The 144,179-nt window shown below is 40.0% G+C and overlaps 4 protein-coding genes, 2 non-coding genes and 1 pseudogene across 20 annotated transcripts; 3 read left to right on the top strand and 4 right to left on the bottom strand.

Annotated features, from left to right (window-relative positions):
* Positions 1-29,322: 29,322 nt before the first annotated feature.
* Trnas-uga (transfer RNA serine (anticodon UGA)) lies at positions 29,323-29,401 on the bottom strand. Its single transcript has one exon. It is a non-coding gene; the product is annotated as a tRNA-Ser (tRNA).
* Positions 29,402-34,790: 5,389 nt separating this feature from the next.
* On the top strand, positions 34,791-45,401 carry LOC124967600 (60S ribosomal protein L6-like; annotated as a pseudogene).
* A 3,278-nt stretch (positions 45,402-48,679) lies between these two features.
* Cmc2 (C-X9-C motif containing 2) lies at positions 48,680-77,261 on the bottom strand. Of its 7 annotated transcripts, XM_047530052.1 has the most exons (6): positions 77,146-77,195; positions 72,430-72,512; positions 68,459-70,563; positions 66,135-66,246; positions 59,274-59,345; positions 54,521-54,883 (listed from the first exon to the last, which is right to left on the bottom strand). In XM_047530052.1, the coding sequence occupies exons 4-6, from the start codon at positions 66,213-66,215 to the stop codon at positions 54,797-54,799; spliced, it is 240 nt and encodes a 79-aa protein (XP_047386008.1). In that variant the 5' UTR covers positions 66,216-66,246; positions 68,459-70,563; positions 72,430-72,512; positions 77,146-77,195; the 3' UTR covers positions 54,521-54,796. The 7 variants fall into 7 exon arrangements, with proteins under 7 accessions (XP_047386006.1, XP_047386008.1, XP_047386007.1 ...); XM_047530050.1 differs by lacking the exons at positions 68,459-70,563; positions 77,146-77,195 and adding an exon at positions 48,680-54,492 and having other exon boundaries at positions 54,783-54,883; positions 72,430-72,487; XM_047530051.1 differs by lacking the exons at positions 68,459-70,563; positions 72,430-72,512 and having other exon boundaries at positions 77,146-77,261.
* On the bottom strand, positions 74,252-74,325 carry Trnaa-ggc (transfer RNA alanine (anticodon GGC)). The gene has a single exon. It is a non-coding gene; the product is annotated as a tRNA-Ala (tRNA).
* Positions 77,262-77,508: 247 nt separating the features above from the next.
* Cenpn (centromere protein N) lies at positions 77,509-98,293 on the top strand. Of its 5 annotated transcripts, none has more exons than XM_047530053.1 (11): positions 77,509-77,624; positions 80,470-80,650; positions 85,337-85,382; positions 88,106-88,165; positions 88,419-88,495; positions 90,365-90,538; positions 92,056-92,157; positions 93,989-94,052; positions 95,254-95,366; positions 97,248-97,374; positions 97,564-98,293. In XM_047530053.1, the coding sequence occupies exons 2-11, from the start codon at positions 80,480-80,482 to the stop codon at positions 97,644-97,646; spliced, it is 1,017 nt and encodes a 338-aa protein (XP_047386009.1). In that variant the 5' UTR covers positions 77,509-77,624; positions 80,470-80,479; the 3' UTR covers positions 97,647-98,293. The 5 variants fall into 5 exon arrangements, with proteins under 5 accessions (XP_047386009.1, XP_047386014.1, XP_047386010.1 ...); XM_047530058.1 differs by having other exon boundaries at positions 77,565-77,620; XM_047530054.1 differs by having other exon boundaries at positions 77,601-77,739.
* Positions 98,294-103,206: 4,913 nt separating this feature from the next.
* Positions 103,207-120,954, top strand: Atmin (ATM interactor). Of its 3 annotated transcripts, none has more exons than XM_047527753.1 (5): positions 103,207-103,560; positions 110,355-110,480; positions 111,152-111,351; positions 112,489-114,308; positions 120,508-120,954. In XM_047527753.1, exons 1-4 carry the CDS (start codon positions 103,222-103,224, stop codon positions 114,293-114,295), a joined length of 2,472 nt encoding a protein of 823 aa, XP_047383709.1. In that variant the 5' UTR covers positions 103,207-103,221; the 3' UTR covers positions 114,296-114,308; positions 120,508-120,954. The 3 variants fall into 3 exon arrangements, with proteins under 3 accessions (XP_047383709.1, XP_047383707.1, XP_047383706.1); XM_047527751.1 differs by lacking the exon at positions 120,508-120,954 and adding an exon at positions 114,704-117,020; XM_047527750.1 differs by lacking the exon at positions 120,508-120,954 and having other exon boundaries at positions 112,489-117,020.
* Positions 118,095-142,825, bottom strand: C16H16orf46 (chromosome 16 C16orf46 homolog). Of its 3 annotated transcripts, XM_047527755.1 has the most exons (4): positions 142,174-142,825; positions 127,033-127,277; positions 124,514-125,467; positions 118,095-118,849 (listed from the first exon to the last, which is right to left on the bottom strand). In XM_047527755.1, the coding sequence occupies exons 2-4, from the start codon at positions 127,240-127,242 to the stop codon at positions 118,829-118,831; spliced, it is 1,185 nt and encodes a 394-aa protein (XP_047383711.1). In that variant the 5' UTR covers positions 127,243-127,277; positions 142,174-142,825; the 3' UTR covers positions 118,095-118,828. The 3 variants fall into 3 exon arrangements, with proteins under 3 accessions (XP_047383711.1, XP_047383710.1, XP_047383712.1); XM_047527754.1 differs by lacking the exon at positions 118,095-118,849 and having other exon boundaries at positions 123,701-125,467; positions 142,174-142,818; XM_047527756.1 differs by lacking the exon at positions 118,095-118,849 and having other exon boundaries at positions 123,701-125,467; positions 127,033-127,145; positions 142,174-142,813.
* Positions 142,826-144,179: the final 1,354 nt, after the last annotated feature.

The raw sequence follows: 144,179 nt of genomic DNA, 5'->3' as shown, positions 1-144,179 counted from the left end.
AAAAGAGAAAGGAGTTAGAATACACCATCCCTTCTCTCTCAAGAATACATGGAATATATGGAATATATGGAAAGGACAGTCAAGCATAGGAAGTGACCATTGACCCTTGTCAATAGTTCTGACAACCTCAATGGAGACTGTTCTTCCATTTTTAATTAAGAATCTTTTTTCTTTATGTACAACCAGAGAAACAACAGTTGTACCCCATTTGTGTACAATGAATCAAAATAAATAAATAAATAAAATAATCTTTTTTCCTTTTTTGTTTGTGTATGTGTAGTCTTCTTACTGTGGTGATTGGTTCATGGATGTATACATGTATGTGTTTCTTTTTTCCCCATTTTTAGCATTTTTTTTAGATTGTTATTTTTCCTTGTCTTTCGAGGGTTAGAATTTTTTTGTAGTTTTGTTTTGTATTTTCCTCTTTCTCTCCTTTATTCTCCCACTTCCAGCCAAATTCTCTTGTTCTCTGTCTCCCTTTACTTTTATTTTTATCCTCCTTCTTTATAGTCATCACATACTACATCTCTTCTGCATTCTTTTTGCACTTGCAACATTCTAAACTTTCTTTTCCTTCCTATTACATTTTATTTTCTCATTTTAGTTTTACCATGTTTTAGAATTATTTGGTTTATGTAACTCCTGCCCCACCATCCATGTTGTTGCAATTATGGGTGACAGAGGTGACACCTGCTATTTACTTTAATGCCAAACCTAGCTCACAGCTATTTACTGTTTTTGCTTTTGGCAATTAATAACTCCACCATTCCTGTTCTTATGGTAATTAATGTTGTCAATGTCAGAATAAGCACTGGGTGTTTATTTTAAAGCTTTATATTGGTTGCTTCAGTTATTGCCAAGGTTTGTTTCCCTGTTTTCTCTGAAGTGCTGGGAATCTATAGGAACACTACAAGTTCACAGGTAGAGACTCTGCTGCTGAACCAAACCCAGTCAAAATACAGTATACCTTGTTCCAAAAACTCAAATTTCAGGAATACTTTGGTACAAAGAAGAGAAAAAAAAAAAAAACATAATAACCACACCCCCCCATAAGTGGTTGGAAGAGCCCTTAAGTTCCCCTCAAGGGCATCCATTCCTACGGCAAAAACCAAGAGAATTAACACAAAGAATGTGGATGCCACACCTACGAATGGTCTCAATATAGGTCACTGTGTAACACTTTTTAACAAGAGAACCTGTGCCCTAAAAGAGCCCACAGATAAGAGTAGAAGAGAATCTACCCCAACTGATGCATAAAACTCAACATAGGAATAAAAGAAATATGAAGAAATGAGGTAACACAATGCCTGCTAAAGTTCAAAATTCACCAGCAACTGCCTCCAAAGATACTGAAATGAGTGAAGTATCAGATAAAGAATTCAAAAGAATGATTATAAAAATGATCAATAAATTTCAAGAGAATACAGAAAAACAACTGAATAAATTGTATAAATTTATAAATTTTATACATGATACATTCAGAATCCCAAATAGACAAGATTAAAAGAGAACCTCTCCATGACACATTATAATTAAAAGACCTGACATACAGAATAGTGATAAAAATCTTAAAGGTCTCAGAAGAAAAATGTCAGGTCGCATTTAGAGGGAAACCAGCCATAATGACATCACATTTCTTGGGGGCTGAGGAAATAGCTCAGTTGATAGAGTGCTTGCCTTGCAAGCACAAGACCCTAGGTTCAATCCCCAGCACTTCAGAGAGAGAGAGAGAGAATACATCACATTTCTTAGTGCAAACTCTAAAATCCAAGAGGACTTGGAATGATGTGTTCCAAGCCCTGAGAGAAAATAACTGTCAACTAAGACTACTATATCAAGCAACTATATCCTTCAACATCAAATAAGAAATAAAAAACCTACAAAATAAGCAGAAATGAAAAGATTTTAAGACCACTAAGCCAGCACTACAGAAAATACTTCAAATATACTACACACAGAAACAATCAAAAACAATACTGAGTTCACAAATGGAAAAATCTCATTTTAAGAGTAGCTAAGCAAATGAGAAACAAGACAAATTTAAACATTGGAAATAAACCAAAATGGCAGGAATTAATAAACATCCCTCTATAATATCATTGAATTTGAATGATCTCAACTCTCCAATTAAAAGACATAGGCTGGCAGAATGAATTAAAAACCAAGACCCATATGTTTTTTGCAAGAGATTTGCATTACAGACCAAAACAGTCACAGGCTCAAAGAGAAAGGATGGGAATTGACGTACCATGCAAATGGAGCCCAAAAATTAGCAGGAGTAGCTACTCTCATATCTGACAAAATAGGCTTCAAGCCAAAATTTATCAGAAAAGACAAAGAAGGTCACTTTGCACTGGTAAAGGTAACAATCTAACAAGAAACTATAACAATACTAAGTGTTTATTCCCCAAATGTTCGTGCACCTAATTACATAAAACACTATTGTAAACAAAACAGACATTACTCAACTTAAGGACTCAGATAGATATACTCCAGTACAATAATATTAAGTGATTTTAGCACACCTCTCTCACCTATAAATAAGTCATCCAAACATAAACTCTGTACTCTTCAGGCCTAAAAAAATATTATAAATCAAATGGACTTAAAGGATATCTATAGAACATTTCACCAAACAACAACCAAATACACTTCCTTCTCAGTTGCTCATAGAACCTTCTCCAAAATAGACCATATTTCAGGCCACAAGGCAACTCTTAGCAAATACAGAAAAGAATTTATATAATTCCTTTCTTTTTATCTGATCTTAAAGGAATGAAATTAGAAATCAACACAAAAAACCTACAGAAACTATATAAGCACATGCAGATTGAAAAACATACTTTTGATGATGAATAGGTAATAGAAGAAATCAGGGGAGAAATTTTAAAATTCTTAAAATCAAGCAAGAAGAGTGATACAACATACCAGAACCTCTGAGACACTATGAAGGCAGTTCAAAGAGGAACATTCATAAGCACTCATAAGTGCCTACATATGAATATGGGAAAGATCCCAAATAAACAACCTAATGATGCATCTCAAAGCCCTTGAAAAAGAGAAACAAACCAATTCCAAAACCAGTAGAAGGAAGGAAATAATAAAATCAGAACTGAAATCAATAAACTGGAGAATTATAAAAAATACAAAGAATTGATTTTTTATTTAAAAAAAAGGATTCATTCTTTGAAAAGATAAACAAGACTAACAAACCCTTAGTCATACTAGCCAAAATACAAAAATCCCAAATTAGTAAAATTAGAGATGTAAAAGGAGGAATTATCACAGACATCCAGAGGGCTAGAAGTGACTATACACCAATAAATTGGAAAACTTAAAAGAGATGGATACATTTCTAGACATATATGACCTGCTAAAATTGAATCAAGAGGACACAGAAAATCTAAACAGATCAAAAACTACCACTGAGATAGAAGTAGTAACAAAAATTCTTTCAACAGAGTCAGATGGATTCTCAGTTGAATTCTACCAGATATTCAAAGAATAAATTCTCCTTCTTCTCACAAATTCTCATCAAATTATTCCATGAAAAATAAATGAATAGAACACTTCCAAATGCATCCCATGAAGCCAGCATCACACTCATATCAAAATCAGATAAGGATGCATCAAGGAAAGAAAACTACACACCAACATCACTGATGAACTTAGAAGCAAAAATCCTCAGTAAAATATTAGCAAATCATATTCAACAACATATTAAGAAAATTGTACATCATGACCAAGTTCACTTTATCCCAGGGATGCAAGGATAGCTTAACATGCACAAATCAATAACTGTAATTCACCACATAAATAAAATTAAGGACAAAAATCACCTAACCATCTCAATAAATGTAGGAAAAATCTTTAACAAAATTCAGTACCCATTCATGATTAAAAAAAAAACACTGAAGAAACTAGGAACAGAAGTAACCTAACCTCAATTTTATAATGGCTATATACAACAAACTGAAAGTCAACATCAATCATAGTGAATACGGAAAAACTGAAAGCATTTCCCTTAAAATCTGGAACAAGTCCTGGATGTCCACTTTCAACACTCTTATTCAATGTAGTACTAGAAATTTGAGTTAGAGCAATTAAGAATAAGGAGGAAATAAAAGGAATAAAAATAGGAAAGGAAGAAGTCAAATTATCACTGCAGATAATATAATCCTGTTATGGTTTAGTTACGAGTTGTCATCCAAAAGCTCATGTGTTAGGCAATGGAAGAATTTTCAGAGATGAAATTATTAGATTGTAAAAGATGTAACCTAATCAGTGGGTTAATCCACTAGTATAGATTAACTGGACAGTAACTATAGATAGGTAAGATACGACTGGAGGAAGGAGGCCACAGGGAGTACACTTTTGGGGTTTATATTTTGTCTTTTGGTGAGAAGAGTTCTCTCTCTCTCTCTCTCCCTCCCTTCTTCCCTCCCGTTGCCTCACCTTAGTCCATGGACATAGACTGAACCTCTGAAACTTTGAACCAAAATAAAGTCTTCCTCCTCTAAACTATTCTCATCAGGTCTTTTGGCCATAGCAACAAAAAGTTGACCAAAACAGTTCCTATACTTAAAAAATAAAACTCTGCCAAAACACTGCTAGAATGTTTTTCTTTTAAAATTCAGCAAAGTGGCACGTTACGAAATCAACATATAAAAATCAATAACCTTTCTATATACCAATAATGAATCTGTTGAGAAAGAAATCAGGAAAACAATCCCGTTCACAATAGACTTAAAAACATACAGAGTAATAAATCTTGCCAAGGAGGTGAAATACCTCTATAATGAAAACTATAGAACATTTAATAAATTGAAGAAGACACAAGAAGATGGAAAAACCTCTCATGTTCAAAATAGGTATAATTAATATTATTAAAATGGTCATACTACCAAAACCAACATACAGATTCAATGCATTCCTCATAAAAATAACAATGATATTCTTCACAGAACTAGAAAAAAACAGTCCCAAGATTCATTTGGAAGAATAACAGTATAGAAAAAAAAAAAAAATTCTGAAGGCATCACAATACCTGACTTCAAATTATACTACAGAGGAATAATAACAAAGCTGCATTGTACTGGCATAAAAACAGACACGTAGACTAATGGTACAGAAGCAAACACATACAGATGTAGGCATCTCATCTGATCTGGCACAAAGGTGCCAAAACCCCATTGGAGAAAAAAACAGTCTTTTTACAAATGATAATGAGAAAACTGGTTATCCATATATAGAAAAATAAGACTATATCCTTATCTCTCACCCTACGTTAAAGTCAACTCAAAATGGATCAAAGACCTAAGAATTAGACCAGAAACTAAACAACTCCTAGAAGAAAATACAGGGTCAACAGTGCAACACACAGGCATAGGCAATAACTTTTTCAATAGGACCTCTAAAGCTCAGGAAGAAATGCCATGAGTTAATAAATGGGATGGCATCAAATTAAAAAGCTTGAGCACAGTAAAGGAAACAAGAGTGAAAAGAGGAGTTACAGAATGGGAGAAAATCTTTTCTAGCTACTCTTCTGAAAGAGGATTAATACCCAGAATATATAAAGAACTCGACAACCTTTATTCCAAGAAAACAAATATCCAGTTAATAAAAGAGCAAATCAACTAGACATTTCTCAAAGGAAGAAATACAAATGGCCAACAAACACATGGAAAAATTTCAACATTGTTAGCAATTAGGGAAATGCAAATCAAAACTGCACACACAAAAAAAAAAACTACACTGAGATTTCACCATCAAGAACACATACAATAATAAACACTGGAGAAGATATGGAGAAGGAACACTTTTACACTGTTGATGGGATTGTAAATTAGTACAGCCACCATGGAAATCAGCATGGAGGTTCCTCAAAAGACTAGGTATGGAAACAACATATGACCCAGAAATACCACTCCTTGGTATTTATCCTAAAGAAATAAAGTCAGCATACTATAGAGATACATGCATATCCCTATTTATAGCAGCATAGTTCACAAGCCAAACCATGGAACCAATGTAGGTGTCCATCCATAGAGGAATGAATAAAGAAAATGTGGCATGTACACACACACACACACACACACACACACACACACACAATGGAGGTTTATTCAGCCATAAAGGAAATTGACAGTTTGTAATTTACAGAAAAATGGATGGAACTTGAGAACATTCTGTTACACAAAATAAGCCAAACCCCTCTTAAATGTGGAAGCTGGAGAGTAAAAAGAAAAAGAAAGGTGGTGGTGTTGGATGTGGGTGAGTCTCATGAAAATCCATGGGAGAACACTAGAGTAGAGGAAAGGGCCCCAGGGGAGGGAGGGAAAAAAGGGAGAAAGGGGAAATACTGGGAAGTGCTACTGGCCAAATTATACTGTTATACTGTGTGCATTACGAATATATAATAACAAATCCCGCCATTATGTACAACTATAATGCACCCATAAAAATATGTGAAAAATATGGGAAAAGATCATGGCATGTAACAAGAGATCAAGGAAGGCTTTGCTGAAAAAATGTGATTAAAGAAGGCTAAGACCTCCCTTGGGGCCCAGTCTTTCATTTAGGACCATTTTTACAGAAAGAATCTCAGGTGCTGAGCCATAGTTCAGTTCTGCAGCTGGCTGGAAATGAAACCAAGTAACAAACTTCACAGGTTAATAAGGAGAAGTTACAGATTTCTTCCTGTGTACAACCTCATCCCTCCCCAAGAAGCACCCTGGTAAGGCCAGTTCACTAATTTTGTGCAACATCAAGATACAAGTCAGAGGAATCTGCTTCTCCTAGAGGTCCTGTGTTCTCCTAAAAAACAACAGTTTAAGGACATAGAGATGTGATGATCCTAAAATTATCAAAATTTTCAAGCAGCATTGGAATGAACTCAAGTGAAGAAAACTTGAATATTGCGTTTCTCGCGTTCTCTACCAGGGATCTCAGCTAATCTCAAGAAAGAGAACTGTCAATGGCCCTATGTTTACATAACGTCATCTTAATGGTGAACAGCTAGTTGCTTTAGTTAATCTTAGCTAAACTTCACAAAACTTAGAGCCCCCATCCTTCTAGTTAGAAACCTCTAACTGATTTGGAAAAGTGAGGCATTTGGTTAGCCATACTGAAGTGGATGCCTAGGGTTTTTCAGTGACACTGCAAATCATGTTCAATTATTTGTCAATTTAATAAATAAGTACGAATATCAACTATGTTCCAGACATTGTTCTAAATACTAGGGGTACAAGCAATAAATAGGCAAAGGCCATGGGATGCTCAGTGTTATGAAGAAATATTAGAGGCTGGGGGTGCAACTCAGTGGTAGAACATGTAGATAGTAAGTGCAAGGCCCTGAGCTCAACACACAGCATGTACACACACGAATAATAATAATAGTGATAATAATTATTATCATAATAAAATACCCCAAAAGGGTCAATTCAGGGACTGACAAAGACCAGACAAGATTTTTGCCTCTTGCCTCTCAGTATCGGTTTCAACGCTACCTCCTCAGAGAAGTCTTTCCTGAGCATCTACCTAAAGCAGTAGCCTAGAGCTCCTTCATACCAAAACTGCTTAAATGCTCCACACAGCACTTAGTATTATCTGACATCGTCACTGCTTGTTACTGGATTCTGAGCGCCTCTACCACTAGATGATAAACAGGGCAGGGAGCCTGGCCTGCCTGTTCACTGTTGAAACCAGGACACATACAACTAACTGTGCTTCTCATGTGGTTGATACGCAAGACTCTTACTTGAACAAATCAATCAGTGAAAGACTGAGAGAAGGGCTCATATGCCCTGGAAACTGAGTCCTTCTCCCATGCCTTCCTTGAGTGCACCGTCAAGGGAAGGGAAGAATGGCAGGGGAGGATACTGGTGAAAGATGGGGCAGCTGTTGCAGTTTGGAGACATAAAAACTTGGTCAGTTGACCCAGGAATTGTGTTTGAGCCAACTCATACTGGACTAGCTAACAAGAGCTGATGGACCTCCTCTCTTTCCAACTCTGTGTTCAACAATGTCATGCTGGTAGCTTGAAATGATGATAGTAAAAAATATTTACAAAATCTTAAAGAGATTGTTTCAAACCAAGATGAATCACTGAGCTCCCAGAAAACCCCAGATTCTTTATCACATGCTCCTTTCCCACAGGATACAAGAGTGCCCTCCAATCAGGTCCCATGAGCTCTCTACTTCTCCCACAAATCTCCAAGGAAGCTGTGTGAGCTCAATCCTGATAATGACCTGGAGAGGAAACTGAAAATCATTCGTCAGCTGCTCTGAGAAGCTGCCAAGGAGAATGTCAGGACACTTGAGAATTCAACTAACATGAAAGCAAACACTTCCTAGAATTTACAGTAATGTTTACACCACGGTATCCCAACCAGGTGAGATGCCGCTCGCTTCTCCCCACCTTAGTGGTGCTGCCTCCCTGTGGCACCAGGCTTTGTCTTGCCTCCAGGGGAACGTGTTTATTTTCAGCATCTTCATTTCTGCCACTAAATTAAAATTCCATTAAAATCAAGAGCTCACAGCAAGAGAGCTCTCAGGATTATTCCACTTCATCCAGGATGCCCAGAAGTTGGCCCATAGCGGCAGAAGATGGGACGTTGACAAATGTCAGTTACTCTGTGAAAGGACAATGGATGGACACATATGGACTGTGCTTCTAAGAATTTTCCTATTTGCCAAAGAACTTGATTAACGAAATCTTCTCCAGAGAAATAATCCCAAATGAAATAATCCCAAATAGTTAAAATTTAAAACTCTTAGAAAGGGAGATTCACAAAGCTAAAAACAGGAGGATTGAAAAAGAAAGAGAGATAAATAGACTGCTAGAGCCACAGGATGAAATCTGACTCAGCAAGAAAGGAGCACAACACAGGGTGTTGGAAGTGCATTCTGTCTGGGAAGCAGCCGGACTCAAAAGGCTACAGGGCACGTGTCTCCACTCCTGTGACATCTTGGGAAAGGAGAAATGACAGGACAGAAAAACAGATCAGTGGTTGCCAGGGCCTGGGGTTGATGGCAGGGAGCACTACAAAGGGAAGGAGGAAACGTGGGGTGAGTGGAGTTGTTCTTGATTGCACTGGTGGTGACATGATTGCATGCATTTGACAAAGTCTCTGAAAAGGGTGGATTTTTGCCATCTGCAAATCGTACCTCAATCTGTTTAGGACTTTAGAGTAAACAAAGAAGGAAACACTTAAAGTAAATGTATCAAACCTTGAGGTAACTCAGATTTATATGAACATATCAAGATCCAATACATACATAGAGAAAGGATATAGATGTATAATTTATATGCGCCAACAGAAATATTAAAAAAAAAAAAAAAGCACAGTGTTGGGCATGGTGGCACACACTTGTAATCCCAGCAACCCTGAGGCTGGAACAGGAGGACAGCAAGTTTGACGTCAGTCTGACAACATAATAAGACCCTGTCTCAAAATAAAATACAAAAAGGAATGTTCAGTGGTAGAGCCCCCCCAGATCAATCCCTAGTACACTCCCTATACACAAACATAGAATCAAAATCCATGCTATTGAATTTTAATGCAGCATAAATCAGTCTTGAAATATCATTTTAAACTTACCCAATCTAGCAAATGTTCACAAAATGAACAGTAGGTATTGTGGACCGATTTGGAATGAAATGAGGACTCTCATTCATTAAAGGTACCTTTATAAATTAAGATGACCTTGTTGGAAAACAATGAATTATAAAACAGTTCTAGTAATTTCTCCCCTGGAAATGTATTCTAAGGAAATAATTCAACAAAAGCAAAAGGCTATATGTCACAAACATATTTATTACATTGACAGCTCTTACAGAAAAACGAGAAACTAAATGCCTAACACTAGGAAATGGTGTTATAAATTATGACATCTCCAATAAAAATGACATCCGAAAGGCAGAGGAAATTGTAAAAAAAAATGGCAATGATGTATTGCTGGGTTAAAAATCACATAAAGTTTTATATACAATGATTTTTACCATAAACAACTAAATTTTATTCTCTGTAAATAAAAACATCCTCTATGTTCCAAAATAGTAGCAGCCCATAACCTTTGGCAAACAAGCACAGGGATTGTGTTGAATTCCATTTCTCTTCTGCTTCCTCCCTTACCAGCTGTGTAGGAAAGTTGTACCCTGCCCCATGTATTGGTTCTCCTATTTGTAAACCGAGGTAAATAATGAATGTCAAGGGAAAAAGGAACAGTAAAGGAAACACTCTTTAATCCACAGTGTACTACATAAAAAAAAATGTTGCCATTATCAGGACATAGTAAAACGTAAGATAAGATGAGCTCAACTATAAGTTGGAAGATAAATAGCAGGCCAACGACATGAGATTCTACACAACTTTAGAGGCCTTTGGGGAGCACATGCGTGTGTATATTGAGTGTGCATGTAGTGTTTAGCTTGTTCTAAAATGGACATTTCTGGAAGACTTTGTAATTGAAAGAAAATGTCTACAACTTAATTTATTCCTCAAGGTACCTTTTAACAACTTGGAAAAAGTTTCTTAAATTTTCCATTTCATTGGCAAGTCCTTATATGATGCGACGATAGTCTCAATTCGATTAAACAGTTTGGATCAGTTCGATACAGGGATATGTGTAATTTGGAAGCAGCAGTGTAGAAAAAGCATAATTATCACATGTTTTTGTTGTTGTTTGTTTTTGCAGTGCCCATCAAAGCACCATTCTGTGTCCATTAAGTGATCAGAGTTTTCTTGGCAAGATAACACATCTAGTGTGGGGGGTCTAAACGTGGGGTTCTTTGGTCCCCTGGAGTTCTGAAAACCTGCTGAAATTGTATGTGTAATTGTAGATCTTTCTGAGAAAAACATCTAAGCTTCATTTTTAGATTCTCTAAGGAGTTCATGATGCCAAGTAGGTTAAGAATTGCTGGACTGGAGAGATAGCTCAGTTGGTAGAGTGCTTGCCTTGCAAGCACAAGACCCTGGGTTCAATCCCCAGCACCGCCAAAAAAAAAAAAAAAAAAAAAAAAAAAAAAAAGAATTGTTACTGTAACAAGTCAACACATCAAGGTGCCCTAGCTCTAAAAAAAAAAAAAAAAAAAATCCTCTCAAAATCACACAAATTCTTCCGTATTCCAGTGTCATTGTCAAGATGCTGCGCTCTGATTATCTGGTGAGAATTCAGTGAGCTACTGATGGTGGCACTTGGGCCATAAGACAGCCGTATTTCTCATTGCAAAGTTAAGAAATGGGGACATCAGGGAAAGGGGAATTCCATGTCCAGGCAGCCCAGGCGCAAGGACAACAGACCTAGTGTGCTGAGCATGGTCCAGACACTTCCATAGAGTACCTCGTTTCCTCATCACAAATCTGTGAGGGAGGAAGTGCTTCCACTTGCACTTGAGGGAATAAAGTTTTATTACAATGAAGATGCTTTCTCAGGGTCACACAGCTGCCTGCCTTCCAAGACCAGGGGTCTTCATGCTGACACCCACAAAGTCCACCTAAGTTACATCAGCTGTGGGCATTGTGCCCCCACCTCAAAGCCCTCCCCCCATCTGGCAACAGAGCCACGTGCAGTGTGAGCCAGGCATAGCTGCCCGGGAAGAGCCTGATTTAGGGATGGAAACACAACCCAAGCCAGGCCCATTCCAGTTCTTCCCTGATTGTTGTAAATGGAGCAGCACGGGAGGACCTTTGCCTCTGGTCGTGGAGAAAGCTCACCTACTCAGAAGGAAAAAATGTCTCAGAAGCACCAGTTATAGAAGTTCTTCCTTTCATTCTGTGAATCTCGCTTTATATCCTGGACAGACAGAGTCCATCAACGGGAGGGGTCAGTGACCAAAACAGTCACAGCTACCTTGTACTGTATGTATCCCTCATGTTCAAACTCAGGTAGGTTCTATTACTGCCAGGATGAAGGAAAGGAGGAACAAAGTGGTAATCCAAATTGCCCAAGGTCACAGAGAGGACGTGGCAGAGAATTTAGGAGGCAGGCTGTCTCTCAATCACCAAGTTATGTTGCTCTCCATCGACATAATGTTAACATTTGGGTTCTGTCAGTGAAAACAGAGCAAGGTTATATGTCCATGTGAGAGAGATCTGAACGCCATTTAGATACCTCCAATGGGGGGTTGACTGCCCCAGAGATGCAGGGTCTCCTCCTAGCTTACCTACATGACCATGCGTCATTCACCACTTGCTCTAACAACTCCAAGAATCTCCCTGGTTCACAACAGCAAGGCTTCACTACTGGCACTCAGGTTTGCACTCAGCTCCGTGTGCCTCCCTGCAGCCGGGCTCCACCTGTCTGCTGCTCCAGGCCTCACACTCAAGGAAGAGTCACCACATGGGTTTTGCAATATCATGGCAGAAGGCAGGAAGCAAGAAGTGAAGCCGAGTGATGCAGTCTCATTGAAAGCCTCCGCCTGGACAGGCACAGATCACATCCACTCACATTCCACTGGCCAAAGCAAGTCACATGGCAGGCCTACCAATAGGTTCCCCCTACTGAAATGACTCCTGAAAGAAAAATATCCCAGGTATTTCATTCAGCTTTCTCATGGCTGTGACTAAGGACCCGACCAGAACAACTGTGGAGGAGGAAAGGTTTATTTAGGGGCTCACGGTTTCAGAGGTCCTATAGACATGACAGCAGGCTCCATTCCTTGGAGCTTGAGGTGAGGCAGGACATCATGGCGCAAAAGTGTGGCAGAGGGAACCAGCTCACATGATGATCAGGGAGCAGAGAGAGAGGTCTCCACTTGCCAGATACAAACATATACCCCAAAGCCTCACCCCAATTCCCACATTCTCCAACCATACCCTACCACTTCGAATACTGCTCAGTTAATCCCATTCAGGGGATTAATTCTCTGATTGGGTTAAGACTCTTACAACCCAATCATTTCTCCTCTGAACCTTCTTGCATTGTCTCACAAGTGAGTTTTAGGGGACACCTCATGGCCAAACCACAACACCAGGGCTGGGGTTGGTAGTTCAGTGGCAGAGCACTTGCCTAGCATGTGTGAGGCACTAGGTTTGATCCTCAGCACCACATAAAAATAAATTTAAAAAATAAAGGTATTGTGTCCATCTAAAACTAAAAATATATTTTAAAAATATAAATATCCCACTTACTAGAGTCATTCATAGCAGTCACATGGCAAAGGGTTTTGATTCACAATACTCTCAGAGCAAGGGAGAAGATATTTGAAAACAATTAACACAATCAATTATACCAAGAAACAAACAAATGCTAGAAAATGGAACTTCTACCTTCAGCTCTCCAGCGAGACTAATGGAAGGAAAACAAAATGTTTCCAACTCTGAACTGAGTCTTGGCTGCAGATAGGCCAGGCTCCAGTGGCAAAACAGAAATCCTGAGAGATAAATTTTTCTCCATCTGGAGCCTAGATAGACCAGAATTTAAGGACCCCAGGGAAGCCAGATGAGTAATTTTTCCTTCTGTGTTCTGTTGCATTATGGTGTTACTCTTGTAATTATAAAAACAAGCACTTTTTAAAACAGACGTGTCCTTCCCAAAGCCAAAACAGCAAGAAGCGGAAGAGGTCACTACTTCTCAATGCCAAACTTCACAAGGTCAGGCAAGGTCTTTATGCCAGATGACGCACTAAAGGTGTGTGACTTCAGTATCATGGAGTGAATGGTCCTACTGTAGTAATTGACAAATGGGGAGGATAATATTTTCCTCAGGTAGTTTGTTTGCTTGCTTGCTTGCTTTTTATTTTGTATACAAATTAGACTTTAATTCCAAAATCCAGACATTCCTGAAATGTTCCCTTGCAGATTTCATCAGAGGTTAAAGAAAGAGAAAGGCCACCATTCCTTTCTGGATCCTGGATTTCCTTCTAGTCAAGAAAAGAGATTAGGTAATGTGGGCATAAAACTGTCTTAGCTGGCACAGAACCTGTGAGAAGTCAGCCCTGTGGTTCTGTAATAGGTAATAAATTTTGAGTCAATCAGAGCCCAACTTGATGCAATATCATAAGGACTTTAATGTAATATGCATTGGTCCTGTGTTTGACAACTCTGTACAATTGTGAAATAATTTATTTTCCTTGTACCTCCATTTTCTCCTTTAGAATGGAAGGATGATCATGATGATGATGATGATAACAGGCATTTTCCTCATTGGGTATGTTTGTAGGATTAAATACATATATGTAAAGCTCCTAGCATAGTACCTAACATATAGTAAAAAAATTAATTTTGGATATAAATCCTAATGTTATGGGAACAAAAGTGATAGATGGATGTATGTTTGTAGCTTTTCCCTCTCCTCTCCCATTAAAGAAAAGCTGGCATTATTAAGTCAGGATTTCCTCCTGCCCCTTCTCCTACACTGTCTTCCACTTTGGATCTTATTGAAGAAGAACCAGAAAAATGGAAATAGGGGTTTACAGTAGAAGTGCAAGAAGAACCAGAAAAATGGAAATAGGGGTTTACAGTAGAATGTACTAAACAAAAGAAAACAAGAATAAACAATGAGAGAGAGAAGTAGAAGGAGTAGAAGGAAAGGGGGTATTTGTTAAAGTTTTAAAAAGAGTAGAAGAGTGGGGTTTAAGAAATAGGTAGATCAAGGAGGATGAAAACAGAAGAGTCAAATGGAAAACAAAAGTCAAATTGTTATACTTCAACATATTTATATCAGTCATTACACTAAATGGAAATGGATGAAATACACTAAAAAGAAGAGACTGTTGTCTACAAGAGATACATTAAGAATACTAAGCCATAGATTGGTTGTCACTAAAAATATAAAAAAAAGAAAGGCAAGCATAATATAAACAGAAAGGCAAACAAGACCCTTTAACTCTAGTGGGAAGCAAAATAATTTAAGAAACAGAAGAAAAAAATTAATACATCTTTAAAATTATGGATACACTGGATATAAAATTCTGAGTTGAGATTTGTTTCCTTACAACTCTTTAAAGATTCTATTTTGTTGTCTCCTGATCTCTCAGTTCCCACTGAAATTCAGTCATCATTCTAATCCTTGTTCCTCATTAAGTAATATTATCTTTTTGCTCTGGCTGCTGTTAAGATGCTTCTATTTTTGATTTTTCAGTAATTTGACTACTATGTGACTGGGTGTACCTGTCTTCATATTTATCCTGCTTAGGGTTCACTGCTTCTTATACCTTTAAGTGATTTTTTTATGAAATTAGGGAAGTTTTAAGTCATTATTTATTGAATTTTTTACCCCAATCTCATTCTCTTCTCCTTCTGGGACTCTACTTATACATATAAGACTATTAGATGTTTTCCCACATGTCCCTGAGGTTCTGCCTTTTTCAAAATTATTTCCCCTCTGTTCTTCAGACTGGATACCTTTTTACTATTCTGCCTTCTAGTCTCCTAACTCTCTCTTTTGCCATATCAGATCTTCTGTTCAATATCTCCAGGCAGGGAATGACAAAGATGGGGGAGTAGAGGAAGGGCACGATTTCCAGTTGCTCCCTGACATAGGATTCAAGCCCCAAGAGTCTTGCTTCCCAGTGGCGACAAGGTAATGTGCTAAAGCTCAATATCAGAATCTTTTAGACTGAAATTCTGGTTCTTTGAACACAGGACAGGAAAGAATACCTTAGGAATCTAAGTGATGGCACCATGGCGCTGGTTCACCATGAAGGGGCGGAGCAACCCAAGCAGAAGACTGCATTTTCTAAGACAAGTTGGCACAGGGAACTATGGAACAGAGGGGTGGTTTGAACTTGAGTGACCCAGTGGCAGCACAGCAAGCCAGATATGAGAGGGGTGCTTTGCTCTCCTTGGGGAGAGGAGCTGAAGCACATGGTCATAAGGGTCATGCACAAAGGCCATCCTAGGGCAGCTGTGCCCAGAGTTCATTCTTGGGGCCATGCACAGCTTTCTGCTGTGGTTCTCCATGGTGGTGTCCAGTGAGCACATAATAGGCATTAGCTGTCATCTGTCCCTCCACGAGCTTGTCATGAGGTCTAGAATCTTCCTGGCCAGGGGCAACTGAGGCAGACACAGAGGGAAGTGCACCCCAGGGGTCTCAGGCTAGGATATAGAGCTGAGTGCTTCTTGCTTTCACTTTGGGTATGGCAGCTTGCAGGATTAGTGGAGCAATCTCAGAAGCTAGACAAGTGGGCACATTTGCCCTTGGGGCCTGATTCTGGTAGGAGCACATTTGTGGGTGGTGGAGTGCACGAGAGGAGTGAAAGTTGATCGCTTTGCCCCATGAGTGGAGTTTTTAGGCCCCCTCCCCCGGGCACCCTGTAGAGATAGGCTTCTATCCACACTAGGGTGAGTGAACTGTTTTCTCTAGAGCACATACCTCAAAACAAAGCTCAAAAGGTAGGTCAGAAGTAAGCACCAGTCACTTGAACTACACATTTGAAATTCTGCATCAGCCCTGCCCTGGGAGGGCAACTACCTAGTTCCAAAGGAGAAACTCCAATTGTCCCTACTTTCCTTTCTGCCCTAATGTAAACTGACAAGAAGAGAAGTTGTGTGTGTCCATTCTTTTTTTCTCTTCATTTTTATCACTTTTTTCTACCTTTTTAGTTTTTATTTATTTTCTTTCCTCAACTTTATGCTATTTTGCCTTTTTTGGACTTTAAAGGAGTAAGAGTTTTTGTTTATGCGTTTTGGTTTGATTATTTGTCTGTTTTGGCTCTTGTTTTTCTTACATTAGTCCCTTTCTCCTCTTCCCTTCCTTCAATAGCCAGATTTACTTGTTCTCTCTCTCTCTCTCTCTCTCTCTCTCTCTCTCTCTCTCTCTCTCTCTCTCTCTCTCTCTTTCTCTCTCTCTCTCTCTCATTATTTCTTTTTCTTTTATTTTTCACACCTCCTTTTACTCCTCCTTGCTACCTCTCCTCCTGCTGCATCTCTGTTCACCTTTTGGATACTTCAAACTCTTTTTACTTTCCTACCTTATTTTCTTTCTTCTTAATGAACTATAATTTTGCTATCTTTAAGAACAATTTAGTTGGGTGTGGTGGCACACATCCGTGTTCCCAGCGGCTTGGGAAGCTGAGCCAGGAGGATTGTGAGTTCAAAGCCAGCCTCAGCAAAAGTGAGGTGCTAAGCAATTCAGTGAGACCTTGTCTCTAAATAGAAATACAAAAAAGGGGATGTGGCTCAGTGGTTGAGTGTCCCAGGGTTCCATCCCTGTACCAATAATAATAATAATAATAATAATAATAATAATAATAATTCATATAATTACCTCAATCTATTCATGCTACTGTGACTATTTGTACTGATTTGACACCTGCTTTTTTATTTTTAATGCTACGTCTAGTTCACAGCTTCTTATTGCTGCTGTTATTAAATGCTGATCCTGCAATTCTTCTTTTGGTGGTAATTAATTGTGTACATGCCATAATAGGCACCAGACATTTATTCTAATGTTATATATTGATCTCTGTATGTATGTAAATGGTCTCAACTCTCCAATTAAAAGATACAGACTGGCAGAATGGATTAAAAAATAAGACCAAACAATAAACAATAGCTGTTAGCAAGAGACTTATATGCAAAGGTATCCACATACTGAAAGTAAAAGGATAGAAAAAGATGTCCCACTCACATGGAGTCTGAAAACAAGCAGGGGTAGCTATTCTCATATCTCACAAAGCAAATTTCAAGAAAAAAATAATCAGAAGAGGCTAGGAAAGTCACTACATACTGTTAAAGGGAACAATCCAACAATAACAATAGTAAATATTTATGCCACAAATGTCAGTGCACCCAATTACATAAAATAAATTCCAATAATACAGTAATACTTGGCAATTTCAATACACCCCTGTCATCAAGAGACAGGTCATTCAGACATAAAAATCCATAAAGACACTTCTGACCTAAATGATACTATAAATCAAATGAACCTAACAGGCCTCTAAGGATATTTCAACCAACAACAACTGGGTGGAACCTTTTCCAAAATAAACCATATTTTAGGACACAAAGCAAATCTTAGCAAGTAGAAATTTGATCTCATGCATCATATCAGACTACAATGGATTGAAATTAGAACTCAACAGCAAGAAAACTTTTAGAAGCCACATAAGAATATGAAGATTGGAAAAAATTCTTTTAAATGAGGAGTAGATCATAGAAGAAATAAGAGAAAAAATGTTTTTAATTCCTAGAATTCAGTGAGAACAGAGATATAACATACCAAACTCTTTGAAACACTATGATAAAAGCACACAGCATTAAGTTCCCACATTAAAAAAAAAAAAACAGGATTCCAAATAAATGCTACATCTCAAGACCTTAAGAATCGAGACCAAACTAATTCCTAGACCAGTAGAAGAAATAAAATAATTAATATCAGAGCTGAAATTAATGTAATAAATAATTTTTTAAAATACAAAGAATCAATTCAATAAAGATTTATTTCTTTGAAATGATAAACAATATTGATAAACTTTTAGTCAAACTAACCAAAAGAATGAAAGACCAAAATCAACAAAATTAGAAATGGAAAAGGAGATATCACCAGACATTTCCAAAATCCAGAGATATATTCCAAAAAATCAGAAAATCTAGAAGATACTGACAAATTTCTAGATACATATGATTTACCCAAATTGAACCAAGAGGATACAGAAAACCTAAACAGACCAATATCAAGCAATGAGATTGAAGCAGTAATAAAAAGTCTTCCAACAAAGAAAAGCCCAGTACCAGATGAATTCTCAGCTGAGCTCTACCAGACCTTTAAAGAAGAGCTAAACATCAATCCTCCTCAAATTATTCCAAGAAATAGAAAGGGAGGGAACATTCCCAAGTTTATTCTATGAAGCCAGTATCGCCCTGTTATCAAAATCAGATAAAGACAAGTCAATGAAATAAAACTACAGACCAATATCCCTGATGAACGTAGATGCAAAAGTCCCTAATAAAATCATAGAAAATTGCATTCAAAAACATATTAAGGGGGGTTTTCAAGATGGCAGACTAGAAAGTGACTGCATTTCAGGACTCAGGATTCAAGAAGAGGAGGTATTGAGACACTTGGGACCAACTCAAAGCCACTGGGTGAGTCTCTCCCACTAGGTGAGGCTCCCCAGACAGGGAGGTAGTCCTGGAACGCACGGAACTTCATGGAGTAGAGTTGCCCAGCGAGACACCCTGCTGGAGCGGTGAACCTGGACAACTGGGAGAGTTGTAGAGGAGGGCCACCCAGCAAGAGACTCCAGCGTAAAGCGAGGCTCCCAGGCCCAGGCAGCAGGACCAGACCGCAGGTAGCTTCTCAGAGGAGGGCCTCGCAGTGAGAGACTCCAGTGCAGAGTGAAGCTCCCTGGCTCAGGAGGTAGGTCCAGAACCAAGGGAATGTCAAAGAGGAGGGCTGCCCAACCCAGGTGGTAGTGCTGCACTGAAGGGAACTTTTCAGAGGAAAGCTGCCCAGCAGACTTCCCCACTGGGTGAGTCTTCCCCACCAGGGGGGTAGAACCAGAGACCCAGGCCCAAACCAGCCATGCCCCAGTCCGCAGTCTAGTTCCCCTTTGGCTGATCATCGGAGGCACCTCTGCCCACTAGCAGGGAATATACCCCACCTGAAGGCCACCAGCCCTAGAGGGACAGCTTCCTTGTGGATCACTGCATTATCAAGTTCCTCCAAGACTTTAGGCTACTGAAGGCTAGGGGTGAGTTATTGGAAATTGACAACACTATTAGTCAATAGGGGAAATCTGCAATATCTCAGAGTTTCACTACTAGAAGGGTAGATAGCTGAGCAATATGAGAAAACAAGGGAAGAAAATGTCCCAAACAAATCCTGATGCTACATCAATAAAATCCAAAGACAGCATGGCAGAAGAAATGTCAGAAAGGGAGTTCAGAATGTACATAATTAAAATGATCAGAGAAGTAAACAATGAGAAGAAAGAGCAAATGCAGACATTGAATGATTGCACCAATCGACAGTTAAAAGAGCAAAAGTTCATTTCAATAAAAAGTTAGAGATACTGAAAAAAAAACAAACATAAATCCTTGAAATAAAGCAAATAATAAACCAAATTAAAAACTCCATAGAAAGCATAACCAATAGGATAGAACACCTGGAAGACAAAACCTGACACTGAAGAAAAAATATTTAATCTTGAAAACAAAGTTGACCAAACAGAGAAGATGGTAAAGAAATCATGAACAAAATCTACAAGAATTATGGGATATCATGAAAAGGCCAAATTTAAGAATTATTGGGATTGAGGAAGGCACAGAGAAACAAACCAAAGGAATGAACAATCTATTCAATGAAATAATATCAGAAAATTTCCCAAATCTGAAGAATGAAATGGAAAATCAAGTCCAAGAGGCTTATAGGACTCCAAATACACAAAATTACAAAAGACCCACACCAAGGCACATATAATGAAAATACCTAACATACAAAATAAAGACAGAATTTTAAAGGCTGTGAGAGAAAAGAACCAAATTACATTCAGGGGGAAACCAATACGGATATCAGCAGATTTTTCAATCCAGACCCTAAAAGCTAGAAGGGCCTGGAACAACATTTTTCAAGCCCTGAAAGAAAATGGATGCCAACCAAGACTCCTATACCCAGCAAAACTTACCTTCAAATTTGATGATGAAATAAAATCCTTTCATGATAAATAAAAGCTGAAAGAATTTACAAAAAGAAAGCCGGCACTACAAAACATTCTCAGCAAAATATTCCATGAGGAAGAGATGAAAAACAACAATGTAAATCAGCAAAGGGAGGAACTACCCTAAAGGAACAACCAAATAAAGGAGAAACCAAGTCGTGTCAAAAAAAAAAAAAAAATGAGCCAAATGACCAGGAATACAAATCATATCTCAATAATAACCATGAATGTTAATGGCCAGAACTCATCAATCAAAAGACATAGACTGGCAGATTGGATTAAAAAGAAATAGCCAACAATATGCTGCCTGCAAAAGACTCATCTCACCCACAGACTAAAGGTGAAAGGATGGGAAAAACATACCATGCACACAGACTCAGCAAAAAAGCCGGAGTATCCATCCTCATATCAGATAATGTGGACTTCAAGCCAAAGTTAGTCAGAAGGGATAAAGAAGGACATTTCATATTGCTTAAGGGAAGCATAAATCAGCAAGACATAACAATAATAAATATCTATGCCCCAATCAGTGGCTCATCAATGTATGTCAAACAAAACCTTCTCAATTCCAGGAATCAAATAGACCACAACACAATAATTCTAGGTGACTTCAACACACCTCTCTCACCACTGGACAGACCTTCCAAACAAAAATTGAACAAAGAAACCATAGACCTTAATAACACAATCAATAATTTAGACTTAACAGACATATATAGAATATACCATCCAACAAAGAGGGATGTTCTTCTCAGCAGCACATGGACCCTTCTCTAAAATAGATGATACATTATGCCACAAAGCTACTGTTACCAAATACAAGAAGATAGAGATACTACCTTGTATTCTATCAGATCATAATGGATTGAAATTAGAAATACATGACAGGATAAAAAGCAGAAACTACTCGAACATCTGGAGATTAAATAATACACTACTGAATGATGAATGACTAACAGAAGACATAGGGGGTAAATAAAAAATTCTTAGAGGTAAATGAGAACAAAGATACATCATATCAAAATCTCTGGGACACTATGAAAGCATTACTTAGAGGAAAATTTATTTCATGGAGCACATTCAATAAAAGAAGAAAAAATCAACAAATAAATGACCTAACACTACAGCTCAAAGCCCTAGAAAAAGAAGAACAGAGCAAAACCAAAAGCAGTAGAAGACAGGAAATAGTTAAAAGCAGAGCTGAAGTCAATGAAATTGAAACAAAAGAAACAATACAAAAAATTGACAAAATAGTTGGTTCTTTGAAAAAATAAACAAAATTGATAAACCCTTAGCCACACTAACAAAGAGAAGGAGAGAGAAAACCCAAATTACTAAAATTTGGAATGAACAAGGAAATATCACAACAGACACAATTGAAATACAAAACATAATTAGAAGCTATTTTGAAAATCTATACTTCAACAAAATAGAAAATCTTGAAGACAACAACAGATTTCTAGAGACATATGAATTCCCTAAACTGAACCACGAGGACAGACACAATTTAAATAGATCAATTTCAAGTAATGAAATAGAAGTCATGAAAAGCCTACCAACAAAGAAAAGTCCAGGACCAGATGGGTTCTCAGCTGAGTTCTACAAAACCTTTAAAGAACAGCTCATTCCAATACTCCTCAAAGTATTCCATGAAATAGAAGAGGAGAGAAACCTTCCAAACTCATTCTATGAAGCCAATATCACCCTGATACCTAAACCAGACAGAGACACATTGAGGAAAGAAAATTTCAGACCAATATCCTTAATGAACATCAACGCAAAAATTCTCAACAAAATTTTAGCAAATCGCATACAAAAATATATTAAAAAGATAGTCCACCATGATCAAGTGTGCTTTATCCCAGGGATGCAAGGTTGGTCCAACACCCGTTTGAAATCAATAAATGTAATTCACCATATCAACAGACTTAAAGTAAAGAATCACATGATTATTCCAATAGATTCAGAAAAAGTATTTGATAAAATACAGCATCCCTTCATGCTCAAAACACTAGAAAAAATAAGGATAGTGGGAACATTTCTTAACATTGTAAAGGCTATCTACGCTAAGCCCATGGCCAATATCATTCTAAAAGGTGAAAAACTGAAAGCATTCCCCCTAAAAACTGGAACAAGGCAGGGATGCCCTCTTTCACCACTTCTATTCAACATTGTCCTTGAAACTCTAGCCAGAGCAATTAGACAGACCAAAGAAATTAAAGAGATACGAATAGGAATAGAAGAACTCAAACTATCCCTATTTGCTGATGACATGATTATATATTTAGAGGAACCGGAAAATTCCACCAGAAAACTTTTAGAATTCATAAGTGAATTCAGTAAAGTAGCAGGATATAAGATCAATGCTCATAAATCTAATGCATTTTTATACATAAGTAATGAATACTCAGAAAGAGAAGTTAGGAAAACTACCCCATTCACAATAGTCTCAAAAAAAATAAAATACTTGGGAATCAATCTAACAAAAGAGGTGAAAGACCTCTATAATGATAACTACAGAACACTAAAGAAATAAATGAAAGATAACCTTAGAAGATGGAATGATCTCCCATGTTCTTAGATAGGCAGAATTAATATTGTCAAAATGGCCATACTACCAAAAGTGCTATACAAATTCAATGCAATTCCAATTAAAATCCCAATGACGTACCTCACAGAAATAGAGCAAGCAATCATGAAATTCACCTGGAAGAATAAGAAACCCAGAATAGCTAAAGCAATCCTTAGCAGGAAGAGTGAAGCAGGGGGTATTGCAATACCAGAACTTCGACTATACTACAAAGCAATAGTAACAAAAACAGCATGGTATCAGCACCAAAATAGACAGGTAGATCAATGGTACAGAATAGAGGACATGGACACAAACCCAAATAAATACAGTTTACTCCTACTAGACAAAGGTGCCAAAAACATGCAATGGAGAAAAGATAGCTTCTTCAACAAATGGTGCTGGGAAAACTGGAAATCCATATGCAACAGAATGAAATTAAACCCCTATCTCTCACCCTACACAAAACTCAACTCAAAATGGATCAAGGACCTTGGAATCAGACCAGAGACCCTGCATCTTATAGAAGAAAAAGTAGGTCCAAATCTTCAACATGTCGGCTTAGGATCAGACTTCCTTAACAGGACTCCCATAGCACAAGAAATAAAAGTAAGAATCAATAACTGGGACAGATTCAAACTAAAAAGTTTTCTCTCAACAAAGGAAACTATCAGCAATAAGAACAGAGAGCCTATAGAGTGGGAGAAAATCTTTGCCAATCATACTTCAGATAGAGCGCTAATCTCCAGAATCTATAAAGAACTCAAAAAACTCTACACGAAGAATACAAATAACCCAGTCAACAAATGGGCTAAGGAAATGAACAGACACTTCACAGAAGATCTACAAGCAATCAACAGATACATGAAAAAATGTTCAACATCTCTAGTAATAAGAGAAATGCAAATCAAAACTACACTAAGATTCCATCTCACCCCAATTAAAATGGCAATTATCAAGAATACAAGCAACAATAGGTGTTGGCATGGATGTGGGGGAAAAGGTACACTCATACATTGCTGGTGGGGTTGCAAATTAGTGCAGCCACTCTGGAAAGCAGTGTGGAGATTCCTTAGAAAACTTGGAATGGAACCACCATTTGACCCAGCTAGCCCACTCCTTGGCCTATACCCAAAGGACTTAAAATCAGTATACTACAGTGATGTAGCCACATCAATGTTCATAGCTGTTCAATTCACAATAGCCAGATTGTGGAACCAACCTTGATACCCTTCAATTGATGAATGGATAAAGAAACTGTGATATATAATGGAATATTACTCAGCCATAAAGAATAATAAAATTATGGCATGTGCATGAACATGGATGAAATTGGAGAATATCATGCTAAGTGAGATAAGCCAATTTCAGAAAAACCAAAGGACGAATGATCTCACTGATAAGTGGATGATGATACATAATGTGGGGTGGGAGGGAGGCAATAATGGAGGAAGGAGGGAATGCATAGAGGGAAAAGAGGTGTGGGAGGGGTGGGGGGAAGGAAAAATAACAGAATGAATCAAACACCATTACCCTATGTAAATGTATGATTACACACATGGTATGCCTGTACTTCATGTACAAACAGAGAAACAAGTTGTACCCCATTTTTTTACAATAAAAAAACCAAGAAAAAAAACATATTAAGAAAATTGAACATCATGATTAAGGTGGATTCATCCCAGGGATGCAATGTTGGTTCAATATACATAAATCAATAAATGTAATTCATCACATAAATAGAATCAAAGGCAAAAAATGATCATCTCAATGGGTGCAGAAAAAGTCTTTGGCAAAATCCAGCACCAATTCATTTTAAAAACACTGGAGAAAATGAGGACAGAAGGGACTTACCTCAACATCATACAGAATATGACCAAACCAAAGCCACCCTCATACTGAATAGAGAAAACTGAAAGCATCACCTCTAAAATCCAAAACAAGACAAAGATGTTCACTCTCACCATTCCTATCCCGCATAGTTCTTGAAACGTTAGTCAGAGAAATCAGGCAGGAGGAGGAAATTAAAGGGATACTAAGGGGAAAAGAAGTCAAACTATCTCTGTTTGCTGATGACGTGATTCTACACACCTACAGAACCCCCAGAACCCCACCAGAAGACTTCTAGATCTGATCAACGCATTCAGCAGAGTGACAGGATACAAGGTCAACTACAACAATCAACAGTCTTCTTATACTCCAGTAATGAATCTGTCAAGAAAGAAATCAAGAAAACTGCCCCATTCACAATAACCTGAAAAAAATACTTAGGAATAAATCTAACTAAGGAGGGGAAAGACCTCTACAGTGAAAATTATAAAATACCAAAGAAATAAACTGAAGAAGGCCTTAGAAGATGGAGACAACCCCATATAAATACAATCATCTGATCCTTGACAAAGGTGCCAAAATCATACATTGGAGAAAAGATGAACTTTTTAACAAATGGTGCTGGAAAAAAATATGTAGAAGAATAAAATTAGGCCTCTTCCTCTTATCCTGCACAAAAATCAACTCAAAGACATAGGAATTAGACCAGAAACAATGAAACTGCTAGAAGCAAACAGAAGAATAACATGCCAACACGTTAGTACAGGCACTGACTTCCTCAATGAAACTCCTAATCCTGAAGAAATAAAACCAAGAATCAATAGTTAGGATAGAATCAAATTACAAAACTTCTGCACAGCAAAGTAAACAATTAAGAGTGTAAAGACAGAGCCTATAGAATGGGAGAAAATCTTTGCCAGCTATTCTTCTGATAAAGGATAAATAACCAGAATATATAAAGAACTCAAAAGAACTTAAAACAGACCTTAACACTAAAATAATATTAACCCACTGAATAAATGGGTAAAAGATCTAAAGAGACATTTCTCAAAAGAAGATATATAATAGTCAACAAATACATGAAAAAATGGTCCATGTCCTCAGCAATTAGGGAGATGCAGATCAAAACTATACTGAGATTTTATCTCATCCCAGGTAGAATGGCAATCATCAAGAATACAGATAATGATAATTGCTAGCAAGGATGCGGGGAAAATGTACACTTTATCATTGTTGGTAGGATGGCAAATTGGTACAACCACTTTGGAAAGCAGTATGGAGAGTTCTCAAAGATTAGGAATGGGATTGCCAGTCAAAGGTGGCCTGCTGCCTATTTTTGTAAATAAAATTTTATTGGAACACAGACAAATTTAAAAAAAAAAAAAGAAGGGAACAACCATATGTCCCAGCTATTTCACTCTTCATTTACAAAACAACTAAAATCAGCATGCTATAAACACATACCAATATTTATAGAAGCACAATCCACAATAGCCAAGTCATGGTACCAGCCTAGGTACCCATCAATAGACTAAGAGATAAAGAAAATGTGGTATATATACACAATGGAGTTCTGCATAGTCTTAAAGAAAAATGAAATTATGTTGTTTGCTGATAAATGAATAGAACTGGAGAACATCCTGCTAAGTAAATAAGCTAGACTCAGAAAGTCAAGGCTTAAATGTTTTCTCTCATAGGTGGAGGCTAAATAGGAGAAATGAATTAAAGGGGGAATCTCGGAAAAATTAGAAAGGAGATCAGTAGAGTAGAAGTGGGGGAACAAGGGGAAGGGATGAGAGGAGGAAAAGGGGAAGAACTGGAGAATAAAATCACCAAATTATACCAGGGACATGTATGAATATACCACAACACATTTAGACTTTATATATGACTATAATTCAACAATGAAAAATAACTAACTAAACAGAAGGAAGAACAATACAGTAGAGGAAGGGGATCAGGGAGTGAAAGGAGGGGATAGTACCAGGGATTGAAGTGGATAAAACTATGTTTACATATTCATAAATACATAAAAATGAACTTCATTATTATTTGTAACTATAAATGCACTAAGAATAAATATCTCCAAGCATTATTCACTTCAGTTTTTTTTTTTTTTTTTTTTTTTGCAGTGCTGGGGATTGAACCCAGCTTATAGTTTTTGTGCTTATAGTTTTTACTTTTTACTTCTAGAATTTGCATTTATTCTTTTCATAGTCTCCATTTCTTTGCAAAGTTTGTCTGCTTACTCCTTCAATTCACTGATAATAACAACTGCTTTAATGCTTACTTTTTTCTTTAATTTTTATTTATTGGGGGTGAGGGTGTTGTGGATTGAACCCAGCAGTACTCTACCACTGAGCTTCATCCCTAGTCCTTTTTATTTTTTTAATTTATTTTTTATTAAAATCTTTTTTTATTTTTATAGACTGCATTTTGATTCATTGTGCACAATGTAGATTCACATCCATTCATGTAATCATACATGTACATAGGGTAATACTGTCTGTTTCATTCTACTATCTTTCAGTCCTCCACTCCATTTTCCTCTACACCATCCAAAGTTCCTTCATTCTTCTCTTCTCCCCACCATCTCCCCTTGTTATATATTGTCATGCACTTATCAGAGAAAATATTCAGCCTTTGGTTTTTTAGGCTTGGCCTATTTCACTTAGCATGATATTTTCCAACTTCATCCATTTACAGCAAATGCCATAATCTTATTCTTCTTTATGGCTGAGTAATATTCCATTGTATATATATACCACAGTTTCTTTATCCATTCATCAATTGAAGGGTGTCTAGGTTGGTTCCACAATCTGGCTATTGTGCATTGAGCAGCTATAAATATTGATGTGGCTGCATCACTACAGTATGCTGATTTCAAGTCCTTTGGGTATAAACTGAGGAGTGGGATAGCTGGGTCAAATGGTGGGTCCATCCCAAGTTTTCTGAGGAATCTGCACACTGCTTGCTTTCCAGAGTGGCTGCACCTATTTACAACTCCACTAGCAACGTATGAGTGTACCTTTTTCCCCACATCCATGCCAACACTTATTGCTTGCATTCTTGATAATAGCTATTCTAATTGGAGTTAGATAAAATTGTAGGGTGGTTTTAATTTGCATTTCTCTAATTACTAGGGATGATGAGCACTTTTTCATATATTTGTTGGTCACCTGTATATCTTCTTCTGTGATGTGTCTGCCCATTTCCTTAGCTCATTTATTTTCTAAGAGAGAGGCTGCATGCCCAGGATAGACTTGAACTGGTAATTCTCTTGCCTCAGTCTCCCAAGTTGCTGGGATTACAGGCTCATTTTTCTAAGTCCAATGTTTATGAACATCTTGGGTTTTAGCTTTTATTGCCCTCCTTTTTTCATGACTAAAGATTACATTTTTCTGTTTCCTTGCATGTCTAGCATCTCTTGACTGGAAACTAGATCTTGAGACTAATACATAGTCGGGTATCATTGTATACCTACTTGGATTTTGTTATCTTCTGAAATATACTAATTCTGCAGTTCATTTACTGTCTAATCATCTTAAATTTGTGTAGGTTTAGTTTTATGATTTGTTACAATGTCATCTCTGAAAAGGCAGAAGTGTTAAGACTCTCTAACTTTGTAGGACTCAACTTCCAAACTCTGCCCACTACAAATATTCTCAGGACTTCACTGTGCATTTTGTTAGGTAAGGTACAAGGAGGTCTTACTCTAGAGTCATTGTTCTCAACTGGAGATGACGTGGCACCTAGAGAACATCTGGTAATGTCTGGAGACAATTATGATTGTCACAAGTTGGTAGTAAGTAGGGTGCTACTGAGTGGAAGCCAGCGAAGATGTCCTGCAATACAAAAAATGGCCTCCCATAACAAAGAACTATCTTATCCAAAAGGTCAGTAGTCCCAGGTTTGAGAAACCCTGCTCTAAGGCACAGTCCTTACTGCTAAGATATGGGCTGCTTCTGCACACCAGCTGGATATTGGAGGTACTAAAAAACCATTAATCTCTCTCCACTCTATCAGAGCTGAAAATCCAATATGCCCCAGCACACCCACCCAGTAGCACCTACACTCTCCACCTGAAGTAGCCACTCTTCAGTGAGACTCGGGTGGTCTTGTTTGCATATGTGTCTCTTGGCCACTGACTCAGAGGGGATCTCTACATACAGCTCTCTCTCTACATATATAGCTTCCTCCTCTCTGATATCCTGCCACAGATTCTGGCTTCTTCAGTAGCCCAAACTCTGATTCCTGCTTTAAGTCAGTAGGACTATTGTGCTTTGCTTTAATTCCAGGTTTTTTTTTTTTTTTGTGGGGGTGTGTGTGCTGGGGATTGAACCCAGGGCCTTGTACTTTCAAGGCAAGCACTCTACCAACTGAGCTATATCCCCAGCCCTAAATTCCAGTTCTTTGTCATGATGTAACATCATCCCCAGCCAGGAAACTGGGTGATTATGGGAATCACCTCATAAATATCCCTTCTCTCAGGAGCAACATCTTGCCCTATCTATTGCAGGCTAACTGAAATAGTTATTATGTATTCTGTGTCCCGGTCTCTAGTCGTTTGCATTGAGAGGGCTAATGGATACCAGTGATGCCCTTGTAGCTAAAAAGTGAAGTCCACCACATTCATCTTGACCTTCCTACTGCAAGTCGAAGCCTTATAAATCTGAAAGCATTATGAGACACACTCATACCTTAGGTGTGCCCTGCCTGTCATTCACTGAAGCTATTTCTAATTCAGAGGTTCGCTCAGCAGAAGTGTCCTGAGCCCTTACCATGGGCAAGCCACTTCCACAGAGGCTATATCAGCTTATCCTCATGCAATTCCCAGAAGTACCATCATTATGGTACTTTTATGAAGTCCTATGAAGAAGTAGAACTTAACTAAAATCTAGGGGAGATAAAATGGATTCAGGGAGAGCACATTACTTCCCCAGATCATATGGATTAAGTCAGAAGCATACATTGGGACTATCTCATTGCAAGTGTGATGTCCTTCCTTTCCTTTCCAGCATCCCCATTGCCTTCCTGGGACCTATCTACCAACCCTCATGGGAGGGTAAACAGCCTCCAAACATGACTAGCTTTCCTCTTCTCACCCATCTGCTCTCCAATAATTTTATTCATAATTTTTTCCTCCCTGGCACCCCTCTATCTGATGCTAGGACTCTTTGTCCACATTTGTCCTGGGACATATCTGAGGCTGAACACTGTATCTCTCCAAGGAAGCCAGTAACTTCTACCATCAAGAACACGTCGTCTAACGTTGGCATCACCTAACATTATGTCCTCTGTTAAAACCTTTTTTAAAAAACTATTTTCTCAAAGTCAACTGGGCAGTTATCTAACTCCGGTAAGAGAAGATAACACTTTCCATGGAGCACAAAGAAATGATGACCTACTTTATTCCTGTTTTTATCAACCAGGAACCACTATTTGGGTTGAAAGTTAGGACCCTGTTACCTATTTGCACTATTAAAATCCCTACAAAGAACAATTAATGTTGTAGTTGGCTAAATAGTGCCCTCCCCGCAAAAAAAAAAAAAAAAAAAAAAAAAAAACATATGGTCTACATTCTAAACCAAGTCTGCAACTGTGACCTTGCTTGGGAATCCAGTCCTTGAAAGCTATCATTAAGTGAAGGACCTTGAGATGAGACCATCCTGGATTACCCAGGTGGCCCTATATCTAGTGACGAGTGTCTGTACAAGAGACAGAAGAAGAGAGGCACAGAGGAATGAGAACCATGTGAAGATGGAGGCAGAGATTGGAGTGATACCAGCAGCCACCAGAAGCTGCAAGAATTAAGGAAGGGAATCTCAAAGACTTTGAAGAGAGTATTGCCCTGCCAGCCCCTTGGCGTTAGACTTCTGGCCTCCAAGACTGAGAAAATAAATTTCTGTAGTTTTGAACAACTTAGTCTGTGGTAATTTGCTATGGCAGACACAAATTAATACAAAGGAAACTAATACACAAGTTCCCAGGGAAAGACCAGCTGGCACACTAACCACACTGGACTCCTGATGATCTTTTCCACTAAGATTTGGTTTTCTTCGTGTTGTTGAGTTTCCTCAGTACTTAGACCAGTCTTAGACCATCAGAGCTTACTATGATTTGGATGTGGTTTGCCACAAAATGATTCAAGTGCTAGAGGCTTCATACTAAGAAGAGGTGGAACCTTTAAGAGGCGAGGCCTAGTGAAGAGTGGTTAGGTGATTGGGAGCACTGCCCTCAAAATGTCTTCATGCTGGTCTTGTGCAGTGAGTTAGTACTAAGAGAGCTAGCTCTTATGGTTTGGATGGGAGGTGTTCCCCAAAAGCTTATGTTTGAGACAATGTCAGAAAGCTTGGAGGTGAGATGACGGGGGGTCACGAAAGCCTTAACCCAATCGATGAATTAATCCTCTGATAGGGATTAACTGAGTGGAAACTTAAGATAGAGGGTGGCTGGAAGAGGTAGGTCCCTGGAGGCATGCCTTTGGGGGTCTATTTTGTCCTTGATGAGCTGAGCACTCTCTCTGCTCCTGGTATGATGTCTTGAGCCACTTCCCCCCACCACACTCTTCCACCATGATGTTCTGCCTCACCTGAAGCCCCAAGGAATGGAGCCGACTGTGAACTGACACCTCCAAAACTGTGAGCCCCCAAATAAATTTTTCCTCCTTAAAATAATTCTTATCAAGTCTTTTGGTCACAGTAAAGCTGACTAAAACACAGTTATAAAGAGTAAGCCTGGCCAGTGAATCCATGCCCAGCTTCCTGTCTTGCCATCTGATCTGTCTTTCACATAGTCACACCCTAATACTATCTGCCATGTTGTGACTAGCTAAGGTGATCCTCACAAGAGGCTAACATACAGGGCTGCTCAGTCTTGGACACTGAGCCTCCAAAACTGTGGGTTAAATACCTCTTTATTTTGTGAAATACCCCACCTCACATATTTTGTTATAGGAGTAGGAAACAGACTAATACAGAGCAGGTACAAATGTTTAAGTAAAAAGTGGAAGAAACATTTAAAATTGAGTGAATTAGAATTTTTTTTTTCTGCTGATTACTAAAGACTGCTGTATGCTTCCATAGCAATCCCTGTAATACAGCCGAATGCTTTGAGATTCAAGACAAGGGAAAACCCAGACCAAAGTAGCTATAGCTTCAAGAACATCCACCAGCTCACATTCTAGAAGGGCAGAGATGGATTAGGCTGGGTGATACAGCTGACACAGGTTTAATTGTCTTCTTACTCTGCCATTTACAGTGTTGGTTATTTTAAAAAGTCTGTTCCCCGTGGGCAAATAGAGCTTCACACTTCCTCTTTCAGATTTGGCAAGAAGAGAGAAAGGGAGGGAGGGAGGGATGAAAAAGAATCACCAGCAAAAGCAATAGGTCATCCTTCAACTAATCAGGCACCAGGCATTAACCTGAGGGTAGGCCAGCTTCCTATGCCCCGCCCCCATAAGATGCATAAAGGAATGAGAAGGTATGTAAACAAAGTGGAGGTTCTGTCAGGAAGAACACAGAGGATGGTGGAAGCTATCACAGATAAATGACAATGTAGCAAGACCAATGTGCCACCATCTCACCCACCTTACATGTAAAACACAGCCATAAGTAAGGACCCCTGCTTTCCCCTGGCAAATCACATCCCTTCCTCCACAGTTACTGCTCTTTTGATTTGCAGGTTTATTGTTCCCATGTCTCATTTTGTTTTTAACATATGTTTGTATGCCTAAGCAATAGGTTATATTCTTTTGCATATTTTTAAACTTAACATATGTGGGATCATACTGTAGAAACTACTCTGAAACCTTTTTCATTGTTCATTATCAGATTTGTGGCCAAGTTCACGGGAATGAGAAGTTCCTGTTCCCAAGTTTTCACAGAGGCACTCCAGTGTGTGAATGAACCACAGTGCATTCATCCTCCTCTTCATGAACCTTTTCCTTGTGTTTTCCTTAACTCTACAGAGAAAGCTGTTGTGGACCTTCTCAGTACACAACTCTTGGTGTATTTGTAGGAGTGTTCCTTTGGGGTATATAAATAGGAGAGGCAGTATCAAGTCAAAGGTACATACAGCTTTAACTTCTGTTGCCAACAGAGGTTAAAATGAGTTCTATCCCTTCGCAATCTCACTAATACAAGCTAGGACCAACCTTAACATCTATTAATTTTACAAATTTTAAAATTATCTGTAGTTCTTCAGTCTCTCAACTTCGTGTGGGCAAGAACTGGGCTTATTTCATCTACTCCAGACTCTAACTCTTGTAGTTTCATGAGGGGCAGCCAGGTGACAATGGGCTCCTGGAGGGGTGGGGTCCCAGCCTCGTTCTTGTCTGTGTGACTCCTTTTCTATGTTAACTGTAAGAAGGGAGGGAAGGTACAGTCTATCTGCTGGGAAGATCTTGTTCCTCACTGAATCAGCACACACAGACTCTAAAGAACGGGGGGAAGAGGTCCTCTGCCCTCAAGTTGCAAAGCAGCCTCTGAAGAAGGTCCCGTCTCTTCCCTCTGGGCCACTCGCTCCCTCCTGACCAGAGTCTTCCTTAGCCTCAGCAGGAGAAGCGAAACACCCCTTCTGTAGCGAAGTCGAACCCCTTCTCAGCACAGGACCCTGACAAATGGATTTAGTTTTCCTCTGCTTTTTCAAAAACCTCTTTTTTCTATCCTAAGCAAACATGGACCAAATTCCTAGAAAAAAGACAAACGTGCGCCATACCTGACCAGAATCAGCACAGACTCGAGCCAACCACGATCTGTTACAAATCCAGCTTCCAGCAATGGTTTTCAGTCAGGGGCAGCAGTGCCCCTGGAGGCCTCTGGGAATGGATGGCATGTGAAGTGGTCTCCCACTCAAGAACTTAGCAGGTCAGGACCAGTGGCCTGCAAGGAACAGGACGGGCCCTCACCGGAGCTGTCTGGCCTAAAAGGTTGATAGTGCCCTCACTGAAAGTGCAGTTGGCTCCGGGAGGCCTGACGTGTTCAGAAGGACTGCCCGGGCAGAGCGGGGCTCCATAAATACTGGCTGAGGGGAAGAAAGCACGAAGGAATGCGAGCTCTATGGCGGCAGCCCCAAGATCTCAAGTGTCTGTGGCAAACGCACGGTGAAAAGCAGGGTGCTAACTTTTCAGTCAAAAGCAGACTCAGAATCTGAAGGGAAAATACCTCTGTGAGGAAGGAAGTGGAATTCTCTTTAGTTGAAGGGAAGAAATTTTGTTCTCTCTTCCTGGGAAGCCATCAAATGCTGCATTGTCTCCCTTTCAGAAATACGTGGGATTTGAAGAGAGACAGTCACAGTGAGAAACACATCAGTGCTCACAGCTGCCAGGCAGCCCAAACCCATGCACTCAACCCTCTCCACTGACAGTGGCCACTATACAGCACAGCATGGCAAAGCTCTCCAGAGCAGCTGGTGACATGGGCCGTGGGAAGAAAGCCAGGGGAGTTCCCAAGCCTCAGTGACCAGGAGCTGGGCTGTCTGCCCTAGGGCACTGCAGTCACACGTCAGTTCTGACACCTGGTAGCTGCGTGACTCCAGACGAGTGGCCAAGCTACCCCAAGTGTCAGCTTCGTCATCTATAGAATGGGGATGGTGGTGCTTACTAGAGGGTAAGAGGAGGGTCAGATGAAAGCCCAAAGCACTTCGCTCAGCCTTTAGCAAGCACTCTCTACCACCATCATCATTACTTCTCTGAAAACAACTCCAGTGATCAGGCCGCTGACCACCTAGGGACAGAACAGCCACTCTGCCACTGAACCAAAGGACAGGAGCAGACTGAAAGAACGCCATGTTCTGAAGAGATACAAACGAGGTAATTTTTTTCTCCTCCAAGCCATTTTATTCCATGGTTGAACGAGATAAGTGTTGTGACTCACACTTTAAAATATAATTGTGTTCCTGTTTCCCTCTGGTGATAAATATTTCATCCGCAGGCCTCTCTTGCAAAAGTGAAGGTCTCCCAGTCAACTCATTGCTATTCAAACCTTACAAATGCACCTTCCCTGCCCTCTGCCCTTCCCCCGGGTCTTTGCAGGGAGTCTGCTTTACTAAGGAGTAGATTTGTGTTTTATTCCAATAACTTTGAACATCAACAGTAATGAAAACATTTGGCATCTGTTTTCTGTTGAAATGTGAATGCTTCAGAACAATATTTACAAAACCCACTTCCCAACCACTGCTCTTAGATTTGATTAAGTAACAGTAAAACACAACATTCCAAATCAGAGCTACAAGCTGTTCTTGAGCTGTGTTGGGGCTGATTCTTTATATTTTCAAATTTATGAGTATACTGCTAGAGAAACATCACTTACACAGCTGATAGAGCAAATGTTCTCTTCTCTAACTCCAATGCAATACAGTGTGGGCTTTTCTGACTCAAATCCCAGTTGAAGTTCCCTTCCACCATTTGGAGACTGGGTGATGCAGGAAATAATTCAAATATTGGTAGAGCATGCACTGGGATCCTTTCATGATTAACCTTTTAGTAAAGATAAATGACATTAAACAAATAAAGGTAATTCATTGTAGGAGCAGGACAGAGAACAGTCTCATATTGTTTTATCCAACTCAGTTATCCATTCAGAACTCTGAGAAAATTCTCCCCTGGAGATCCTGGTGGGCGTGCAGCAACTTCCACACATCCAATGACATAGCCACAGTGCTTCATCTAAAGTAAACCCACCATTAATAACGATTACTAGGTGCAGTGGGCGGAATAATGGCCTCCAGAGTTACCAGCTCCTAGTCCCTGGGACCTGTACCTGTTACCTTATATAGATAAAGGATCTTTGCAAGTGTGATTAAACTAGGGAGCTTGAGCTAGGCAGATTGTACTGGATTATCTGGAGAGCCCTTGATGCCATCTCAACTGAGAAGGCCATGTGACTAGAAAGGCAGCGATGGCAGCGATATGCCACAAACCAAGAACATCAGCAGTCACAAAAGCCGGTGGAGGCAAGGAATGGATTCTTCCCCAGTTTCCAGTGGGAGTACACCACGGTTTCAGTACATTAAAATCCACTGCAGACTTCTTCTAGCCTCCAGAACTGAAGAATACATTTCTGCTGATTCAAATCAATTGCATGTGTGGTAATCTGTTACAGTGATCACAGGACACTAATATATTGTGCAAACGGAAGGCAAATCACAATGGAATCAAGAATTTAGCAGTGAAAAGAATTTAATCCAATCCTCCCTCCGTTCCTGTTTTACGGATTAGGAAACTAAATAGCAGGGAGGCCAAGTGGCATAATAAATCCACACACCTGGTAGGTGACAGAGCCACAGCAAGGTTTTTTAGGAAAGTCAAGACTTTGGCCTGAAGGGCAGGTTTCTGACCTTCCCGGTGTCTTTAGTTCTTGTGTAATACTATCCAGCATGGTAGTCACTAACCACATTTGGCTATTAAAATTAAAATTAAAATTAAAACTCACAGTCCCTCATCCACACAAGTCACATTTCAAGAGCCCAACACTCGCATGGCTACCATACAGCATGGTGCAGATATGTAAACATGGCCGTCACCATAGGTGGTTCTTCTGGACAGCCCTGGACCAGGCTAGAAGACTTCTTCCCAGACTCCATGTCTGGTTTGTTCATAGTAAATCCTCAGCATTAGTAGGTGGGCTGGCATGCCTTGGGGAATCCAGTGAAGAGTTGGATGAAGGCCTCAGTGACTTCTGCCCCTCACAACTTCCCCTTTCCAAGTAGGGCCTTTCTGCATTCTCTGAAAGATGCTGCAACATGGGTGTGTCAAGCTTTCTCAGCTAGGCACGGGAGCAACACAGGGAGGCTGTGAACCTTATTATGTTTAACTCATCCTTGGAAGAACCCCCATAGCACCTTAGCATTCAGGACCACACAGCCTGTATCAGGGGATGTCATCTTGAGATGCTGAGAGAAGTTGAACGTAAGAGCTCTACTCACTCTAGAAAATATCGACTAATGTTTATAAGGCCTTTCACAGTTTAAAAGCCTTTGACTCACACAGCTTGTGAGGCAGAAATCCCCCAGGGTTACAGGTGAGAAAACCGAAGTTCCAAGGGGTGAAGCCACTTGCCAAAGATGCAGAGGGAGATCAAGATCTCAGGAAAAATTCTAATTCTGAAACTTGCCTTTCACACCCCCACTGCTTCTTCAGTCTTTCCTCAAGACACAGAGAAATAGCCCAGGCCTTCTTGAGCACGCCGCTGGCCCTTGCTCCTCTGTGGAACCCAGGTGGGATCTGCAGTGCCTGCCTCCATCAATCAAAAGCTCCCTGCGTCACTATGTCTGGTTTTCACATCTTTCTCTTCCCTGGGAAGGCTCAGAAGACCAATCAAATCCAAAGGGAAATGAGATAAATGTTTGGAATCAGTTCTGAGTGGTCAACTCTAGAAATACATGTATGAATTCATGAAGGAGTGATTCCTTCTGCTGAAACAGGTCATGTATCCAACTGAGATTGGGTTTTAAAGGCATTTCTCTTCATACAGCTGTGTGCATGCATTTCCTGTTTTCTCCCTCTCTCACATACACACATACCTGTTGGTGCCTGCAGACACAATGTTCCAAGCACATGCTAACTGAAACCTCACCATGTGTGAAATGTGACCTTTTAGTCCTCAAAAGTCTGTGGGTAGGTGCTATAATTATTCCCATTTCACAGCTGAAGAAACTGAGGTTCTGAGGGTTTAAAAAAACTTGCCCTTCATCACCTTGGCTCATAGGTGGAGTAGGGCTTAAATACAGATCTGAGTCCAGAATCCTACCCTCAGCAGGATTCAGGATTCTGCCTCTAAAGAAAGTCTGAAAAAGACAATTTAGATTCATAGGAATCTGTCATGGAAAATGAGGCTGGCCCTAGGGAGAAAAAAAAGCCCTCAAAATAGTTATGAGTAAGTTTCTCCTTGGCATACATATTTCACCGACCCTGCTCCTTTTCCACCGCTGGCGCTTCCACTGCCAACTTTTCTTTCTTTCTTTCTTTTTTATTTTCTAAAAGGCCGTCCTTTGTCTTGAGCAGAAAAACCTGGAATTCCTCAGGGTCAAAAAGACCAAATTAAATCTTAGGCACTTAAGAAAAGAAGAACTTTCAGTTCGAGTCTTTTTCTCAGAAAAGTACATACTCCTGACAAGTTGCATTTATAGATGAAATTGTTTATTGACTCTAAGATATTGAATCTAAGATTTTTAAAAAATTATTATGGAGAATTTCAAGCATTCACTAAAGAAGAGGAAAAAGGTGACAAACCCTTCTCCATCTGTCGTCCAATGGTTACCAATCTGTGGACAAACCTGCTTCACGTAATCCCCTGCACTCACTTTGTTTGCTGGCATGTTAAAGTAAATCCCACGCAACTGCCATCTCCCCTGCACACACTGCAATGCATCCTCAACTGATGAGGACATTCTTTTAAACATAAGTGCAATGTTGTTATTACACTAAAAAAATTACAGTCATTTTCTTTTTTGGGGGGACCGGGGATTGAACTCAGGGGCACTCGACCACTGAGCCAATCCCCAGCCCTGTTTTGTATTTTATTTAGAGACAGGGTCTCACTGAGTTGCTTTTGTTCCTCACTTTTGCTGAGGCTGGCTTTGAACTTGCAATCTTCCTGCCTCAGCCTCCCAAGCCACTGGGATTATATCGGCGCCACTGCACCCAGTTATTTCTCAACATCATCTGAAACCCAATTATACTCAGATTTCTCCAACTGCCTCCACTGGTTTGTTCCCATCAGACCCGGATTCAGGTTGCATTTGAATTATGTTTCTAAGTCTTCTCATCTAAAACACAGCCCTTCCTTTTCCTATTTTATGCCATTCATTTACTAAGGAGACTGGGCCGTTTGTCCAAGAGAATGTCACACGTTTTGGATTTCTGTGGTGGCTGTGTAACTTGCTTCTCTAGATCTCAGATCACCATAAAAGGAAGTGAACATTAGAGGCTTGATTAGATTCAGGAATACGAGAGAGCACTTTCACGCATTATTTTTTAAATATTTTTATTTTTAGTTATACATGATAGAAGAATATATTTTGGAGAATATACATACATGAAGTATAATTTATTCTATTTAGGTTCCTACTCTTGTGGTCATACATGATGTAGTTACCCTGGTCAGGTATACAAATACAAGGCTAGGAAATTTATGGCCAATTAATTCTACTGTCTTTCCTATTCCCCTCCCTGCTCTCTTCCTTCGTTTCCCTTTGTCTAGTCCAATGGATTTCTATTATTCCCCTCCCAACCTCCCTTGTTTGGGGTTAGCATCCACATATCAGAGAAAATATTCAGCCTTTGGTTTTGGGGAGGATTGGCTTATTTCACTTAGCATGATATTCTCCAGTTCCTTCCCTTTACCAGCAAATGCCATAATTTCATTCTTCTTTATGGCTGAGTAATTTTCCATTGTGTATATATACCACAGTTTCTTTATCCATTCATCCATTGAAGGACACCTAGATTGTTTTCATAGCTTGGCTACTGTGAGTTGAACTGCTAAAACATGGATGTGGCTGCATCACTATAGTATGTTTATAAATCTTTTGGGTATAGACCAAGGACTGGGACACCTGGGTCAAATGGTGGTTCCATTCCAAATTTTCTAAGGAATCTCCATACTGCTTCCCATAGTGGTTGCACCAATTTGCAGTCCCACCAACAATGTACGAGAGTACCTTTCTCCCCACATCTTCGCTAACATTTATTATTACCTGTATTCTTTATAACTTTATATAAAAAAAACTGTATTCTTTATAACTGCCATTCTGACTGGAATGAGAGAGATTATCAGTGTAGTTTTAATTTGCATTTCTCTAATTGCTAGAGATGTTGAACATTTTTTCATATTTTTTGACCATCTGTATTTCTTCTGTGAAGTGTTTGTTCAGTTCCTTTGCCCATTTATTGATTAGGTTATTTATCTTTCTAGTGTTGTTTTTTGAGTTCTTGGTATATCTTGGAAATTAATGCCTTATCTGAGGTACAGGTGGTAAAGAGAAAGTCTTTTCCACCTGTAGGATCTCTATACACATTCTTGATTGTTTCCTTTGCTATGAAGAAGCTTTTCAGTTTGATACTATCCCATTTATTGATTCTTTATTTTACTTCTTGCACTTTAGGAGTCTTGTTGAGGAATTTGGTTCCCAAGCTGACATGTTGGAGAGTTGGGACTACTTTTTATTCTAGTAAGCACAGGGTCTCTATGTCTATGCCTAGGTCTTTAATCCACTTAGAGTTGAGTTTTGTGCAGGGTGAGAGATAGGGGTTAATTTCATTTTATTACATATGGATTTCCAGTTTTCCCAGCACCATTTGTTGGAGAGGATCTCTCTTCCCCAACGTATGTTTACGGTGCCTTTGTCTAGAACAAGGTAACTATTGATGTGGATGTGTCCCTGTGTCTTCTACTCTGTACCGTTGGTCTCCAAGTCTGTTTTGGTGCCAATACCATGCTGTTTTTGTTACTACAGTTCTGTAGTATAATTTAAGTCTGGTATTGTGATGCCTCCTGTTTTACTTTTTGTGCTAAGGTTTGCTGTGGCTATTCTGGGTCTCTTATTTTTCCAAATGAATTTCATGATTGCTTTTACTATTTCTGTGAAGTATGTCACTGGGATCTTCATAGGAATTGCATTAAATCTGTATACTGTCAAGCATTATTTTTAAAAAGAGGCACACAATATGTAGTGGTCTCACTTGCAAAGATTTATGAATCTTAAGATTGATCGATATGTTCAGAGTTCATTGGCTGATTCATCCATGCAATGCTTCCCCATCAACCTTTCTCTATCACCTACTGATTTCAAATGCCCATGGGTTTTTAATGTCACTGATCTGTCACTGTATAGAGGCTGCAAAGGGTACTTTTCTAACTCTTTTTTTTTTTTTTTTTTTTTTTTGGCGGTGCTGGGGATTGAACTCAGGGCCTTGGGCTTGCAACGCAAGCAAGCACTCTACCAACTGAGCCATATCCCCAGCCCACTTCTCTAACTCTTAACAGTCTTTCTGTGTTTATTAACTGGAATTCTTCAAGAAAACTTTCCCACTATTCAGCAATAAAAAAGAGTGACGTGCTGATAGATGCTGCAATATGAATTTCAGATCAGTTATGCTCAACCTGTAATAGTATTTTCCTAATGTGGTTTTTTTTTTTTTTTTTTTTTTTGCGGTGCTGGGGATCGAACCCAGGGCTTTGTGCTTACAAGGCAAGCACTCTATCGACTGAGCTATCTCCCCAGCCCTAGATGCTGCAATATGGATGAACCTCGAAAACACTATGCTAGGTGAAAGAAGGCAATCCCAAGAGATCCCCTACTGTCCATTTCCATTTACATAAAATGTCTAGAATAGGCAAATCCATACAGACAGAAAATTAGAATCCATGGCTGCCAGAGCTGGGGAGGTAGGGGAGCATGGAGAGTGACTGCTAAGGGGTACAAGGCCTCTTTGGGGGATGATGAGAATATTCTAGGCTCCAACTGTTACACTTGTACAACGCTGTGAACATAACAAAAACTATTAAATTGGTGACTTTTATGGTATGTGGATATATCAAGATAAAAAGAATATTGCTTCAGCCAATCATTTGGCTTTTTAAATATGGTTTATACAAGAAAGTCGAGATAAATGTCTTTCCTTTGCAAGTAATGAGTGATACCCTAGCAGTCTTCTATGATGACATGTATTTTCATGAACTTGGGAATACTTATATATTCAATGAGCTATATATATTTCATTCACTATTCTTTTTAGTGCTTGCATTGTCCATCTCTGGTCAGTGGGCACTCCTGCAAGATGGATCCTGTGCATTGGTGACTTTAATCGTCTTTGACAGCTTCCTTACTTTCTGGCACAAGAGAGCCCAGGCTCTCAGCACGCCATTTCCTGCCCAAGAACTAAATCTGACATTTCTCCAGAGATGCCTTGCTTTGTTTTAGGGGAAATAATACTTAGAAGGAACCACTGGGTGCTTTGGGTGCTCACTGCTGAGTTTTCATTGCATCGAAGAACTTTTCAGTGCACAGAACTAGGAAGTACTTTTTTTTTTTTTTTTGGAAAAATAAATCATGAATCCAAAGTGATATTTCCCATTCAAATGAGTATTGCAGTGTTTTGACTTAGATTTTATTCTTGTTACTTTGTTTTGTTTTTAGTTTGAAGTTCTTGGTTTCTACCAACATAATTACTTATTTTATAACATGTATATGATATTTTATAGTACCAATTTCAAAATAAATATTTTTATTACTAACAAATAGTCTTACATTTCTTTGAAGCTCTTTTTATCTTAAGAATGTATCTCCTTCTAGGATGCAGCAATTTTTTTTTTTTTTTTTTTTTTTTTTTTTTTTTTTTTTTGGTGCTAGGATTAAACTCAGGGGCACTTAGCCACTGAGCCACATCCCCAGCGCTTTTTTGTATTTTTAGAGACAGGGTTTCACTGAGTTGCTTAGGGCCTCAGTAAATTGCTGAGGCTGGTTTTGAACTTGTGGTCCTCCTGCCTCAACCTCCCGAGCCACTGGGATTACAGGCATACAACACCATGCCCAGCTTGTATCTCCTTCTATGAATGAAGAGTCAAAATTATTGCTATACAACCAACCAGATACATACTTAAGAGTTATTTGTTTCAGTGACTTTTACAGTTTTAGGAATTTCTGTTTTCTTTATACATACAGATATCATTATATAGTCATGTACACACTCATGGAAAATCCTCTTCATTCCCTTTTATAGCTTCATGGTACAACTTTGTGTATATGCTATGTTATGTTGTGTATATGTTATCCAACTAGTGACCTACTAGTAAACACAGAAAGCCCTTCTTATTTTAAGTGTAAATAGCTAACAATGTACCTAAGAAGTAATCTATAGAAAAATAAGGAAAAATTTAATTTTAAAGTCCTTCAGGTCAACAACTAATTCGACACTTATTTTATTCATTCATTTTTAAAACTTAATTCATCCAATTAAAAAGCAAAAACAAAAACATTTACTGAACATCAACTATGTGCTAGTTACTAAGAACTACAGATATGGCTATGAACAAAAAAGATAAGGTATTGCCCAGTATGGTAGTACATGCCTGTAATCCCAAAGAATATGGAGGCTGAGGCAGGAGGATTGCAAGTTCAAGGCCAGCCTCAGCAACTTAGCAAGTATCTGAACAATTAAAGCAAGACCCTGGCTCAAAAACAAAAAATAAAAAGGGTTTAAAGCACCCCTGGGTTAAATCCCTGGTACCAAAAAAAATAAAAAATAAGGTGTCTGCCCACCTACAGCCTTTAGTCCAAGATAACGTAAATTCCATCATCAGTCTCATGGAATATTGGCAAATTATTTGCTAGCTGAATTCAACTATAATTCTAGCAGGTGAAGCCATCATAGCAACATGAATGACTGCTAGGTAATCTTGTTTATTTAATATTTTTATCAGTCTTGAAAAGATCCCTTTTCATATTCTGGAATACTCCTAGTAAGTTCCATTAGCAAACCAACAATCAAGGGAGACTAGGAAATATGAACACTCTGTATACAAAGCAAACACTCCAGTGAAAAACAGCCAGGCCTAAGGCTCTCTATACTTACTATGGTGTGGATATGGGGTGTCCCCTAAAAGCTCCTGTGCTAATGCAGGGACGTCCAGAAGTGAAATGACTGGACTGCGAGAGCTGAAACCACATCAGTCCATTCTCGTTCCAATGGACTGAGTGGCAACTGTAGGCAGAGGGTGTGGCTGGAGGAGGTGGACCACTGGAGGTGTGCCCTAAACAGGTTCACCTCCCCAGCAGTTCTTCCTTCCTTCCTCTGCTTCCCAGCCACCATGACTCCCTCCACCATACCCTCTGCCATGACACTCTGCCTCACCTTGGGCCCAAAGCAATGGACTTGGCCAACTATACACTAAAGCTCTGAAACCATGAGCCAAAATAAACCTTCTCTCCCCCAAGCTGCTGGTGTTGGGTATTTTTGGTCACAGCAATGCAAAACTGACCAATACAATAGGGAACTGTAAGATGCTTCATCTTCTCAGTTTGCCCCCCGCCCCCCAGTGCTGAGGAGAATGCAGATGCCCTGGAATTTCCATAACGGCTTTGTTCTTAAGTAAGATTTTGCTGTCATATTTAATATGGCAATAGGTCATATGAATACTTCCTCAGAATTATACATCACCAATAAGAACTTTTCTCAAAAACTTAAATACAAAGCTATTTCAGGGAAGTACTTTAAAATGCTTAAAAACTGCTCTTTCCCATCTTGCAAGGTGGTGGGTGAAAAGGTTGAGAAGCTGGACACTACGGAGAAGAAACCTGGAGCCAAGAAGGTTGATGCTGTTGGCAAGGTTAAAAAGGGAGACCCGAAGGATAAGAAACCCAAGAAAGGGAAGCCCACTGCAGCACAAACCTGTCCTGGTTAGAGGAATTGGCAGATACCCAAATCTGCTATGTCTTCATGAAAGGCCATGTACAAGAGGAAGTTACTCAGCTGCTAAATCCAAGGCTGAGAAGGATCTTGCTATTGTTTCAAAACCAGTGGTGGTGACAATAAATGTGGTACTAGGTGGTTAAGCTTCCCAAAATGCCTAGATACTTTCCGACTGAAGATGTGCCACGAAAGTTGTAGCGCCACGGCAAAAACGCCCTTCAGTCAGCATGTAAAAAATCTGTGAGCCAGCCTCACTCCCAGGACCACCCTGGTCATCCTCACTGGGCGCCACAGAGGAAAGATAGGGGCTTTCCTGAAGCAGCTGAGCAGTGGCTTGCTACTTGTGATGGGTCCTCTTTCCCTCAATCAAGTTCCTCTTCGAAGAACATACCAGAAATTTGTTATCGGCACCTCCACAAAGATTGGTATCGGCAACGTGAAAAATCCCAAAACACCCCACTGATGCTCACTTCACAAAGAGAAGCTGACGAAGCCCAGACACCAGGAAGGTGGAATCTTCAACACAGAGAAGGAGAAATAAGAGATTACAGAGCAGCACAAGGTTGATCAGAAAGCTGTGGATTCACAAATTTTACCCAAAACCAAAGCTATTCCTCAGCTCCAGGCTACATGTGACCCATTTTTGTTCTAACAAATGGAATTTATCTTCACAAATTGGTATTCTAAATTTCTTACCAAAAACCTAATTAAATAACTGATACATTTTTTAAAAATGCTTAAGAGTTAACTAGAGAAAAAGGACTAAGCTAGAAGTGATGAGAAGAGTGAAGGAAGATCATTAAACCCAAAGAAGCAGTCACCTTGAGAATAGTAGTTACATCAGAAATAGTCTAAGTCAGTGTTTCTCAAATTTTTATATGCATACAAATCATCTGGAGAGTTTATTAAAATGCAGATTCTCAGTCAGTAGGTCCAGAAAGGGGCCCAAGACTCATTACTATTTTTTAAAGTTTTTTTTCTTTTTGGTGCTGGGGATTAAACCCAGGGCCTTGTAGATGCAAGGCAAGCACTCTACCAACTAAGCTCTATCTCTAGTCTGCCAAGACTCATTTCTAATGAGCTTTCCCAGGTGATGCCGAAGGTGCTAGCCCATGGTTTAAGTGGCAAAGAGCTACTTTAAGTAGCTGGTTTAAGTAGCAAGCATCCAAATGTAGACAAAGGCATCTGCAAACAGGAAGCCCACTCACAATTCCTCTTTGCCCTCCCCACCTCAATCCTCCCAACCCCTTCCATCCTCCCTCACCCTTTGGAATGAGGAGTCAGTCCTCAAATTGTACCAAATACTATCATACCCAGCAGACAGATTCCAGATAAAATCTGACATACAGGACATGTTTCTGATAAGACGACTCATGAGATAACCTAGAAACGTTCCTGCTGAGCAGCTACCTAAGACACTAGAAAGCATATATCAAATGTGCTTTTAAAGCATGGCTGAACTCACAGAAAAGTAAAGACAATCCTCAGGGCTGCAAACAGTGAGAACCAAAGGGCAACCCTCCAAGAAAAGCTAACTAGAAAATAACCACCGGCCAGGCCAGGAACATGAGTAAACCTGTGTGACTCATCTTGGGCTCTGAGTACAAACAATGCTTCCCTGGAATTCATGACCATGAGCATTTGCTTGCCTAAACCTGAGTGTAGCATGTATTTCTCAAGATATCCAAAGATCTCTGGACTGCAAAATTAGCATAAAAAGAGGTCTGAGACAGGGGTGCCCAGTAGAGACAAACACAAACTTCTCAGTAAAGACATGACCCTAAAGTTAGGCTGCACAAAGTCCAAATAGAAAAGCCCTATTTAAAATATGCTTACAACAAATAAATTAAAATATGCAAAGAAATGATCTACTCTGGTAATGAAGAACAGAAAACAGGTGCTCAGAAGTATTAAACATCAAAAGTTTCAAATAATAGAACAATTGGATAAAAACTATTAAAAGAAAATCATTTAAAAATAAAACATGCATGTAATCCCAGCAGCTTGGGAGGCTGAGGCAAGAGGATCACCAGCTCAAAGTCAGCCTCAGCAAAAGCAAGGCGCTAAGCAACTCAGTGACACCCTGTCTATAATAAAATACAAAAAAGGGCTGGGGATGCAGCTCAGTGGTTGAGTGCCCCTGGGTTCATTCCCCAGTACCAGAAAAAAAATTTTGAAAAAATATGAAAAGAAAGTATCCATAAAAATATCATAAGTGGAACTGAAAGTGAACCAAACAGAACTTCTAGAAAGGGAAAATTATAGTAACTGAAATTAAAAACTCAATGGGTTATTTAAGCAGCAGAGAAGATAAAGCAGAAGAAATCATTAATAAATTGGAAAATGATTCAAGAAAATTACCAGGAATAAATGCAAAGAGGTAAAGTTTAAAATACGAAAAAGTTTAAGAGATACAGAAGAGAGTTTAAGAAGGCCCGAGATCTACTAGGGACTCTAAGAATAGAGAATCTTGAGAATGGAGAAACCAGAGAAATGTTAGCTGAGAATTTCTCAAAACTCCCAAATGGCACAAATCAGCTGGATGTAGTGGTGCATGCCTGTAATCCCAGCAACTCGGGAGGCTGGGGCAAGTTCATGGGTAGTGGGTGAAACCCTGTCTCAAAATAAAAATAAAGACCAGCGATATAGATCAGTGGTAGAGTGCCCCTAGGTTTAACCCCTAGCACTAAAAAGAAGAAAAGAAGCAGCAGTGCACTAAAGACAGAGAGTTCTTCAAAGTAATGGAAAAACCTGATAGATGACCTTCAAAAAATTAGAAGACTGACTACAGACTTTTCTACAAGTCCGAACAGTAAGAAAATATCTTCAAAATAACGAGAAAACAACAACCTTAAAGGCTATACAGTCAATTAAAATATTATACAACAGGAGGACTAGAAGACCTTTTCAGACAATCCCTGAATCTTTACAATAGGTAACTTGAAACAGACTTTGACTACAATGATGTCTAAAGTTTGTTTTGTTTTTCAGAAACAATTGAACCTAGAAGGAATGGGGATGCAAGGTAGAATGATGAACAGTTCTGGCAATCCTAAATAAATATTAAATTTACAAATGAAAACAATCTCTACTCTGAAGGATTAAAAAATAAAGAATTATCTGAAACAAAATAATCAAAAGGTATAAAAAGTGAATTAAGTTACATGCTTTTCAGGAGTGGGGCAGATATACTGATAACTCTAGCCTTTGATGAGTCAAGTGTAAAAGTCAGTACAAGATATCAAATAACTTACCCAACTATTGGGAGGGATGAAGAAAATTCAGAATTCCCAAAGCCACACTGCACATAGAACACTTCCTGGAAAATAAGGAAAAACTGCAGCCCCAATTGCTAACTGTATAACCCCACCATTCCTGCCATGATACACACCAGCAAAATAGACACTTCCTCCCTTGCTTCTCCCTCAACTTCAGTCTGAATTCAAAGCTCAGTGACTAGTGCATACAAATTCATATCTAGAATCCTTCCTGTAAAGGAATCTGAGGAAATGCAGTGTTTTAGCTTTCCCACTTCTGAAGTATGGAAAGACAGCCCGATGACAGTGGAAATGGGATTGAGCAACTCCATGGCAGTGTCTACCGCAAAAGGGAACTTCCTTTAGGCACAGATGTCTCTCAAACACCTACTGCAAACATGTTCCTTATCACATGTTAGGATTTAATAGCAGTAACAAGATCAGTCTGCTGATGTGCTTCTCCTAAATACTATACTGGATGTTCTGATTATAATTTTTTTTTTAAAAAAAGGAGATTTTAGAAAGGAAGAAACTATTCAAAACTGTTAATATTCAAAAGGGACAGGATGGTCTATATAGACAAATCTAAGATCTTCCACAGACAATCAGAATTAACTTTCTTGCTAATCTTGTCAACAAGCTTTCTGGAGATAACATAAATATACAGAAATCAAAAGTCAGGCATGGTGGCACATGCCTGTAATCCCAGTGACTAAGGAGGCTGAGGCAGGAGGATCAAAAGTTGAAGACCAGTCTCAGCCACTTAGCAAGGCCCTAAGCAACTTAGTGAGACCCTGTCTCAAAATAAAAAGTAAAAGGACTGGGGATGTGGCTCAGGGTAAAGTACATCTAGGTTAAATCCCCAGTATGCACTTCCAGAAAAAAAAAAAAAAAAAACAGAAACCAGTTCATTCCCATAAGTCAATAATAAGAAATCAGAATATGTGATTTTTAAAACATTTGTTATGAACAAATCTAGCACAAGATTTATAAGATCATTATTTTAAAAATCATAACATTTTATTTAAAGACATAAAACTCCGGAATGAGTCAAGAGACACACCATATTTAGATGGAAAAACAATGTCATTAGGAAGTATTAATTAATAGGGTGCAATTTACAACTTTCAGTAAGTTTGAAGATGTATACCTTAAAACCCAATAATTAAAATCCTAGGTTTACACCTGATACTCTCCCAGATTGCACAAGAAGACATGTAAGAAGATTCACTGAAACCATATATAGTAGCAAAAACTATACACCTAAATCCCCATCAAAAGGAAAATGCTTCAACAGTGGCACAGTCATAAAATGGAACACTACTACAGCAGTCAGAATGAATAAAGAGCTTCCTTTATCAACATATTTTGTGAAAAGGCTACAGAGACTGTACACATCATGATGCCTTCTAAGTAAAATGTCTAGATATGCAAAATAATCCATTGTTTGTGAATACTAACCCATGGATGCAGTATGAAATCAGGCATGGGAATGAAAGTTATCAGTCAGGGTACAGTTACCTGGGATAGAGAGGAAAATACATGGGAAGAAGGACACAGGAGGCCTTACTCGGGTTTGTGATGTGTTATTTCTTTAAAAAAAAAAAAAAAAACAAAAAAACCCTAAATCAAAACAAGTATGGCAAAATGTTAATACTAATAAAGCTAGATAGTGGCTTGTGTTCACATTAGCCTGTATACTTTTCTATAAAACTTAAAACATTTCATCTTTAAAAAAATGGCAATATTAGCACTAAAGTTCCTTCCCATTATGTGATCTCCTCCCTCGCTATTGTTCTAGTAGGGTATCCGCTGATCCAGCTTCTCTTCTGATAGTGAAACTGGGTTGCCTGCTCTAGGCTCTCCTGTCTCCTTTCTTCCCATGTGACCAGCTGCAGTGAGATCAGCCTGGAGCTTACAGGAAAGAAACACAGGCCTGCAGCCTGGGCCACCTACTCCACCCCTCGCGCCACTGCGGAGAGGATGGGTAAAGGCAAAGCCTCCTTTCACTTCCCTTGCACTTACCTCCCCTGTGAACTTACCTCCCTCAGTGACCTCTCCAGTGGAGGTCGGCAAGGTTGAGGATTAAGGAAGGTTTGGGCATATCCAAATTCCTGGGTTTAACAGAATTTAAAAGGTGCCAGTTTCAATCTCATGGTGTCAGGGCAGTCCCTTATGACTATGCAACTTGTTTTGGGGGTCTTTTTTTGCCAAGCACAGAATGATCTCTGGTCTGTTCACCAGGCAGGTCAATGTGCAATTTTTCATTTGTTTCAGCCCAAGTTCTTTCCTGGGAAAACTAACATGGGACATTCAGCAGAATACTCTGTGAAGATTAACCTGATTTTAAACTCCATTCATGAAGGATCAGAAACAGCTCAACTTTCTATCTTTATGTTTAAATAAAATTGTGTAGCACTTCTTGCAATAAAGCGTTAATAAATTTCTTGTGACCAGAGCATCAAGGCCCACAGTGTTCCACAAAATTAGATTTCTCAGGAAAACCTTGGCCTGATTGCTCCAATTTTTAAGAGACTGTACCTTATGACCTGAGAGCACCAGAAGTTGACAGGTGAAGGAAATCTATTCCTTAACTCTTCACTCTGCACAGACCCTGAAATGCCTTCCCACTGCCCCCAGAAGGAAAGCCAGAGCCAGACTCCTTAGGCAGCCTTGGGTGGTACTTCCTGATGTGAGCCCTCACTTGCACTGTGTTCAGCTCCTTCATCAGTGTCCCACCAACACTGCTGAGTGCTACACAGCATCAGGTGCTTGACAAAGGCAAGAGACAGAGAATCTCTGCTCCCCCTGCCCCAATCTCCACTCCTCCCTGCCCCAATCTCCCTCTAGTCTCAGACTTCTGCAGCAAGTGGAACATTTTTTTTAAATACTTGGAAATCCTCAAGAGGAGAGCATGCTTGCTCCAGAAAGGAGAAACAAGAGATTCCACTCTCATTCACAGTAAGCTAGAGAATGCTGGTAAGACTAGACATGACTCAAGCCAGAGGTGGTATGGCAAGGGAGAGATAGGCACACCTGGGGACTGACTTCCTCTGTGGAAAGGCAGGATGTATAAGCAGCAAGGGAATGGGTCAGGTCGGCCTGAGTTCCCGGGCCCTTCCTTCTTCCTCCTACCAAGTCCTACAACCCCGATTCCTCCACCCGTTAGTAGGAGATGTGCCAGGTGGGACCACCTCAAGTGATTTGGCACATCCCATCAAAGTGTGGGAGAAATGTTTGAGACCCCTATTTGTATACACTTAGAACAGCAATACTGAGAGGGCCCTTACTCTGTGCCTGATAATTTGCCATGACATATATCTCAACAAATCCTGTTACTTACGTGACAGGTATTATCACTGGGTTGAATTGGTTTAAATATAACCATTCTTTATTCAGTAACCAACATGAAATTTATAAAATATAAGTAAATGAAAGTCTGGTGTGGTAGCACACACCTATAATCCCAGTGACACAGAAAGCTGAGGCAGGAGGATTTCAAGTTCCAGGTCAGTCTTAGCAATTAGTGAGATTCAAAATAAAGGACTGGGGCTGTGTCTCAGTAGTAAAGTTGCCCCTGGGTTTAATCCTCGGTGCCTAGTATAAATAAACCATTGCCAATCTCTATAAAACCTCCTAATGATTTTTCATTGCCTCCAAATAACATTCAGGGTCCTATCCATTGATTGTTTCCAAGGTGGAAGTTGACCCTGCCCACCTTTCTCCCCTTTTGTCACTCTGCCCTCTCCCTGTTCATGGTGCTCCTATTCTACTGTATTTTTCTCTTCCTCAAACTTCCTCCTTTGAGGGAACTGGAAGGGTAGATGGGGTCAATACTGCCACAGCCTTGACTGTATAGCTGTACTCTATTAAGGGTCAAGAACAGATGGAATCATCAGAGAAAGACCTTAAAAGTGACATGCTGGGCTGGAGTGGGCAGTGTCTTCCCTGGCAGTACTGAGGCGGTCCAGAGGAAGACCAGCCTAGAGCAGGAAGAGCAGTCCTAAGCAGGAGTCTGGCATGCCACTGAAACTCAATACTCCTCAGGGTCTACTTTCCTTTTACTAAAGTGGCTCCTATACCCTAAGAGATACAAGCACAGGAAGCTGAGTCCTAGATGGGAAGAAAATCAACACAAAACCACCAAAATCCCAGACTATGTTACTCTCACAATCACAGAATGTTTTATGGTAAAGGAAAGTTACTTGGGCTGGCAATATAGTTCAAAAAAGAACGTTATCCCTACTGATTATTTAGTGCTTAGACCTGAGGTCCTGTGGATTCTGAGGCAACCAAGTAAACTAGTCCAACAATTTCGTTTTAAAAATTATGAGTTGAAATCCTGAGAGGCTGAGCATCATGCAGAAGTCACATAGGTGGGTAACTTTTGAGTCCAACCTACTTCTGAAGACTCATTCCTTGAGATGTGATCAAGCTAATGTGATCATGAGGGTGGTGGTGCAAGATGCATCTGAACTCCTGACCTCTGCTGCTGAACACAAATCCAAGCATGATGGCACAGGCTGATTTAACTTCACCTGGCACGAGATTACTCATTCCTCATAGAAGAACTTACCCTAGGAGCCTGTAGTAGTCCTGAACTTCAGTTACTTGGGCCATCAAAGTCAGACCACCCATTGCAGTATACCCCACAGATTACAGGTACTTTCAACTGACAAAACACTGGAGGTAAGAAAGGCGACTATCAAGGGACATCAACTGATTTGATGCACTGCAGTTCCTTCTGCAGGGCCTTTTCTGCGAGCTCAGAAAAGTCTATTGGTCACATCTCTTCCCAACTCCACCCTCAGGTTGATAGTTTGAAATCCACTAGTGGGAGTATTTACACCATGGAAAATGGCAAATGCTACAGATGAGTGCCTTTTTATCTTCTCTTTTCCTGTTGTTTTTGGAGAGTTAGTCTAGTCATTAAACATTCATCAGGAGATCACTGGTTATGAGTGACCATGTTAGTGTGTCTGGGATTTTGGACTCAGGGAGCAGAAACAGTCAAGGTTGCTGTACCTCTAAGCTACTTCCCCAATCCTTTATGTTTTTATTTTTTTGAAACAGGGTCTTGATAAATGGTTAAGGCTGGTCTCAAACTTGTGCTCTTTCTGCCTCAGCCCCCCAAGTAGCTGGAATTACAGGCATGCCTGGCTAGTCATTCCTGTTGACCACCAAAGTCACTTCTTTAATTCAGCTCTCATTCACTGGAACAAAATTCTAATTGGTCCCTCTTGGTGTAATCTTTCTTGCTCTCCATTTTGTTCCCCAAATTATAACCAGAAAAATCTTACCAAAATACCAATTGAAACATCCTTCCAACTAATTTTTCTCCCCAAATCCCTAATCACCACGTTAAAATCTGCAACCAGTGACATCAGCTTTGAAGATAAAAATCTCAACAAAACTCAAAGCTGTTTATGATCTTCTTCCATCATCAGTCCCCATTTTCCAGCTATGCCAAATGGCTGCAGATCCCAGAAGGTAATCCACTGTCTTGTTTGTCAAAGTTCACCTTTGCTAACTAGTTTTCCTGGAATGGCTCCATCTTCCTGAAAGCTGAGTATAAGTGGCCTTTCTAGGTTTTCTATGCCACCTCCCTCACCATGGAACATTCATGGTTATAGTTGACAATGCTAACAGTCAATGTGCCAGTTTGCCACAAGACTCAAAAGGCAAAATGTCTCATTTCTTATCTACAGTGACTAACACGGGGAGACAATAAATACTATACAATCTGTCTTGGAAGGGATCTCAAGAATTAATTCTGGTTCTTTCCCACCTCTTCCTTCCCACCAAATGCCTACTAATCTCTGCAACACCTTGCTCATATGTCCAGCTTCCTGAACACCTTCTGCAACAGGGAAATTGTTTGTTAAACACCAATTGTGTTGTTAAACACCAACACTGTCTCATGCTGGACATCATACACAGAATTCCACTGCAAGAGATTACAGCCCAACTGATTCCTTGACACCTTGGAAGACTAAACCCCTACTATGCTATGACTGGGAGTTGCCAAACTGTCACAGGTCTCAAAACAATGGGCAGAAAGAACAATGATAAAACAACTGATAGAATTAAATGTATGAAGAACCCTATACCTAGCAGACAGGAGACATGCTGTTCTAAAGTCAAGAACAGAGAGTAAACTGGCACCCACAGTGGGTACATTCAACCAAATGAGGAACCAAGTCCAAGACTTAAATCCTACTCATCACCATCAATGTTCATTACAGTTGTCCCATAGTGTCTGAGAGGGCACTGGTTCCAGGATCCCTTTGGATACCCAAATCCACAGATGCTCAAGTCCCTTCATGGTGTAGCATTTGCATAGAACCAACATGCATCCTACTGCATACTTTAAATCATCCCTAGATTACTTATAATATCTAATGAAATGTAAATGCTATGTAAATAGTTATTATACTGTATTATTTAGAAAAAGACAAGAACTCAAAGTCTGTACATCTTCAGTATTGATGCAACTTTTTTCAAATATTTTCAATCTGTCATCACAGGGTTGACTATGAACATTTAATCTTTCAGAAAATGACTTTTTCCCCCCCAATATCAAGGATTGAACCCAGGGCCTCACAAATGTTAGGCAAGCACTTTATACTGAGTCACATCCCCCAGAAAATGACTACTCAAAACAATAGAATTGGAATGTTTCCTTATAGTTAACATGCTGGGATTTCCCAGAATTCTTCTTGCTCTAGGTCATGTCATCAAGGTTTGATCTTTACCATTGCCATGCTGCTTTAAAGGGATGTCTCTTGGCATCATTTTGCTCTAATTCTAGTAAAATCTATAAGAAAGGAGAAAAAATTATTTCAATTACTTTATTGAAGGCAATAGGTTATTCAAACACTACACAAATGTCAACAAAGGGCAGAAACATGGAGGAAGTCATGCTTGTTGGGAAAGTTATAGTACTGAAGGCTCTACTCAAACATTCAGAATCCAGGTTTTCCTATTTCTCCATGGTTTGTCCCCTTATGGGTCACTTGCTGTTCAAAGATTCTGGAGACCAAATGAGAAAGGATTCTTTTGGCTATCAACCAACAGTCCTCAGGTCTTCTCTCAGTCAAAACATACCATAAAAATGTAAATTATTTTTCAGACTCCTCCGGAAGACTGAAAAGTCTTTTTCGCATTGCATTGCCATGCTCCCTGCTCCTGGTCCTCTTTTCCATGTACTGGAAGGAAAAGGGGAGAGAAGAGATGGCAGATGATGTCACCATTTATGCCAAATAAGTCAAATAATAAATGCTTTTACTAAAAAAATTCACCCAATCTGAGACATTTAGTATAACACCTCATTCAACACAGGATAGCACTTACATCCTAACAGGTGCTAGATGCTGAATCAATTTCCTCCCAAAATAAGAATTCAGTATTCAATATTTCAGATGGTTGAGTTTTGTCCCTGTTCCCCAGGATGAGTGCACAGTCCAGGAGGTCCTCGACCTCTGCTGAGCACATCTAGTTGGGAGGGGCACACCACCTTGACAGGTGGCCTGTTGAACTGTTGGACAGTTCTACTCCATCCAAAGTTTTCATGGTGAACCAAAAAGTATTTCCCTGTAATCTCTTCTGTTGTCCTCTGTTTCTTCTTGTCTGCTATATTCATATAACTGATGATATATGACCCACTCACTCCTCGTCTTCAGGGTGAACATCACACATTTCTGCAACTGTTCCACAGAACATTGCTTCTGTCTTCTAATATCTGTAAAATGACTTCTATTTTATGACACACTCTAACATCAACTTTTATTTAAGAATCACTAGAATTAAACAGAGTGCCCTAGACACAGTCTCACAGACATGGGCTAATGGACCTAGTTCTTATGCCCTAGTCATATCCTAGTCATTTCTCTAAGTGTTACTAAGAATTAATGGCTCTTAGCAACCACATTGTCCTATTGATTCAAATGGAAATTTATAGCCAGCTGAACTTCCTAGGATTTCTTCATCATGAACAGTCATCAAACTTGATTCTCCCTAAATCCTAAATTTCTATAATCAACTGGATTAAAATGCAGTTTTCACCTTGAACATTTTCATGCTAGTACTGTGACCCAGTCAGCAGGTTATGAATAACAGGAAACACAGAGCCTGGCACTTAAAAGATTTTCTCAAACAAATGGTTATTAACCTGTGTCTAAAACACGGAAACCTGAATGTTTTATATGTATATATTTAATGCTTACAGCATATACAGAAATAAACATATACATAGACAAACATATTTTAAAGGTGAATCAATATTTTTCCCCCGGGGCAGAAGAGGAAAAGTTAAAGTAATTCAAATAGAAAAAAATTGAGTATATGTGAATAGTTGAACATCAAAATCTTTTAGGAGCCAGAGAGATGGAAACAGAGGCCACAGAAACTAAAGATTAGTGACAGAACTAATCCAGGACTTGACTGGAACCATTCCCCTACTCTTGAACAGTTTTTAAAATATGGGGATTCATGAAGAGTTACTTCACTCTTCTGAGCCAGTAATGTCAAATAAAAGGAGTTAGGCTAGAAAATCTTTAAGAATTTTTTTAGATCAAAGCTGTTCATTGAAGGATGCTACAAATCTTCTTGAATGATAATTTTTCAAGAATTTTTGCCTTCCTCATCAAAAGGCTAAATCAAATTATAGATGAATCACAGGTCCCTTAAACCAAAATCATTCTTTTCATCTGCCAAACATTAAGTTTCCTCATACAGTTATTGGGGGAACAAACCAAAAATAATCTAAAACATGGAGATACAGGCTCTGAGAAAAGGACTTGATACTAGACTACCTCTTGCAATCACAGTAAGAGGAGGTTCTTAAGGGTAAGTCTTCAGAACAGTACTATTTTTTTAAGTTGTTGATGGAGTTTTATTTATTTATTTATATGTGGTGCTGAGAATTGAACCCATGCCTCACACATGCTAGGCAAGCACTCTACCACTGAGCCACAATCCCAGCCCCAGAACAGTACTTTGTTGGAGACCAACTAAATACATTATAGAGCAAATTGTATTAAAGTATATGTTTGAGATATCTCCTCAAGAGTCAAGATAGCACCTGAATTTAAAAAAAAAAAAGGATGACTATGAAGTCATTTACAATACCCTATCAAATGATACAGACAGGATAAAAGACTAATTAACCCAAAAAAAAAAAACAATCAAGAGGGACAAAGATGATGATGCAAAAGTAATATCAGTGATTATTTCGATAGAAAGAACAAAATAAAAAGAGTAAAAAAGCAGCAGAGAGAGGCCCAGACAGAAATACCCAGTCCTATTTCCAGCTAAAAGCTTCATGGAATGAAATATTCCCATGACTCATGAAGGGGAAGGTAGGAGAAAAGCATCTGAAGTTAGCATTAGAGGGGAAATAAAAGAGCATACAGGTTCAGAGGATTAGAGCATGAAAGGCCAGACAGAACAACATTTATAAATTAGGTAATGAAGCAGTATAAAAGTACATAGAGGACTCAGAAAATAAGTCATGAAAACACAAAACATGGGGCTGGGTTGTGGCTTGGTTCTAAAGCACTTGCCTAGCACATGTGAGGCATAGGTTCGATCCTCAGCATCACATAACAATAAATAAACAAAAACAGCAAATAGAATAAAAAATTAAAAAAAAAAAGAAAACAAAATATCTACAACATTTTATCAAATAGTCACTAACAGAGCTCAAGACCAGCTAGGGGGGAAAAAAATTCATATCAAGTTCAAATAACATGAGCAAAATGGCAAAATTACTGAACTATCAGAAGAAAAAAAATCCAAACATAGATAAAAAGTTATACAATGAAAGCATGTGAAAATTAACAACACCCAGCTATAACAAATAAAATAGTTTGGGCTGTTCACAAGTTTATTAAGTTAGTTCTAGGTTTAGTTTTCATACAAACTAGCTTGTATATATGAAGGAAAACATCTTTCAAAAATCATTTTAAAAGCCATGAGGGGTGGCATACACCTATAATTCCAACTACTCAGAAGACTGAGGCACAAGAAATACAAGTTTAAGGCCAGGCCAGGCAACTTCGCTACATTCCGGCTCAAAAAAAAAGGGTATTGGGGCTGGAGTTGTGGCTCAGTGGTAAACATGGGAGGTCCTGGGTTCAATACTCAGCACCACGTATAAATAAAAAGATAAAAGATCTGCTGACAACTAAATGTGTGTGTGTGTAATATTTTAAAAAGAGGAATATATATATATAATATTATATATAATATTATTTAAAAAGAGGAATGGTAGGAATGTAGCTCAGTGGTACAGCACTTGTCTAGCATGAGCAAGGCTCTGAGTTTGATACCCAGTATGAAGGGTAACAATCATTTAAAAACATTAATATACGCATTTGTGCACACAAAGAAATTATCACCCTTAATATAGAACTCCACGTTCTTCAAGCAGTAAAGATAATGACACCCTGAAAGTTTTGTTTTGTTTTCATTTTTTTGTAAAACTAGGATTGAACCCAGGAAGGCTCTACACTGAGCCACATCTCCAACCCTTTTTCATATTTTATTCGGATACAGGGTCTCACTAAGTTGCTTAGGGCATTGCTAAGTTGCTGAGGCTGGTCTTGAACTAGAGATCCTCCTGCCTCGGCCTCCTGAGCCGTTGGGATTATAGGCATGCACCAAGGCATCCAGCTTGAAACAGGGATTTTTAAGAAGCAAAAAAAATTAGAAAAAAAAAAAAAAACCTGAGTGGAAAATACACAAAAAGAAAAAAGATAAATGAATGCTGTGCAGTTTCAAACATTTCAACCTTTCAATCTGACTTTAGCTAGAAAAAAAAAGTTTAAAAATACGGAAAATGAAAATTGGAACATTTTGAAATGAAAATTGAAACAGTTTTTTGGTCAATATTATATGTGCATATGTATACATATGCATATAATTATGTATGTATACATACACATATATATACTTTTTAGTCATCACATGTTCTAAAAGGTTCTGAACATAAAACATCTGAAATACAGAATAGAAATGGAATTTTTAAAAAATTTTTAAAGGTTTAAAATGCCCTCTGCTTGGTTAGCAGTTCCAGGAAATAGACAAGTCAGAAATTAAGGTTTATGTTAACTAAGTTGACTGAGATGACACCTTCCCAAACAAGTCCAACAAGAGCCCTATGGCTTGTACAGCATAACTATGAAGAAATTCAGGACGTTAAAGCTGGAAAGAGCCAAGTCTAGTATTCTTATTTTGCCTAAGGAAACTGAGGTCCAGAGAGTTGTCATCTGCTGATCACCTGCTAATTAGCAAATCACTGAGTAATGCAAGTATGTCTGATCAGAGACTCAATTTCTTAAATCTTAAAATTGATCCAACTTGAATTTTCCAGGGAAACAAAAAGTTTTCATCACCTGTGTTGCATGTCAAAAAGACAGCAACATTCTAAACTGTCCCCAGAGATAGCTTTCATTTTTCCTCTAGGTTTTCAAGGGATGGTTGGACATACAAATGTTGTTAGATGAAAACTGAAGGAAATTTTAATAATGCTAACAATACATAATATTTTACATGTTCTATTATTCAACTACTTCCAGTCTTTGATAGTCTTCTTACCTCATTCTTCAAGCATTTTCTCATCTCCCGATCAAGAGCGTTGCAATGACCAAAAAATTTCAGAATGTTGTGCTAAAAGGAAGAAAAGGGGTAAAATATTCATCCCATAATATGCCAAGGTCTCTGGCACATAGAATTTAAATACTCATTCTTATGGAAATGAATTTACTGTGTCCCTTTGTAAAGAAGCTAATAATAAAGGTTTAAGATATATAAACAGGTTTATCCTGGTCCTTCCTACTAAGGAGAAATAAATACTCTGTAGGTGGAATGAAAACCAAGGCCTTTACCTGGATAACAGAAAAGCCTCCTGGCCCATCAAAACCTCATGCAGGGAGAAGGTCAAAGTTTAACACCTCATACCCCTTTCCTTAAGGGGCATATTAAACGCATAGCGCAATCCCTTCTTCGAGGATCTGAATTTCAGTTGGGCCATAATTAGTGTTTACACATCACAACTTTTAAGGGTGGGTCAGACAGCACAGCCATCTGCTATAATGACAGGCCGTAAATGCTGAACTTGTGTTTGTAGTAAGCACATTTCCCCCTTCTCTTTCTAATTATGGCTTTCATGGGAACCAGACAGCACATAATTAGCAAGCTAAGCCTACTGCTCTTCCTTTTTCCCTCCCCACTGCCACTTTACAAGCATTTTTCAGGTCCACACTAAATAAATGGTCAAGAATCTTTCTGGTAAACATTTAAGATAGTATAACATTTCCTATTTGTTACCTAATGGCCTTTTCAGAATAAATATTTCCTGTGTATTTTCTGAAACTACTTCTCTGGCAACAAATAGGCAATGCATTTTCACCCGTTCTAATAATAAAGATGTAGCAAAAAAGATTAGACCTATAGAATGCAAGATAATATTTCATAGTTTAGTGCGTATCTGTTCATATCATCCCACATAAAACTAATTTGCTTCCTTTCACTTCAACATTAAGCCCAAAGAAGAATTACACTCTTGTGACATCATGTGAAAAAAGTTAAGCCCAATGTCCCAGTGAAATTGGTACAAAAATGCCTGTGGACTGCAATTCTCTTGTACACACAGGGCAGAAGTCTCTGGTGCCTGATGTCTGTTTCTAGAGATCCAACCAACTGAACAATCAAGTAAGTGAGTCAATCATGAGATAACTGAGAACCTTTAACATGGAGAATAATGTCCCAGGCACTGAACAAGGACCTAACTGCCCTATCTCAGCACATAGGAAGAGGGAAGAAAAGAAAAAAAAATGAAGCAACTGCCATGAAAGAGTAGCATAGTTCAGAGACATTAAGGAGCTTGCAAGACCTTTTCTGGAGATGCACAAGTACAGAACTATTTTCCTAATGATTCTAAGATCCTTTTTTCTTCACTCTCATCCTCTCACAAGGGCACCAAACTTTTCCAGGGGCTCCATGAAATATGTCACAGAGATTGACTACAGAGGCAGATATGAGAAGCCAACTGTATTCTACTAATACAGACATAAAAGAGAATGGCAAAAATGCATATGCAATGTCATTCTTTTTTTTTTTGAGCAATAAAACTTTATGAAAATTAGTGTTAACATGTAACAGTCTATTTTAAAATAACTTTTAAATTTCTCAGCTTTAATTTACAGTTCAGTAAATGTTGGCAGGTATTACCCACATAAGTAAAAGCTCTTTGGAGGTTAATGTTCAAGAACGAACATAAAGGAGTCCTGAGACCAAAGAATTGCCATGAAGCAGGAGATGCATTCTGTGTGTGCAAGAAGTACAGTGACTGTGTCAAGATAATCTAGGCCAGGAAAGGAGAAGAGGGAGAGGAAATGGCCAACCAAGCTGAAGAAAACCTGGATAATAATAAAACCCAGCTGAGGAAATGGTTAAGTAGACAGTGAGAGATGCTCTAAGGTGAGCAAAGGACAAAGCAAATGTAAAGGTTTAGAGGAAGCAACATTCTCCAGCACATGCAGAAAACACTAGGAAGGTTGAGGAGTCGTCATGGGAGAGAGGTGGAGCCCAAGAGCTACCTATCACAAAGATCTCAAAGCTCAAGAGCAAAAAACTTTGATCTTATTCTGCAAAGGGAGCCATTTAAGGAGAGCAGTAATTAAACTTACTTTTGAAAAAAGCACTCCAAGATGCAGCATGGGAAGTGAACTGAGACAGAGATGACAAAACAGGAGACGAGATAGAAGTCCTAATCAGACACTGTGGGCATGGATTTTGTTGGTAGCCCTGGCAATAGAGAACAATAATTCAGGAGCTATCAGCAGAGGGCATGGGCAATACCTGGTGAGTTCACATGAGAGGTGAGGCTGATGGCGGAATTAAAGATGACACTGGTTTCTGGCTTGGACAAGTAAATGTCTCAAAGACTGAGATTTTAAATAGAGGCAAGATAAGCTTGGGTCTGGACAGGTTGAGTTTATTTGTAGAACAGTTAAGTCCACTACAGAGTTGAAATAAACAGAACTGCAATTGGGGGGTGGGGGGGGAATCTGAGCTACAGACTTTAGTTTCTGAAACCATGGGAGTGAATTTTTCCAGGAAGGTGTAGGCAGAGAAACAGGGCGAGAATAGAGGGGAAACTGCCAAAGAGACTGAAGAGTAGCCAAAGAAAGAGAGGAAAACCACAGAAGACAAAAGTATAGTAGAAGCCTGGGGAAGTGTGTTTTGATAAGGAAACAAACCAGCCTAGAAGAAGAGTGAGGAAACTACTGAAAGCCCAGTAAAATTAGCACCAGTGTAGTAACTGGTGACCCTGGCCACTCCAGCACCTAATGAGGGCAGAAGCCAAGTCAAAGAGAAGGTATTATTTTAATAGCTCACTCAGAGGAAAGCAAATATAGGCCAAGACAGCTGGGATTACCAAGGGATTTTATGTATTCATTTTCTCAGGATGGAAAAGATGTGGGCATTTGAAAATGCTAACAGAAAGAAAAAAAGTGGATAAAGTCAATTGTTAATGAGCTTATTTCTGGGAGGTGGAGAAAAAAGTTTTATTTGCTTTGCACTTTCTTAGGTTTTTTTAAACACTATCTCCAATGACATGTATTACTTACACACTACTTTAAAAAATCAGAAAAAAAAATTAAAGCCTTCCAAATAGCTTTGAAGAAAACAGCTGTTCTCTAAATTCTGTATTTTAACTGTAGATAACCTAAGTCTTGCTGACAAACGTAGGCAAACTAGGCCAGTAGATCTGAAGCAGCCTGTGGATGACATTTGGTTGCAAAGACCATAGGAGAACCTTAAAACACTGAAGAATGATAAAAGCACAGCAAGTTAGGATCATGTGGAGATAAAACTGTGCTGTACTTCAAGAGGACTGGAAAGCAATGCAGAATTCCAGCACGGAAAGGAGCATTCAAAATGATGGTTTAGTCAACAAAGAGATTAAACTGCAGAACCACACAGATTCAGGGTTGGAAGACATCTTAGACAACTATTTCTATTCATTCTAGTAATTAGAATTTCCGTTGTTTAATCAGTCTAATATTCTTGGACAATGCAGGAAACAGGTAGAATTTTGCGCTTTTATCACACACTAATTTCACAGAAGTGTCCAGATATGGTGCATTTCCACTTATGTCAAGTACAAACCCAGGCAGAACTGAACTCTACTGTGAGGACTTACAATAGCTGGTTATCCTTGTCAGGTGTCACTGGCATGGCACAGAGAGCTTTAGGGTGATGATCTTGCTTGACCAAGGTGGTGGGGAAATGGCATGAGTTTGTGAGAAAACTGTCTCCTATTATCTGCAATAGTTCCTTACTTGCTCACCCTGGAATAAACAGCACCCAATTTCAGAATTGCTAATCTATCCACTGCAAAACCCAAACTCTACCAACAACTCTGACTAAAGCCTATGTTCTCACCATTTTTATTGAGCATGTGAAACACTTAAGATTGAAAAAGCAATAATTATACAAGAAATGTCACCAAAAGTGTCACTTCCCCATTCTCTTGACCTTGTTCTCACCTGTCTCCCAGAAGATAATGAATCTCATTAGTTCAGGTGTATCTTGTCCTTTTTTGGGGGGATCCAAGCAGTTTTGCTCTTTCTCCTTTTCTAAACAAGTGCTAGAATACTATAAACACTCTTGCACTTCAATTTTCTTTACTCAATATATCCTGGAAGTCACTTGTTAGTTCATAGAACTTTTCTCTTTGTTTTAAAGAGCCCAAGACCCAACTGAAAGACTCCCAGTCAAAACAATGTGAGCAACAAAATGAAGTTCTGGATTATAATACAATGTATAAAACAAATATACATGAGTGCACACTGATGTAAATACAAATGGGGAGAAGACACAGGTCTCCAGAACTCTAAAACATTTATGTGGACACTCCGCCTTCAAAGAGGGGAGGACCTAATTTCCAGTCCCTCAACATGGGCTATGCACAGCGAATTCTTCCCAGAGTTATGGAAGGTAGGGAATAGTAACTTTAAGGTAGAGAAGTCTGACACTACCTCAATAAGGCCATCTAGATCAACATCAACAGAGATCAATTACATAGACATACGTAACTCAACACAATGTGTGCTGAAAATGGTACTTGACCACCATGGTTTTTCCTCCCAAACTCACACCATGAGTATAACCACGAGAACCATAAAAGACAAGTTCAAACAGAGAATTCTAAATACCTGACCGGTAAGGCTCAAGTCACCAAAAACAAAGAAGCTGCCACAGTCAAGAGAAGTCTTGAAGAGTTACAATAAAAGCATTAAACCTGGCATCCGGAAGGAAATCCTGTAACCGGAATCAGGACAATACCTAACCTGAGTAAATCTAAACAAAGCACGACTCTGGTTAATGATCACGTATCAATATTAGTTCAATAACTAATAACTGGAATAAATGTACCTTCCTAATGCATTCATAGGAGACACCAGGTGTGGGATATATAAGAACTCTGTACTGGTAATACACTTATCAAAGACCTCACATGCCCAATCAATCATAACACAAATTTTTAAATATGGGCAAAAGATTTTATATGAATGGCCAATAAGTACATGAAAAGATGCTCAAAATCACTAGTCAGCAGGGAAATACAATTTAAAACCAACAGGAAACACTACTATAATACCCACAGATTGGAAAACGTTAAAAAAACATTTACAGTATCGAGTGCTGGTGAGAATGGGAGCAGACAGGAATACAAAATAGTACTGAATGGAAAAGTTTGGCAGTTTCTATAAACACTTACTTACCACACCACCTAGTCATTCCATTTCCAGGTATTTACCCAAGAGAAATAAAAAGATATTCACACAAATACTTGTACACAAATGTTCATAGCAGCTTTATTCAAAACAGCACAACTGCAAACAACCTAAATGTCCATCAATAGGCAAGCAAACTGGCATATTCATACAATGGAATACCACTCGGAAATAAAAATGAATGAATTAAAGACATATCCAACAAACGCCATTAGCCTCAAAAAATATGGAACAATACATAAAAACATACAATGTAGAGTACATTTATAACAAATTCTAGAACAGCAAAACTAATCTACATTAACAAAAAGTAGTTTAGGGGTTATCTGGGCCAAAGGTGAGGAAGAGGTACTGCAAGATGGCACAGGGAACCTCTAGTAGGAGAGAAAGGTTTTTTTTTACCTCAACTGTGACAATGGTTACATGGTGTTTATGTTGGTCAAAATTCATCAAACTGAACATTGTTTTACTGTATGTAAATTGTACTACAAAAGTTAATTTTTTAAAAGTCTAATTTTAGATCCAATGATCTGAAGTATCACCTTTATTATAAGAAATACTTTTGAAAGGAAAAGATGTAATATTTTAGTCCAATTTAAAAAGTCATGGACCAAAGAGCAATATGCAAATAACATGTAACACTTAAAATCAAGAACTGAAAAACTAAAGCCCTTAATCTGGTTAACCTAGGAAGTAAATGTGAAGAAACAGCTCCCAGAGTGTAGGGCAGTTCCCAATACTTAATCTAAAAGTAAACAGTTTACTTAAACTGTAATCAACATTCTCTGAATCTGTAAAAATCTGACTTCACAGGCCAAGTATTACTTAGTTCCTGACTTTTGGTCTTTATATTTTATTCACTTAAGTATTATTATTAAATTTGATATGTCCAAAGCTTATGAGAAAAGTAAGTAATTCACCATGGGAAGTTAAGCACAAATATTTCCTACAACTATGTCATGCATCAAATATTGGGGAAAAAAGTTAAATATTCAACATCTATAAAAATATCAGCTTGACTTACTGAATTCTAAGTATGGGCTCCTTCTCTCTCTCTCTCTCTCTTTCCTTCTTTCTCTTTCTTTCTTTCTCTTTTCTTTTTTGTAGTACTGCGGATTGAACCCAGAGCCTTGCACATCTTAGGCAAATCACTGCATCCCTGGACTACAATCCCCAGCCCTCTATTTGGTTCTAACCATAGAATTGCTTGCATTCTACTAACAGTTAAATCCATCAGATTAGACTCATCATACTAATTATATAAACTGTTTCAATTACCATAAAACAGAGAATGGTAGCCATTAAGGAACAGGGAATCTAAGAATAATTCCTTCATGATCAGAAGAGTCAGAGCTGAACAGTTCTATTAAGAATGGGAAAGACATTTCATTGTAAGAACATGGATTCCAACTGCTACATACTGTTTCAGAAGTTCTCTAACAAACTATCATGGCTTTACTATTACTAATTATAAAAGGAGTTGGTTTCCTAAAAAATCAATCAATCAATCACACACATCAATTGCTAATCTTTACTAAGCTCAGACCACTAAGACATTATCATTTCTTTCCATTAATGGAGATAACACTTTACATTAGTGTGTTGTACCTAAGTTTCTTTGTACTTTATGGTCATTTTTCTGAACTCTTACATTTTTGTGACATTCCTTAAGCAAGTTAATCAAGATGTTGCATTCTTCAGTGTGCAAGTGTGGAGATAAGTCAGGATGCATCTTTGGGAGGTGGTGATCACAGCAGTGCAACCTGTGAATACAAGAATGTCTTGAATATGCATGAATACATTTGTGAATACCACTTACAAGATTTTCAGTAAAAAACCAAAATGAAGAGAATGTTAACCATTAACCAGCAGTGAGACTTTAGGCAAACTATTAAATGTCAGTCTCTTGCTTCCTTATCTAATTTTTTAACATACTCAGCAAGTTATCAGGAGTATTTACAGAATCTGCATCTAAAATCAGGAACCAGAAAGAGAAATAAGTAGAAATAAGAGCTCAAGCAGAAACCGCTTGGTTATATTAACAAGTCTGACTTCAAATATTTTCCTCAGATTCCCTAAATTGATTATTCCTCATTTTGTTCAGTTGAAATTCCACCTATTAAGAGAACTGGCTTATAAATTCATTTAAAACACATTATCCTGAGAGGGCTAAACGACTATTAGTCAGTTTCATATTAGTATGAATTAATACGGACTGCTTTCTTTTTAACATCTGCTAAGAATCCTGGCTAGACAATGAAGTAAAACAAAAAGCAGTTATGAAACATCTTTTTCCAAATGGAGCAAATATGTCCATAAAATTAATTACACTGAAAACAGGAAGTATTAGAGACATGGAGAAAATGGAAGCTTTGTGCTGTTTGTAGGAATGTAAAATAGTGCACAGTAGAAAACAGTATGGTGGCTGGTCAAATATTAAAAATTGAGTTGTCATATGGTCCACTTCTGTTTATGTATATCCCAAAGAACTAAAGCAGGGTCTTGTTACACCCGTGTAACACATTATTCCCAAGTTAAAATAAGCTGCCATAGACAGATGAATAGACAAGCATGATGTGGTATACACACAATGGAATATTGTTAAGTCTTAAAAAGGAAAGAAATTCATACATAAAGAAAGTAGAATGGTGTTTGGAGCAGGGGGAGGAGAATGAAGAATTACTAATGACTGTTTAATGGGTATAGACTTTCAGACTTTTAGTTTCTCAGGATACAGCTCAGTTTGTAGAGTGCGAGCCTCACATACACAAGGCCCTGGGTTCAATCCCCAGCACCACAAATATACACATAAATAAAATAAAATACAGTTACAGAGATAGATGGTGGTGATGGATGTACATTATGAATGTGTGTTTTTCTTGGTGCTGGAAACTAAACCCAAAAGGACTCTATGCCTGAACTACATCCCAAGTCTTTAAAAAAAAAAAACAGGATATCTCTAAATTACTCAGGCTGGCCTAGAACTTGTGATCCTAACTCTGAGTAGCTGGGATTAGAGACATACCACACCACACCTGGCATGCAGATATTTAATACCAATTAACTATATGCTTACAAATGATGCCAATTAAAATAATTTTAAAAAGAAAACAGGAGAAAATTTTAACCTTAGATTGATCAAAAAGTTCTGATATGTCACAAGCACAAACCATAAAATTAAAAAATTCACATATCATCAAAACCACAATCTTTTGCACTTCAAAAAACACTGAAGAAAATGAAAAGGTAAGTCTTATTTTGGACAATAATGACATGTTAATGTCATCAAGTATAATAAATATACCAAAATGGTTCAGGGCGTTGACAGCTGTGCTTGAGTGGGAGAAGGAGATGTATTATATGGCAGCTCCCTACTCTGTGTTCAAATTTGCTATGAACTTACCCCTACTGTAAAATATAAAATCTATTTTAAAAGAGAAGCCACAGACTAGAAGATATCTGCAAATCACATATGATAAAGTATTTGTATTCTTGTAACTAGAACACAGAAAAGATGTTTACAATTCAGTAAGACAAAAAATCCAATTTGTAAAATAGATGCCTCCCCCAAAAAAATGAGCAAAAGATTTGAATCACAAAAATAAAGGAATACTTAATTAAGCATATGAAAAGATGCTGAACACCATTAGTCTTTAGGGAAATGCAAATTAAAATTACAAAGAGATACCACTATGCCTATCAGCTACACAGATGCTCCTCAACAGCAGGGTTATACCCAGATAGACCTATTATAATCTAAAAATACTATTAGTCAAAAATGCATTTAATACAGTAAACTACTAAATATTGTAGCTTTGCCTAGCCTATCTGAAATGTGCTCAGAACACCTGCATTAGCTAAGAGTTGGGCAAAATGATCTAATACAAAGTCTATTTTATAAAGTGTTGACTATCTCACGTAATTATGGAACAGTACACTGGACGTGTGAAACAGAGTAGTTGTGCAGGTACTCACCATTAATGTACACAGCAGAAAACACACTGGGCCTGAAGGAGATTTGATGCACTGAACTAAAATTAACTACTGGATGATGTGGATGCTACAGCGACAGGGGTACTGATTCCTCTTTCTTCTGACAAAACTTGAGAATAACTGGTGGAAGGCACCGAGGCATCAACACTTGTTGACATTTTAGCAGGCACAGTGTTTTTCAGGAAGATATCAAGTTTTGATTGTACAGTCTGTTTCTTTTCTTCATTATATATTTCTCTATAGCAAGCAAGAGCATCCTGTATCTGCCTGTCAGCTCTCGCGTATCTCTCGTAATTGCTGTCCATTTCTTCTAACATCCGCATGCCACTGCTAATAGTGGCAAATGCCTCTGCCAGTTTCTTTGCTGTGAACTTTCTGGGTGCCTTCCATTTAACTTCTTCCTCTGCTTTAACTTCTTTACTTCCTTCCTCCTCTGGTTCAATCAGCTCCTCACTGGAAATCTCTTCAGTCTTAATGCTGACAATTTCATGAATATCCTCTTCACGGATGTCTAATTTTAGCTGCTTCCCAAGTGCTAATATGTTGTTACTTACCATATCATCAACAGCAGGACCTTTGTTGAAGTCTTTGAATGTGTTCACATATGTCTTCAAAACTTTCTTCCAAATGCAGTTCATGCACTGCTGTGTGACTTCCTCCCACGCTGCAGCAATGTTCTGGATAGCATTTAGAATGTTAAAACCTTTCCAGAATTCCTGGAGTGTTTGGCCAGATGCAGTGGCTTCAACAGCCTGAGCAAATGTCTGGCGTAAATAATGTGCTTTGAAGGCAGCTATTGCACCTTGGTCCATTGGTTGAATGAGTGTGGTTGTGTTGAGTGGCAAATATACCACCTTTACATCAGGATGCATGGCCCCAATATGCTGTGGATGCCCTGGAGCATCATCTAAGATCAAAAGAATCCTGAATGGGATATTGTTTTGCCTACAATATTCTCTTGCCTGTGGAATAAAACAGTTCAAAAACCAGTCTTCGAACAATGCTGAAGTCATCCAGGCTTTCTTATTGTGGCGATAATAAACAGGAAGTGTATGCTTGCTCACATTCTTGAATGCTCTAGGGTTCTCCGAGTGGTAGATGAGAAAAGGCTTTAATTTGAATCCTGTAACATTTCCACCCAAAAGCACAGTTACATGGTCTCTGAATCCTGGTATTGTCTTGGCCTCCTGAGGAATATATGTACGCTCAGGCAGACGCTTCCAGAACAAGCTTGTTTCATCAGCATTAAATATCTGTTCTGGTATATATTTGTGATCCACAATTATCCTATGCAGCTCTTCCTTAAAAGCTTCAGCACATTCAATATCGGCACTTGCCGCCTCACCACTGACCTTCACAGTGTGAAAATTATGACGCCTTTTGAAGCGCTGGAACCACCCGTGACTTGCTGTAAACATCTGTGTGTATGTAGGATCAGCATGTTCTTTCAGCATATTGAAAAGACTTCTTGCCTTAGCCTGGATCATCAGGAGACTAAGCGGTGCACGCTTTCTTATCTGCTCGTCTATCCACTCGACAAGTAATTTTTCCATATCATCAATCGGCCCAGCTCTTTTCTTCGTGATGACAGTGGACTTAACTGATGCTGATGATTTCACTGCATCGCTGATTCGCTTCTTATCCTTTAAGATGGTTGAGATTGTGGACTGTGACAGTCCTGACTCCCGTGCAATGACCATTACTGGCTTGCCACCTTCATGCTGGGCAATTATTTTGAGTTTCATCTCAAGAGTAATTGCCTTCCTCTTCTTCTTTTCACCAGAAGCAGGAGACACAGACGGGCGTTTTGTAGACATAATGGGATGCAAAAACAAAAAACACAAATCCAAAAAGCGCTGGCAACACAGTACACTGCAAAGTTTACCCTTGTGATCACATGGCTGTCTGGGAGCTATAGCTGGCAGCTGCTGCCCACCACTGAGTGAGAGTATTGCACTGCATATTGCCAGTCAGGGAAAAGATCAAAATTCAAAATTCGACGAATGATTTCTACTGAATATGTATTGCTTTCACATCATTGTAAAGTTGATAGCTCATAAGTCGAACCATATTAAGTCAGGGACCGTCTGTAATCAAAAAGTCAGACAATACCAAGTATTGGTTAGGAAGTGGAGAAACTGTACACAAGAGAAATGAAAATATATATTCATCCAAAGACACATATGTACATGTTCACAGCAGCATTATTTATAACAGCTAATGCTGGAAACTATCCAAATGTCCAGGTAAATGATAAACAACATGTGGTATATCTACATGATGGGATGCTATTTTGCAATTAGAAGGAATGAACAACTGATACAAGCTTCAGCACTGTTGACCTCAAAATCCCACTGGCAAATGAAAGCAGTCAGATGCAAAAGACTACATATTGTAAGAGTCCATGTATATGCAATATATAGAAAAGGCAAATTTACTGATGCAAAAGGCAAATCAATGGTTGCCTAGGACTAAAGATGAGAATGAGGATTAATTTGCAAATGTGAACAAAGGAAACTCTTTGAGTAATGAAAGTGTTCTAAAACTGGATTTTGGTAGTGGTTGCATAATTCTACAAATCTAAAATCTTACAATGGGTGAATTTTATGAAAAATAAATTATGCCTCAATTAAGGCTGTTTTTAAAAATTAGTTCTGAGAATGTATGAAAATTGAAAGCATTAATGTTAAACAAAATAAACCAAACTCAGAAAACCAAGGGTCATGTTTTCTCTCATGTATGGAAGTTAAAGAGGAAAAAGGAAAAGAAAGGTGGGGAGGGGGCTTATCTCATGAAAATCTAAGAAAGACCAATAGAGGAAAGGGATCAGGGGGAGCATGTTCAAATATGTAACAACAATAAAAAGTGTGGAGAAATAATATACAATGAAAAATTTTAAATGTTTTTTAAAAAGTTCTGAAAAACTCCCAACAAATACAAAAACAACAATGAAAATATTGAACAAACAATTCCAAAGGACTACAGCACAGTTACTTCAGACTGGAAATTTATCAGCAGATCACTATTTCATTCAGTAACTACACTACACACGCACTCTCTCTCTCTCATGCACAAACATACCACAGTTGCAGGTCACAAATCAAGCTATCACACCCAGCTAAGAATTTATTTGAATGGAAAACAAAAGGCAGTCAAGTTCAAATTTTGTTTACCTAGCACTGACTACAAAGTCTTATAACAAAAATTTATTGCCTCAGGAGATTGAAATTATATGTAGTTTAGCAATGTAAATCACCTAATATTGTGTTAATATTATGTACCTACATTTATGTATAGTTATCTGGTTTCTGCCTCATTTTCTCTAAAAGAAAAAACACTAACTTAGTCAACTAAAAAATCTTTTTAACCTTTTATTCTGTAAATGTATTTGACAATGTTTTTGTACATTTCTATCAACTAGACCTCAAATGTAGGCATCTACAGTCCAGAAGCAAGCTTATGATGCACAGAAATAACCTCTTTAATTGGCAAAGTAAATACAGATGGTCCCCTACCTACAACTGTTCTTACTAATTTCTTAACTTTACGATGGTACAAAGGTGATACGTTCAGAAACTGTACTTCAACTTCTGCTCTTTTCCAAGCTAACAGTATGCAACACAATACCCTGACACTCATTATTGATGATTGCAGTGGCAGCCAGCATAGCCTCCAGCCACACGATCACAAGGGGAAACCACTGTACTCTACAGTGTACTTATTGTGTTGCTATCACTTTTTTGGATGTTGTTTGGTTTTCACATTTCATCAGCTCTACAAAACACCCATCTGTGTGTGTGTATGAGATAATCAACACTTGATTATAAACAGGCTTTGTGTTGGATGACTTTGCCCAACTGGAAGCTAGTGTAAATATTCTGAGCATATTTAAGAAAGGCGAGACTAGCTATGATGTAAGCCTAGGTACAATAAATGCATAAATTTTTACTTACATTTTCAACTTATGATGATGGGTTTATCTGAACACAACCCACTGGAAGTCCAGGAGCATCTGTACTTGAGGAGACACATGGTGCTAAGATAATATACACATGCACACTGTATATAAGTATAAATATACATAATGGTATGTAAAGATACAAAATATAGAATAATAAATATTCTCTTCATAACAAAAATTTATTTCAAACATGTATGCTATTATGGATCCAGCCAAAGTACCAATAAGAAATCTTCCCTTCTACTCTTTAAAATTTTTGTTGTTGTTACTGGGGACTGAACTCGGGAGCACTCCACACTGAGTGACATCCCCAGCCCTATTTTGTATTTTATTTAGAGATAGGGTCTCACTGAGTTGCTTAGTGCCTTGCCGTTGCTGAGGCAGGCTTTGAACTTGTGACTCTCCTGCCTCAGTCTCCCAAGTCACTAGGATTACTGGGGTGTGCCACTACATAGGGTTTAAATTTTATTTTTGACTCTTTTATTTTTAATTATATCTTTTATTTATGGGATTCTTCTAATTTTTTTATCCTAGATGACTGTTTCAAAAAAATTAAATGATCTGTTTCCTTCTCCTACTCTTCTTTAAGTTTAAAGGCTCACCCTTATTTAATGAATTCCTTGCTTTACAAATCATTCCCCACTTTCCTCCACCACATCTTTTTTCCACCATGTCTTTTTAGATACTCTCTTCCTCCCTCTTCCCTCTACCTACCCTGCACCTGTGCTCTCTTCCACCCACTCCACGTCACCTGGTTTTGCCTAAACATCAGTGCATACACACAAATGTACTGCTGTCCTCTTGGGTGTAATATACAAAGCATATAGTAAATGCGACAACAGCGCTGTTCTCTCAGAACACAAGTGAGCAAGTGCTGATACTTTCTAGTAGTTGCCTACCTACTCTAATTAAACACTCAGAATTCAAGGTATTTTTAAATGAAATGAAGAAAAATCTACATTTATACTCCATATTTGTATTTTTAAATATTTCTTCAAAACTGTAAGATGATATCAATATTATTAGTTTAGAAAATAATTTTGTTAAATATTTACAATGTGCTAGACACAGTCTTAACAATCCAACAAACATAGAAAGCAAGTACCCCTTTAAATTTAGCTGAGCCTTCAAGAAACTACCTTTGTGTAGGTCAAAACATGCATCACCCACATTTTCATAGAAAAACTAAGTTCCAGGTCATACAGTAAGTGACAGTTAACTATTCACCTCTCTCACCCTGATGGATTTTTCCCAGTTCAAAATAGGTAAGACACACCTTCACAGCCATTTGTGAATGAAATAAATTTAGATTAAAAAAAAAAAAAAACCACCTTTCTCAAAGAACCTCTGATTGGCTACAAGTTCACTAGGCACCAATTCCAGGTTTAAATTCCAAAAAAGTTCTTATGGTACTTTCCTGAATTATTACTAATAGAGGGCCTATGTAGATCAAGAAAAAGAATATTACTATACTTGTCATTGGTCAGCCCACCCAAAATATCGACAATCTGAACACTGGGACCAGGCATGGGGAGGGATGTTCATGTTATAAATGGGTCTGATATTAGATTTAAACATAAAACCACTGATGAAACAGAATACTTACCAACTCAAAGAAGCCCACAACAGAGAGGAGATACAAATAAGAAACAGCCTGATTAAAAAGGACATTGGATTTGAAGGGAAATGTTATGTAGATTTAGGACAAAAGTTGTGGACTCAACTATCCTAAGTTATATAACTTTGGTTATTAATTTGAGACCTGTCTCTTCTTCCATAAAAAGGAATTAGTTCTTTTTTTTTTTTTTTTTTTTTTGCAGTACTGGGGATTGAACCCAGGGCCTTGTGCTTGCCAGGCAAACACTCTACCAACTGAGCTATATCCCCAGCCCACAGGAATTAGTTCTTGACCTGTATCTTACAGGTTTAAAACCATATGTGTGTCTGAAATAGTGAACAGTTAAGTGTGTATCTGAAATTCTCAGTCATATGATCAGAAAGACTGATGTGAATCTACTCCATGATGTGTCTGAAGACAAAACTGGAAATCAAAGGGTGTAATTACAAAAGCAGATGTTGTGTTCGTGGGAATCCAACAACAAAACAGGTTATGTGGAGCTGCACTTTATCTGTTGTAACATGCCCCAAAGAGACTGACTACAACAACAAGGGACATTACAGGGTATATTCTTCATCGCATTCTTAAGTTTCTTCTCAAATAAAAGTTCCCAATTAATTTATTTCAAGCCACTTCTTATAAAATGTACACCCAAAAAACAAACACTTACTATGACTAAAAATTCAGAAGGACTAGAGTTGTAGCTCAGTGGTGGAGTGTGTGCTTAGCAGGTGCAAGACCCTGAATTCAATACCCAGCATCGCACACATACAAATACACACACATAACACCAGAAAACAAGTTCAAAAGGGTAGTGCCAAAGTAATTATGAACATCAACAGCACTGTTGAAACAAAATGAAGGGGACATTCATTTAAAAAGACCCTATACACAGGTATTTGCAGTGAGAGGGACAAATCCCATCCAAAATGTATTAAACATAAAACGTCAACCCCACCAGTAATTATTTTTAAAAGTCTATTTTAGTAACACTATTATAACTCAAAGTCTTTTTTTACAAACTGAAAAAAGAGTACGTAAACACAAAACTTCAGTTCCACTTTTACGCTGCTCTTTATAAATCACCAGAAGGATAAACTTGTCACAATGACACCTCCTTCCCCATCCCAGCCCTACCCACTTCCTCAAGTATGAACACAATGATACTAAAATAGTTCAATGAAATAAATTTTTTTTGTTGTGGGGCTGGGTTGTGGCTCAGTGGTTGAGTGTTTGCCTAGCACATATGAGGCACTGAGTTCAATAGCCAGAACCACATAAAACTAAAAAAACAAATAAAGGTATTGTGTCAAAAAAAAAATATATTCCATTATGAAAATATGATATTTTGCCCATAACAAAGCAATTTTAACTTTTCCTTGAGGGTTGGCTGGGAGGGTGGAAGCAGTGGAGTACTCCCAATAGACATAAAAATTAAAGTTTTATTTACTCCAACCACAACTGAGGTAATTTTTGAGAAAGCAGATTTCAACCACCAGGTGGCACAATTTTAGAGAATAAATAAAGAACTTTAGTACCAAGAAAACGGATAAGTATTCCAATAACAGATTTTGGCAGATCTATAATCACTGGGGGAATCCTGCATTTTAACACCACTTGTTTTATCTTTAGAAATATTTGCTACTGTGGGGCTGCACCAGGAATAAATTTATACTACAGTTACAATTTCTAAAGTTATTTCAAGATAAGAAAAAACAAGTCAATGCCAGAAAAGTCTCTTGCTCAGGGTCTTCCAAGAATCTATTCTCTGGAAAAAACTATCAACATTTAATGTTTCCTAAAATGTGTACTTTAAAAGCCTACAGTGTAGAGTACTTGCCTAGCATGTGCGAAGCACTGGGTTTGATTCTTAACGCCGCATATAAATAATTAAATAAAAGGTCCACCGACAAGTAGAAAAAAATTTTTTTGAAAAAGCCGACATTTCAGAAAGTCCTGATACTAGTTAAATGAGTACTTTCCAACTTTTTCAAACTATGAAACACAATGCATCAGAGATAGCAGACATGGCATGCATGTGTCCATTCTACTCACTTCTAATCGCTGCTACAAGTAACCAAGTCTAAACTATCACTCTCAGATGTTGCTACTGACAGCAACCAGGAGGCTGTCTGGGGAGGTTAACTACTATGACTTCCTCCAAATAACTTCACAAGGATTGGGTCCTCATTGTACCTTTCCCTGATCATTTATCAGTACTTACTATGTGCGAAGCACTCTGCCAAGTCATGTAGATTTCTAAGAAAACATTAACCTACACACTAGTGACAGGACACTCCTGTAAGCACAGGTGGAAACTGACCAACAAGTGGGCGTTGAATGTAGAATTCATGTTTATCAGAGGTTGAGAAATAATTCACACCTTAATACACACAAAAAGATAGAGGCTCGTTTTACAATAACTGAACAGGTGCAAAGGCCGGAATGTTAAGGAAAGGGAGTCAAAACAATTCCCTCGCCTCTGCCAAGGTTTCAGGCTCTCGACTTGCTCAAGACTACGCAGAACGTGTCTGAGGGCAAACACGGCAGTCTTCGAAGCCAGCACGCGGGATGAGGAGGACGACCTCCCCTGACCCAGGAGACGATCTTGCCCGTTCTGACCTCACGAGTCGGGCTGGGGCACCTCTGCAGGTAACAGGCGCCCCAGCAGGCTCAAGTGCAGTGACGACCGAGTTTACCCGGCCCTCGCCGCGTCTTCGAACTGTTCCGGACTGCGCTTCTGAAGCCGCCGCGATGGAAGACAACCACCGCGCAGGCCAGGTGGCCGAGGCTCGGGAGCCGCGGGCCCGCCAAGGTCACCAGGATCGCGAGTGAAAGGCCGACGTCGGGGGCGCGCGACGCCCACTGGCTGCTGGGGGCGGCGGCCTGACCCAGCACGCTCGACCCACCCGAACCACCCGGAGAACTGCCCCGCCGGCGGCTCCCTCCGGTCCTCCCCGCCCAGCCGCCGAGACACCACGGCGGGCAGGCCACGCGAGCGACACAGGCGCCACGGCCTCCCCGCACGCGCGGCCACGGCGAAGCCCGGCCGAGGTTCTCCACAGAACCGCCCGCACCCGCAGGACTCACCGACGCGCGGCCGAGCCCCAAGTCTCAGAGACGGCGACCCGAAGGCCAGCTGCCCAGGACACTCAAGCGACCGCGCCGGAAGCGAACGCCCAGCCCCGACCGGCCCCCTTCTCCCCGGCCCCGCCCCGCAGTGGCTTGGGCGCATGCGCAGGCGGCCCGGACTGGCCCATTCCGCGGCTCAGAGGGGGACCCGGAAGGCGCTTCCGCCAGCGCCACAGCACCCGCGCGGCCACCCAGTCGACGAGACGGGTTTCGTGGCCGAGCTGCCCATACTTCCACAACCTCCTCTCCCGGGAAGAGTGCCCGGGGCTCAGCCAGCCTCATTTCCGTCGCGGCCCTTGCAGGTGTCCGTACCCCAGGCGCAGGACGAAATCTGCGCTTCGGGGGCGGAGCCTGCAGGCGGCGGGAACTGCGATTGGTGGCTTTGAAGGCTCCTCGGCGGGCACCGCTGTGGAGGGGACTGCTGGAGATGTGGGTCGGTAAGAGAGCCCTGGCGGCCTGAGATCGGGCCGGAGGGTGGTGGGAGCTTCGGGTAAGCCAGACCCCAGACCTCGGGGAGGCTTTTCCGCGACCGCCGCACGTCTCAAGGCGCAGGTTTGGCGCTGGGTCTTGGGCAGGAGGTGGGGCCTTTGGTCCGGCTGGGGTGGAAAAGGGCGGGGTACGTCACATCCGCCCGCCGGGGGCGGGGCCTTGCGTGGAGCCGCGCGCAGGATCACGTGGCGGAAGAGGGCGCGTTCTGCTGTAGGTTTCCTCGGTGCCCAGAGTTGAGGTTTTGATTTGGTGCTTCGCTTCCTTTCGCTCCCGTCGTGTCTGTTCTGCGCTTCTCATACCACACGCATGCTCTCTGTTGCAGCAGGGCATGACTACAGGATGTTACTTCAGGCGATCTCTTGTGATCCATTTATTAAATACACCTCGAGTACCTGCTGCATGTCGGGCACGGTTGGAAAAGCACTAGCAAGTAAACAAATTTTAAAGGTCGTCAGGGGAGAAGTTTGTTAAAGGGTTTTCTAACCTGCTGGTGTTACTCTGTGACCATTTTGCCAGACTTCTTCAGGATGGCATTCTGCAAACTGGACCTAGGATTAAGAATCATCTGATGTGCTTCTTAAAAAGTGTTAAATCTCCGTCCTTCATTACATGTGCCCTCCCCCAGTTCACTTTGGTGTAGCCCAGGCATCTTCATTTTTAACAACCCTCCCAAGTGTTCTTAACAGGGGAAGCTGGTTTGATATTTCACTAACTGTTGAACCCTAATTCGTCCTAGGTTATAGTCTCAGGCATATTGATGAGGGAGAGTGTCTAGTTATTTTTTCCACAAGTATTTATCAAGTACATGTGAGATGGTTCTTGGGCTGACTAGACTTACTGAGTGGGTGGAAGCTGTTGTACATTTTAAGGGTATAGCTAAGAATAAACAGGTGTAAGTGCCCTGGAGCATAATAAAATATTGTGGGCACAATAAAGTAATATAACTAATTTCAGGTAGTTCTGTAAAGACAATAAGCAGTGGAAGTGGGGAAATAATTTTGATTGAATCCTCAAAATAAGTCTGAGGATAAACCATCCAAACTGAGACATACTATGATATGGATCTTAAATGTCCCTCAAAGGTCCATATACTAAAGGTTTGGTTGCCTGCCTGTGGCACTCTTGGGAGGTGCTGATATCTTCAGGAGCTGGGGGGCCTAGTACACCCAAGTTAGTTCATTGGGTGTGCCTTTACTGGGGTACTGGGACTCAGCCACTTTCCCTCCCCATTTGCTTCCCCGCCTCTGTTAGCTGAAAAGATCTCTGCCAAACACTCCATGATGTACTGTATTGCCACAGACCCAAAGCACTGTGCAAAGCCCATGGAATGAAACTGTGAGCCAAAATGAATCTTTCCTTCTTTTAAGTTGTTTATCTTAGGTATTTGTTACAGCACAGGGAAGCTAACATACCTAAATTACAACAAGAAATCACACGCATATGAATCTATACAGAAAGATCCTTCTAGGAAGGGATAATTGCAAGTACAATGGCACATATCCAGAGGGATCATTCTGTCATGTAGGAACTAAGAGGCCAGTGTAGCTGGAGCTCAAAAAGCTAAGGAAGCAAGTACCAGACAATACAGGGTCTTAGAGATCATGGTGAAGAGTCTAGTCTTGACCTTAAGGGAGGATGGGTCTATATCTAGACAAGTCAACAAGTCAGACTGTTTTCATGGTCCTGATTCTGTCCACACTGTTCCTTGAAGTCCCCAGGCCTCCAGACTTTTGCATTCGTTCTTCCCTCTTCCTAGAAAGCTCTGCCACTGCATGACTCACACTCTATTCTCTAAGGATTGCATCAAATGTCACCTATCTGTGGCCTAATTCTCTCTCTACCCCTTATTCACACCTCACTATTCTATTTTCTCCACAGAATTTCTCTCTTTTAACACATTTTGTGATTTTCCTGTTATCTCTTTGCTCAATAGAATGGATGTTCCATGGTGTTTTTATTTCTGGCTAAAGATAATTATCCCCATGCTGAGAAATTCCTGGCATATAGTGCTCAGAAATTAGTTACATGAGTCAGTGAATGAAGGAATGGTTTACATATCTTTTCCATCAGATCAAAGTACTCTAACCAAGAACTAACTTGAGTTAGTCTTTTGTGTTGCTATAACAAAGTACCTGAGACTGCCTACTTTATAAAAAAAGAGGTTTAACTCACAGTTCAGAGAGCGAAAGTCCAACATTGGGTGGCCTTTGGTGAGAGCTACTTGGCTGCATCACAGCAGAGTGGGAGGCTTTAAGGCAGTAGCATGTGTTAGAGGAAAGCAGCACGTGCAGAAGAGAGATGACATGGCTAGATAAGAAGCAGGAGAGCAAGTGGGGAAAGCCAGGCGCACCTCACAACAGCCCACTCTCGAGGGAACTCATCCAGTCTGAGACCTGACCTACTGCCTGGAGAGGGATTAACCTTTCTGAAGGTGCATGCCCAGTGACCAGTGTACCTTACACTAGGCTTCGCCTCTTGAAGATTGACCACCTCTTGTTACTGTACATTGGGTACCAAAATTGCAAGGTATGAACCCCTGGGGAACAAAGCCTATGCAAACCATACTAGCACTCATTTTTTTAAAACTCTATAAAGTATATTTAAGTATATAACTTTAAAAAATTTATTAAATCCTTTGTTCACAGAATGACTAAAAGGAGGAAAACATTTGGGTATTTGAGCTCCAAAGCAAAATCCTGGCTAAAAATATGATACTGAAAAAACTCAACTTAGTTAGACTTCTATATTTGATTAATATTTTCTTGTGCTCTTTTTGTTTTTGTTTTGGTAAAGTGCCAAAGAGATGGATGAGACTGTTGCTGAGTTTATCAGGAGGACCATCTTGAAAATCCCCATGTATGAAATGATGACAATCTTAAAAGCCTGGGATTTTTTATCTGAAAACCAACTGCAGACCATAAACTTCCGGCAGAGAAAGGAATGTCTGGTTCAGGACTTGGTTCTGCTGTGTGAGGTAACAGTGTCTAGAAGTCAGCCACAGGGCAGGGGCTGCAGCTCAACCATGCGGCACTTGCCTAACATGGAAAAAAGAATCAACCTTGAACAACAGCATGCCACTCCTTTCTTTCTTCCTTTCCTTAGTCTAGAAATGAAGAAACTGATTCTTAAACTTACAAAGAATGTTTACAAATCACTAAGGAAGATTTATTATTTTTGAAGCATAAATCCCCAAGGCCAGAGAGAAAAGAAGACCACAGGAGAGAAGAGATGTCAACAAAATTTAGAATGCTGGAAAACAACAAGTAATAATTGAACTAGTAAAGCAGAGAAAATAGAAACCTACTTTAAATTCTACATACTCTTCCAGAAAAGTAAAGAGAAAGGCGCACTTCCCAATTCATTCTGGAGGACCAACATTCCCCTGACACTAAGACCAGAGAAAGATATTACAAGAAAGGAAACCACAGTCTGAGTCTCTTAGGAACCCAAATGCAATTCTCAAAAAAATTTTAGCGAGGGCTGGGGAGATAGCTCAGTCGGTAAAGTGCTTGCCTTGCAAGCATAAGGCCGTGGGTTCGATTCCCAGCACCACAAAAAAAAAAAAAAAAAAAATTTAGCAAATCATAACCAACACTGAAAGAATAACACAGTATTATGACCAAATCGAATTATCTTAAGAATGCAATGTTGGTTTAATATTTAAAAATCACTCTACTTTTATGTTATTAATAAGTTACAAATGTACATGATATTCATGATAGCTGCAGGAAAAGAATTTGACAAAAGTCCAACATTCATTCCTTCAGAGAATTTAACAAGCTAGAAATAGAGACAATTTTCTCAAACTGATAAAAAAAAATCTACAAAAAACCAACAACTAACAACTCCCTGATGTAAGAGACTAAATGCATACTCGCTCACTCTCTCTTTTTCTTTTTTTGCAGTGCTGGTTATTGAACCTGGGGTACTCTTCCAGGTTTCTTTGTGGTTTTTTTGTTGTTGTTTTGTTTTTTACTTTTATTTTGAGACAGAGTCTCACTAAGTTGCTGAAGCTGGCCTCAAACTTAGGATCCTCCTGCCCCAGCCTCCCAAGTCATTGGGATTACAGGCATGTACCACTTTGCCTGGCTTGCTTTTCTTTTTTAAGATCAGGAATAAGGCACAGACTTCCACTCTCACCACTTCTATTCAGTGTTGTATTAGAAATTCTCGCTGATCTAATCAAGCAAAAAAATAAAAGCCATCTAGATTGGAAAATAAAACTTTTTATTCAAAGGTGACATGGCCATCTATGTAAAAAGTCCAACAGAATTTACCAAAATGAAAAGGTAGAACTAATGGGTTTAGTAAGGCAAAATGATACCAGATCAATATACAAAAATTAATTACATTTCTATATAGCAGTAATAATAGTTGGATATTAGAATTCAAAAATATTTAAATAAATATTTAAATTTTTATTTATGGTAGCATCAAAAGTATGAAATGTTTAGGGCTATACCTAACAAAAGATGTACAGGCCTGTATACCAAACCTACAAAACATGGCTAAACTATAAAGAAGCCCTAAATCAGTGAAAGGCCATAAGTCAGAAAACTTGATATTAAGATATTCCCCAGATTGGTGTGAGAATCCATTGTAGTCCCAATCAGAATAATGCAGGCTTTTTTATAGAAATTGACAAGCTGATTCTGAAATCTGTATGTAAAAGCAAGAGACCCAGCATAGCTAAAATAGGTTTGAAAAAGATAAAAATTTGGAGAGCTAAGACTACCTGGATTCAAGATGACATACAAAGCTTGAGTTAAGACAGGTGGTATTGGCCTGCATACAAATAGATATGAGCAATAAAATAGAGCTCAGCAGTAGACCCACATATGCATTTGATTTTATTACTACGATTACAGACAGGAATTCTGTGCATTAATGTGCTTCACTGTGATTCCCGTGCAGGCACATGTTGTGCCTTGATCCTGTGCATACTACCTTCTACCCTTTCCCATTCTCTCCTTTCTACTCCTAGACCAGCCCCTTTTCCCAGTTCCTGAGCCATTGTCTTCTACTCTTGGGTCATCTTTATTTATTTTTTTGTTGTTAATTGATTTTTTACAAAGATTCAAAGAGTAATTCTGTGGATCTAATTTATACAGTAAAGGACAGATCTTATGTCTGTGCCTCAAATAGCATCAAACATACAATGAAGTATTAATACATCATAATGATTTTTTTGGGATAAGGGATAATAACCAGGCAAAAACTTGAATTTAGTGATTTAAAAGCAGAAATAATTATATAACATTTTAAATGTCTCTCAATTCTATACACACATTTATTGTAGTTTTAGTGACTCTCTCAATTACTTCATTAAAAAGACTCCCCCCCACCAACAAAAAGACCAGGATCTAGTAATGTGACCCACTAACTGAATAAAAACAAATTAACTCTTGGTTTAAAGATTTGCAAACTTTTTCTAAAGTAATGTTATTTAACTTGTATCTAGTTACATTTATGAAAAATTTATACTAAAACATTGCCAAGACTAAAATGTTGTCAAACATTTTAATTAAAGTACTGTTGATCAGTTTAAAAAGAGTAATTCTGTAAAGAAAGGACAATCTTTTCAATAAATGGTGCTGCAGTAGTTGGATATTCATATATTTAAAAGAAAAAGGAACTTTAGTCCATCTCCCACACCATCTGAAATGGATCCAAGACCCAAACATACTACCTAAAATTATAAAACATGTAGAAGAAAACAGGAGAAAAATCTTTGTGCCATTAGACTAGTCAAAGATTTCTTAGTTACAATGCCAGAAACATGATTTTTAGGAAAAAAAAAATTTTTTGACAAACTATACTTTCCCAAAATTAATGACTTTTTCTTTGAATAGTATTGTTAAGAGTTAAAGATAAGCCACAGACTGGTGGAAACTACTTTCCAAATCATCTGATAAAAGTCATGTATCTACAACATATTTAAAAAAATTTCCCCAAGGCTCCAGCTGGGTGTGGCGCTCAGTGATAGTGTCTCTCTTCACATCCATGAGGCCATGAGGTTCAGTCTCCAGCACTGGGGGGAAAAATTTCTCAGGACTCAATAATGAAAAAAGATCCAACTTTTTAAATGGGCAAAAGATTTAATTCAACACACACTTCCCTTTGAAGATTTATGGATGGCAAATAAACACATGAAAAGATGTTCAGGTTGTAGCTCAGTGTGAGACACTGGGTTTGATTCTCAGAACTGCATATAAATAAATAAAATAAAGGTCCATTGACAACAAAAAATTTTTTTAAAAATCATTAGTGTTTATAAAAATGCAATTTAAAACCCCAAGATATCCCAACATATTAGAATTGTTAGAATTTAAAATTGATCATACCTCTAGTGGTAGCTGAGACATGGAGAAACTAGAACTGTCACACTGGTGGTGGGAATGAAAATGGTACAGCCACCTTGGAAATCAGTTTGGCAGTTTCTTTAAATGTTAAAGTGAATGCCTACCATAGATTCAGCCATTCCATTCCTAAGCATTTACTCAAGAGAATGAAAACGTCCATACAAAGATACATACACTAATGTTCATAGCATTGTTCATAATAGCCAAAATCTGGAAATAACTCAGATATCACTAGCAGATAAATAGATGAACAAATCATGATCTATCCATGCAACAGACGACTACTACTCAGCAGTAAAAAAGAAATGAACCATTCATAGATGCACAAATATGGTTAGGCATCAAAACAGTTATGCTGAATAAAAGAAGTCAGACAAAGCTAGGTGCAGTGGCACACACCTGTAACCCCAGCTACTCAGTAGGCTGGGGCAGGAAGATTACAAGTTTGAGGCCAGCTTGGGCAACTTGGTAAGATCCTGTCTCAAAGAATAAAAAGGACTGAGCATGTAGCCTAGTGGTAGAGCACCACTAGGTTCAATCCCCAGCACCACACACACACACACACACACACACACACACACACACACACGAGTACAGATATGTTAACATTCACATAGAACTCCAGAAAACAGAAACAAATCTGTAGTGACAGATCAGATCAGTGGTAGTCTCAACCAGTGGGAGTGAGAGGTGAGGACTGAGAAGGGTGGGAGGGGAGGAAGAGAAAGACACACAAGAAAATGGGGAGGGGAGTAGAAAGATATGGAGGGCTCATAGTATGTTCTCTAAATTGTAATGATGCTTTCATGGGTATATTCATAAGTCCAAATTTACAAGTTTTAAGCTTAAATTTGTGCAGTTTAGCGTTATATTATACCTTAATAAAATTGATTTTTTTAAATCCAAATCATGGCACCAAAAATAAACAAAAAGTAAACAGTGACAGGGAGGGTCTGGAGTTGTGGCTTAGTGGTAGACACTTGCCTAGCACATGGGACGCACTGGGTTGGATCCTCAGCACCACTTAAAAGTAAATAAAAAATAAAGGTATTGTGTCCATCTACAACTAAAAATATATATTTAAAAAAAGGATAGGGAATAAATTCTGGGAGAATAGCTCTAAGTGGCCTGGTCTGTGACAGGAATCAGAAGGTGTGTCTGTTAGTTAACAGATGAGAGACAGGTTGTCAGTAGAGTGCAGAAGGCATGCTGTCTGTTCCAACCAGTCCAAAAATGGGCTTTAAGTGGGTAGCACCAAGCGTATCATACTCCCTAAACCATTTATCCTTTTTTTCCAGGAGAAGTGTGCAAGTCTCAATGACGCAGCCCTTTTAGACATCATTTGTAAGTTTTGCTGATTCATATTTACACTTGACCAGTTTTATCAGAGGCAATTCTGTTCGTATGGATGCAGATTCTAGAGTCAGGGGAACCTGGTTACCAGTCCCAGCATTGCCACATACTTGTCTTGTGCCCTTTGCCAAGTTGTATCACCTCTCTGAACCTCAGACTTCTAAGTAAATGGAGACGAGTAGTACCTACTTCACAGGACAGTTGAGTTAATGTGTGAACTCCTGGCACAGAAACTGGTACATCATAAGCCAGAAATATCTGTTGGACTTTGTATTATTAGAGAATTTGAAAATATATTTCTGAGAATTTGTTATTTCAGTGTAACTTCTCAACTTTCTTCCCTTCTGTTCCTTGGATTTTGTTTTGAGAAGTATGTTTTTGTCTTTTTACCAGCAGGAAGCAATATGGTGCTAAGAATATGACTGTAGGGCCATGTTTCTTGGGTTGGTTTCATGGCTCCATCATTGCCTCTCTGTGAGCACCGGAGGGTGGCTAACATCCCTGTGCCTCAGTATTTCCACTTGACAAATCTGAATAGCAATGATAATGTCATAAGGTTGCTTTGAGGATTGAATAAGAGTATACTACAAGTACTTGGAACAGAACCTGGTATTTACTGGTTAGTTATCATACATTAACTGTTTATGATATGGAAGTATATCATATTAACTCTTAACACTTTACTTCAACTGTGACATAACTGAATCTATTTAGAGTACCTGCCTCTGATTTCCAGCAATTACATTCTAAGTCACAAATGATGTATCCACATAGTTCCCATTTCTCATGCATTTATTTAACTATTAAGCAGCTACTGTGTGCCAAAAAGTATGCTAGGCAGCAGTCAGCAGAACAGGTGACTCTTACTCCCTTGGATGCCATAGTCAGTTGAAGAGAGGTTGAACAGTTCACTTAGATACTTACTGGGTTCATGAGAGCTCAATGGGGCCAGCTATTCTGCAGGGGATTAGGAAGTAGGGAAACTTCCTGAGGTAACATTTGAGCTGTGATCCAAAGGATGATTGGCACTAACCAGGCAAAGGTGAGCATGGAGGTTAAGGGACAAGAGGGGAAAAGGTAGGAAAAGGGAGTATACCTAGGAGCAAGGAGAAGGTGGGTAGTAGAAGCTCAGTGCTGCAGGAGAAGGGTCTAGCTGGGCTTAATGGTTCGGGAAGGGGAAATCTGTTAATACAGAGACTGAGAGGCCATTGGAAGGATTTCAGTCTATATCCTAAGAATGATACAAAGTCTGTGAATGATTATGAGCAGGAAGAGAGAGTTACAGCACAAGACCAGAGAGGATGGGAGTGGCCTGTGGGAGTCTTGGAGAGGTGCAAGCAAAGAGGACCATGGCCTGGTGAAGTGGGGAGGGGATGGAGAGGATTGGGTGGGGCAAGGAGTACAAGGATTAAAACTGAAGGCAGCCTGTGGGGAGTGAGTCGGAAGCGCACACATCTGCTCATGGGCTGGAGGACAGCAGAGCCCCTTAAGCAGGGCAGTTTCACCTGCAGGTGGCCTGTGTTTGTCACAAAGGCCATAGACTAGTCTAGCATGTGTTCTCTTTATAATAAGTAATGCTTTCCTTTGTATTTAAGTTCTTGCCATTCAGTTCATGAACCTTTAGAACTGATGCTTAATGGTATTAACAAAGAATTTTTATTCCTATTATTTTTACATCCACCTTATTCATAGAACAGCTAGCAGACCATCTCTACCCTGAACTCAGAAACAAGGAAGAATGTACTAGGAAAAAAACAAAAGACCTTAGGGTGCCATCTCTTGGCAGGCACCACAGTGTGCCTGTTTATGCCTGCTTTAGACAAAAGCAGGTCGTCAGTGGAAATCGTTAGACCCATTGCCAAAATGGGAGGGGAGAACGGGCGACAGGGATACCCAGGCACCAAAAAGAGAAAAGATGCTGAGCCCGAGAAAAGCAGCAAGTACCAGAAGCACTGCAAGATGGTGCCCAGGAGCACTGGGGCCCCCACCACTCTGTGGGATGGAGGAGGCCTGGTCTGAGTAGACACAAGGAGGTCAATGCAGGGATGATCTAGGGCTGAACTTGCTAACTCCCTAGGTCATTGCTCCAAACATGCACCTCCTGAAGAGTGCCTTGGCACGTTCATCCCTTCCTTCCCAGATGCACACTGAAGGCTTTATTCCTCAGCGCTTAGACCTGAGACTAGAGTGTGAATGAGGCCCTCATTTCCATGAGACTAGCTGGGGAGACAGGTAGTATAAAGGAGCACCTGAGTATGTGATGTGATCAGGTAGTATGAGTCCTTTGGAATGAACTAAGGCAGGGTGAGTCCATTCCTTTGTCATGCAGAGAAATGCTGCATTCTGTGGAGATTTTTGTGGGACTAACCGATGATCTAAGAATAAGTGATGGAACTATTATCTAGGTTGGTTTGAATTGATAAGTAGGATTTGTTTGCTTAAAGTAAATTTAATCCATATAAAGTTTATTTTAGATAAGAATCACCCAATTTATGGGACTGGGGATATAGCTCCCCTGGCAGAGTGCTTGCTTCACAAGCACAAGGCCCTGGGTTCAAATCCCCAGCACCACAAAAAAAAAAAAAAAAAAAAAAGAATCACCCAATTTGTGTATTACTATTTTTTCCTTCAGTTATATTATTAAAAATACGTATTTATATGCACATTAGTTCAAAGTTCTAAGATATGATACTGATAAGCCCTTCTTTTCTCAGATACTCAAGTTCATCGGCACCAAAAAGTTTGGGATGTTTTTCAGATGAGTAAGAAACCAGGTAATAATTTCTGTTTTAAATTGGACATTTGTATTTGATAGCTTGACAATTTAAAATGAACAGCAGTGTGTTTTCTTTTGAAATGAGGTGACTGCTACTCTTACACCCAGTGGTGCCATGTCAGGGGTAGTGGCACCTGTGTGACCTGATCATTCTTGCTGAGTCTGCACAGGATGCTTAACTTTGGGATCCTATGCAAATGTTTTTATTGAAGACATTGTAACTCTCTTAATTTTTCTTTTCACTTTGACAGATGAAGACATTGATCTTTTTGATGTGGAACAATTCAAATGTTCATTTAAGAAAATTCTTCAGAGAGCATTAAAAAATGTAAGAATAAAATTCATCTTAATATCCATAAAATTCAATTTGATGATATCTGTGCACTTAAAGTGTGCTGCTACTTCTTGGGTTTTTTAATTTGTAAGAAACTGAATGAGTCATTCCATACTGTTTTACTCTGTATCAAAACAAACTCTTTAGATATTTCTTATATTTCTCTCAGCCTGATGCTTCTTTCTCTGGAGCAGTGCCATCCAAAAGCACTCTGCAGGGATGAAATCTTATCTGTCAGCATTGTCCAGTACAGTAGCTGGTAGCTACACAGAGCTGCTAAGCACTCAATATATGGCTAGTATGGCTGAGCAACTGAACATTTACTCTTGTGTAACTTTATTGAATTTCCATTGAATAATCCCATGTGTGGCTTTTGACTCTGGTACTGGTCAGCATGGCTCTGGAGCACCCTTGATTTTACAGAGATTGTTGCTTTTGTAATGGGAAGCAAAGAAGCTATCCAAAGAAGACCCCCTTCCATTCTAGCTAATAGAGGTCCACTGAGCCCCCAGCAGGGACATTCTCTGCACTACTCCCCAGGGGAAGCCAGGTTTGCACCTCCACATCCCAGATGGGAGAATTCCTTGTCTGCTGCACCAAGGGGATTTGGAACAGCAGCTAGATTCAAGTGGGCAGAGTTTGCTACACCAGGAGCCACCACATAACAACCTGTGTTTCCTGGAGTAAGATCTGAGAGGGAAGAAATAGAGCAGGCAAGCCAAGTGTACCTGTCTTGAGTTCCTCCTTTCCAGGCTTAACCCAAGGAGAAGCTGACTGGGGCAAGCCAATGACCTAGGAGCAGGCTATTAAATTCCAGTCCAGCAAGGGCGCTGTGGCACAGGCCTGTAATCCCAGCAGCTCAGGAGGTTGAGGCAGGAGGATGGAGAGTTGAAAGCCAGCTTCAGAAAAAGCAAAGTGCTAAGCAACTCAGTGAGACCCTGTCTCTAAATAAAATACAAAATAGGGCTAGGCATGTGGCTCACTGGTTGAGTGCCCCTGAGTTCAATCTGCAGTACCCAAAAAACAAAAAATTCCAGACCAGCTAACAATCTTATTTCCAGGTTTATTTATCCACACCTGAAAACCAAGTAGAACTTCCTGTCCTCTTGTCATTTAACATTCCTTTAAGTACTTTTTAGCTTCTGAGCTAAATGTGTAAGAGCCATTACTACATAGAAATCTTACTAATCAACTTTATAATGTGTAGGTCAGTGCTAGATGCTAAAAAGGCTTCAGTATAAAACAGCTATCTCATTTGTAAAGTTGCCTTTATAAACTCATATGTGCAGGAACACTTTGAGGACAACCCCAAGAAAATGCTAAAAAATAGTAATGTCAGGCTGGGGGTGTAGCTCAGTGGTAGAGCTTGCCTGTAATGCATGAGGCCCTGGATTCTGTCCCCAGCATCACAAAACCAAGAAAAGGAAGGAGGAAGGGAAAAAATTATAATGTCATACCCTTATTGTAGGTGTTGAAGAAATATTCTCTTCCAAAAGCTTTTGCAAGACATAAATGTGTCTTTCTAAAACAAACAAAATGTTTTCCCAAAGATTCCCAAAACACTTTGATAAGAAGTAGGAGTAAAGTTTACCAGGTTTCAGGAGTGGGGATTGAACCCAAAGGCATTCTACCACTGACTTACACCCCCAGCCTTTTTTCATATTTTGAGACAGTCTCACTAAATGGCTGAAGTAGGCCTCTAACTTAATCTTCCTGCCTCAGCTTCACAAGTCACTGGGACTATAGGCATGTACCAGTGGACCTGGCACAAAATTAGTAACATTATTTGCTCCTAAAAGGCACCTGTAGTTGGGTACCACATGAGATTTAACCAAGAAACTTAAGAAATCTTTTCTCAATAAGGTGACAGTCAGCTTCAGAGATGCTGAGGAGAATGCAGTCTGGATCCGAATTGCTTGGGGAACACAGTGTACAAAGCCGAACCAATACAAACCCACATATGTGCTGCTTTACCCCCAGACTCCCTATGCCTTCACCTCCTCCAAGCTGAAGAGCTTTATGCCCCTTCTGGGTCAGGTATGGAACAAATTACTATCAGCTGTAACCTTTTATTACCCTTATCTCAAGGTCTTTATGGGTTTAAATCACTCAATGAGCATTTGATGTAGAATAACACATTTAATACTGTTCTAAAATAAGGAACAGAAAAGCATTCTTATGTATAGGTGGAAATGTGGCATCAGCTATTAGTTTGGAGCTATTCTTTATTTTCATCTAGAAGTAATACATGTTTAATATAAAAAACAAATTCAATTAACATAAATCTCTGAAAAGTTAGTCTTTAAAACATCATACCCCCGAATTCCCATTCATCCAAAATAACTACTTGTAGTTTTCTGTTTCATTTCAAAAGCTGTTTTATCACAAAAACCAGGGTGGTACATGTGGTTCTGTAATTTGTTTAAACTTTAACAGAACATTTCCATGTGGTTACATAATGGTGATTTTTTTATGACTTTAAGTACCCTTATTGACATTCATAACCATTTTCCCCACATTTTGTGCATAAGAAGACTTCTGTAACCTAAGATGCAGCTTTTATCTAGAGCCTGCCACTCTTCTGGTTCTGCCTTGCATATTATGGACTTCTAGCATGAAGCCAGAATGAGCCATCCCTAAATTGGCCTGGCAACTGCTACTGCCCCTCTTGGTACTCATAACTGCCACAGCACCTCCCATTGTTCCAGAGTTCCCACTTCTCCTGGTTAGAAGGGAGCATCTCCATCATCCTAGCTGCTTTGTCTCCTTGCTCACCTTGTCTGGCAGAGCTGAGTGGAGTACTACCTACTACCCACTGGTACTAACTAGAGTGTCATGGACCATACAAGCCATGAGATCCTGAGGGTATTGCCTGTCACTTAAGATTCTTGGTGGTTTATTGGATGGCAGATGGGCTGCTGCTTGCTTATTCCCTCTAGCACTTAACTCTACTTCTTTACATTTGGGGTTTCTTTATTCATGATACATAATGGGCAATCATCCACTTAAAGCCAGGTGAGCACACCCTGCTACAAGTAATTTAAACATCACGTCAAAGGATAATGTTCATTCTTAAGACAAACATGTATATCTTAAGACAAACTTATCTCTGCCCTCTAGTTCCAGGTAAATTACCTTACTCAAGTAATTGTTTCATCCTTCTAACTTGTTTCCCAAATGATAGGAAGCTCTTATTAGTTGCATTTAATACACAGCTTTTTCTTCAGTGTTTCTCCTGAAGTGTACATATATTTATTTTTGCTTGAGAATCTCTTATAGCATTGGATGACTAATATTCTAGAACTTTTGAGTATTTTTCATTCTTAAGTCTGAATGTATTAATAACTTTAAACAGGATCATTTTTCTAAAACTGACTGCCTGTATGAGAATCTTTAATGGCAGTGACTACATTTTTGTTTAAGCGAAATAACAGATCATGTTTTCACTCTTGAGTGGAAACTGTTCACTGATTGCAGCCTCTGTATTTAACTTTGACAAATATTATAAACATGATAACAGTAATCCTAATAGCATTGCTCATTTTCTATCCAAGGCACTGACAGTTGCTAGCAAACACCATCAGATTGTGAAAATGGACCTGAGAAGCCGACACCTGGACTCCCTCAAGGCTATTGTTTTTAAACAGTATAACCAGGTAAGCCAATCAGCAACTCTATTTTTAAAGTTGAATCACCTTATAAACAGGAGTTAGAATCACTGTGCAAATGGGATATCCACCTGCAATAGATTGCTTTATAAGTTAATGGAGAACTTTTCGATTAGTTAACATGAACAAAAACAAAATAATTTCTCACTTTCATCTCTTTATAATTGTATCATGTTTTATGTCACTCATTTGTCACTGGCATCTGTTATAGATCCCAGTTTCCAAATAGCTCTTCCGATTGGAATTTATTTTCTCTTTAGAGTAACTTGATGCTGTCTTTTGAAGCCAAATATATTACTGTTATGCATTATAGAAGTATAATTTTTTTTTACCAGTTAAGCAGATGACATGGGTTGCAATTAAAGGGAAAGCATGGGTTTATTGAGTCCCACATTGATTTATTTGTTAAAATTATTTAAATATGTGGTTGTTCTTTAATGACAAAGATGGATCTGTCCTAACTCACAGGCTCTGGAGTTTTCTTCTGTGTGTGGCAAATGTTTGCTGGCGTGAGGGGGATGGTCAATGCTCTGTGTGTCTTTGAGCCCTTACAGCTGTTCTCCTTGTGTGTTCTCATCTGCTCTTCGTAGAAAGAAGTGATGGCTCTGCAAGTTGCTCTTTAAGAAGGAAAATACAGTGTGAAGAAGTTAAATAATTTTCTCTCCCAGCCGTCCCTTCTCCTCCGACCCCCAGCCTCCCACCAAATTGATACCAGTTGTTCTGACACTTGCATTCTTAGGAAAGTTCATATATTCAAATATTAATTATAAAAACAGTGGCTTTGGTGAGGAAAGATGGGAGAAGAGCATTATGGGGTGCCACTTAAGAACAGACTGATCACCACTGAGAAGTCCAAATTTGAGAGTCTTTATTAAGCTGGCTGGCTGGCTGTCTCACACAATGCCCCAAAAAAATGGCTATTGGGAGAACAGCCCCGACCACAGGGTTGTAGGGGTTCTTATACCAAAAATCACATCAGTCATAAGTGTCTGTTGGTATGATTTGAAATTACAAACTAACATCATGAGATCATCAACAGAGGGGAAAGTGGGTCAAAACGACTCTTACCTAGGTACAAACTAAAGAATGGTTACTAACATCCACACAATCACTATTCATATGGTACATTGGTTAGGAGCAATAGGGATCAAAAGGGAGCAGTTTTTCATTACATAAGAATTGTCATTTTGTATTGCTAAACTTGTCACGCTAAGTAACTGATGATGGGGACAGAGGCGCGGTGTTCCCATGGGAGAAGCTAAGCAATTGTTGATCGGTACAGAAGTGGGGTGTTCCCATGGGAGAAGCTTATTTTCTACATAACATGGAATCTCAGAGCAAAATACAGTCTGTCTGGCCTATAACATTCTCATGGAGCCAGATCTGTCAGCCCATCACATGAGGTTCTAGAGATTCAGACTTACAGTAGGACAGTTATTTTTCCACAGGGGATCTCGGTGAATTTGTTAGGGTTATGAAGATAAGAGTTGGAAAGCTGAAATGTACATTGCAAACAGTGTCTTTGATTCCTTAACTTGTACACTCGCACCTGTATTCTTCCAGTACCACTTTTATGGTAACAGAGACAGAGTTCCTCAAACAAGACAGCCAGGCTGCAGGCCCCAGCAGACTCTCCACCAGCATTCTGTCTTAGGGGCAGTGCTTAGCTCAGCCAGGAAGTGGACCCAGATCTCCTTTTGTTGGAAAAAAATATTTAGCATACATTCACATGTTAAATCCAAGTAATAACTGTACTTTAAGGTTTAAAACTTGATAAACATTCTTTTCTCTCTCTCTCTCTCTCTCTCTCTCTCTCTAGACCTTTGAAGATCACAACTCTACAACACCTCTGCAGGAAAGATGCCTGGAACTAGATGTAAATGGTATGTGTGTTTTCAGATGAAACTGAATTTTGGAAGTGCATTATTCCCCTTTTAGATTTTTGTTACTCAGTAATGACACATGTACTCAGATTCTGATTCAAAACTATTTACTGGTTTTAGAAAAACTGGAAATTAAATATTTGTTGAAAGAAGAAAGCTAAACTATCTTATGTCTCCTTATGAATTTCCTAGAATGGCATCTAATAACAAAACAACAGCTGGCTAATAGTTCCTGAGCTTTTCGTAGTTTTTTTTTTGTTTTTTTCCTCTTATTTTCCCGGCAGGGGATTTGAACCGCGGTCCTTAGGCATGAAAGGCGAGCGCTCTCCAAAAGGAGCCATTTCTTCAGCTCCTTTCTTGAGCTTTTCTTTCGTGCCCAGCACCACACCAAGATGCTTATCTGTTATTTCCTCAGCCTCCACAGTAGTCCCACCAACAGGTGTTATTCATCCAGAAACTTGGGTTTCAGAACATCTTAGTAATTCCAGGCAAAGTCACACAAGTAGAAGTGCAGAGCCAGAAGTGAATCCCAGGTCCAAATGACTGTGGGACCCACAATCCCAATGCACTGGATCTGCTAGTTCAAGAATATCAGAGTAGTGACTGCATTGCTACTTGTAGATGACCTGAGTCTCCCTAGAAAACTTGACAGAACAGAATATGTAGCTAGAAAGGTGGATCCCAAAGTTCACAAAGTGCCTGGGTGTAATGTAGTTATAAAAAGTGATTACTCTCCCATCTCCTAGCAGTGGTTTAGTAATAAAGGGAAACAATATAGCTCTTGTGAACCAACATTTTTGTGACTTTCCAGTGGCATAGAACATGCTATTGATTTCATGCTTACAAAAAAGCAGGATACAAAAGTGTCTGGATTTTATAATCCCAGATTTAAAAAAAAAATACACATACACACACATAGGTACACACCATTTTATTCATTGTGAAAAGAGATAGGCAAAAATATACTAAAATATTAACAGTATGTCTTGGTGGTGGAATTACTGGTATTTTTATTCTCTTTTATCAGCTTGTAATTTCCAAGTGTTCTACGTACTAAGAATTTATTACAGTCAAGAAAAGGAATAGGAAACATTATTTTAAGTTATACAAATAGCTTGAAAAATTAGGAATATAAAGAGGATACTGTAAGGATGAAGTATATTCCTAATGGCTGTTTCAATTTAAAATCTTCCACCTGTAGTGGATTCAAGGATCATTCATGAAAACACAGTAGAAAAAGAGAGAGTCCAAAGAGTAACTCAAGAAACTTTTGGAGACTACCCTCAACCACAACTAGAATTTGCACAATATAAGGTAGGATGTTGCGATAAACATTACTGCAACTTATTAGCATTTTGTTAAAGAAAAAAAATACTTAAGTGGAGAAAAACAATTTAAATGTTTAATTTTCATTGATCACCTTAATTTTGCATAATAAATTTGTAAGTTAAATAGACCTCTATTATAAGTTCCCCTGTTCATAAAGGTAATCTCTGGGATGGGGGGGTATTGGGTTATATCTTCTAGCCCATCCACACCCAGAATAGTACTTAGCACAATGGTGCTCACAAATATTTTTTTAAAAAGAGAGTGAATAAACAACTCATTATATAGACTTGCTGGCATCCCATAGTGATACTGCAAATGTAGCTTATTCCTGAAGTATGTTACTGCCTACCAGGAAGGCCACGGAGGGGTCTGTGCCGTTTAATGCAAGCTTTTTTGCCACCACTAGGAAAACTTAAGGTTTCTGTCATGATCACTGTAATTTGAGTCCATGTTCATACTCATACCACTTTCTACCCCCAAAACCCTCCAAAAAATTTTCTGTTTGGCCGTCCTGCACTTGCAGGACACACTTAAAATCTGCTTTGAACCTATTCACTTAGGCCCAAAGCCTATTTGGTTTGATTCGTTTTTAGTGGAGAAGTTGATTGAAACCTTTCAAGTAGGTTTCCCTCAATGGCAGGTTTTAACCAAGGTCCTTTAAACAGCTCTAATCCAGGACAGTGGGGTTCTCAATGTGTGGTCCCTGGACTGGCAGGATCAGGATCACCTGGGAATGGGTAAGCAGGGTAGATTCTTGGCACCACCCTACCTCTCCTGGGTTAGGGGAGGTGGGGCCCAGCACTCTGTTTTCACAAGCCCTCTACTGATTCTGCGCACTAAAGCTGAAGAGCAGCTGGTCTAGAATATACAGATTTGATTCACAAACTTCCTTTGCACACATCTTAGAGTGGCTCTGTTCTATAAGTCTAGGTGCACATTAATCCATACATGCTACTAGTTTGAAAAACAAAACTGGCAGGAATACTACAATGAATATCCATTTCTCCTTCATTTTAATTCACCAATTGTTATATTTTGCCATACTTTCTCTATCTATTCTGAACCATTTGAATTTGTTGCAGACATTATTCATCTCCCAAATATTTCAGCATATTCTCTAAATACTAAAAATCACTTTAAATTAAATGAAAAATTAAAACTTAGCATGTAAGAGCCAAGTACCTATTGAAGTATCAAATATTTGTATATTTGATAATATTAAGGGGTTTTTTTTGGTATGGTGATGGTGTTGAGGTTCAGTTTTTAAAAAGACTTCTTTCAGATCTCTTAGATACATGCTGAATTAATTTACAGATAGAATTCTATGGTGTCTTGGATTTGCATCAAAATAGTGCAGTGGGCATAGACAGTGGGGAATGGAAGATGGGCTAACAGATGAAACCAGACTAGACACAAGTTGATAATTGATTCATCTGGGTGATGTGCACATGGGACCCATACTGTGCTTCTTACTTCTATACATGTTTTACATCTTCCTTGATGAGAAATTGAAATGGTGACTCAAAAGATGTGACATTTTTGTGTTGAAATGGTACATACAAAAAAACAGCACTGATTTTCCACTAAGAATACAAACTGAAGGGCGTGTGCAGGTGGAGCCCACATGCAGCATCTCCTGTGTCAGGCACTGTGCATGCTGGAATTCTGTGTGGGATGTCCTAAACATGCTGGGTACCCTTATGTTCACAGGTAGCAAAGTAATGGTCTCTACCTCCATTAATTACTGTCTTGATGACAGTAATTAATAAAGTAATTAATTACTTGATGACAGTAATTAAAAAAATGTTAATTCTTTTACCATTCCAACTGATATTAATTGTCATTTATAAATATATTTGTTGACAGCTTGTAACAAAGTTCAAAAGTGACTTAAATGGGGGCATCTTGGCTGAGAGGAAAGAACCCCTCCGATGCCTAATAAAATTCTCTAGCCCACATCTTTTGGAAGCATTGAAATCCTTAGCACCAGCTGGTGAGTGACCAGTTTATTTTTATTTTATAGGCTAGACTTATTAACAACAAACCTGCCTTTGATCCTCTCTTGTAGAATGATATTGATGGGGAGAGACCATAATCCACCCTCTAATCTTGACCATTTTTAGACTGACTCAGATCTTTGCTCCTGTGATTATAACCTTTTTCTCTTTTATTTGTATTTCAGGTATTGCAGATGCACCACTTTCTCCACTGCTCACTTGCATACCGAACAAGGGAATGAATTATTTTAAAATCAGAGACAAATAAGATATATATGGTTTTGTAAGCCCAGTGACTCCTTGGCAATGGTGCACATATATTCCAGTTAATGGCTAACTGGACAGCTTCTGGCTATAAGCTTGTACTTTAGAAATTAATCCTTGGTATTGAAAATGTAGAAGTGTTCATATAATTGTTGGGGCCAATTTGTTCCTCCTTATGCCTTCCCTCCCACTTTTCCTGCTAAATATAGTAGTTGTGGGCATTTGAGAGGTGACAGCATATGTACAGGGCTCTGGATTGACCTTGAGTGCAGAATGCTCTGAAGCCAAGAATATGGCATCATGGCTGATCCTGTTGGCATCATATCTAGTGTCCTTCTTCCTGCTCCTGCCTCTACTTGATCCTAGAGAGGTTCAGTTCAATTGTTGGTGTCTAGGGATATTCTTTTAAGCCTTGATCAATTGAAAGGACCATCAAGGAACTATAGTTCCCAACTCAGAAATTCTAGGAGAATCTAAAATTAGTCCATTCATAGTAGAGCTGGGTCCACAAAGTTATTGTAGGAAGTTACATATCCAATGACTCACTTATATAAAATAATTTTTTCATTGTAAATATGATACCTTTCATAATGTATTTTATCATATGTGTAACATCCAAACTGACCATTATAAAACTGATTTGTGAATAAAGATACTGAAAAACTGGTACATCACTTTCGATGAAAATCCTTCATGAATATCACTAAATAACATGCTTTTGTAATAATGTTTTAAAGGTTTTTTAGTTGTAGATGGATACAATGCTTTATTTTATTTATTTTTTAATGTGGTGCTAAGAATCAAATTCAGTGCCTCACACATGCTAGGCAAGTGCTCTACCACTGAGCCACAACCCCTGCCCCCATCTGTTACTTTTGTTAAAAATCAAAGAGGTTTAATATACAGAATATAAAAATACAGTCAGTAAAAGGGGACTAAATAATACTTTATAATGTCATATTGTCTATAAACTGTAGGACATCTTAAATGGGAAAATGTAGCTTTCAGATGTAATTTAGAAGTGTCAGATATTTCAGTTATCCCTGAGTGAGGCATCTCGTCTGTTGGGCTTGATGATTCTAGTTTCCCTCTGTCCACAGTCATGGTTTAGGGCATCTCTCCCTGTGTGTGCACTCTAAGTAGGTATTCTGTCCAGTGCTTGAATGCCTGTGTTAGATCAGCAGAAACCTGATTCCTGGGTTGTTTGCCCATGGGTTCACATCTCTTCCTGGTGCTTGGTTGGAATGTGTATCTACAGTCTGAATAAGAAAGACACTAGTCACAATATCTACTTACAGTGGAATCTCTTGAGACTGCATCCATTTAAAAAAATTAAAAACAATAAGCATTCTCCTGCTTAAGAAAGTAAGAGTTATTGAGGATAGTTCCTACCTTTACTGATTTGCATCATTATTTTTCATCTCTTCCTCATGGAATATTTTGCTGAGAATGTTCTGTAATGCCGGCTTTCTTTTTGTAAATTCTTTTAGTTTTTGTTCATCATGGAAGGATTTTATTTCGTCATCAAATCTGAACGGCCCTTCTAGCTTTTAGGGTGTGGATTGAAAAATCTACTGAACGCAGGGAACTTTGTGAAGTAGAGTGGCTCGGGGAGACGCCCCTCCCCCCACTGGAGCGGTAAACATGGACAGCGGGGAACTCTGCAGAGGAGGCCACGCAGCACACCGCTTGGTTTTGGAGCAATCTGCTGGGGCTCCGGCGGCTGCCAGAGAAAGAGTTGGGCAGCGAGCTATTTGGACTCAGCAACCGCCTGAACAACGGGGAGGGGACTGTCCTGAGGAGGTGGAGGTGCGCAGTGAGTTGCTTGGTCTCCAAGCGCCCACACAGAACACCGGGTGGCTGCCTGGAGGAAGAGACGAGTGGCGGGTCACTGGGGGGTTGGAGCATATATACGAGGCTCCAAGTGACTGCTCAGAGGAGGGGTCCCATAGCCAGGCGATTAGGTGCAAAGCACGGGTCCGTTCCGGGGACCTAGGCACCTTTTCTTGAAAGAGCTACACAGAGACAAGCTGAGGGGCGGAGCGAAGGTTCCAGGACTGCAGGCAGCTTCTCTGAGGAGGGGCTACCTAAAGAGACTCGTCTGCGAAGGGCAGGGCTCCCAGGCCCAGGAGGTAGGTCCAGGCCCCTGGGAACGTTGCCTGGGAAGGCTGCCCTGCCCAGGCGGTAGTTGTGGACTGAGGAGAACCTCTAGGAGGGGAACTGACCAGCGAGACCTCCCCACTGGGTGAGTCTTCCCCGCCGGGTGAGGTTTTCCCACAAGGACGGTAAAACCAGAGACACAGGCCCAAACAGGCCCTGCCTCAGCCCGCAGCCTAGTTCCCCTTTAGATGACCATTGGTCAACAAGTAGAGGCACTTCTGCCCACTAGCAGGGAATATACCCCACCTGAAGACCACCACCCCTAGAGAAGCAGCTTCCTTGGGGAGCACTGCAGTATCAACTTCCTCTAAGACTTCAGGGTACTGAAGGATAAGAGGGGATACACTAGCAATCTTCAGGGACATTATAAGTCAATAGAGGAAATCTGCAACATCTCAGCAGTCCACTGATACCTGAACAACATGAGAAAACAAGGGAAGAAAATGCCTCAAACAAATCTGGATGTTACATCAATAAAATCCAATGACAGCATGGTAGAAGAAATGACAGAAAGGGAGTTCAGAATGTACATAACATGATAAGGGAAGCAAACGATGAAATGAAAGAGCAAATGCAGGCATTGAATGAACGCACCAATCGACAGTTAAAAGAGCAAATATAGGAAGCAAAAGACCATTTCAATAAAGAGTTAGAGATATTGAAAAAAAAAAAAAACAAACAAATCCTTGAAATGAAGGAAACAATAAACCAAATTAAGAACTCCATAGAAAGCACAACCAATAGGATAGAACACCTGGAAGACAGAACCTCAGATATTGAAGACAAAATATTTAACCTCGAAAACAAAGTCGAACAAACAGAGAAGATGGTAAGAAATCATGAAGAGAATCTCCAAGAACTATGGGATATCATGAAAAGGCCAAATTTGAGAATTATTGGGATTGAGGAAGGCTTAGAGAAACAAACCAAAGGAATGAACAACCTATTCAATGAGATAATTTCAGAAAATTTCCCAAATCTGAAGAATGAAATGGAAAATCAAGTTCAAGAGGCTTATAGGACTCCAAATACACAAAATTACAACAGACCCACACCAAGGCACATTATAATGAAAATACCTAACATACAAAATAAAGACAGAATCTTAAAGGCTGTGAGAGAAAAGAACCAAATTACATTCAGGGGGAAACCAATACGGATATCAGCAGATTTTTCAAACCAGACCTTAAAAGCTAGAAAGGCCTGGAATAACATTTTTCAAGCCCTAAAAGAAAATGGATGCCAACCAAGAATCCTATACCCAGCAAAACTTACCTTCAGATTTGATGATGAAATAAAATCCTTCCATGATAAACAAAAGCTAAAAGAATATACAAAAAGAAAGCCAGCATTACAGAACATTCTCAGCAAAATATTCCATGAAGAAGAGATGAAAAACAAAGAAGCAAATCAGCAAAGGGAGGAGCTATCCTAAAGGAACTCTCAAATAAAGAGGAACCAAGTCGTGTCAAAAATAAACAAATAAATGAATAAGATGAGTCAAATGACTGGGAATACAAATCATATCTCAATAATAACCCTGAATATTAATGGCCTGAATTCATCAATCAAAAGACATAGACTGGCAGATTGGATAAAAAAGAAAGATCCAATATGTTGCCTGCAAGAGACTCATCTCTTAGAAAGAGATACCCAAGACTAAAGGTGAAAGGATGGTAAAAAACTTACCATGCACATGGACCCAGCAAAAAAGCTGGGGTATCCATCCTCATTTCAGATAAAGTGGTCTTCAAGCCAAAGTTAGTCAGAAGGGATAAAGAAGGACATTTCATACTGCTTAAGGGAACCATAAATCAGCAAGACATAACAATCATAAATATCTATGCCCCAAACAGTAGCTCACCCATGTATGTCAAACAAATCCTTCTCAATCTCAGAAACCAAATAGACCACAATACAATAATACTAGGTGATTTTAACACACCTCTCTCACCATTGGACAGATTTTCCAAACAAAAATTGAACAAAGAAACCATAGATCTCAAAAAAAAAAAAAAAGAAAGAAAGAAAGAAAGTAAGAGTATTAAGTACTTACCCAACTCATCTGTTATGCACTTGATGGTCACCCTTCAAATGCTGCTTGGACACGGATACAGCAGGAAGTGCAAAAGTGAATAAATAACTAATGCTCATTGAGCACTTACTAAGTGTCAAGCACTGTGCTAAATGTCCCATAATGTCCCATCTTCATAATCTCATAAAGCAGACAGCATTACTAAACTTGTAATTACTTGTTACAAGTTTTACTGAAGCAAATGCATGGCAGTCATACTCAGCAGCCAGCACTCCAGCACCCACTTCCCCACTCAAAACATCCATATCATAATCCCTGGGATCCAGATGTTATCTTATGAGCCAAAGGGACTTTGCAATTGGGAGAATTGCCCTGTATACCTGGATGAGCCCAGTGTGATCAGAGGGTCCCCAAGAGTGGAATGCAGCACAGCAGGTGGATTGCCTAGCATGCATGAGACCCTAGGTTCAACACCTGGACCACAAAAAAGTGGGAAGGAAAGGTGGAAAAAGAAAAGTCACGAGAAGATAACAACTGCTGAAGTCAGTGCGATGTGATGGGACAGACTCAACTCGCTGATTTTGGTGTGAGAGGAAGGGACCATATGCAATGATCATTTCATCCCTACTGTGACCTTGGGCCCTTAGTACTCATTTTTTTTTTTTTTTTTCCTTTTTCTTTCTTTTTTGGTACTGGGGATTGGAACCTAGGGGCACTCTACTACCAAGCTACCTTCCCTGCCCTTATTTTTACTTTCAGACAGGGTGTCACTAAGTTGCTGATAGTCTTACTAATTGCTGAGGCTTCTCTCAAATTTGGAATCCTCTTGAGTCGCTGGGATTTCAGGTGTGAGCCAGGACCCCTGGCAAGTTACTTAATTTCTCTAAGTCTGAATTTACTTTTTGCACAATGGAGACACAGTACACACCTGTTTCTGTTGTTTCCAGGGCACAATGAGATACTAAGTGGAAAGTGTAGCCTCCAGAGCCTGGTTCGTAGTAACGCTCAATGAACCACAGTGGAAATTAAGGTTACTGCCTCTTCGTGCAGTTGCCTTTTCGGTTCTTTGTGATCTTTAGGAATCAGAGCTCCTGAACGCATAGATCTTTCTTCTCTCCACCTAACTGCCTGAGGTCCAGTTCCTAGGAAAGCGAAGAACCAACCGATCAGCAGGACCAATACCTTTTACCTGCTTGCTTCAAGCATTCCCCTCCTTAGCCTCACCTGTCGTCGGCTCCCGGTAGGCGCGTTCTCAGTCGCCTGCAGGTGGCGCCGCGTCCGCCAAGTCCGCCGGATTCTAATGAGCCCGGCGGCCCCGCCCCCTTCCGGAAGTGGCTGCGGTGGAGGCGGGGCCTGTGAGCGGGTCCGGTGCCGTGCGGGAGCCATGGAGGCCTCGGAGGCGGCGGCGGCGGCGGGGCCCGCGGCTCTGGAGGCGGGCGCTCCTCCCGTCCCGGAGGCCGCGCGGGGAGCCGCCGCCGCCGCCGCCTCGGGCCCGTGGGGGCCCCTGGGGTCGCGGCTGAGGGGCAGCCGGCCGCGGCCCGCAGCGGCGCGGCAGCAGCCCGCGGCCCCGGCGACGCCCGCGCGCGAGCTGATCCAGCCGTCCGTGAGCGAGCTGTCGCGGGCGGTGCGAACCAACATCCTCTGCACGGTGCGCGGCTGCGGCAAGATCCTGCCCAACAGCCCGGCGCTCAACATGCACCTGGTCAAGAGCCACCGCCTCCAGGTGAGCGCGGCGCGGCGCGGCGCGGCGGCCCGACAAAGCGTCTGGGGGCGCCGGGGTGGCCGTGCTGGCCGGGCGGGGGCGGCGGCGGCGGCGGCGGCGACGGCGACGGCGACTACTCCCTGCGCCCGCCCCAGCGTTGCCTCGCGTGGCTTCGCCCCGCCGCGCCTGGCGAGGGCGCCTCGCCGGGTTCCGTGGATGAGAAACAGGTGCTGCCCGCATGCTTTGCGCCCTCCGGCGATGCCGTGGTGGGTCCTGCCCGGTTGTTGGAAAGCAGCTGTTGCAAGTTGGACCCTAAGTACCGTCACTTGCAGTTTCTGCTTAGGAATGGGACCCCAGGGAGACTTCCGTGGATCTTCGTTAGCGTAACATGACAGGTCTGCGCAACCCACCTTATGTAAAAGGGGGCGTGATTTTCAACCGTTGGTGCACCCTATGGAAAGCTTGTTAAAAACCCAGGTGTATGGCCCCACCCCAGCCTATTAAGTCATAATTTCTGTCATTACAGTCATGTCAGCAGTGACATAATAGGAAAGTGTAAGCCACTGTAAGCAATTTTGAGTATGTGTATGTAGCTTTCCAGCGTCTGAATTGACTCGATTACCCAAGTGTTGCACGTTCTGTCAGAGCTTCAGGTAAATCCTCTTGGGAAACCTCCTTAGAACCCTGCTAAGATTAGCAGGAATTTTGAGGTTGTAGTCTGTAGTGGAACAGATAAATGTGTTGGCCGGGAAAGGTGACCTCTGAACCAAAGATAGGGCAGCGTTCTCGTGGGAAGGTCAGGCAGGCAATGCGTGCTGCAGGCAGGCTGTGGTGTTCTACAAAAGAGTTTTGGGTTTCTTCCAGCCCACAAGTGCAACTCTGGGAATGATCTTCAATCTACTGTTTTCTCTTTCATACTAAATTTTAACTAAATCCTTTCTTAACCATTGTTTGTTGGGGTTCTCCAGCCTGATGCCTAGGTTCTCTGTTGCTCTTATACATGCCGTGACCCACCTTCAGTATTGTCCCCTGTCTGGTAGACTGTGTGTCTCTGAGCACAAAGTGAAGCTGCCAGTCTGTCCAGGATCCTCCCTTGTGTTGACTGAAATTACTCTCTCTAGCATTTCTTAGCAATTTGTTTTTCTTTTCTCTGGAATTGCTACTGGGAACTTTGTAACTTGCAAGATGTTGTTAAGCCTGTTTAACGTGAAGATACCACTTAGCCTTCAGGTCTAGTTTGGTAGTATGCACTAAGTTTATTTCTGATTATGTTTTTAAAATAAAGGTTAGGGATCCACAAGAGAAGAATATGTAACAAAACAGGCCTGAGAAGGAGTTTGCTGGAACCAATACAGATTTTGATAGTCAAACCTTCACTTTGGCTTCAGTATTTCAGAGTATGGGAATCCACCCTTATCTAGAACCTGGGCAAAGTCATTCAGTTGTAGTCATTCATTTTTCAGCTTTCTCTTATCTGAAGACAGCACAGTATACTCAGGATCTCTGTCTGAACTTAAATGTTGAGCAATGAAAGATGAACATTTCAGATTCCTACCTAAGTCGCTGGAGCGACCTTTTTAATCAAGAATTAAACTCCCTTTCAGAACCATCACTTGCTTTTTTTCTTATCAGACAGCTCACTTTCCTATATTCTTCTGCCGTTTGTTTGTTTTAGTATTGGAGATTGAACACAGGGTAGGCAAGCGCCAAACTACATCCCCAACCCTTCTTATTTTGAGTCAGGGTCTCCCTCAAACTTGAGCTCCTGCTGCAGCCTCCCAAGTGACTGGGATTACAGGTGTGCACCGCTGCCACCATTACCTTTGTAACCATGGTGCCCACAGCCCCTGGACATCCACTATCTTGGTGGAAAGGGGTCCATTTTCTTTAATGAAAGTAACTGATGTGACAAAGTATTCATGCCTGTATTGTGGCACCCCAGGGTGGCAAATCTATACCCTTAGCCTGGTTAATGCCTGGAAAACTCTTCACACTTTATTCTTGATACTTGATGCTAAGTATTTGGGAGGAGAGAGGGGCAAGAGAGAAGCCTGGGGACAGGGTTACCCAGGAAGTTCTCTGTGGCTTTCAGAGTGTCCTCAGTCAGGTACATGCAACCCCTTTCTGGCATGAAGGTATTCTAAGAATGTCTGATTGGTCTGCTTTCTTATATTCAGTGGAAATTTTCATTGTTTTGGTTATACTACTTGGATCATTCTAATTTCTTTCCTGAGTCTTTATTTTCCAAGTTATGATAATCTTTTGTTCCCTACCCTGTTCATTGTGTGGTTATTTTAATATTCCTTTCATCATGTAAATGATTAACAAACTCTTCTGAAAGAATGGGGGAGTTGAATTGTAAGCTGCAAAATATTTGCAGCTTTTTGGGTTTATGTGAGTCCTTAAGATATATATATATAGCCATATTCTATGTCCTTCCTGTAAGGAAGTCTGAAAATATCCTAGTCCAACCTTGCTTGCAGAGGGATTCATAGGGAAATGGGAGCTATGATGATTTGGAATGGAAGCTGAAATGATCCAGGAAAAGGAAGAGTGGGAGTGAGTAGGCCTTTCTTGACTGCTAGAGATTCTTTTGTTCCTTGTGTTTGAAAGCAGTGAAGGGGACAGGAGGACACTTAAAGAACCTCTTATGGAGCAACATTATATTTTTAAAACATGGCCCAGAGGATATTATATTATGCTCGGTCTAAAGGTTTACTTTTAATGTGCCAGAAAATTCTTTTTAAAAAGGAAAGATTCCAACTTGCTCTGTAGAGCGTATTTTGCAGACACTACAGATTTTCAATTTAGAATAAAATGATGAAGCAAACTGGCTTCCTTCTTAGATGCTTTCCGTAATGGTGGTCAGGTACTGGACAGTGTTTGCTATCATCCTTACAAATTTTTCCTTTTACCCTCTACAACTGTGTCCCTCCCTTCTTTGGTGTGCATATTTTTTTGCATCTTGCTTTGGGTTGTTTCCTCTTGTAGATATTTTTCAAATTCTGTCACTTAAAATATTTCTACATGAAGTATTTTTGTGGACTTTTTTTCAGTCACACAAAAGATAGGGTACCATGTCTGATAAGTTATATATAAATAAAGTGGTTTTTTGTAAACACCACTTTTCTCACTGCAGTCTTGTTTTGTTATACTGTTGCCATTTTCATCTCTCCAAGTTACCCAAGAACTGTTTTAAGACCAGAATGGGAAGAAGGTCCAAAACCCAAGTGGACTGCTGTGATGGGGGAGCTGAGGAGTTGCCCCTCGCCCCCATGAAGCTCAGGACCATGTGCAGTGTTAGGTGATTACTGTGGCCTGTAAAATGGCAGTGAGGGGTTATTGATATCCAGTATGACTGTCTGTAGTGATCTCATTCCCACAAGATCTAGTTCTGGCTTAGGTGACCACTTGAATATGTTCATTACAAGTTTTATTGAAAGTTCACTTTGTTCACAGTACTCCCAAATGCATAACAGAAGACATGAATAAATCCCTGCCCATGAAAAGGTTTGTGAAATTATAATTACAACTCAAGCATCCTAAATCTGAAATGCCCTGAAATATGAAAGCTTTTGAGTACTAACTTATGCTTTAAAAGTTTCAGATTTTAGACTGGTGTCGTCACAGCACTGTGGTTACATAGGAACATGCCCTTTTTTCTTAGGAATGTATACTGAAATTTGTGGAGGTGAAAAGATGCAATGTATACAATTTACTACAAAATAGTTTGACAAAAAAAAAAAAAAAAAAAGGCATTGCAACCAAGCATGGTGGCACACATCTGTAATCTCTGCAACTTTGGTGGCTGGGATTATAAGTGGCAGAAGGATCACAAGTTTGAGGCCAGCTTGAGCAACTTAGCAACTTATTTTGTCTTTAAATTGAAAATATAAAGGGCTGGGGATGTAGTTCAGTAGTAGAATATCTTGAGTTCAATTCCCAGTACTGAAAAAAAAAAAAAAAAGAAAAAAAAAAGGTAGCAACTATGGGGAAATTACTATGTCTAGGTGGTGAATAAATTAGTGTTCTAAATGAAAAAAAAAAAGTTTCAGATTTTAGAACATTTTAGATTTTCAGATTAGGTATACTCAACTAGTAAAGTCTATTCAAATATTTAAAAATCTGAAACACTTTGGTTCCAAAGCAATAAAAAAATAATCAGAGAAGATAAAGGGATCTTGAAACTGTATAGTCAGAGACTCTGAATGTCCTGGACTAGAGAAATCTGGACTTGGGTTGTATTGTTGGACTGTTAGAAATGTTTGGGTAAGGTAATGACATGATTAAAGTCATATTTTAAGAGAGATTAACCTGGAAGAGTCTGGATGATAGACACCATTTAGAGGTTAATAACACAGTCCAGAGTCAGAGGACTTGAACCAGGAGCAGTGAGAAAGGATGGTCTGGGAAGTGGAAATGGTGGTGGAAGAGGGTGAGTTAGTGCTGAGAGGAAGCTTGAAAGAGTTCAGAAAAGGACTGTTTTGCGTCTCTGAAGATTTATCAGGAGTTTTGAAGTGAGCCAGTCAGCAGTTTAGGGAGCATGTGACAGCTTAGAAGCTGGAATATGAACTGGCTAAGAGAAGTCTGATAAGGTCAAACAATGGAAGGATATTAGAGTCTTAAGTATTCACTGATTTTATTTTACCTAGTCAAACACACTGACACTAGATGGAAAAGTTCATTAAAAGATTTCCATAAAAACAAAACACTAAAGTAAATCTAGAAGGGAGGGGAGCGGGTATGGAGATGGGAAAGATAGTAGAATGAATCAGACATTATTACCCTATATACATATATAACTATACAACCGGTGGGATTCTACATCATGTATAGCCAGAAGAATGAGAAATTGTACTCCATTATATATGATGTGTCAAAGTGCATTCTACTGTCGCGTATAACTAATTAAAACAAATTTAAAAATTATAACATAAATAAATAAATTTTTTAAAAGACACTAGATGAATTGGTGAGTGAAATGAAGTTGGTGATGAGGGACAATGTCAGCTTTCATTAAAGCCAGCAGATGCTGGTGTTCAACAAAAGCACAGGCAGTTAGACTTTGACCAGCTGAATAGCTAAAGTACCACGTTAGTTTATGGATGTTGGGTTGGTTAGCATGCAGCAAAGGAAGAAAGGAAAGCCTCCACCACCAGTGCCTCGCAGCTAACATTAACTGCTGACTATGTGGTGAACACTGTTCTCAGCCTTTATGTGTGTGAGCTCAGTCCCCAGCAGCAACCCCCAGATAGGCCAGTGTTATTACTCCCATTTTGTAGACAAAGCGACCAAGACAGTTTAATTTGCTCAAGGTCACAGTAAAGTGGCAAGGTAGAGAATTGAAATTACAGCAATCCAGTTCCAGAACCTCCAGACTTAAAACTACATCAGTAGTTCTTCTACTAGACTGCACACTGGGGTCATCCAGCAAGATTTTAAAACCAAACGGGGATTCCAGTCCCCTCAGAAGACCTAGGGCTGAGTCCAGGCACCAGTGGTTCTCAGGGTGGGGACCATGGCCCTGCCTGAGTGCATTGCAGGCAGCAAGTGGTCTGCTGTCTTCTGTAAGTAGGAAGTCAGCACCAAGAGGTGTGTTAAATTTCTGTCCTTAAGAGGCTTAGTGTGGGAGACAGGAACTATAGAAGAAATGGCAGGACTTAAGGTAGTTTAGATGCTACCTTGGAATTCTGAGAAAGATCTTCAGGGTGTGACAGAACAAGGAACTGGACAGTATAGAACTTGTGAGGTGGACTAGGCCCACACTAATCCACACACCTAAGCTACAGGTAATCCTGAGAAGTAAGTCTGCTCTGTTTTAGAAATGAGTAAACACTGGCTCAGATGTTAACTACCTTCCCAAGATCATGCAAGTCAGTAATAGAAGCAGCATAAACCCAGCCCTCTCCTATGCCAAGTGCACTCTCCACCTCTTCCCTATCTGAAGGGAGGAGATGGGTGTGGGGCTCAAATTGGACCTTCAAAGAAGGAGACTCATTCAAGAGTGGACATAGTGAGTGGAACTGGAGGCGGGCAGAACATTAGGCCAAATGGGACAGTGTTTAAAAGGGAACAGGAAGGGAATCAACAAGTTCAAGGTCAGCCTCAGCAATTTAGCGAGACCCTCTCTCAAAAAAGAAGCATTAGGATGTAGCTCAGTGGTAAATGCCCCTGAATTCAATTCCAGTACCACCAAGAACAAAAAAAAAAAAAAAAAAAAAGGATTAAGTGAGTTATTTGTAGAAAGTGCTTAGAACTGAGCCTGATACAGCAATTGAGTAAAAGTGTCAACTAACTTTTTGGTACTTTTGGGGACAGTGTGATGATCAGAGAAAGACACAGTGCCATTGAATAGGGGGGCCCGGTCCCTAGTCAAAGGAAGTTTTTTTCAGGAACTCAGACAAGGAATCTTGGGATAGAAAAATAGAGAAGACACCCAGCCTTGACTGTGAGTAACTGTAAGTGTGATTCCATTTGCAACAGATATGGATTTTAAATTTAGAAGAGTTTTAAAGGAATAGAGAGAAGTTAGGTTTATATTTTATTTTTTTAAGAAAACATAGTTGGGGAAAATTTTTTACAGATTTATTGAGCTATAATTTATATGCCATAAAGTATTCCAATTTTAAGTGAATAACTCAATTATTTTAGTAGATCTATAGACTTGTAAAACCATCACCACAATCCAATTTTAAACCATTTTTCTGTTCCCTAAAAAGAATGCTTGTGCCCATTTTTACTTATTCCCTTACTTCTACAACCTACCTGTTCTGTTCGAGTTTTTTTTTTTTCTCATAATTATTTTCCTTTTGTAGGATGGCATAGTAAATCCAACAGTAAGAAAAGATTTGAAAACCACACCAAAATTCTACTGTTGTCCAATTGAAGGATGTCCTAGAGGTCCTGACAGACCATTTTCTCAGTTTTCTCTCGTCAAACAGGTATTTACTCAACATATTTCTCTGAGGGTGATATACAGATGGTATAAGCCTGGTATGCATTCTAATTACTTAGCAAACATAACCAGAGAATTGAGAATAAGCCCTTATGAGAACCACTGCCTGGGTATCTCCCAGGTGGTGCAATGGTTGAGTGTGAGTACAGTTCCAGTGGGCAGAAATGAGGCTGGTCCTGGAGGGAACATGCCCAGAAGTGGGTTTGCAGAGGAAGAAAAGTAGAACTATCCAACAAAGAGCAAGAACATTTGTGCTTGCAGTTCTCTTAGGTGAATCTGCCTCCAGGGGCATAGGGCAGAGACACAAAGCCACTAGGGAAGGAGGAATTTGGGCCTGGAAAAAGACTCTGAAATGTTCCCTCAGGGACTGCTGGAGGGTGTCCTGAGAAGAGCATCTCAAAGACGTTTGTTTTCCCTGCCCTGCAGCACTTCTTTATGGGTCAGTCTCAAGGCCAGTACCCTGGATCCTTTCCAAAGCAGTCTCTTCTCTGCATGAAGCTAAAGCCCTAAGAAGAGACTGATGATAAATTGCAGTTACCCGAGTTGGACTGCTCTGTTTTATACCTGCGAGGTCACTGTTGAGCTGGGTATGTTGATGTTCTCAGCACTTGGCGCAATGGCTGTTTCTCACCCTCTTTCCTCCTCTGTTCTCTGTAGCACTTTATGAAAATGCATGCCGAGAAGAAGCATAAATGCAGCAAATGCAGCAATTCCTATGGTACTGAGTGGGACTTGAAAAGGCACGCGGAGGACTGTGGCAAGACCTTCCAGTGCACATGCGGCTGTCCCTATGCCAGCAGAACGGCATTACAGTCTCACATCTACCGAACTGGTCACGAGATCCCTGCAGAACACAGGTAAAGGGCAAAGAAACAGTGGCACAAAAGTCAGTAGCTGTGGGAAGAGTTTCAGATGAAACTTCCTGGAGAACCAACAGTACAGGGAGAGGAAAAGGAATGATGGAGAAGCTACGCGACATCAAAGAAGGGAGCTTTTGGAAATGGCAGCAGTGCTAGCAAAGGATTGTGCCTGGGCTTGGAATCTGACCCAGTTATTCCTCCTTTTTCTATTGCCAACCCTCTGAGGGTCTTTTACTATGCCCATTTGAAAATCTCAACTTCCAGCATCTTCTGGTGAGGAATTTCAGATTGCTGAAGAGTAAGTTTTATCATGACTCTGTACTTCTTTTTTGAGGGGAGGGGGAACTAGGTCTTTAGAAAAAAAAATTTTTAACAGACCATCTTGCCAGGTGTGGTACACACCTATAATCTCAGCAACTTGGGAGGTTGAAGCAGGAGAATCTAGGTTCACAGCCAGCCTCAACAACTTAGCAAGTCTCAAAATAAAAATTAAAAAGGGCTGAAAGGGTAACTCAGTGGTAAAGTGCCCCTGGTACCAAAAAAGTTCAATCTGTAGTACAAAAAAAAAAAAAAAACTTTATCTTTTTTGTACTTCATTTTAAAGGTCAAATTTCTATTTGTTATAATAGCTTCCAACTTTAGGAATGATAAGACTTGTGTTATATATATACCTTTTAGCTTCCTTATGCTTTAATTCTAAGTTAAATTGTACTTACAGCATTTACAAAAAAGTATGCTTCCTTCTTTCCTGTTTGCACATCTGAATATCTGTCCCATAATAAGCCCCATTCTCAGAGGTACAAGAAGGGATGCATCTCTTTGGATGGAGTCTGACCTCTGATGAGGGCAGTAGTATTTATCAGTAAGACACAGTGTCATGGTCAAAGAAAGCTGCATTTTTTTTCTTTTCAGGAGTGAGACTTGAGCCCAGAGCCTTCCACATGTTAGACAAGGCTGGACCACTGAGCACACAGCCCTTTTTTCATTTTGAGACAGGGTCTTGCTGTGTTGCCCAGGCTGGATTCAGATTTGCAATCCTCCTGCCTCAGCCTCCCATGTAGCTGGGATTACCTTTCCCAGCTCAGAAAGCAGCATTTTTAAATTGTTTTCTTTTTACTTTGTCATTGTCTTCAGGGATCCACCTAGTAAAAAAAGGAAAATGGAAAACTACCTACAAAACCAGAAGTTATCTAATAAGACCATTGAACCATTGAGCACCCAACCCACCCCTCGACCAGATGCTCAAGAACTAGAAACTTCAGAAATAAAATTAGTAACCTCTTTTGAAGATTCTTGCAGCTCTAATGCCAGAAAGCAGAGTGTCGCAACACCCCCAAGATGTCCTCAGAAGTTGCTTCTACCAAAGCCCAAAGTGGCTCTGGTTAAGCTTCCGGTCATGCAGTTCTCTCCTGTGCCTGTCTTCGTGCCTACGGCCGACTCTTCGGCCCAGCCTGTGGTGTTAGGTGTGGATCAGGGCTCCACCGCAGGTGCTGTGCACTTGGTGCCCTTGTCAGTAGGAACCCTGATCCTCAGCCTAGAGTCAGAGGCTTGCTCTCTTAAGGAGAGCCTACCTCTTTCAAAAATTTTAAATCCTGTTGTTGAGCCAGTTAGTACCGGTGTTCAAGTGAACTTGGGTAAAAATCTGTCTAATCCTTTACAAGAACTGGGGAACACATGTCAGAAGAACAGCATTTCTTCAATCAATGTACAGACGGATCTGTCCTATGCCTCACAAAACTTCCTACCTTCTGCACAGTGGATTGGCCCTGACTCTGCTGTGTCATCTTGTTCTCAGACTGATCTGTCATTTGATTCTCAAGTGTCCCTTCCCATTAGCGTTCAAACCCAAACGCTTCTGCCCAGCTCAAAGATAACTTCATCTATAGCTGCTCAGACTGATGCGTTCATGGACACTTGCTATCAACCAGGCGGGATATCCAGACAAACCCAAACCAGTGAAATGCAAAGTGCCCCAGATGGCCAAGTACAGATGGACCAAGCTGGAATGTGTGGAGACATTTTTGAGAGTGTCCATTCATCCTACAGTGTTCCTGCAGACAATATTATAAGCAGCAGCTTAATAGCAGATACAGTAACTCGTGGTTTGTTACCTCAGAATGACCCTAAGACTTTAAATCAAGATATTGAGAAATCTGCGCCCATTTTGAGCTTCAGTGCACAGAATAGTATGCTTCCTTCACAGAACATGACAGATAATCAGACCCAAACCATAGACTTATTAAGTGATTTAGAAAACATCTTGTCAAGTAATCTTCCAGATCAGACATTGGATAACCGTAGTCTTTTGTCTGACACAAACCCCGGGCCTGACACCCAGCTGCCATCTGGCTCAGCCCAGAATCCTGGAATAGATTTTGATATTGAAGAGTTCTTCTCAGCTTCAAATATCCAGACTCAAACTGAAGAGAGTGAACTTAGCACCATGAACACTGAGCCAGTCTTGGAATCACTGGACATAGAGACCCAAACTGACTTCTTACTTGCAGACACATCTGTCCAGCCCTATGGGTACAGGGGAAGTTCTCACTTCCTAGGCCTTGAGATGTTTGACACGCAAACGCAGACAGACTTAAACTTCTTTTTAGACAGTAGCCCTCATCTGCCCCTCAGCAGCATCCTGAAACACTCCAGCTTTTCCATGAGCACTGATTCATCAGACACAGAGACCCAAACTGAGGGAATCTCCGCTGCTAAAAACCTATCTCCTCTGGAAAGCAAAGTTCAGTTGAACAGCACAGAAACACAGACCATGAGTTCAGGTTTTGAAACCCTGGGGAGCTTGTTCTTCACCAGCAATGAAACTCAGACAGCAATGGATGACTTTCTTCTAGCCGATTTGGCCTGGAACACAATGGAGTCTCAGTTCAGCTCTGTAGAAACTCAGACGTGCGCCGAGCTGCACGCAGTCTCCAACTTCTAACAGTGAAGTCCAGGTTGGATGGCGTTTATTATTTCCTTCCAGGTTTAGAAAATGGGGAGCAGGGACAACAGTATTAACTCTGTTGAATGTAGCTGATGATGCAGTTGCTTAGATTCTTTGCAGTTCTTTGCCTTTTGTACCTGTAAACACAAACTTGTGTATAAATGTGAGTGTATTATATTATAAAGTGTAAGATGTTGATCTAAAAATGATTGTTCTTGTGTTGCCTACATTTGCTCTTTCATAGCTAGTCTTTCCATCTTTAAAACTGTATCTCATACCTGTAAAACCAATACAGCCATTTAGCTGAAGCCAAGCTTGCCAGGTAGTAGAGTGCAAACTTATCAAATCTCCAAAATGTTTTAGCTAAGTGTAATATACTTAAATTGCACCTAAAATGTCTTCTAGACAATGCTGCTATGGTTGGAGACTCCTGTTGCTGCAGCTTCATCTGCTTTGCCATCTCTCTACTGATTTGAAGACACCAAGGGAATTTACAGCTGTCTTCAGTTTTTGCAGGTTTCCATGTAGTCACTGCCATCCCTTCTCTCATGAGCTATTACTGATGCTAACGTGCGAACAGTCCTTTCCTCACAAGAGGTTTGTTGCTGTGAAGTTATTACTGCCTAAAGAAAGGGCAGCAAGCACTTAGTGTAAATAGTGATCCTTCTAAGTAAGAGTACGATATCCAGACCATGGGGACACAGTTGTTAAATCATGCCTGTTAGTTCATCCTGGGGTGTGTAGTGTGCCCTACTTTAAAAAAAAAAAAAGTTTTCCTATGTTCTCATACCATCATCAATCCAGAAGCCTTCTGTGCCCAGACGTGTGGGGGGTTTTCCTATGTACTAGCAAGCAGCTCTGCAGCAGATGCCAGCGGGGTGTCCTCTAATGCTCTTCACTTCTGACACTACCTGGAGTCCAGGCCTCCAGAGTGTCTAACCCACCACCTGTAAATTGGGGTTGCCACAGTCTTCTCCCTGGGTTCAATTTATTCACCAGAATGGCTGGGATAACTCATGGAAACATGTTTCCTGGTTTTTGCAAAGGAAACAGATGAAGGGTAAGGTATGTGGGAAGGAACTGGCTTCCATGCCCTCTCCAGAAGGGCTGTCCTTCAGGAATCCACATGTTCAGCTGTCTAGAAGCTCACTGAACCCAGTTCTTTTGGGCCTTTATTGAAACTTAAAGGGCATGATTGATTGAATCACCGGCCATGATCAACTTAACTTTTTGCCTCTCTCCCCTCCCAGAAGGTAAAGGGGTGAAGTGTGGTGAGGCTGAAGATCCCACCCCTCTAATCATGTCTTGGCCTGTGACCAGTCCCCATCCTAAAGCTACCTAGAGGCTGCCAGGTATCAATGATTCCATTACCATGCAAAGAAAAAAAAAAAAATTGCTGGAAATGACAGGGATTTTAGGAGTTGTCTACTACCAGTGAGGAGACCAAATATCTTTTTAACATTACCACATTTACAAATACCCTGCACTCCACGGCAGACCAGAGTGGGGCTTCAGAGCTGCTTCCCACCGTACACCTACAGGCTGCATCTGACTTATGTTCTCATTGTTAAAAAAGTAGGGAAAGGACACCACCCCCCAACCCCAGATTTCAAAACTTTATACTTCTAAGCTTGATAATAGGGCAAGAGTGCAATCTACAATTATTTGAAAGTTACTTTTCCTTCCATCCACCACCCATCTTAGAATAAAGAAACACAGGTCTAGCAAGTATATCATTTGTGTCTTAAAGCTAGCAATTACAGAATAAATCCATCTAAAATACCAGACTTGCTGATTATCATGAATATTTTCTGTTTTGAGACAAGAACACCATCAAGTATGCTTTGGAGGTTCTCTAGTTAGTAGGTCCTGTTTTGTTTGTTTTTGTTTTTTCTTTCTTGGTTCTAGGGATTAAACCCATGAGCACTTAACCACTGAGTGACATCCCCAGCCCTTTTTATTTTTTATTTTGAGACATAGTCTCAAAATAAGTTGCTTAGGGCCTCACTAAGTTGCTAAGGCTGGCTTTGAACTTGAGATTCTTCTGCCTCAGCCTCCTGAGCTGCTGGGATTACAGGTGTGCTCCACTGTACCCAGTCTGAATTCTTAATTGCCCACCTCTCAGGCAAGTGCAGCCTGTGTGTTCTTGAAGTTTACCCCAAAATGCTCTGTTCCTTCTGTGGCACATGCTTGTGCTGCTGAAAGCTAAATCCTCAAAATAGAACTCAAGAAGGAGACTAATGATTCATTAAAGTAAATTGATGGTGTTGGTAATAATGCTTATCCCATATGTCTGAAAGAGAACTGGTAATGGATTAATAACATATCCGAGCAGATGAACTAAAACGTAGTAGATAAGTTTGCTTTGGTCACAGTTGCCTATGGATGAGTTTCAAAATGAACATAAAGCCTTAACTTAGATTTTCATTGTTTTAGAATCATCACTGCCTTAATGTTCAAACATCTATTTAAGTCGTCCTGATAAAGAAATGCATGTTTGTTTAATGGCTTTTTGTAAATACAGATGCAGTGATCTATGGCTTTACTTCTGTTTGTGACAATGTTTGTTAATCCAGCCAGTAGTTACTTACAAAAACGTAGAGCATGTAATTGTTCTTCATGTACAAGAACTGTTCCCCCTGCAAAACCTTAGTTACCTGGATTGACCTAAGATTATTTGTAAAATCTGAAATTCAGTGATTAAAAGGAAGCTAGAATTCTCTTTTTGTGTGATTTCTTCTACCTACTTATGACTTATTTTATTGCTTTTTTACAAACTCGTCTTCTAAAAGTGACATGATAAAATAACTATCATTTTCATTATTGTTTTACTTTGTTCGTGAAAATAGACTAATTTCCATTTTTTTAAATTTCAGGTGAATAATTTCCCTAAAAATGGCAATCTATTTCATAGTTTTTACTTTGATGTAGGTAAACATTATACACCTAGGATTTAATTTTTTGAAAATTTATTCAAAGTATATATTTAGCAAATGAATTTATTGCACTTCACACATTACCTGATACTACCATTTTATAATGGGCTACCTTTATCTCTGTAGATAAGGTGGTTCTGGGCTTACAAGCAAAAACAAGAGGACTAGAATAGTTAATTCTTTGCTCAGTGGCTAATTTACAGGAAAGTTGAACTGTTGTGTATCTGATTGCTTCAGATGAAGGGAAAATAAAAATTTTGTAAATTTACCTGAAAATTGCTGAGTAAAATCTGAAGTTACTTTTTCATTTGAAGAAAATCAACAGTATTGGTCTAGCTACAAAGTAGCTTTTATTAATTCTGTCAAATGATGGGATTGTTTTCATTTAATCCTTTATGGCCTCAATTTTAGAGAGTAATTCAGTTCAAAACTGCTCATCAAAACCTGCTAATACTGATGCAAAGATTGTTTACTATCTGGTACATTAAATCAGTGCCTCCGAGACTGTTCCTCTCAGGGACCTTAAATGTAACTTTGGGGATGAAGTCTTTGAAGTCAAGTACTATGCAGTTTCATTTTCGTTTTATCTCAATTGTGTGTGTGTGTGTTGTCAAGGACGCTGAAGTGCCATTGATTAGATCAGATGCTAGGAGAAGACAACATATACCCTTTCATATGCTCAATATCTAAATGACTCCACTCCAATTGTTAAGTGACATGAATTTTAATCTAGTTTCTTCAGCAAGATGTTGGCTGGTAAAATAGTCATGTGACTAAAGAAAAGGACTTCACTGTTTTGCAGTGTTTAAATTCAAGGGCTTCTCAGTTGTTGGAATTGTATTTATTAATAGATATATAACTATATTTGTTTACATACTAAGAGAGACAGATTGAAGAACACATGGAGAAGGTCCTTAGTTTCTCCAAACATTAACTAACATGGGCTACATTTAAAAACAAGCAGTTTTTGAAGGAACAAGGCCAAACTATACATAAATAAAAACAACATCTACATAACACTTGAACTAGATTATCAGTATTCATTCAAAACTTTCAACAAACTTAGAGGAAAAACTCTAAATCTTACACTGCCTAATAAATAATGAAAACATCTGTAACTTTGTTCTAAATTCACAAATTTCATAAGTATGCCTATGAGAAACTTAGTGCCATGGTCCCTTCATAACTTGCTACTTTACTCCGAAGCAAGTTAATGTTACAGGACACTCGGCTGCAAAAGAACAACAACAAAAGAATTAAGTTGATAAAAAAAATCAGCAAAATAAAATATTTCTGAAAATGAAAAAAAAATTTTTAAATTATCTCCATGGCGACTTGTTATTCTCAAAAGTACACATGTGACTGGGCAGAGAAGACTTTTTTTTCTACAGAAGTGAGCTTTTTCACATAGCATGATATATGTAAATAAGACTTTGCTTTGAGTTGGGCATCTTCTTATGTTTCTGTTTACAGCATCTTACTCTGCTCTCTGGTGATCCATTGCTTTTTCCATGTCCTGGGTGCAATATTTGGTTTTATGAGTGCATCTCAAACATGTTGCTGCTTAGGAATGAATTTAAAATTGATCCCTCTCCTACTTTATCTTCTTCCTGAGCTGCAACGAGAAATGTAATGACTTAAAAAAATGCAGTGCCCATGCTGCAATAAAAACTTGGCAGAAGTCAGTGCATCTGAATTAACCTCTCACAAAAGGATAAGAAACTATTAGAACTCGCCTCAGTAACTTAAAAAGTAAGTCTCCCAAGATCAAGAAACCTGAAAAGCCATCTCAACTCTGGCAAGCTGCTTTAACATGATCTTGGGTCAGATCATGAAAATAATTTTTTTATCTGTATTTGAGAATACTGTTAAGGAATTGCAAGCTGCTGTGATCCTTTTTTCTTTTGTACCTGTTTTGGTATGACGTGGCGTATTTAAAAACCATTTAAAGCACTATTCTGTAACAAGGTATGTGCAAGAACACTTCAGACTTGAAGTTTGCTAAATAGCTACCATAATGACAACTCTCTCTGATTTCCTATTTTCCTGAAATTTAAATCAGTCATGAGGATTTGGAGAAATAGCCAAAGAAATTAAGACAAATTCACAGGCAGTAACAGGGCAACTGATATTTGTCCCAAATTCAATGTTAGATTCTAGTTCTCTTCAGAGCAAATGCAGATTAAAACTGAGGTTACAAAAAGTGCTCCTGCCTTCAGAGTCAACCTTGCCACGCTGCTAAAGTGACACCAGAGTGTTTTCAAGTTCCCTGTCCTCGAGTTTTAATAAGTGGAAAAAATGTTCCATTTAAAAGATAGGGGAGAATGGTTGCTTTCACCTATTCATAAGAAACAGACTTGCCCATGATTACTGAGGTTTGTCACATGCCTCTTAATATTTACTCCTGTTCAGCACAAGCAGTCAGTGTGGAAAAGCAAATGCTGCTTAAACATTAAAGGATTCTGAAAAATGGCATTAAATGTAAATATATTAATTTAACATCTTAGAATTATCTTGAAAACCTTGCCAAAACAATCATGCACTTCATCCTGAAGGACGGTAGGCAGGAATGCCCACAGCCACCCCTGAATGGGCTCTACTGTAACTTGAGAGATTGTTCTCAAAGAAAAGCAGGTTTGTGGTTGCTTCTGTCTAAAGACCTGGACGAGAACATCAGAAAACCTTGAAGGACCAGAATACAACAGAGGGCACCTGTGCCTTTGGCGAGGAGGTGAGCAGGGCACTGCCCAGCTCCTCTTCCCATCTTGACCAAGGCTTCTGCTTGCTTTGTAAGCCCATCAGAGATGCTGCAAGAAACAGTGTGTTCTAGAATTTCTACTAGCCTAAAGCAGCAGTTCTCTGCTGGGTGACTTGCCCTCAAGAGCCATTTGGTACTCTAGACATACTTCTGGCTGTCACAGTCAGGGTGCTACTGGCATCTAGTGGGTCAAGGCTGGGATGCTGTTCAGCATCTCATAATGCACAGGACAGCCAACACAAAGAATGAACCATCCCAAAATGACAACGGGGCCTACGTTGAAAAACCCCGTCCTAAAGATGGCCAGTTGCTGCGGTGGAACTTGAAGCATTCTATAAATGCAATTCAATCCTGTAAGTTATGGTGCTCTTCAGAAAGTATGTGTTCATAGAGAAGGCTGAGATCAGTAGTATGTTAAAAAACCATTTTCAAACCTCAGGGATTTTACTATTTACAACTTTTGAAATGTGTAAATTGAAATTCACTCAGTTTTGTTTTTGTTTTTCTTCTCACAGGAAAGACCAGAATTCAGAACAAATCTGATGGAACATGGGACAGAAAGAATTGTTCACCATTTTGAGTCTTTAATGAGGTTTGTGGGCAAGTCAACGGCACTAAAATGACAGAAAGAACCTCAGGTATTAATCCCCTCAAAGGGATTTAGAGGGCGCAGGCAGCAGTGCCCATTGGCAAAGCCAGGGTGTGAAAAAAACCAAGCTTCCTGACGGTTCCCAGCTTCCAGCAGTTTAGCCTGGTAGTGAAGAGCTTAGCTCTGAATCCGCCTGCTCGTGGTTTGCCTGGCAGACAGAAGTGCGTTCAGGGTGGTACAAGGGATGGCCCTCGGCTTCCGTCAGTCGAGAAGCCCCACTTCCTTCCCTGGCTTGCTTTCAGGAGCCCGAAGCTGCAGCAGCAAGGCTGCACGCACATGAGCCCCAGATGTACAGCCTGAAGTTGTGCTTGCTTGGCCACTTGGAGCCAAAGTGAGACAGACTGGGCTCTGGTCTCCCTGGGCCCTGAAACTCCTGAACTTGGAGGAAGAGATTGAGATTGAAAGCAAATTTGATTCTGGGTTCAAATCACTGTATAGCATGGTCTTTGAAGTAATGGTTTGAATAAAATTAAAAAATTAGGAAGAGACTTCTAGAGTAGCCAAAGGCCTATACTTGTCCAAATACAGCCAGATCTTATTCTGATTTACAGTCTTCCCATTGTCTTTCAAGAGTGATACCTCAAGCCAGGCCTGGTAGCCCACTCCTATAAACCCAGAGACCTGGGAAGCTGAAACAGGAGGATCTCAGTTCAAGGCCAGCCTCAGCAACTTGGTCAAATTGTCTCAAAAAATAAAAAGAACTGGGGATATGGCTCACTAGTAGAGACTGCTCCTAAGTTCAGTCTCCAGCACCACCCGCCTCCAAAAAAATAGTGACACCCCGATGCGGCTGGAGCATGGGTAGCTCAGGGATAGAACACTTGCCTAGCATGTACAAGCCCTGGGTTCCATCCCCAGAACTGCCAAAAAAGGGGAAAAAAAAAAAAAGGCCACCCATGCCTCACCAGATCTCAGCAGCCATAGCAAGCCTTAGCACGCAGCTCACCCAGGAGGTGACCTCAGGCCCTGTGGGAATCCTGTGTCTGATGCTGCCAGAATTCCACTTGGTGATTTTGAAAGTTACAAGAAATTTTTACTAATGAGATATCCAAAAATAACAGAACAAGGAATGACACACAAGCTCTCTGCTTGGTTTGGAGAGGACTAGAGGAACCACACCTAAGACTATCACCTCAAGAGAGGCCACTGGCACCTGCATTTTAACATTCGGAACTCTTTAAACACATGGTGTCCCCTAGACGGTTTGTCGATCATGCAGATCCAAATGGGAAGGTGTGTTCTACTCAACATTTTGCCTTTATCTAGACTCAAGACAGTAAAGGACTAGTTTAGATGTCCTGAGCTAATCTGCACAAAAACTGGGTCAAGACCTGGGGTGACTTCATCTCCAGAGAAACAAGATAAGCCTGGGCTGCAGAGAAGATTCTGGGGGGAAGTTATTAGGTACTTGAATAACTTCCTGAACTAAGAGACACCAAATGCAAAACATTCTTAATCTATTCACAAGGAATCTTCTAGCCAAACTTTTGTTAGACGAAATAATTACTTACTCAGAAAGGATACTTCAAATCTTGTTGGGGGTGGATGCTGGGGATTGAATCCAGGGCCTCAAACATGTGATGCACACACTCTACCACTGAGCCATATCCCTGTACCCAATAAATCATTTGTAACTTTGGGTCCCTCTTTTGATAACAGTGGCCCTCCTCTTAATACTAAATTATTATATGGGACTTGAAGGGTAGTTCAGTGATAAAACACATGCCTAGCATGCATGAGATGCTGGGTTCAATTCCTGCCCCCTCACACACACACACACAATCATATTATACATATGTATGAATATCTACACATAAGTATAAATATATACACATATACATACACCTACACTCTATATTATGTTCTCATCAAAATCTACACTGAGGATTGCGCCCCAGGGCACTCTACCACTGAGCTACATGCCCAGCCCTTTTTATTTTTTATTTTGAAATAGGGTCTCACTAAGTTACTCAGGCTGACCCGAACTTGAGATCCTCCTGCCTCAGCCTACCAAGTCATTGGGATTATACAAGCATGTGCCACTGCACCCAAATCTGTAGAATTTACAACTCTTATCTGAACAGAAGACTTTTTCTTAAAAAACAAAACCCCAGTGTAACCTAGATCAGTGCTTTAAAACTGCCTTAAGATCTCAAAAGGTGCTGGGTACATTGGTACATACCTGGAATCCCACCTGGAATCACAGGAGGCCGAGGCAAGAGGACTGCAAATTCAAAGCCAGCCTCAGCAATTTAGGGAGGCCCTGAACAAGTTAGCTAGACCTGTCTCAAAATAAAAAGTAAAAAATGGGCTGGGGATATATCTCAGTGGTTAAGTGTCCCTGGTACCATTTAAAAAAAAAAATCTCAAAAGGTAAGTACGCTAGGCTGAGTAGGTAAGGCCTAGACCCTTACTCATGTTAGGTGTTGCTATCTCCCACCACACAATTCTGGCAGTTCTACATATTGAGCTTGTTAACTAATTTGCTTTAGAAATGGGGTTCTAAAATCACTGACTGGGAGGGGAAGATGCCAGAGCCACAAAGTGTGACACCCCACTGTCCAGAAACATGGGGAATAGGCCTCCTCAGGAGGACACAACACAGCCTATGAGAAAGTACAAGTGACCTTTTAATGATGGCTGTGCTACAGTCATTCCAATGTTCCTGCTGTTTCTTAAAAGCCAACACAACAAAACAGCACATCAGGCTAACAGCCAACACATTACAGAGACCAGTCGTGGAAAGCAAATGTTGACAAATACAATCATACTCTGTTTATTCCATCCTTTAGGAGATGGAAAGTCCAGAATCCAGGTACAACCTGCCTTAAGCAAGTCAAGCTATGTAATTCCAAAGGAGCTTCATGGTTATTCACATAAAAAATGGTTTGTTAGAGCATTTATCTACATAACACCACTTGTCACTAAAAATATGACTCATTTACAATGTTTAATTTATAAACTTTAAGAAATATGTACTGGGGTAAAATAAAGTAAAATAAGAGGAAGGACAGAGGGGGAAAAATATGAACTTATTCCCTACATGTCTAGGGTTGAGGGTTCCCAAGTATCCAGATGCAAGGTATGGCTGGAGGAAGTAGGTTGGGTATGATAATCACAGTGACTTTTTTTTTTTTCCAAATAGGTAATTATTCTTAACCTGCTCCTCAGACTGGATTTTGTAAAACTCTGGCCAAAACTTCTAGAGACACAAATTAGCTTGAGGCTGTAATATCAGGATGTGACCCCTGGACATACAGGAGACAATGGACAGCATATGTCCCTGGACATGATGCAAGGATAGACACCAGGATTGTCACATGGACACAGGCTAGAATTTCCTATGAAAGCAGTGCTTCAGATCTTTATTTCAAAAGAAAATGAGGCAGTAGACATATACTGCCTGGTTCAAAAGATCAGAAAGCATTTAGTCTGAGTCAACCCAGTGTACTTAGCTTAAGGCACTGGGGTAGTCCCTGCCAGATGGCTCTTGGGCTGGCATGGGGATGACACAGAGGGAGGCCCTTTGGATTGTCTACCTTCCCTGTGGCTTCCACTGGGCAGGGAGGAAGGCAGGCAAAGGTGAGGACTAGCACTGCCAAATTTCATTTTATACATGGCTTAGCAGCATGTTACCTACTTCTGCTAAGTCCAAACCCATCCAAAGAGGTTCAATCTCCTCTAGTTCTAGTTTAAAAATAAATAAATAGGGTGAATGGAGACAGAAGAGGGAAAAGAAAATGAAGGAGGAGGAGAGGAGGAAATGGGGAGAAAGGACAAATGAATTTCAAGCAGTGATTATTTTCAGGGACTTCTATTGTGACAAGTCAGAGGAATCTGTGAGTGGAAATGGGGATAACAACTCTGCTCACTGTGAGGGACGGCAAGAGAGGTCTTGAGAACATTTTGGTCTCCAACATTCGGGGTCTGTTTTCCTGTGTGGCCTCTGTGAGATCGTACTTCCGAGTGTTTCTGGGTGGTCTCAGCTCCTTGGCTCTGAATTTGGCTTTGTGCCTTTGCACTTCCTGTTTCTGCAAAAGCTGCAAGGTGGCAAGGTAGTGAACAGGGCTGAGCCTGGAAGGGTATAGCAGGCTTTTCTTGGGTAGGAAGGGCCAACGCAGATAGCACTGCTCGATATCAGCCAGCGGGGCCGTCCGGACCGCAGGGAAAGCTGGTGTGGTGTGGACCTTCAGCTTGGCCAGCTCAAGGGGTCTCTTCTTGCCTTTCCCGTCCACTGTTTCCAATGCATGTGCACAAGCCACACACTCATCCTTCTCCACACTCGGCATCTTGTCTTCCATCTGCCAGGTCACACTCTTATTCTTCGTACCCAGAACATCCAAGCTGCTTGAAGGTGAAGGTTTTAGGGGAGGCAGGACTAGGAGGGCCTTGGAAGTCAAGGAGTCAGAGATGGAAAGCCCTCTGTTGGCACCTCCACTCAGACTCCCAGCGGCCTTGCCACCGTTAATCTCGGGGGCCCAGTCTTCCACGCACCATAAAAACTCCTTGATTTGCAGACTTTTTTTTTCTCCATGAATGTAGTGGGGAAAGCACATTTTGTTAACCTCCCTGGAAGCGGTGTTGGGACCTTGGTAGGGCCCCTGAGTCTGGAGGGTGCTGCTCCTATTCTTCTCAAGGCCCCCCTCAGCCACAGCCCCTGCTTCCAATTTCCCGGTCTCTGTGGGAAGGCTGGCTTCCAGGCTCCCTTGGGCGAGGCTGAGACAGAATAAGCAATTGCTGTTGGCACTTTCTCCTACCCTCGCCTTTTTTAGTTTCTTCCTTGGCCACATGCAGGCAGTTGGAGAAATCTTTCCCCAGCCTCGGACCTGCGAAAAAGGCAGCATGTTACTCTCAAGTCAAGTTACCCAAACTCAGGTTGCCCCAATTTTGGCCGCATCCCCACTTGGGCAGTCTTATTTGAACCAATTTACCATTGAGCTACATTCCCAGTCATTTTTATGTGTTTTTTTGAGACTGTCAAGTTGCATAGGACTTCACTATATTGCCAAGGTTGGCCTTGAACTTGCAATCCTCCTGCCGCAGCCTCCTGACTCACTGCAATTACAGGTATGTGTCACCACGCCCAGCCCAATTTTATCTTAAAATTGACTCACCTTAAAAAAAAAAAAATCTTTTAATGCCTTTTTTAGCCTCACACTGAGCAATAGTATTTATAATAGTATATGTTAATTCTAAATGCTACCAATAGTACCTTTTAATACTAAAACAGTAGGCAATAATATTTATAAATGGTCACTTTGATGAGCAAACTACTTCTTTTCAGGTGTACATTAAATTCAGTACTAGTAGGATCCAGGTTTGAGGCTGACTTTGGCAACTTAGCAAGACCCTATCTCAAAATGAAAATAAAAAGGACCAGGGATGTACTCTGATAAAGCACCCCTTGGTTCAATTCCCATATCAGAAAATAAATCAGCACTACCACTAATAAACTCTTCATTCTTATTCCACCTCCAAGCATTTCTTACATTGTCAATGTGTTCCCACAGGTGGAGAAACACTGTTGCCTGGGCAGGCTGCAGGGACAGTGACAAACAGGTCCTGGGTGACCAGAGCTCTGCAAGCCCATCTGTGCCCAAACCTCTAGTCATCTGGTTAACCTAGCTAGAGAGATCATCGTTAAAATAGGGTTGCCATTGTGATGCCAGCGACTCAGGAGGCTAAGGCAGGAGGATTCCAAGTTCAAGGCCAGCCCGGACTACTGAACAAGATCCTAAGCAATGTAGTGAGACCCTGTCTTAAAAAGGCTGAGGATGTAGCTCAGTGGTAAAGTGCCCCTGGGTTCAATTCCAAGTACCAAAAAAAAAGCGGGGGGGAATGGGTTTGCCAGGTAAAAAATACAGCCATATTTGCAATATACTTAATACTAAATAAATCAGGTGCTGTTTATCTGAATTTCAAATTTACTGGGCATCCTGTATTTCCAATTACTAAACCTGGCTACCTCACATTTAACCTTGGATTTGACCAAGTCTCCTTATGGTTTTAACTCTAGGATTCCACTCTTGATTCTAAGAACACGTGAAGAACAAACACACAGGGTTCTGTGTAGAACCACAGAACCTAGGCACCCTAGGTCTCGTGGGGAGCTTAGTGCAGTAGTGAGCAGCAAGCCTGCCTTGCCCACTAACTGGCTGGTGACTTCTGGGACATGGTTACGGAGAGGGCGAATGAACAAATGTACCAGGAGCACTGAGTACTGAGTGGCCACAGACACCAAAATAGTACAGCTATTGTCATGAGTGATTCTGCCTCTGTTCCAAGGTTCCAGAGTTCATCCACTGCACATGCTCTGGGAATAGTAACCACTTTACAAAAAGACCTGCATGAACTCTGACATGAAAGAGACCCAACCCAAGACAACACTCACGGCTTCTTCCCAGCCAGTGCCCATAACCAACTCGGTGGCTCTTTCGTCGTCTTCAAGCGTAATATCACTGATGTTGAGAAGAGAACACACATGATTCTTTTCACTCTTTCCATCTGGACAAATAAAGGTTAGTTCAGTTTCTTCTGTGCTTTGAATTTCATTATTTTCATTATTTTCTAAATGAGTCTCACTTTCCTGACAGAGATCCATTACCGGGATGGTTAGTTATAGTTTTTAACATCTTCCTGAAATTTGAAAATGCAGATTGAAATTAGTTTTTAATATTCATTTTTAAAGCAATTTAATAACTCAAGGTGAGATATAGGTATTCAGGAAGAGATAAAGGACAAATATTACAAAATCATCCATTGCCAACTATTGACGTTATGAAAGATAAAACTAATTTTAATTAAAGACTAATGAATTTAATTAAAGCCAAAGTTAGGAGTGAAGAAGAGAGGACAGGAAAACCTTAGCACTGGCTCTGGCTCTGGCGATGGGGCAGAGTATGTTGAGATACATAGGTTCCAGCATCCTGATCGTGGGCCGGCCCTGAGAGAACAGCGTGACGTGTGATTCTCTACCCCACCTCCCTTCCCACACTCTCAGCCCTGGCTTGGGTATCCCTAAGCCTCTGAGGAAGCTAGCAAAGCAGGTGTTCTAGGCTAAGTCAGTAAGTTCATTCCCCTTCCCAAACTCCTACCATATGTCCCCACTCTACTACCCCAAATCAGTTCTATGGAGGAAGGAAGGAAGGGAGGGAAGGAGGGAGGGAGGCAAAACAAATGTTAGAAAGGACATGGAGAAATCAGAACCTCCATGCATTGCTAGTAAGGATGAAAAATTGTTTTTGAAAATGTTCAGAAAAGAGTTTGACAACCCCCTATTAAGAGAAATGAGATTATTTTGTAACCTGACAATAGCTCAATGGTAAAGTGCTTACTCGCATGTGCAAGGCCCTGGGTTCAATCCCTAGCACCGAAGTGCTAACACGTGCCATGTGCTAAAATATGGATGAACCTCGAAAACATCATGCTGAGTGAAAGAAGGTCACATGTTGCATGAGTCCAATGATATAAATTATCCAGGATTAGATAAATTCAGAGAGACAGATGAAGGTTGCTAGGGGAGGGAAGGGGAGGAATTGGGAGGCATGGGGCTTCTTTCTGAAGTGATAAAAATGTCCTAGGGCTGCACAAGACTGTGAGTTACTAAAAACCACCACTAAATGACACCTTTTTAAATTTTTTCTTTTTTCGGGGGTGGGGGGAGTTGGGGGGGTACTGGGAATCAAGCCCAGGGGCACTTTGCCACTGAGCCATCCCAAGCCCTTTTATTTTTAATTTTGAGACAGGGTCTTGCTAATTTGCCTAGGGCCTCACTAAATTGCTGAGGCAGGCTTAGAACTTGCAATCCTCCTGCCTCAGCCTCCCAAATCACTGGAATTACAGGTGTGTGCCACCACACCCAGAAAATGACACATTTTAAAATGGTTAAAATGGCATATTTTATGTTCTGTGACTTTTGCTTCAGTAAAAATAAATGGTTCACAAGTAGACTTGTGATCTAAGTTAGTTCAATCAAAATATATTACAGGGCTGGGGTGCAGCTCAGTGGTACAGCACTTCCCTAGCACACACAAGGCCTTGGGTTCAATTCCCAGCAACACACACACACACACACACACACAAAATCCAACAAAATGAATTACAGAACTTTTTTGCAGAGTGACAGGACAAAGATATTCTCTTTGTCCTGCTAGTCACAAAATAAAAAATTTATAGCCCTAGGAGTTGCTTATGTCATTTCAGGACATAAGGGACCATTTATAGACTATTAGAGGAATCAGCCTGAGTAAGGTTGAAATGCAGAAGGCAGAATAAAGAACTGGAAAGACATCAAGCCAGCTGTGGCTTCTGGTAAAGGAGGAAGCATCTACTGGACCAACCTTCCAGAACATAACAACTAAAACAATAAACAAAATACAGAAAATTATTTCCCAAAGACACTAGAGAACATTCAAAAGCAGGAGGACAATGGAAGGGGTCTAGACTTGGAAAAAAGAAATGGGCTGAGTTAGTTTCATGTTTTCTACAGGTTTTTGTCTGAAGACTGGCATTGGTTTGAAGAACCAAGGGACAGGGCACAGTTCAGGAGAACTACAGCAGATGGAAAGGGAAGTAGGGGAAATTCTAGAAGGGAGAGAACCTTCCCTTCTAGATTAGGGTATCCTTAAATTCTGTGCAGAAATTCTGCTCAAAGCTCTAGCTGAGCCCTGAACCACACATGCACAGGTCAGATTCCAAGAAGCCCAGATAAGAAATGAACAGAAATTACTGCTGCTACCTCCTATAACAGAAATGGAGTATACAGTTTAAGTTCAGCCAAAATAACTGCCAGCTTTTTAAAAATCAATATTTCAGAGAAATATAATGGAATCCAGAGTTGCTACAGTGTATGCCCAGGATTTGGTCCAAAACTATAAGACACACAAAGAAACAAAATGTAATTTACCCTGAGATGACCCAGTTGTTGAAATTAGCAGACAGGATTGAGTGGTACCTGGGTGCACAGGGCTTGCTGGGATTGAAGACAGGGTCTGGCACATGCTATCCATGTGCTTTTTCACTGAGCTGCACCTCCAGCTAGCAGACAGGCTTTTAAAACAGTTATTGTGACTGTTTTCAAGGACATAAATGAAAATATACTCAAGTTGGAAATCTAGTAGAGAAATGGAAACCACTTATTAAAAATAAAAACACTAAGCCAGGTGCAGTTGCTCATACCTATAACCCCAGCAATTTGGGAGACCACTGCAGGACTATCACAAATTTGAGGTCAGCCTCAACAACTGAGCAAGACTCTCAGCAACTTAGTAAGACCCTGTCTCAAAATTCAGAAAAATGAAAAAGGCAGGGGATGTAGATCATTGGTAAAGGAAAGCACCCCTGGGTTCAATCCCCAGTACCAAAAAAAAAAAAAAAAAAGAAAAAAAAAACACTAAAACTGAAAAATGTAAAATTCAAAGAAAAATTAATAGCAAATTATTAATGACAATCATAAACTTAATGGTATTTCAATAGAAATTACCTAAAGTGAAAAATACAAAAAGAAAGAAAGAATTTATAAAATAAACAGAACCAGGTGCAGTGGTATATGCTTGTAATTCCAAGCAGGAGGATCCAAAGTTCAGGGCCAGCCTGGGTAACTTAGTGAGACCCTGTTTCAAAATAAAAGGTAAAATGAGTTGGGGATGTAGCTCAGTGGTAAAGTGCCCCTGGATTTAAAAAAAAAAAAAAAAAGAGCCTCAGGGACCTGAAGGACAAGACTAAAAAATTTAAATACAGATATTTATGTGGAGTCCCCACAGGAGAGGAGAAAGAGAATAGGGCAAAAATACTTTCTGAAAACATAACTTTTGGCTGAAATTTTTCTAAATATGTTAAAAATTATTACAGACGTAAGAAGTTCCATGGATCTAAGAAGAATAAATACAAAGAAAATCATACCTAGCCACACGAGAGTCAAACTTTTGAAAACCAGGGCTGGGGCTGTAGTTCAGTGACACAGCGCTTACCTAGCATGAGTGAGGCACTGGGTTTGATTCTCAACAGCACATAAAAATAAACACATAAAGGCATGCTGTCCATCCACAACTACAAAAAACAAAACAAAAAAACAAACAACAACAAAAAACAAATAACAAAAAAACTTCTGGAAACCAAAGAGGGAAATCTCAAAAGTAGTCAGAGAAAAATGTCACATCACATACAGGAAATAATAATACATGATTTCTGACTTCTCAGAAACAACAGAGGCCAGAGTGGAATGACTTCATTAAAATGCCAAAAGAAAGTAAAGAGTCACATGAAACTCATAACCAGTGAAAATACCCGTAAGAATGAAGCAGATGGTGAGGAGGAAGGCAGGAGGGAGGGAGGAGCATGTGGACACACATATACAGAGAGGGAAACCACAGGGAAAGACACTGCAAGGAGACGGACATAAAATAGATCCTCACAGCCTCCAAAGGCACCAACTCTGCCAAAACCTTGGTTTTGGTCTTCAGGCCTCCTAACAGTGATAATAAATTCCTGTCGTTTAAGTTATCTAGTCTGTTATGGTAACCCTAACAGTACATGATGGTGATGACAATGACAGCGATGATACTATCCTTAGTGGATACTCTCCAGGTTGGAATGAGACTTGGCATTTATAATCTAATCAAAGGCTCAGGAAAAGTTGTGATGCTTACTGGAGCAGAATCTGGTGTCACATAGCCTAACAGTTCCAATCCTGTTTACTAGCTGTGATCATGAACAAGTTACTTTTCTAGATCTGTCTGTCCATCTATAGAAAGGGAATGGTCACAATACGCTCCCTCGGTTGGGGCCCTCTTGGGACTTGTGAGCTGTGACAATTAACTCAAAAGTCTATGCAAGGGTCACCAAGCCTCTTCCCAGGGAAGTGTGCTTTTGAGGAGACCAGTGGTCCTGGGGATTCACACCTTGCTTTCTCATACCCAATGTGATTCCTCCCAAAACACACTTTTTTCATTTTCTGTTGAGTCAGAGATCGGTACTTACTATAACAAATCTGTTTAAATACCATTTGACTTTTTCACATAGGCTTAAAGTGGCATTTTGATGGTAATAAAGTTCCTTTTACCTATGGAAGGGCAAGTATCTTTAGACATTCTACTCATTTCCAATATGATATAAAAGGAAACGAATGTAATATAAAAGGAAAAAATATCTAAGTGGCTAAAAACTAAATGTATATGTTTATAAAAAGAAGCATGATTAAACAAGACAGATTAGGCTAACCAGCCCGATCCATTCACATTTTATAAAGTTTCACTTCAGACACTGCCAGTCCCAAGAAGCTTCTACAAGTACACTCAGACCTTGTTCTCTTCCAAATTACAAAAGCATGCATATTAGGAAACCCTCATAGACTTCACAAGTACACAGTTTGAAAGAAAACATCCTCTCAATGGTTGAAAACAAGGTATAAGTCCCCAGTGATAAGTCTCAAAAGCAAAGTCACTTATTAAATAATAAAATAAATTTAAACTTGAGGTTAATATTGAAAAGACACACGTGCTGTTTAGGAGAGATTAAGTATAGTTAGGATGTTCAGATCAATAAGAATGTTCTGTGCTTGGATTATCTTCATTGACAAGGTGCTCACTACTTAGGCCTGTTCCAATGACAAATTTCTCTAATTCATTCTCAAACTGGCAGGTATTTGTTTTTCATTTTGTTTTATTTTGTTTTGTTTTGGTAGTGGGGACTTAACCCAGGGGTGCTTTATAAAGACATCCCAAGTCTTTATTTTGAGACATGGTCTTGCTAAATTGCCAAGGCTGGCCTGGAACTTGCAATCCCCCTGCTTCAGCCTCCCAAGTAGCCAGAATAAAACTGCACTCAGCTTGGTGCACAGTGGAATCATGGGGAGCTTAGTCAGTCTGTTTGTAATTGGTCTTGGCCCAGTACAGATACTGGTTTTTTTGGTTTTGTTTTTGTTTTTTTGAGACAGAATCTCCCCCCTATGTTGCCCAGGATAGCCTCCAACTCCTGGTTCAAGTGATCCTCCTGCCTTATACTCTCGAGTAGCTGGGATTACAGACGCATGCCACCACATCTGGCTAGATGTTGGGGTTTTTTTAAAATTCATTGTCCACAATGGGGTAAAACTTTTCATTTTTCTGGTTGAACACAATGTAGAGTCACACCGTTTGCATAATCATACATGTACATAGGGTAATGATGTTTGTCTCATTCCATTATCTTTCCTTCCCCCAGACTCCCTCTCCAGAAGTTGGGATTTTAAAAAATACCCTAGGTGATTCTAAAGACAATGAAGTTAGCCAGGCAAGGGGGCACACACCTGTAATCTCAGCTACTCAGGAGGCTGAGGCAGGAGGATTATAAGTTTGAGTCAGACCATCTCAAAATGAAATAAAAAGGGCTGTGGAAACAGCTCAGAGATTAAAATGCTCCTATGTTTGATCCCCAGTACTGAAAAGACAAAAACAAAAACAAAATCAGTTAAGTTGGAGAATGGCTGTCTGGGTAGAAAGTTCTTCCTTAACCTGAACCAACACTGGTTCCCAGGCCCCATCAACATCCTCCCCACCCAGTGGTCCTTGTTCTGATGCCTCTGAAAATGCCTGCACCAGAGTCACAAAGTGGCCAGTCAGCACAGAAGGGTTAGGAGTCCTCAATCCAGAGACCACCCACTGTCTGGGCATCACAGCCCCCTCATTAAACCGTCACATGCACCTGCTCTTCTCTCATCCTGGTCCATCTCCAGCTCCTTTAACTATTTCACATGTCATGAGAAAAATGTGGGACACTCCATACAGAGAAAGAACAGCTGAAGCCAATAGAGTCAATATCAGGTAAGCCCCTTTTCTGCAGCAGAAATTGGTCACATTCTATTACATAGTAGCATAAAAATTTAATAAGACCACTCATAACTCTTACTATGTATCAGGAATGGTTATGAGCACTTTATGTATTTGTTATAAACACTACGTTTTTATAAGCACTTTACTCATTTAATGGAGAATCATAAGGACCTATGTTGACTTTTTTAACATCAGAAAACACAGTAGTGTTTGTCAAAAGGTCAGATTTCTGCACACCAGATCACTGAATGCTAGTTCAGATGATTGAAATGTTCCAATACTATTAGACAATATCAGTGGTCTTTTCCTAATTAAAAAAAAATTTTTGTGGGTATAAGTCTTAATTTTAAGTTTTCCTCCTATAAATGTATCTTCAAGTTTTATTACCAGTTCTTGTCTACTATCACATGTTACCAGATAACAAATAGAAATATACAAAAAGCGTAGATGGACTAAAAGAATGGATCTGCAATTTCTTACAAATTGTATGTGGTTTTATTTTTATGTTGGAATGCAGAAATATATATTGATATAATATTTTCTGATAGTAAAATTGTATCTGATTAACAGATTTCAAGTAAATCAAGAGCTCATGCCATTCTACTTCTTGGCTTCCACTGAGTTTTACAACCGGATTCAGTTTGAGAATGACCAATAAAAAGCACACATCAAAGTCCATCAAATAACGGCTCAGAAGGTTGAGGCAGGAAGCTCACAAGTTCAGAGGCAACCTCATCAAAAGCAAGGTGCTAAGCAACTCAGTGAGACCCTGTTTCTAAATAAAATACAAAATAGGGCTGGGGTTGTGGCTCAGTGGTCAAGTGCCCCTACGTTCAATCTCCTCTATCCCCCCAAAAAGAGTTCATCAGATGTTTTCTTTCATATCAAGAAAACTCAAATACCACAGTAAAAATGGTGCCCTGGGAAATGCATCTGCAGACTCTAAGACTGGATCTGGAGCACAAAGTAGAAAGGCAGGCATAGGCCAGAAGGTATTAAACTCCATCACACAAGCTACAAGGGACTAGAACCTAAGGTACAGATAGAGTGCTGACTGAGCTCCAAGCCCCCAAAGTCCATGTCCAAAGAAAAACTGATCAAAGAACTTAAGATATATGGAAATGAAACAGAGAAGGTGAATGACAGTCTAAGAAAAATAGCCTGTGGAAATTCACCATGATCCAGAAAATAGTCTTCTAGAAGCATTTAAACCCAGAAACAGAAAGGAAATGAGCAGACAGAGAACTGTAAAATAGCTTCTTAATATAAGCCCTATTATGATCTACTGGAAAATAATCCTGCCAGGTGGGGCAGGAGGTTGTGCTCTGAGAGGGAATGATGAAGCAAAAGTGTCATGAATTCTCTTTACATAGATGAGTATGAGGATATGGAGATCAACTGTACCATCTATTCTTATGTGTGAGATTTTCCATACTAAAAAAAAAAAAGTTAAGCCATTGTTATCAGAGTGGTTTCAAGAAATGAAACATAGAATAATGGTAGAAGCCAAGGTACAACGAATTTTGACCTTAAGCAAACTGAAATAAATGTGTCAAAGGATAGATAACATGGTTTGTAGAATTTTAAGTTGGAGTAAAGACCTTGAACAAAGAATTACTGGAAAAGAACACGTGTACAGCTAATCAGATAACAGTGTTTATGAAGGGGAGTTAACTCCATGAATAATTGTCCAATTATTCTTAAGTCAGAGTTCACAGGAGCCTCTCAATGAATACACTGAACTGCCAAGGAAAGAGTTGGAAATACAAAGAAGAGACACTACCATCTGGATCTCTGACATTATATTAAGATCATGTAGTTTGTAAATGAACTGAGAGGTACACAGACTCCATTCATACACAGTCTTTCATGTGTAAGAAAGAGGCACCTCGTTCTTATACATCTAGCAAAGATGATAAAGCTGCAGTTTTAACACTACAGTCAATCTGTAACAGGGTACAAAGTGTCTTGCTTCTCAAATTAGCAAAGACCTCCATCAGCTACCAGTCAACAGTAGAGGCACATCAACATCAAACTGAGTACAGCAACAGGACACATCTTCTCCCATGTCATATAAAATTTAAAACTGGAGGAGGGAGAAAAAAATCAATATAAACTTAAAATAGTGAACATATCTACTATTTACATATAAGTGATGCTAACCAAAGAAAAACTATTGCAGAAAGTAAACCACCCAACCAAGAACACAAGAAGTTCCAGAGAGGCTAGTAGCTGAGGAGAAACAAGCATGAAGGGAGTATGGCATGTAGTACAGAGAGGGCCTTTGCTTTTCTCTGTTTTTTGTTTTTGTTTTTGTTTTTGCGGTGCTGGGGATCGAACCCAGGGCCTTGTGCTTGCCCTACCGACTGAGCTATCTCCCCAGCCCGCTTTTCTCATTTTCTTTGTATTGTTTTGATGAAGGTAATGATATGGTTACTTTAACACTTCAATGACACCAAAGTTAGAAATGGATCTATAAAATAACTTTAAGGTTTTTTAAACAATTAGTTTTTTAATATACATATTTTTTAATTGTAGGTGAACACAATACTTTTATTTTTATGTGATGCTGAGGATCGAGCCCAGGAACTCATGCGTCCTAGGCAAGCGCACTACCACTAAGCCACAACCCTAGCCTCTAACTTGATGTTTGTTTGCTTATTTTCTTTTTTTATTTCTTTGTTTGCCCTAGATAGGACTTGAACAGACAGGTCCTTTTTGAAAAAGGTGGCACTGGCAGCCTTACCAGAGCATCCTTTACTCTGGCATGGTTACCATCCACTGGCCTCAGCTACCTACTACTAGTCAAGGTAGTTGAGGATGTGCTGTAATAACAAGCAACTCTAATTCTCTTACAGTGGTTAAAAAAAATATGTCCACTGTGTAATGTCCCGGACTCAGCTCTACCTTGTCCTCACTCTGGAACTTGAGCCTCCACACTGGAAATCATAGCCAGGTGATGGTGGAATGTGATGGCACACATGGGAAGGCACAGAGGCTTAGATGCTTCTTCCAGGAAGGAACTCATGACTTCAATCAACATGTCATTAGCTGGAACAGAATGCAGGGCACTGCCTAACTTTAAGGAGAAGCAGAGATGATATACTTCCTCCTCCATCTCCCCAAAGTGAAAAAAGTCAGATCTTGGTGACTAGTACTATTGCCATGAGTAGTGACAAAGAAAATGACCTATGTGTACTGTGAACACTACCTCAAATGTGAACTTTTATTACTCTTAAAATAGGGTTCATAACCCCTGGGAAAGGGAAGTGCTAGACTCTGGGACAATAAGTCTATGAGCTTAGAACATTATAATGCTGTTCTTAAAACTTTTTAATATTTTGTGCTCTAAAATTTATAGGAAAATATGATGGCTCATAAACAGATCAAAATTTTTAAAGAAAAACATTTTGAAATATTTTGAAAAGGAAGAATAAAAAGTGGAGCAATCATTTTACCCAGTTCTAAGAGTTACCAAAAAGTGATTAAAACAGTACCATGGCATTGATGAAGGAACAGACACACAGATCAATGGGCCAGAAGACGGAGTTCAGAAACACAAACATGGCTGCCTGTTTTTTTTACAAAAGCACAAAAAACAATTATATACAGAAAGGATACCCTTGTCAACTAACATGGCAATAATTGACCATTCATAAGCAAAAATAATACTACTAACTCAAAATGGATCATAAAGGTTAGTATAAGAAAACTACACAGCTTCTAGAAGAAAACACAGAAGAAAATCTTCATGACTCTCTGAGATTAGGCAAAGTGTGCTTACAACATGGCACCAAAAGCATTATCTGTAAAAGAAAAAGAACATATTGGTCTTCATCAAAATTAAGAACTTTTGCTCTGATGAAGGTTCTGTTAAGAGAATGAAAAAAGACAAGCTACAGACTTGGAGAAATTATTTGATAATCATTTATTTGACAAAGAACTTCCATCAAGAATATGTAAAGAACTCTGCAAATATCAGGGAAAAACACAATTTAAAATTTAAAAATTAATTTGCCAAGTAAAAAATGGACAAAACACTTGAACAGACACTTCACCAAAAAAGATATTAAGCAAGATAAATAAGTAAATGAATAGACAGTCAATATAGTTAGTCATTAAGAACAGACAAATTCAAACCATTACATTAAGATGGCTAGAATAAAAAATATGATACCAGCTACAGTAACCGGAATTCTCAAACACTACTGGGGGATGCAAAATGGCAGAGCTCTTCCAGAAAACAATTTGGCAACTTCTTATAAGGGAAGGCAGACATACACTCACCAAAGTTCTAGTATGGAAAGTTCTATTCCTGAATTTCCATACTAAAGAAGTGTGCTCATAACAAAAATCTGTATGTGGTATTCCAACAGCCCCATCCATAATCACTCTAAGCTGGAAACAACTCAAATGTACCTCAGTAAGTCAAACAGCTGTAGCACACCCATGTAGTGGACCACAACCCAGCAATAAGAAGGAACAGACTCTTTACATGAGTGAAACATTTGTCAACCACAAAGATATTAAGTTGAGCTAAAAAGAAGCTAATCTCAAAATGTTATATTGTATGGTGTACAGTATACAGGAGTGCATGCTCCATTCCTATGGCATTCTCCAAAAAAAGAAAATAACTATAGTGGTAGTATTCAGATTGGTGTCTATACATGTTAAAATTCATAAGACCACTGCACCAACAAGAACATCGCTTTTACTATATGATTTTAAAAAATAAAAAAAGGAACCCCATAATGAGAGTGCAGCATACCCAACATACTGGTAAAGGTTAAGATGTGCAAGTGTAGGCAGAGGCAGTTGCAGGTAGGAAAGGAAATCTGCAGGCTTCGGAAACAGTTTGGATTACAGATGAAAATTTACATCTGGGGGCTAGGGGCGCAGCTTAATGGCAGAGAGCTTAACTAGCATGTACAATGTCCTGCATTCAATCTCTAGCACCATGAAACAACCAAATAAATAAATACTAATTCCTGAGATGACGTGCATGTAAATATAACACATTATCCTTATATAACTGTTATGTTAATCCGGGAATCTGAGACCTCAAACTGGAAGTGTACATTTTTAGTAACTGGGGCCCTTAGATGTAGACAACTGAATCCTCACCGGTCTTTAATAAGAAGAGAAAATTATCAAAAGTTACTAGGTAGCTCCAGGGAAAGAATGAGTCACAAAGCCAGACTATGAAACCGTAAAGTTGGTTACAAGGCCCAACTACCTTACTCAGTACAATTAGGTCAGTGATGCAGCTCTCAAAAGACACTTGGAATGTAACCCAACACTGCCACCTCCACCCTAAGCCTCTACCATCCATCAGAATAGAATTTTCTTTCACTCCACTGCAAAAGACCACTTCTTGTTACTCATTTCTCACCACACGTATTGTAAGGATCTAACTGGTGTAAACGAAGTCACGGGCTTCGATCCTGGCTTACAAGCATGAGGGCTGGGAGTTTCCTGTTCTACCCTGCGGTGCATACTCATAACGTGGTGTTATCGCCAAAATGCAGGAGGTGCCTTCGGAGATGCTGGGCTGCTGCAGGACCAGTTTCCAACACTGCACTCAGAGGTGAGTCTTATTTCTTAGGAAGCCAAATAGAAAAGGGTAAGCTTGGGGCTGGGGAGATAGCTCAGTTGGTAGAGTGCTTGCCTTATAAGCACAAGGCCCTGGGTTCAATCCCCAGCACCGCAAAAAAAAAAAAAAAAAAAAAAAAAAAAAGGTAAGCTTGAGGAAAGGAAGGATGACCACACTTACCAAGTGCCTAACACCATCACCACAGATTTTCTAGGTACCATGATTCAAATTTAGTGATTAGGAAAACAAGGTTTACATGAATGTAGGTGGCATGTAGGGGCTGAGAGCAGTCCCTGGTTGACAATGAGGAATTAAGTGGGAACCTCAGCTCTACAACTCCAAGACACTGAATTCAGTCAACAGTCTCTCAAGTGGATTCTTCTGCAGGGCCTCCAGTTAAGCGTCCAGGCTGGCTGACACTTGACTTCAGCCTTGAGAGATCCTAACAGAGAACGCGGCAACAACAGAAAACTAATATAATAATAATTCAGCTTAATATTTCTGCTTAAGTACTTTTAAGTATTTAGAGTTCATTACTTTACAAGTATCTTTTTTTCATTCCACTAGCAATTTCAAGATAAAAATAATCTTAAATCAAGACATCTGCAAGTCTGTAAATTTTGCTCCATGGTTCTGGGTATTACTCCCAAATAACGATCCTGAAAACAGCTGAAGTCAGCTATCATTTCTTTAGGCACACATTTCAATTCCTCAACATCTTAAAGATGCACAATTGTGTGTCGGTATCTTTCTTAAACGTAGTGCCTGAAAATGAGGGGAATATTTCAAATGTGGTCTGACCAGAAGCACCTATTTTGAAACACAACTCTCTTTGATCTGAAACCTAACCTATTAATTAAACAAATATTACTAAAAATATCAGTTAAAAACACACCAAAAAATAAAGAGAGCTAGATTTTTTAAAGCTATATGTTAGCCACAGTGGAATATATCTATAATCCTAGCTCCTCAGGAGGCTAAGGCAGTAGGGCCTCAAGTTTTAAGGTCAGTCTCTAAAACTTTAGATCCTATTTCAAAATTTAAAAATAAGATTAAAAAAGGCTGGGGATATAGCTCAATGGTAAAGCACCATTGGGTTCAATTCCTAGGACCACCACACACACACAGCTATATCCCAATCTTTTTTTATACTGGGGATTAAACCCAGGGACACTTACATCCTCAGCAATCCTCCCATTTTTTTTTCTTTTTTGTTTTGAGACAGGGTCTCACCAAGTTGCTTAGGGACTCACTAAGTTGCTGAGGCTCTTCTTGAACTTGTGATACTCCCGCCTTGGCCTCCTGAAATTCTGGGTTTACGAGTCTGTGCCACAATGCCTACCTATATCCCAATCTTGATTAACACTAAGAGTGAGGTCAATAACTTCAAGATTTTTTTTCATGAATGGCTTAAAGTCCCAGTCTTTGCTCTACATTCATGCTGTTCATTTTCTCTCCTTCCCTGTCCCTCTCTCCTTTCTTCTTTCTTTTTTCTAGCTAGACATAGACCTCCAAATATATCAGATCTTTATAAAATTTCCCCTTGTTTGTTTTGGACCATCAGCTAATCTGCTTAGATAATTTAGAATCTAACTCTGACATCCTCAAGTTTGGACATTCCTTTCTGTTTAAACTCCTTTAATTTGACCAGCATGGCTCCTGGTATCTTCTTCATCTAAATCACTGATAAAAATGTTGAAAAAGTGAGAAGGACAATGCACTGTGGATCCCTTCCACTTGGGCATTTACTAATTATTAAAGCAGCAGCAAATTCACCTCACAATTGTCTGGCCTACATTTCTAAATCTCATCTACAGGACTCTAGATCCATTAATTTAGGTAATCCTAACTTAAAAGAAATAAAGAAAGAATGAAAGAAAGTTTACCAAGAGTTGTAAAAGTGATTATTCACATTGATGTCTTTTGATTTTTTTATATTTATTGTCTATATGAAGGATGAAGAATAGGTTCAGAACTACCAGGGGCTCCCTGTAGTTTTGTGTTGAGAAGGATCTTGAAACCTGACCACTGCAGGAAAAAAGTTCTGTGGTTGTTAATGATGACTGCACAAAATAAATAAGAGTGGTAGTGAACATGCCATGTTTTGCCTTTGTCAATAGATTACAATGCTTCCTTACATTCCTGATCTATTCATAGTGGGAAGAATGTTGAAGAGCAAAGAGAAGCCAAAGCTAAGGGTATTTTAATGAAAAGCAAGCTGTAATTCCGCAAAATTCCCTGTCACCTTGCCCCGACTCCTACTGGTTCTACACTCAGTTTCTTCTACACCTCATTTTCTGAGAAGCTACAAGTTTGAAGGAATTTTGAATCTACCGTCACAATCTCAGCCAGGGAAAGCCCAATCTCTGTCAGCCTGTGTGTTGAATGAATAAATAAATGAATAGAAACACCGCTAGCCAGGATAGAAATTAAGTTTAATACAGTGCTCTGCTTCATGCATATGAACCGATTAAAAGGCCTGGGCATCCCATTCTGGTAAGATTTTCTACAGAAAAACACCAGTGGGACTCCAATCTAACTGACAAATAGTTCTGGAACACAGGAGTTGGACCTCTGCCTCAAAGTTATGCACATGCACCACCCAACTTGCACAATTTGTTCATATGTCCAAAAGTATAAATATTACCTTCCCGTGTAAATTAACTGCCTTACGCTTATCATATGCCTAGGCACAGCTGCCAGGATTAATCCTAGAATCCTCCCTTGGAGTGGGGTCTTTGCAGCCATCCCTCCAGATCAGACCTTTTCGACCCCACGGTACTAACACGGTAAAGCAACGCCGGTCTTCTCAGCTCCCCCACCGCACCCGGGAAAGCACGAGCCCCAGCCACCCGCACACCGCCACGCGGACCTGAAGCCCCGCCGCCCAGCCGGCTGCTGCTCCGCCCCGCGCCCGCAGGCCCCTCCTCTCCCCACAGAGTCTCCTTCTCCCGGTTCCCCGCCTCCTCACCGAGCCCCACCCCTTCCTCAGCAGCGCCTACCGTGCCACTAGACGCCCGCCCTTCTTCAACAGGGGCCGGGCTTGCGGCACCCAGCTCCTCCCCGGGCCCCGCCCATTGCCCCGCCCTCCTCGGGCTCCTCCCACTGCCCCGCCCCTTCCCTGTGCTCCTACCCCGCACCGCGGCTCTGGTCCAGTCCTGGGCCGCACTACGTCTCTTCGGCTTCCCTGCCTGAGGGTTGCTTCTTCGCGCTTCTCTCCGCTGCCCGTGGAGGGGTCCGGGGCCTTGCCCCGGGGACGGGGACGCGGCCGCTTACACTTTCATGGGGGCAAGCAGGGTGGAAGGCCCCGGAGCAGCTAGTCCCGGCCGGCGGGCTAGAGCAACACAGACAGCTACCGCCGGGCCGTTGCCCTGGGTTACGGTCGCGCTGGGGGCGGGCCCACTTCTAGTCGCAGCGGAAGTGACGTACAGCCTCGCGCAACAAAGCCGGGAGCGTGGGGCCTGGCGCGCTCCCGACAGGCTCTGCGCGGCCGCGCGCCCTCTCGACGTGTGGAAGATCCCTGGTTTCCGCCGCGGAAGCCGAGCCCTCTGTGCCAGGTACACTGAGGCGGTGACTGAGCTGGGACGTCGGGACCGGCTTGGGGTCAGAAACCTCGCGACCACTGCTCCGGCAGCGCGCTTGACAGCCACCACTACCGACATTGGGCCGGCCGGTTCAGTGCCTTCTAGGGCGTTTGGGAGATGCCGGGCAGCCCAGCGTGGTGACAGCTTTGTCACCTGTCCCTCAGGGCGACTCTGCCCTCCTGAGAGCTTGTGACAGGGTGATGCAGGCCGTGGGAGGGGTCCTTGTTTTTTTCTTCCTTGACTGGAGCAGTGCCAGCTAGCACTCGCTGAACTCCGGTGAACTGGGCATTGGCATCTTCACGTAAATGAAGAAAGGCAGCCTTAAATGCTTAAGTCGGCAGCTGGTCGACGACGCTGCGGGACCGCCCTCCCCTCTGCCCGCCTGTGGCGCCGGTGATTTGGGGCACTCCTGGGTGCACCCAGGGGCGGGACCTACGGCCGAAGTCGGGCATTGAGTGGGCAGCACTCCTAAGGCTGATCCCAAGCCCCTCTGCTCCGTGGCGCAGGAAGTGAATGTCCCTGCTGCAGAAAACATGAGTTCTTTGTACCGCTGTGATTAAAGGCGTTTGGAAAGATAGCCAGGATTACTGTTTTTTACAAAATATACAGCATTAATTTTTTAAGCTTTATCTTAAATATGTTTTTTAGTTGTAGATGGACACAATACCTTTATTTTATTTATCTCTATGTGGTGCCGAGGATCAAATCCGGTGCCACACACGTGCTAGGCAAGTGCTCTACCACTGAGCGATAACCCCAGCCTGCAGCATTAATTTAAAAGCCTGTAAAGGCAATGGAAATACATGGTGTGTATGTTACATTATCCTATGATGTTGGAACAAAGTACTCTTTTAGAATGACTTTTTAGTTTTTTTTTAAATTTTAATCCTAGTTATTTCATAACCTGTAAATAATGGTATGCCTGCATACTTGAAAAAGTATGTAAAATTTTCATACTTGAAAAAAAAGTAAAAAAAAAAAAACTGCTTACCAAACTGCACTTTTTAGTTTAAAAAATTAAATATTTGTCATAAATTTAAATAACGAAGTATGCATAAAGTTGACATTTTTAAAGATGTCATATTGGGGCTGGGGATATAGCTCAGTTGGTAGAGTGCTTGCCTTGCAAGCACAAGGTCCTGGGTTCAATCCCCATTACCATTAAAACAAACAAACAAACAAAAATATATATATATATGTATATATCCCTCTTAAAAGTACTGAAAGAAATCCAAGTTCAATAGCAATTTGATACTCATCAGCATCTACTTTAAAATGTATGAATAACCTAACTAAAAGGTGGATAATTTTCCACTGCTTTTTCTCCTTAAATTCATAATTGTATTTTTATTCTTACTCCACAGAACTTTATTCCAACATATTTATAGTAAAGACTTACTTTACGAGTAGTCTGTTATAGCTCTCTGCAACAAGAAAACTATATAAATTGAAAATGAAACAATTTTCTTAAGGTCATAGGCTAAAACAGTTTTAATTTTTCCTAATAATTCTTTATTTCTACTCTGTTGGCAAATATTTTGGTAAACTATTAAGC

Source organism: Sciurus carolinensis, chromosome 16 (assembly GCF_902686445.1).
Source record: "Sciurus carolinensis chromosome 16, mSciCar1.2, whole genome shotgun sequence".
Classification (NCBI taxonomy): domain Eukaryota; kingdom Metazoa; phylum Chordata; class Mammalia; order Rodentia; family Sciuridae; genus Sciurus; species Sciurus carolinensis.
The sequence above is the reverse complement of the archived record's forward strand: the minus strand, read 5'-3'. Positions and strand labels throughout refer to the sequence as shown.

What these genes read in the sequence shown, in the direction of transcription:
- Cenpn (XM_047530053.1), top strand. Translation starts at nt 80,480, where the DNA reads ATGGATGAGACTGTTGCTGAGTTTATCAGGAGGACCATCTTGAAAATC. An exon ending in TTATGCCCCTTCTGGGTCAG is followed by an intron (nt 90,539 to 92,055) that starts GTATGGAACAAA and finishes TTTCTATCCAAG; the next exon opens with GCACTGACAGTTGCTAGCAA. An exon ending in CCTGGAACTAGATGTAAATG is followed by an intron (nt 94,053 to 95,253) that starts GTATGTGTGTTT and finishes TTCCACCTGTAG; the next exon opens with TGGATTCAAGGATCATTCAT.
- Atmin (XM_047527753.1), top strand. Translation starts at nt 103,222, where the DNA reads ATGGAGGCCTCGGAGGCGGCGGCGGCGGCGGGGCCCGCGGCTCTGGAG. An exon ending in TCAAGAGCCACCGCCTCCAG is followed by an intron (nt 103,561 to 110,354) that starts GTGAGCGCGGCG and finishes TTCCTTTTGTAG; the next exon opens with GATGGCATAGTAAATCCAAC. An exon ending in GAGATCCCTGCAGAACACAG is followed by an intron (nt 111,352 to 112,488) that starts GTAAAGGGCAAA and finishes CATTGTCTTCAG; the next exon opens with GGATCCACCTAGTAAAAAAA.
- C16H16orf46 (XM_047527754.1), bottom strand. Translation starts at nt 127,242, where the DNA reads ATGGATCTCTGTCAGGAAAGTGAGACTCATTTAGAAAATAATGAAAAT. An exon ending in GCACTGGCTGGGAAGAAGCC is followed by an intron (nt 125,468 to 127,032) that starts GTGAGTGTTGTC and finishes CCTTTTTCGCAG; the next exon opens with GTCCGAGGCTGGGGAAAGAT.
- Cmc2 (XM_047530047.1), bottom strand. Translation starts at nt 70,293, where the DNA reads ATGTCTACAAAACGCCCGTCTGTGTCTCCTGCTTCTGGTGAAAAGAAG.